Below are 121,896 nucleotides of genomic sequence, written 5' to 3'. Positions count from 1 at the left end.
AAAAATGTTTTCAAAGTGGGTGTACCATCAATGGCCACTTTTTTTTTTATTTTATTAATTTTAATCTTGGGGCATTGGTAATTAATCGGATGCCACTATTGCATATTCATCGCTGGACTTTGGATTATACACGATGCACATGACAGCATTGACAAGCCCCCACCTAGCCAATGAAAACCTTTGCCTTGTTTTAGCCTCCCAAAGTCTTCGTTGTCGCCACGTACGTAAACCCGCCCTCCATTCGAAGAAGATCACCGTATAATTTACACAAGACTTTTGGCTCGTCTTAACCTAATCGCTAATACTGATACAGATAGATTATTGATTAATGGCGCAGCACATTTCTGATTTCTAGCGGGAGAAAGTGACAAAATAATTGTTGCTGACTCAGCGTTCCGTAGAATTCTAAGCGGATAAACCCTTCTCTCAAACTTAAAAAAACACAAAAAAAAAAAAAAGGAAATGGAAAAAAAAAAAAAAGGAAAGGGACATCATCGACGAAGGATGACAATACACGTGGCGAGATCAGCGTGGTCCCAGAATATACCCGAGCTTTTGAGATTCTACATCTGTTAGAGACTAGCGATGAAACGTCGCCGCATACGTTTTTTTTTTTTTTTTTTAATAAAAAATATTTATTATTTATTTATCTGCGATCGTCAACTTGAGCCTCCAGACTGCTATAAATACGTACGCTATTCTAACGGGGATTCTTCACAGAAAACTCGTTCCAAGTTTAAAGTTAAAACTCATTTTTCCCTCTCCGCCATTCTCACTTCATAAACTTTCTCCGCTCGTTTCACCTCCCTAAATATCTCTCCTTTTTCATCTTTCTTTCTTTCAACACTACTCTTTGTATTTTTAACACTCCTTTTTCCTGACATTATCCACCCTCAGAATCTATCCCCTGCACCCATCCATCTATCTATATTGCCAGTTCAACTTTTAATTTTCAGCTAATCCTGGTTATAGACTTGTGCTTCCACTAAAACTCTGCAAATAAACAGAAACAGGGAAAAATATATATATAAAAAAAAAAAAGAGGACTGCAATAGATCACTAAAAATCATGTGCGGAATATTAGCAGTTTTGGGTTGTTCTGATGATTCTCAGGCCAAAAGGGTTCGCGTCCTCGAGCTCTCTCGCAGGCAATTCTTTATCCTCTTTTTTTTTTTTTTTATTTCCCCCCTTTAATTTTGACGTTAAGCTTTTATGCGTCACAGTTTTCCTTTCAACGGTGTCGTGTTTTAAATTTTAATACTGAGTTGATCATAAAAATGCGTGCGACTACTGAGCGATGTTAGACTGACCTTAACTGCGGATGTAAATGGAGGAGACGTCGTGATCATGGGAATCTCCGTCCCCGTCAACTGGGGATGTGAAAACCAGACACAGGGTGCTCCTAGTTCATTATGATTGGTTAATCTTTTATGATTTTCCAACGTGGGACCTAACTTTATTTATTTGCTCGAACCATCCACTAGCCTTGTCTGTGTCGTTGTTGCATTTGGTTGTCGTGTGACTAATCAGCGAGCCTGAAGTAACTAGCATCCATCCGGCCTCCAATTCTCTTAAATAAAATCCCAAATCATGATTAGTATTTTACCTTCTGTCCTGTCAATTTAATTAAGAACTCGCTTCATGGATTAATCGAGATGAAAATTTCATTTCATTTGATTTCTTGGAGGATCCTTGAAATTTTAACTGCAATCGTGACACTAAAAACAGACTGAAGCATCGGGGTCCTGATTGGAGTGGACTATATCAGCACGGTGACTTTTATCTCGCTCACCAGCGCCTGGCAATCATTGATCCCGCCTCCGGTGATCAACCTCTGTTCAATGAAGACAAAAGGATCGTTGTAACTGTGAGTTAATTGCTTCAGGTTTCTGATTAATTATTCTCTATATTCTTTTTTCTTTTTTGTTTTGAAATTAGCATAAGAGATTCATTTAACACTGGGGGCATGTCATGTGTATAAAAATTCAGGTGAATGGAGAGATCTACAATCACGAGCAGCTGCGGAAGAGTTTGCCTAATCACAAGTTCAGAACTGGCAGCGATTGTGATGTTATTGCACATCTTGTAAGCATCAATATTTTGGTTTTGTTGTTTTCCTTCTGATGTTAAAACCGTTGATTAAAAAAAAAAAATTTTTTTTTTTGGGTCAGTATGAAGAGCATGGAGAAAATTTTGTGGACATGCTGGATGGAATGTTTTCTTTTGTTCTGCTGGATACCCGTGACAACAGCTTTATTGTTGCCCGGGATGCCATTGGAATCACTTCCCTGTACATTGGCTGGGGCCTTGACGGTAAGATTGGGTAGCTTCTTGAATGAATTATCAGCTATAGATTAGCCTACTTTTGCAATTACTTATCCAGATGAGAGATTTTTTTTTTTCTGTTTGTCTTCAGGTTCTGTTTGGATTTCATCAGAATTGAAAGGTTTGCATGATGATTGCGAACATTTTGAGGTCTTTCCACCAGGGCACTTGTATTCCAGCAAGAATGGTGGCCTCCGAAGATGGTACAATCCTCCGTGGTTTTCTGAGGCTATTCCATCAACTCCTTATGAGCCCCTTGTTCTGAGGCGTGCATTTGAAAATGTAAGATTTCACTGTAGCATATTTGTTCCTCGTTTGAGAAGTACATGCTTAATCAAAGTAATATCAGAAAAATTTCCCTCATGGCCTGTCTTGAACGCGTAAAACGATCAAGCATGATATCCCTTGCTACGGAAATGAATGCAGGCCGTGATAAAAAGATTGATGACTGATGTGCCTTTTGGGGTTCTGCTGTCTGGAGGGCTTGATTCGTCATTGGTCGCTGCTATCACTGCTCGTTACTTGGCTGGTACAAAGGCCGCCAAGCAATGGGGAGCACAGCTTCATTCCTTCTGTGTTGGTCTCGAGGTCAGCTCCCGAACTTCCACTAAGGGAAAATCTCAATACTTTTAGTCCTTGATGGTCGAAAATCATTCTTGCTTTATTAAACAGGGATCTCCAGATTTGAAGGCTGCAAAAGAAGTTTCTGATTATTTGGGTACTGTACATCATGAATTTCACTTCACTGTTCAGGTATTTATACAAATATTGCATTTTGACCCGCGCTCAACTTTGCCGTCTGTTTCTCTTCATGAAACAATTTATCCTCATTTCCTGCTTTAATTGATGACATGCTTCCTGTCACCGTAAAGGATGGTATCGATGCAATTGAAGATGTTATTCACCACATCGAGACTTATGATGTGACCACAATAAGAGCAAGCACGCCTATGTTCCTTATGTCGCGGAAGATTAAGTCTCTGGGAGTTAAGATGGTCATATCTGGTGAAGGCTCTGATGAGATATTTGGTGGTTATCTGTACTTTCATAAAGCACCAAACAAGGAAGAGTTCCACCGAGAGACATGTCGCAAGGTACGAACACATATTTGCTTGCCAGCTGCCTAAAGTTTTGAATCAAAGCAAAGTAGAAGCAATTGTTCACTTCTGCATGTGTTCAGATTAAGGCCCTTCACCAGTATGATTGCTTGAGGGCAAACAAGGCAACATCTGCTTGGGGTGTAGAAGCCCGCGTTCCATTCCTGGACAAAGAATTCATTAATGTCGCCATGAGCATCGACCCTGAGTCGAAGATGGTATGACAACAAATAATGAGCATCTTGGATACTGGTTTTAATTTAATTAAATGCCTTTCTGAATTTGTCCTTCCACTTCAGATTAAACCAGGGGAGGGGCGTATTGAGAAGTGGATTCTTAGGAGAGCTTTTGATGATGAGGAGCACCCCTATCTCCCCAAGGTCTAAAGTTTACAATTTTCCAATATTTTGTCCGTGGATTCTCACCGATGTTTACCTCCCACTCACCTAGGCTATTTTTATCTACTGCAGCATATTCTGTACAGGCAGAAAGAGCAATTCAGTGATGGCGTAGGTTATAGTTGGATTGATGGCCTTAAAGCCCATGCTGAGCTGCACGTATGTAGTGCGCTTGTCTTTTGGCTTGTCCAGTATGAAATTGGTTTATGTCCAGGTCTAGTGGTTAATTTAGTGGGCTATTGTGCATTCAGGTTACCGACAAGATGATGCTTAATGCTGAACACATCTTCCCCCACAATACCCCAACCACAAAGGAAGCATACTACTACCGAACAATTTTTGAGAGGTCCTTCCCCCAGGTAGCTTTTCAGATTATAAAAAAAAAAGCTTTGAAGAGTAACTAGTCATTTTGATACAGAAATGAACTTAACCTCTGCGTCTTTCCTCTGTTCCACCTTGTGCAGAATTCAGCAAGCCTCACTGTTCCTGGCGGGGCAAGCGTGGCATGCAGTACCGCAAAAGCTATTGAATGGGATGCTTCATGGTCAAAGAACCTTGATCCTTCGGGCAGGGCTGCTGTCGGTGTGCATAATTCAGCTTACGAGGAGCTTCTTCCACCAGTTGCTAATGGAAATTTGGCACCTACGATGATTGACGACGTTCCACGCATGGTTGGAATACCCGCAAAGGAGCTCACAATCCAGAGCTAACACTTTGAATAAGAATATAACTGCTTGTTTGTGGTCGTGTTAGAATATGCAGGATGAGTTTTTAGTGCCCTGCTGTATGAAAGAAGTTACTATTACTATTAGGATTGTAAAGTTGAATAAAGCCATTTGGCACTATGAAAATCTTGATACAGTACTGTGGCGCAACAGTTTAGGGGATAGCTTTTAAGTTGTGCACGGAGCTGTGGTGCGATGGTTCAAGCAGCAAGTTTTGTGTTGTAACCTAATGTTTTGTAATCTATTTCTTCTGTTTTGGCTACCCGCACCAAGTACTTCTACTTTTCTTTTCTTTTCTTTTTTTTTTCCCCCATTTTGTTTGTACTTTGTTCTACATTATTGTAGACATTCAAACGCAGGAAAGTAGTGTGCAACTCCCTCCTCCCCCTCCCGCACAACTCAACCTAATGAGGCTAGAGAAAGTAGTACTCCCTACGAAGGATTTCGAAATTTTAACTTTTTAAAAATAGTGAATTTATAGTGATGTTAGCGGATTTATTTTCAAAAATATCCTCAAAATTTTAAATTTTAAATTTGAATTTAGTATTAGATATAAATAAAGGTGGGAATAACATTGAAAAAAGAGATAAAAAATAACTTTGACTTAGTAAAATGACAAGCATTTTAGGACATTTCAAAATGAAAAGTACGGTCTAGTACAAAAGGGGAGGGAGCAAAATATAAGCGTGGAAAAGAAGAGCTCCTTATGCTTGTATTGTATCTCAGATAGTGGCTGGTTCAAGTCTATCGGAACTTGGACTTCACTCCATCCTTCCAGGAGTAATAAATGAATTCGGCACAACATTTTTATGTTGCTCGAGTGCTTTTTCAAGAGTATCATCGTTTTCTAACGAGTACTACTTTGGAATAATACAAGCCTCTCTTCATGTTCTTTTGATTTTGAAATTACCTTATGCAGATGAATGGACAGTGAAAATAAATTCACTGCCAGATTTAATGAGCATATAAAGCAGTTTTACAAAATCTGTTCAATGTTAAATTTTGAATACAGAAACCAGCTCATTAACGGGTTTGGAAATGTATGAAGTTGAAAAGTTGATCGCAGATTAAGGTGGTGTTTTTTCAAACTTCAAAACAGGAACTGAAGGTATAATGGCCACTGAATTGATGGAGCTTCCATAGCCAGAGTAGAAAGAATATAAAGAATGTGGAATGACTTTCATGAGGCTCTCAGCGCTGAATTTATCAACTGCATCTAATCTTACTTCTTCCTCTGTGCACATTCAAATTAACTGAAAAGTAAACAGCAGTGCAGAGAGCAATGAAGAGGTACATGTAACAAAAAGGAAAAGCAAATAGAGTATTCTTGGAGCGAATGGGAGGAGTATGTCATATTCATGTTTCTTGGTGTTTCATTCACCTTTGCAACTCTCTTTCAATCATTTCATGCATCCTGAGGGACTGCTGCCTTTTCTTTATTCCAAATGGAGGCCGAAGCCATCATGGTACGTAGTAATGTTGCAAGGATGGGTAACATCCACCATATCCTCTGTAAAAGCAGCTCAACCACGTGAAGAGTACAATCACACACGAAGCTAAAACGTTGATGGATTGGTGTTTTTGATGATGGGCTCCTCGATGATGAATGCCTCCTTTATGCAGGCAATGATCACTAAGAAGTCGGCATCCAGGATAATCCAGATTCATATTGGGCTACCATGCCAGTCATATGAAATTCAACACACTTTCTACATTCGTTCTGCTGCAGAAGTAAGACTTGTTTTTAAATATACAGAATCATTAAATATATGGTCATATCCTTTCAGTCCAACCACCTAACTAAATGCACTGTATGTTACAAGCAGGAGAGGAGATTTCTTAGCCTCAGCTTTCCTGGGGTATAATATTGCATCAACACCTACAGAGAAAGGGCAACTGAAAAAGAAAAAAAAAATGAAATCCGAACGGAAAGGGAGAACAGAAAGGCCTAAAATGAGTTTAGAAGAACATGGCAGTGTAGAATAGTTGATTCCAAGTATCAGGCAAGCCAGGCAGGCACCAATGGCTACAATCAGCAGAATGGTCAGGATTGGCTTTCTGCTCGGGGGTGAGATCACCACTGTAAATGGAAGGGTGAGCGTCTTTCCTCATTGCTGAGAGCAAAGTAATATCAAGCAAAAATGGAGGGTAGTTCATGTCCCTCATCACTGTCTTTATAACAGTCATTTGATCCGGGTAGGTTCCTGGATAGGTTGTCCCTGTCATTGGGGATGTTTCACCATAACAACTCTTGGCTGCTGTTGCTGAACCAGTGCTCCACTCACTGGGGCTGCCACCATAAATACTCAACAATCAGTACTAGCTACCAGATTTTCTTCTATGTACCGCGACCCACATGAAGAACAGCTATGAAGAAAGTGACGACACTTGTATCAACCAATCTAGTTGCATTACCTTGAATTAACTGCATGACAAGGAACTAAATTTACAGATTTTACCACTATTCACGAGAATCTGGGAAAAAAAGAAGTCATCCCAAGACGTACACACATTTTCCCAAGAGCTTCCTTCCCTACGAAAGTGGTTCAAGTACACTCCACAGCACTATTCCAAGCCAAGTTATACCCAGTTTGTTGAACTGTGGCACCAGCAATTTCAGTGAGTGAAATTTTCTGTCCACATCCAGTCAACCGATTCAGTGATTTCATTATTATCATTTTTTCGGCAAAAAAATTCACATCATTCTGTTAATTTTGGATGCAAAAGTATTCGTGGGTTTTTTCTAACAAGCGCTCTAGTTCTTGCTAGTACGCCCAAATCACACCCAACCTATTATGTCAATGCACAAACCGACAATCATTACCCTATTTCACACCATAGAATTTCCCCACTTAATTTGACTTTTCTTAAATATTAACACCTGAATTCCATCTATATTAACGTATGTCCCAATTTCTATTTATTGTATCGGCGGAAAAGGACCGAATAATTCCATGGGACACTTTCATTAGTGTTTTGTGTATGCTACATTACTTATATCTAATCAGCTGGCATTTTCAATTATATCTATTGATCTCAAAGAAAGTCAAATCAGGCATATCGTCCTAAAAGCGCATTTATACATCCACAATGCTAAATTTAGAAGGATTTTGGGTTGTGAGCTTCTGGGTTGTGAGCTTCGTTAAAAAAAAAAGAAAACAAAACAAAAAAGGGCCACTAACAAGGTGAGGTTGGTCTTACATATGAAGCACCTGAAAAGTAGTTCTACACATTACCTTTTTTCAGCTTAGTGACTCGAGTGGAAAATATATATACACATATATAAAAAATGCAGCAAGTAGCAATTGGCATGACCTCACATATAGCTGGATTTGCCTAAATATTTAATACCATTACATTACATGCTCCACTACTATTGCTCACAGGCGGAAAGGAACAGAAAAACAAGCCACCCTTCATCATCGACAACCGACAACTTCACGAATCACAACCACAAGGATTTCGACATAGACATGTGAACATTTTTTGTTAACAAGAGAATGTGCCAGCATCGATGATTCGATGTACTTACAAAGTGAAACTACAAACACTACTGATTCAGCTCCATATTCGCAAAACAAGACCAATCAAAAGCTAAAAATGACATGGTTACAGTCTTTTGATGTCAAGGACTGTATTCTACTATTAGACTAAAGCACAAGTTAATTTACCACAGACTTCATTAGGTGAACTTAAATCATTACTACAATTTAACTTTAAACTTTGGCCCAACGGTTAAGACTTTGACAGATGCATGGGAAAGGAACTTTCGACTGAAGTATTGGTCAAGGTTGGAAAAGGCCTAAAGGGACGGTAAGGTCCCAGTGCCCAATAATTCAGCTTCAATTCCTACAAGTCCAACTTGCACCGCAAAAGTAACAGTTAGTGATTACAGCTATCAGATTCACGAGGCACCCGATGGCAATGAAACAGCAGTCTGGACTCTTTTAACACTACTAACTCTTGCCTTTGAATTCAGTACCCATAATAAGAAAAAGAGTTGTTGCAATCAAGCTGGCTGTCGTCGAACAAATAATTACTAGTACAAAGAAGGGAAAAACATACTTGTAATGCGTAGGCGAGATACTCTGAAAGAAGACCCTGGTACTGCTAGCATCAATATTTGCGTCAACCCATCTGGCCCACGTTCTCAGACCTTGCTCCAATGCAGCCAAGCGATCCATGTCTCGATACAAGCTTCCACCTGACTCCATATAGTCCCACCTATACAGAATCATTTCCCAATTGCAAACAGCCATCATCATTATCGTCCTCATTTATTATTGGTCTTAAAAATGCAGAAAGAAGAAACAGACCAATTCAAATTTTGTTTATTCTTGAAAGGGAAAAGGCATTAATTCCAAACACTAGTAATTATTAAGTATCAAATGTTCTGACCCTTGAAGAGCTCCTCTGTGAGACCACCAGTGACCTGTGTTAAATGACAGCACATCCACTCCCCTCCACGCATTACCATTTCCTCTTATGTCATCCAATCTCAGCACTCTCTTGCCTTGCATCGTATCTATGTCCACCAAATATGGTGCTCTGTAAAACGACACGGACACACCATACTCCTGCAAACAGAGCGAGCCCATTTTAGTTACCAGTCTCGAAGCTCTGTTTCTTTCACAAAGACCCCACAACAGAAACTGAATCGCAATTATTGCTTGGATAAAAGAAAAAAAAAAAAAAGAAGATATTTTTTTTGAACCATTATGGGATGGGCTTACCGAGAATTTGAAGGTTGACAGAGGGTCGCCCCTCTGATATTGAGTTGGGGAACTTGGGACCCCAGCTGAAATCATGCAAATTAGAGATTGCCATTGGTTGCGTCCCAGTGAATCGCCCACAAACATCACAGTCTTCCCTTTCATTTTTATCAGAAATTCCAGCCCGTTGAACCTAGCACCGGTTAGAACAAAGGTTACTTCTATTTCAGGGAATACACCAACAACACAAGGAATGAATTCGGAAACAGTAATACAACATGACGAGAATATTATCAAGACAGTAACTTTTTTAATCACAGTGAACTAGAAGTATGATTGTTAGTACCTGGGAGGATCACAGTTGGCTGGTTTCCAACGATATTTGAGATAATCAGAGTCGGGTCGGCCATACGCTTGACAGTTGAATTCAGGATCGATGATGGGACAAGAAGATGGATAAAAAGGATAAGTATCATCACGAACCCAGGAGCCCACAAACAAGGAGCATGAGCTCTGGTTGGCTTGGAGCATTGGCCTTCTATGGTGAGGGTGACTGTGCTGATTCCTCAAACCCACTAACAAGACTGCCGAGGCACTGTCAAATTGCAGCAGGTTTAGGCATAGAATTGTAGTGAAGCAGAAGATACAAGCCAAAAATGAAGCAGATTTTGAGTACAGAAGAGCCATGGCAGAAAGCTTTAGCTAGAAAGATAGGAAGTCTTTGTAAGTACTGCTTACTAAAGAAGAAGTGAAGAAACAGTGGGAGAGAATGAGGAGGGAAGTTTTGGAGGGAGTTGGGGGTACTTTTTACTGGTGTTGTTTTCCAGAAATGTTTCAATATAAAAAGGGGGCGGGGGTTGGGTGGTATTTTTGTTCGCTAGCAGTCTGCATTCTGCATGTGATGGATAGATAAGATGGCTCACGTGCTTTAAATATGCAGATTAATCGCTGGTGATTGGTGCCCCTGGTCATAACATTAACAGTGGCATTCTGCCACTAATGCAGAAGTGACCCCGGAGGACCATTTGCAGACAACACGATTTAAAGAACAATTAACTCTGATTATGCATCTCTAATTTTAATTTAAGACGGACATTAGCCGCCTATCGTGATCTTATGAACTGGGATTATACATTTCTGGCTTTGATTGCTTCCTTTTATGGGATTAATTCATTTGGATGTACTAATAATCCCTATGGCTTTCCTTTTCCTGGGCCCGTGACCCTGTGACAGGCATCTGTTGATCGTGGGATCCGCACAGCAGTGCATGAGCAGTCATGCTTGTAGTTTTTAAGTATTTTATTTAGTGCTCCTAATTCCCTTTGGATAATAAAATTCATCTTCTGCATATATAGGTAGGCAACATTCTTGAAGAGGAATGGCAACCAACCATGAAATGAAAGTAGGGAAATTGAAAGGGAGTGCTTAATTGCTATGAGAGGCGAAGCCAGCGTGTTTATGGGGCCAAACAAGTTGAGCACCGTTCTTAGGAGTGCACTTATTTACGAGAGGGGCAGACACAAGAGGCTAGCAGCCCGAAAAAGCCAAGGGACAAGAGTGGTTGAGGACCAAAGGTCACCCCTTACTCCCAACTGGCAGTATGCTGTGTTGTGCTTTGGAGGGAGCCGCGCCTCTAAAACTGATTCCCTTCCATTTCTTGAACTCCGGTGGAAGCAAGAGATAATGGAATACTTGGATGATGAAGAAAAGTCGAGTATCAAACCTGCCTGCCCGTCGAGGGAAACGTTCAATGCTGCCTACTGTACAAATGGAAAGACCACTTTACGTTGCTTCTCCTTGTAGACCATGGTGGCAGCATAATCCTACTTGGGGCCACCAAACCATACTGATTAAAAGTGTTGGATGTTGATTCATCATGAACCACTTCCATTCTGGCGATGCCTGCAGAGTGCAGACACTCAAATGTGAAACATGGAATCCTTGGAATGTACCCAAAAATCGAACAATGATGCACATATTGATATTGGACTGCCCCCAAAAAAAAAAAAATTGAACAATGATGCACATATTGACATTGGTTTCCAATCGGCTGTGTCTAATATTCTTTTCCAAATTTTAATAAAAAGCACCAACTAAAGATTCATGAGCATATATTAAGATCAGGGATCATTGAAAGTTGTTTCACTTTTGATTTAGGGGGTTCAGGATGATGAAGTCGTAAAAATCTAAACTTGCGACAAATACTCCTTCACGAAGTTGAGGTTGGATTAGTTGATAAAATTTTAATTGGCCTAAATTCCATGGCCTCTTTTTATCACTTGCAGTCATGACTTTTCCATCTTTTCTGTTTCTGAGGCTTGCTTTAAACTGCAAAAGCAAATCAAAAGATCTACACAAATATACAATCGAAAGTTCTCTGGCCAGTTAGCAAAGACTTGAGGGACATCTACTTGCTTCGATACCAAAGAAACGTTATAGGCTTATCGCCTTAGGACGTTTCTTGTAGAGAGCTGCCATTTTATGATGTGAGATAAATAGGGCCGTATTCCATTGCTTCTTCGGCTTAGTTTGTAGTTTCTAGTTTTCTACCCATGATAACTTCCAGAAACCAAAATGAGCTTCGAGGGGATCTACAGAGTTGAACTACTGGAATATACATGAATTAACAAGAGCCTGAGACTTGAAGTTCTTGCGACTCCTTTCTACTTTACCATTTACAGAGGAGACTGCACATTCTACACAAAAATTTGAAGCCCATCAAGAGTCAAAAAACAGGCTCACAAGATTTCTCTTGGCTCTATGACAACTGAACTTATATTTGCTCTTATCGTAGAAGGCAGTTTAACTTCCACAAGTAGCTAATCTTCTCCGTTTGTAGCACTTGAAAATGTGATTTCTTTGACCACTTGCTCCCACCGAGTACCCCAGATTAATTTCATTCTGGCATGACAAGAAATTAAAGAGAGGCGATTGGTTCACCGGTTCAGCCAGCTGGTTCACAAGTTCAGGTGGCTGGTTCACTGGTTCAGGTGGTTGGTTCACCTGCTTGCATATATAAATCAGGCAATTACTAAAGCAGGAAAATCTTATTAGGGACAGATTAAGAGATAAGTTAAATGACGAGAAGTTACCACAATAACTGAAGGAGTGACAACACTGCTATTGTTGCTGCCAATTTCTCTCAGAAGACTGCAAAACAAAAGAGATTCAAATAGAATGTGCATATCTAGCTATGAATTTGACAAATTGAAAACTAAACACTTTTATGCAATATGAACTAATGAAGACACCTGATGGAGATTTACTTAGCTTGGACTGATTGTATTCCATTGAATAAACAATTTTAGAAACATGGAATCAATTCACGCATCCCAATTCCCATGCACCCTTCACTTTGGAAATAGCCCAACTAGTCTTGCCAAAATTTACATCTACGTGCTCCTGAGGCTGAACATGCACCTTGCCAGATCCTTGGTTATTAATGGATAGAGATCTTCAAATTTGCAGCAGCATATCAAAGAAAGCAAATTTTTTTTTTTTTTGGGGACTAGTATTTTGAGTAGCTGCCACTAACTAAAATGCATTTTAGCTATTAATTATACTATTACCCAAATTCATAGGAAAAGAGAAAATCTACGTACTCTGCAGCTCCTTGATCCACCACTTCAATATCCTCAACTTGCTCTGCTTGAAGTACCTCAGAAGCAGCACCCCTGGCTTCCAAGTCATTGTCTTTTTCACCAGAATGAGGGGACAGCTTTTGCTGCACTCCTACAAAAATGATATCAAATTAGTGATTAAGTCAATTTTCTGCCCGTTGAATTAACAAGATCACCAAGCTTGCCTGTTAATTGGCTAAGTTCTGTACACTGGGTGTTCTTCAATAGTTTTTGGCACATGTGACTCCCCTGGAAATCAAGGAAAGTGCAGTCCAGAAAGTTTAATCTCTCAGATTCAGTCATCCTTGAGAACCCAAATGAGGTTTCCCAAGTGCTTAGCACACTAGGCACAGCAGGCAAAACCAGCCTCTGAACTCCTAATTCGATGAGTTTCTGGCAACCATGAGGACAAACAGATATTATAAACAGAGAAGCAATCTAGAATACAAATGATGCCACCATTCAGCAAATTCCAAAAAAGCAACCAATTACGTTGATGTTAAACTCCCCAGGTGGGTTAAATACAGATACCTTTTCAAGCTCATTCATCATAATACGGCACATTCCAAGGCGGCGATATTGAAAACGTGTGGCAACAAGGGGGATCTCAGCAACTTTCTCCCCATAGACCCTTAAAATAAGAAAGAAAAACAGAATTTCAGGAAGATTATTCAAGCCAAGTAAAATATGCAAGTTAAAGCAAAAATGTAATCATACCTTACAGTAGCCACGGTAATCAAGTCATCATCTCTTTCTAATACCACAGTATAGAACCCCTGAAAATTTAAACGGTTCAACTCTGACCTGCAGTACAAGAGAAAAATCATAAGTCCTATAGCCAGCAAAACCAATTCCCAAGGAAGTAGAAGCGCACACATGCACACAGACCCACATACATACCAAAAGAAGGGTAAAACCATAAAGCAGAAATATAAAAATTATATATTGAAAGAAACAGGCTCTTACCATCTGCTAAATATAACATCTTCCACAAGATCCCTTTTGGTGCGAGGCTCTTTCATGGGTTCAAAGCACTCATGCATTACACTGAGAGCAATATTAAGCTTGCTATAGCTTTCCATCAAATGCTCATTATCCAAACCTTCTTGATCAGAATCTTCAGCATTTTTGTACTTCAACAATGTCCAAGTAAGATTATCATGCCCCACGGGAATTGGTTTTCCTAGGAGATTGTGGAGACTCAGATGTATCTGTGCATTATGACAAAAGACAAATGTAAACACATTGAACTTGCAAGACTAGACCATAGGGAGAACATGCACCCAATGTAGACACTTGTGCTAGATTTTCTTTAACACTCCAAAGACTTGACAGATAAGTTGTGGGATACTACATAAGGGATGGCAGGGATGATCTATTTCCTATACATGATGAAAGGGTAAGTACTTAAAGCACATACACATGCCAGAAAAGCATAAAAATGTGCACACTCATAATTATTTAAAACCCCTTGCTTTTAGTAACTTTCCTGATCCAACTTCATCTCTCCAGAGAACTGACACTTGCGCCTCTAAATAATGAGTGTCCCAGGGCCACCTTATTAGACAATCCCTAGGATAAATGCAGTATAGAGAAAGTCAGGGTCCAAGTACCTGTTCACATTTTTCATTGCAAAACCAATTCCTTTCCGGATGACAGTCATGCTTAACAAGACCCTTCTTTTTTAAGCACTCTATATGATCTGGCATTAAATTGATAGATTATCAGTAAAAAGTTGAGATAATTGCTAATACAGATGAGCATAAAGATGATTGAAGAGGCATTATAATTGTCAAACATAAAATTAAGACATAAGCAACTTACACTGATGTTCACACTGACCACAGTTGATAAGCCTGTCATCTACAGGTCGTCCTGTGTCTTCATTCAATCGGCTCAGGCCACAAATTCCACAACAGCAGGATGGGCAGAACCAATCGCCATCGGGAACCTCCTGCTTATGTGATGTTATTAACAATTCCAAGTACTTGCTATAAGGTGATAAAGACAGAGATAAAGTATAACAGGTCTTGAGAAGCATACCTTTAAACCCAGGCAAATTGTATGAAAGGATGATGGACACTGATCACATAAGACCAATTCGCCACCATAGTGACAGACAGAACAAATATGGTCATTGTGAAGACGATGACCCTTCATTTCACGAGGTTCTGACCTTATTTTTCTTTTATTCGTCTCACCTTTTAGTTTCAACAGGCACTGAAATATTGACCTACCATCCTCCAAAAATATATTTGCTGAAGGTCTATGATAATTGCTGCCAGCATGCGCCTCAAACTTGCTGAGAGTAAAAACTTTTTGGCAGCAAGTGCATTTGATTCCTTCACGGGTTATTTTTCCTTCTTTCATGACGCGGCCATCCTTTTTCCCTCGGTAATGCACTTTTGCTCTTGGTAAAACCACATTATTATCGATCAACCAAGATAAGGTAGTCCTAGGAGTCTGGTGAATTGAAGGAGAAACAACTGATTGCCGAGCTCTTTTACTTGATCGCAACACACAGGAAGACATTTCTGCATTCACATCATCTCTTTGTTTGGCTGAAGCCTGAGATTCTTTAACATCATCAAGCAAATATGAGTCCTCATTTTGGGGGCCTGTGTGAAGAGCAGCCAAGGATTGTTGTAGCAAGCAATGGTTTCTCTTCCTTTCTGGTCCTCTAATTCCATGACATTTGACTTGACCTTGTTGAGCAAGTTGCTTTGGCTGTGATGTTTTTGAAGATGACTCTATTAGCAGCTGTTTTGACAGATCATCATTCACATGTCCTTCTGATACCATAGCATTTGATGGAGGAGATGGATCTGTCAAAGTCAGCTGGACTCCACATTCTTGGCTTGCAAATGGTTCCTTGATTTGTTTACTGTTATAAGCATCATTACTAAGATGAATTCTCCCTTCAGTTACGCACCAGTGGCAGGCACTTCGAAGAGAGTAAAATTTTTTACCGCATGGGGATCCATACCTCATCTCCTTCTTAAACCCCTTTGGTTCGAGATAGAACTTCCAACCCAGAAAGGATAGGTGCCTTTTAGCCTTTAAAGCCATAATACCACCCTTTGCACCATTCTGTCCATGATAAGTTGTCCCTCCCCAATTTGAATAGTTCAGCACAGCTTCAGGACAATTATCGCGTTCAAAATAAACAGGTTCAGAACAAGAAAGCACTTTCAGTGCCCCAGTGTCTGCTTTTGGGATCACAGTTAATGAAGATGAGACCGAGCTTTCTACAGGATAATCACTGTTACTTTCATCATCTTGGCATATCCGGGAAGGAACATCTGATCCAGGTTGCAATCTCAGACAAACCTGATAGAGTGAATAGTGAATCTCACCTTCGGGGGAGATGTATCGCATTCGAGTTACTGCTTTATCTCTTGCAAACTGAATTTTCCAGCCCAAGTATGAAATATGCATCCTAACTTCCAACGTTGAAGCAGCCCGAGATTTATAGTTCAACTTACGCTTCTGAATATAATCAGTTACTGAACCAGGGCAACATGCAGTTCCTGGAACCATGTCGATTCCAGCAGGAAGCCACTGTAGCTTTGTTCTATCGCCTGAAGCTTTCAGCTTCCCATTCAGCTTGTCGGAGCTCGTAGGGCACCTTCCACTCTTTGCACCTGACCCAGCTTCAGGACTGTGATCTGGGTTGGGAGGTAACCCTGAAAAAGCAGGAGCCTGAACACAGGGTAGTTCATTGGGTCTTTTCATTGAATGAGTGGAGTTATCCATTTCTACCCAGCCGATACAAGCCAAAGCATTGGGAGCATTTTGCTCTTCGGAAGGGTTCAAATCAGCAGACAGCGCTGCGTGAGTTTCCAACTGGCAATTAGTTCCATAGGGAACAATAGCCATAGTGTCAGAAAAAATGCTTTCGGGGTCAAGAATTGCATCAAGTGCATTTGCAGAGAATTCAAATAATGGCTGGCCTTCCTCTGTCGAGTTTTCTGAAGAGTTTAGTTCATGAAAAATTTGCTTCACAGTTAGCTTATAACTCGTGGATAGAACTTGCAACAGCAGTTGTCTCCAAATATCCCTTGAAGAGGACGTCCATTCCTTAAGTTTGCCAAATTCCATTTTGACTCGTATTTCATACCAAATTTGCTTCACTGAAACAAGAAGAGGCCACTCTAGCTCAACTTCCTCAATCAATTCGAGAAGCAACCAATTGCCTCGAGGTCTCCATTCATCAGTAATGTCATCCCACTCCCGAGTGATGCGGAACGTCTCTATTTGAGCCTTAACTTCGTCACCCATATCCGGAAAGAAGACTTTCCGCTGATCGGAGCCATCCTCATGGTCAAAAATCACACCTTCCCACCAGGCATCCTGTACAAACACGTCGACACACTGTCCATAATGAAGAGACCACTTTTGGAAATCAACCGAAGGGGGCAATGGCCTTATATTGCCACGGCAACAATTGCTTGTCGCTTGATTCCCACGAACAAGCCCATCCAGCGCAGGACTCACCTTTACCCATTCAACCAAACGTTCAGAACCATCATCATTTAAGATTTCATCATACTTGATGCGACGACGCAATTCTCCACATCCAACCACAGTTCCAGCATGCCAAGAGCCCAGAAACCCCTCTTCCGTACTCCTTACCTGCACCACAATTACGAGGTCAAACACAGCCACTGACTCCCGATGACAGTGAAATTGCAGAAGACGCTCCCATACAACAAAGCAGGTACTTTTGACACTCATGCAACCGAAAATCAATCACTTCCCACACTAAGGGGGGACAAAAAAAGGTAAAAACAAAAACAAGCGCGCATTACTCTAACTAATATTAAAAAAAGAAAAGGGAAAAATAGATGAAAGGTGCTTAACTCTTAACCCTTTTTAATTTTGAGTCAAAGATGAGGCATTGCATGTGCAATTAAGCTCAATCAAGAAAAGAAAATTATTGATTACCTCACATAGAGCTCTCCAGTTAACAGAATATCCACTTGATCACTTCGCAAACAAACAAAAGCCAACATGCAACCGGTCCCTGTGCCTTAACATAGCCTTCCCGAATGCTTACTAAACAGGAATACCCCAAAACCACACAATGCCAGTAAAATCAAGCCCCGGAGAGACAATTCTTGTAAACGTCATCAAGAATTGAAAAACAACAAAAACATCCTAAACCCAATTGTAAAAAGACAAGAGCCCACATTCGAGAATCAAAATTTTCATTAAAAAAATTAAATAAAATTACCCAAACACATGAACAATGATGCAGGCAATCAGATAACCAACGAAAAAAAAGAAAAAGAAAAACAACATGAGCAGCATTACCTCAACTTTATCATGGATGAGAATCTTCTTTTTCCCGTTAATCCTTTTCCTCTTTTTCTTAGCAGCGGCTTCATCGCTGAGGGCCGCCATGATTAGCTTGGAGGAGCGCGCAGGTTTTAGTGTGGGGCAAGTTGGAATTGTGGGGGGGCTCGGGTTTTGGGCTCGGTTCTTCTATACTTCTACATAAATACAAAGAAATACTTGGCAGTGGTACTAGTTTATAATGCGTCCGATTCTTGTAGTTATGTAGTTACAATACAAGTGTGTGCGCGCAAAAAGCTCGGATTTTGGCAGCTATTTTTATTTATTTTCTTATTTTTCTTTTATCGATAATTGATAATTATTCTTCTTCCATACTTGGTTACCAAGTAAGTAGTACCAGTCTAGCAGATGACTGTTTCTCCTTCTTCTCTCTTTTCCCTATCTAATCAAAGTGTTTTCTTTTTCTTTTTTTCTCTGTCTTTGTTTGATTTGTATCCAATTTGGGGGCATTATAACATAAAGGAAATCTTTTAGAAAAAGTGTGATTGTGTGGGGTCCCAGCTTGAGGTGAGGAGGATTGGTGGATTTAAATACAGGAAAGAACAGAAAAAACCAAGTGTACAACTATGACTATTTTTATTATTATATAATATTATAAATAAAAAAGAATGGTTTATGGTGATCAACGTAGGGTGTGACGCGTTGCAGGAGAATGTTGGACCGTCCGATTCCACTTTGCACAAAATTGTATAGTAATTAAGTACTTTGATTCGTGGGCGCTTCTCTCTCTCTCTCTCTTTTAAAGTTTAGCAATTTTTTCTTAAGTGGGCACTCTTAACTTGCAAGTGTTTAGACGTTCGTTATGTGTAATTAAATATACAAATAAATATAATTAAGTGTATAAACAAGTGTTCACTAAGAGCTCATGAGAAAAAATGCTACTCCCCCCGTCCCACTTTGATAGTCTTGTTTTCCTTTTTCGTCTGTCCCAAATTGTAGTCCACTTTCTCATTAAGAAATGTAGCAATCTTTCAAATTGTCTAAAATACCCTTATTAAATATCTTGTTATTAATACATTGTTATTAAATACTAACCCACTACATTGAATACATTGAACTTTTCCAATACTAACTCATTAGCTGTAACTGATATTAATTGGCACTCTTCGTGATTAGCATAAGGGTATTTTAGGAAATTATTAATCTAAATTTATGTTTCCAACCAAATTAATTACACTTTCTTAATCTGTGTGAAAAAAAAATCAAGACTAACAAAACGGGACGGAGGGAGTACTATAATTTATATAAGCTCGGTTTGGATTGCCATTTACTTGGAAAACTTCTGGATAATGAGTTTTTAAAATTTATATTACAGGGTTCTGTTTGCTAGGGCATGTAGGTTTTCAAAAAAATTATATCTCTAATACGCATTTAAAATTACCAAATGAATATGGTATAGTGAAATATTTTTAAAAACTAAAAACCCTAAAAAAAAAAAAAAAACCTATTCAATCAGAGCTGTATACAACCTGCTAGCTAGGAAATGAGAAAAATAAAAAGTAATATGACTGTAATGAAAATGTTAGATACTCCTCATAATTTCCATTTGTTTCTTTTCTTTTTTGCCTCAAGAATGGTAGAGGAGCATTATTAATTATACAATACATTCGATCTACTCTAAAATGTCATTTTCTACTGTAAATATTTCTAATATTGAGAGGGGATGAACATGAGTAGGAAAGATAGACATATAAAAGGAAAGGCAAATCATGGAACGCAACATGAGATAAATTAAAAGGGGTTGTTTGGATAGAATATTATTTGAAATAATTACTGTAGCATTTTTTATGATGTGATGTACGTAAAATAAAAAAAGGTCAAATACGATTCTTTATGATTGGTTTACAGGTTGAATTGGAAGATATAACCTAAAGACATGTTTTAAGAAGTTGAGTGACATTTTTAGTTGAAAAAAAAAAAGTTCAATGACCAAACAATGCTATATTAGGTAGTTTGGTGAATATTTTTTCCATTCACTCAAAAAAAAAAAAAGGAAAGTTAATATGTAGTACTAGTATTCTTAAGGAGTTTTACATTAGAAAGGAAAGCTGAGATATGGGTCCTTAATCACATTTGCGGTATTATTATTATTATTAAAGTAATAATTGATAACGTATGGCGGTAAGAATGCATAACGGACAAGATCAAAAACCAGAGATTCCAACCCCAAAAAAAGAAAAGGAACGCCGCCTTCAAGCATGACATGCAAATGGCGTTGCTCGGCATTTCCACCAATAGAAGACTGATTCTCCTGTTTTTGAAAAATTAGAAGCGAATATAGTGGAAATGAGAAATATGTTTTGACAAATTAGAATAACATAATAGTTCCCTTTTGAGTAGATATCGAGAATACTAGCAGTGTTCCTAAAAGTTTTAATATATGTATATGTATGTATATATATCATGCAGGAAAACGGATTTCACAGTCTTTAAGGCTTGAATTAGAATCTTTGTATTTTTTCATTTAGTTTTTTTTTTTTTTTAAAAGAAGAGCAACAGTATTGAAACTCGAATTACCACCGCCTTGGTGATTCAAACTCGGGACATTTGTAAAGGCGTGTCAATGGTAGATAACGACTTTGAGTATGCGTATAATTTCCGGCCTTATCAGAAGTCTACAGTCTACCCTGTCGTCACTTTCTTTGATATAAAAAGCACAGTATGCGGATTTATTTCTGAAACTGGCCTTGGCAACCTTTCTTCTACTTCTAGGAACAAAACAGCAATAATATATACATACATATGCGTGAAAATAGTAAAGCAAATTTGGTCATTGCCATCAGACTGGAGGGAGCAAATAATTCTCCTTTTGAGTTCTGGAATCTCGAAATACCGTATCATATTATCATATCAAGATGGTAACGAAGAATCCCAAGACGCCATATCTCTATCACTATCATGAAAATATTCTAATGAAGCACCCACAGCAATAATTGTGACATGCAATCTCTTGTCCCTAATCTTACTTTTTTTTAAAAAAAAAAAAAAATTCCTTTTCCTTTTCTTCTTGTTAATATCCAAATCTACGAGTCTTTTGAGTTTGCATTGCACCAATAATTTTTTCGAAAATTTTTGGCAACTAGAAAAAAAAAAAAAAAAAAAGTAGCCATCCCGCCGCCCCGTTTATACTCCTCCGCCCGTCTCCGCTTCCTTCCCTTCCCCCCGTCCGTCCCCCCATCTAGCCCTTGCTACGGCAGCTGTTTCGCCAAGGCATCCCATAATTCAGTTGCCCGATGAGTTTACAAACGTATATGGTGTCAATGATTTTTTTTTTTTTTGAAGCTATTTATTATATTGTGTTAATGATTGAACATTGGTTTCTCCGATCCAATGATTGTCCTTTTCTTTTACATTCCAAGTATTATGCCAAATTGTCAAGTTCAGTCTGCCGGCAGAGTGCTAACATATCGCGACTTTTATGGACCTTGCAATGAGAAAGATTAGAGATGCTTACTTATTTGAAGGAAATAAAGAGGAGAAAGCAATTATTATTATTTTTTTTGTTAAAGATAGGAGAAATAATATAATAGTACTTACTAGTAATTTATAAGAGAGTGAGTGGATAAGAAATTCTCTCCTCCTCCGCTCTTGGAAGCCAGATACGACACCTAACCATGATGACCAACCAAATTGGAAAAGAGAACATTCTCTCCAAACCGCAGCTTCTCCAGACCGCATCGAGAGCTAAAAAGCACGACAGAGAATGAAACCAAAACAGAAGTAGCTAGAATCGCGAAAAATGCCAATCCAACAACCTGTCTCCAACCAAAAACAGAGAACAGAGAAGATTGATTTTGACTGGCACTTCCAGAATGTGCTCTAAGACTAAAACGTCTCGCTGAGCTTGAACTTCTGGAGGCCGATCTTGAATCCGACGGTCTTCAAATCTCGTTGCACTTCAGCTCGAAAATCAGCATAAGTGAAGGGCTTGTACTTGGAGCTTTCGATAACGGTGTCTTCGTATGGGAGCACAAAATAGCCCACCGAGATTCTTTCCTTGTGCTTGTTCACCTTCACTCTGTGCTTGGCACCAATATAATTGTCATCGCTCATGGCCTAATAATATTTATATATAAATATATTAAAAAAACAAGAACAAAAACCATCACCGGTGGGAGTTTGATGAGTGAAAGAATTGATGATGAAAATGATGACCAAACAAAATCACTACTAGTAAATTCATTCGATTCAATTTATATAGGCCAGGATAGGATTATGGATCACCTGCATCATGTCGCCGAGGTTCACAATCAGGGAATCGAATTGAGGCTTGACGTCGAACCACTGATTATTGGAGCAGACTTGAAGTCCACCGACTTCATCTTCGTGCAGAATGGAAAGCACAGAACTGTCAGTGTGGACATCTATGCCCCATGCTCGCAACTGCTCTGCCTCGAAGCAGCATGGGTAGCGATGAACTCGTAGGTGTCCCGTTGCTGTCGACAGATAAGCTCTTGTACGTTCAGAATCCAATTGGAGATTCTTTGCCAGAGCCTCGAAAATTGTCGTAGCCAGCCTAGTCTGGTGCCTCCCGTATTCTTCCAGCAAGCACCTACAAAAATTGCCACAGCCTACCTGGTCCTTTTTTAAGATTTTCACTATCAAAAAAAAAGAAAAAAATGAAAAGCGCTACTCGTTCCTTTTAAAGGCTAGCTGTAGTCGTAAAGCTACTCTTCCCAATGAAACACGTCGTGATGGGGCAGATACGAGCTTCTGTTAATGCAGTTTATTGATTGATAGCACTAAAACATGATTGGATGCTCGCGTTCCCTCTGCTTTTCAGTCAGTCCCCCACTTGAAGTTAAATCATAAATGTGAAGAGATTCGCTACAAAACCGCAGCTCTCTTGTTTTCGTAATCATCTTGCCAACCTAACTTAGTGGAGTGGACAAACTAACTACCATACAATTTTGCTACATCTTCCACTTCCTTCACCTAAAAAAAAAAAAATTTACTGCATGAAAGAGGACATTTTAAACTGGGAGCTCCATTCTCAAATTGCTGACTCTCTAGTACTGTACTGACTATTCTTGGCCACCACACGTTAACGCTCATCTAAGACTCTCCGTGAAAAAAAAAAAAAAAAAAAAACCAACTTTAGTGAGTCAAATATCTTCAGTGATTTGATTTAACTAACTGTCAAATCTCAATCGTCAACCTGAGTGACCAAACTAAAATGTTTTATTTTTTCACTACGAATTTATTTGCCTATGGCCAACATACAGAAGTAAGCAACAGGCGATGGAGTCCACATATTACGGCTGAAAATTTTTAGAATCTAGTATTGTCTGTTGATTCATTAGTCTTCGTTTATTATTATATAATCAATCTTTAAAACGAGGGTGGTTTCAAATTCAATTGTCACTGTCCTGTCCTCTTCACGCAATCAAGCTTCTTAATTCTCGTCAATCCCCTTCTAAAAGCGGTTCAGGAGAGCATTTCTGGCCAAGTTCCAAAAAAAAGAGAGAGAGAGAGAGAGAGAAAAGCAAATACTACGGGTGGAAATGTGTACTGAGTAGTAAAAGACAATAAAAATCTTGAACGTGACAAACCAGAGCAGAAAAGAAGCTGTTAATTGGAATGATGGTGGGAAAAAAGCAGCTAACCTGAAAGAGTCGAGCATAGGATCTTCATATTGAAGCTGGGATAATGGAGTTAAAAGAACATGAAAACCTTCGAGCCAGTTGAAGTTCTGGCTCTGGGCACGAGCATCTCTTTGTATGACAACACCAGATGGGGTGAGGCCAGGGGTGCCCCAAAAGTAGGATATGGGAGGGGTGAAAGAGGCTTGCTTGGATTCATAGGCGAGAGAAAAGAGCTTTTTGGCGTGGTCATGAAGTTTGTTCAAAAGGGTCAGAGGAATCCCGTGGTTGATCAACCGAAACATACCCCACTCTCTACAAGCTTCATCCAGCTGCTTCTGGTTTATGCACTCGGAATCTATCACAGGAACGGGGTCGAAATCTGGAACTTGTTGGTTGAAGAAGTCGTCAGAATCGGGGCTGGGGAGGGTCGGGCTTCTCCTTGGGCGGAACAACGGAGGGTAGGAGTCGTACTCGGTCTGAGACATGACGTTTTCGAGAATCTCTCGAGCAAAACTATGATAGATTCCTCAATCCTTAGGCACGAAATTTTTATTTGTACTCATCAGTGAGTTTTAATGACGTAGTAGTATTAGTATTTTATTCCGGGCAAAAAAAAAAAAGAGTTTTATTGACACGTTATTTTAGACAGAGAGTCGCAACTATAACTTTTGCGTCTAAATCAGAGGATTAGATTAGATTAGACAGTAAAAAAAAAAAGAAGAGATTGTCGGTAGAAAGTTTTGAATTTAAAATCTTTCATTTATAAAAAATTACAAAAGAAAAAATCACTTAATTTCTAGTTACTGTCCCATATTAGAATGCAAGACTTGTTAAAATGTGTTTAATTTCTACCTTCCCATATGTGGTTAGGGTTGGAGCTCAACCAAATAGCTCGGCTCGAGCTCGCGAGATACTTGGTCAGCAGCTCGAGTTCGGTTGACCAAGCTCGAGCTCGAGCTACTCGTTAGAGCTATCGAGTCGAGCTCGAGCTTGGAATATAATACTCGAGAGCTCGACGAGCTCTATCGAGTTTTTTATAATATATATTTTAATTTTTATTATTGTGAAATGTTAATAATATCCTTCATTTAAAATTATATATAAAATATTAATTTTTATTACTTGAGCTCGAATAAGCTCAATTGAGCTCGATTTGAATTAATTACATTTAATTAAACTTGAGCTCGAGTTCCATAAATCGATGTCGAATTAGAGCTCGAGCTCCAATTTTAAAAGCTTGATGAGCTCGAGCTCGAGCTTAGTTATTTTGTCTCGAGTCGAGCTCGAGTAGAGCTCGACTCGACTCGACAGCACCCCTATATGTGGTAAGCTATTATTGACAGCTTTGGGCAAAGATAAAACTCAAACTCAGGTTTGGTGCATGAATCCCTTCCTATCTAAAAAAAAGTTTGGTGCATGAAGCAAGTTACTTTTGGAAACTGAAATTCTGCAATAAATAGTTCACGTACGATTAATTAGTGAGTCGGGTTGGATTATGTCATCATCAAACCAATGAGTATGGAAAATGAAAGTTAAAACCACTTAAAAACAACCTCAACTCACTTTTACTCACTTGCCCTACTTTATTTTTAAAATTCATCAAGGAAAATAAAGTAGTACGATATGCTTTGATTTAGACAAGGAAATTTGGGTCCTTTTTTTTTTTTTTTCTCTCTCTAACTCCACTTCCAAGCCACAAAGTTGAAGAAGCGGAAGGGGCCGCCCCTAATTATTCGTGGATCTTTGACACAACTGTCGTGGTCCCATTGTAAGTGTGACCAAGCACATCACCAGTACACTAGTACGTACCGCGTAGAAACTCGTAAACCGGGGAAAGATAGAGACATGAATCACAAGTTTCAGGATTCGCGGGGAGTCGTTACGAGGATAGAGATCTTCGCCACAGAACAGAAGAGATGTGTGGAAGTGGAAATGGACGGTGGAGGAGGAGAGCTTCCCGTCGCGGATTGCCACTTGCCAACGCAGAGGAGCTCCTGTGCAAAGAGGACAGTTGGCGATGGAGTGGTATATTGTATTTGTAAAGTCCAATTTACCTTTGATTTTGTATATCAATAAATATATATATATCAGGGTTGCTTTTATTATTTTTTGGGGAGAAAAATTTCTGAGGATAAAGCTCCCAACAGTCAAGATTCAAGAAACCAATAGGAAAGGTTTGTGGGGCCAGTAGTGGGGAAGATACACATACAGTAGATCCGAATTGACCGACTCCAATGGCAATTGAGGAAGCGGAGCGTGCTGAAGTCATCAGATTCAGAAACGGCTGCTGCCTATTTATTTTGTTGCCTATTCTTGCGACTCGGTTGGTTTGAGAAGATTTCTAGTTAGAGTTGAATTGGATTGTTTGACGGTCAAGATTTGGTTGGAGTGCAACCAAATATACCATCCACCGTTTTTGGATGATGGATCTGATTTATTAATGTGATGAGTAATTGAGCTGTGAAATTATTGGCGCGGTCTAAAGATAGATTGACCAGTTGGGCAATTGGGGTTTTGGCTAAATCTGCCAAACACTAAACCCCCTGCACCCCCCCCCCCTCTCTCCAAAAAAAAAAAAAAAAGAACCCTTTTTCTAACGTCCATATAATGGAGGGGAATCCGTGTCCGGATGTTGGCTCCTAGGCCTATGAGCCAAGTTAGCAACTTCCTTGCATGGAACCCTTTTTTACAAATCTCGACTACTTTTTCGTACAACTACTACTTTAAAATGGGCAGACTAGCAATTCAAAATTAATTGGACTGCAATTTTGAAGTGCCAAACTTATACAACTTACACTAGGAGCAATTATACATCAATCAAACAAAAGTAATTAACTAACTACTCCTAAAATTATTGGCTATTAACAGAGTTTTAAAATTCTCTTTAGGCGTAAGTCAAATCTCTTAACCTGTATTTTATTATCCAGACTTTTTGGTGATGGTTCATCGCACACCTGTTTGAACTAGTGATGATTTATCGGATTTTTTTTATCTCTTCGGAATCGATGGTGGTTCACTGGATTCTTCTTGATCTCTTTAGGTCCTCTGTTAGTTCACCGCATACTCGTTTGGACCTGTGGTGGTTCACCAAATTCTCTTTAACCTCTTTAAATCCCTCTTCCCCTAATATAGAGTATGAGTACGTATAGAATAGAATCTATTGTATCGGGAAAAAAAAAGATACTTAAGTGAATATTATTGAACAGTAGGGAGATCGAATGTAAAATGTTAAAGTATAAGGTAATTTATATTTTCTTTTTTTCTTTTGGGGTCAGAGTCGAGAAATGGTAAGGAATTTGGAGCCCCTCTAAAATGCTACCACTAGCGAAATATATTATTGTTTCCAGCCCAGCGGTTCATGGATAAACTTTTTTTATTTTTTATTTTTATGTATACATAGAATGCAAATGTCACCGAAGTCTAAACTCTAAAGCCTAGTAAATATTTAATTATGAATCTCTTTCATAGAAAGAAAGAAATAAAGCCCAGTTTCTAATCTGTTATGGGCTCTTCTGTCGGTTGAGTTTACGGGTCAAAACATCCGACCTGATTCACCAGTTTAGGAATCAGGAGGCGGAGCCTAACCTAGACTTTTGTTTTTCGGATACGGTTCAAGTTACTATCCATTCCATTGCGTATTCTATAGTCGGGCCTCTGTGTTCACGCACCTTGACAGATTAGCAGCTGCCTTCCTCAATCTTCCAGCTGATAGATAATTCGGGACTTGCTGACGGAGGCGTGCCTTTTCCGTCGGAAACTCTCCATAGCATTCTTGCTGGGACGAGGTTAGTACTTTTCAAAATCTTATCGTTGTCCATTTCTTGTCTGTAGAATTCTCTGTGTTTAATAATTTATGAAAATATGTTAGTCTTATTGTTTTAGCTAATGTCTATCGTGATATCCAGGTTCTGATTTTGTGGTCTAATGCCTTAAAATTCGATTATGATGTAAAGGGGAACAAGTTAATGTTACCTGGTGTGTTTTACCTTTGGTAATGATATTTGGTTTCAAACTGGTTATCACAGTCACTTGCTGAAAGCATTACCAACCAAAATGATTGGGTGAATTAATTATGTCCACTATTTCTGATGGAATGGCCTAGTTTCCAGGCCACTTTTAAGCCCTAATAGTTATGGTTCTTTGTCAAAATATTAGTATCAAGGCTTGTATGTTGTAAAACAATTTCTAGGTTGGAGCGTGTGTTCGTTTCTGGGTTAAAAAAACAATAGGCAAAAGATGCATTTATTTCCTTATAATCTTTTACCAGAATATGGACGGCATTGAACAGTCCTGTAGTGCATTTTGTGGCAAACTTGCCTATGCTATGTGGAAAGTTTTGATTTAATTGCTAAAAGGTTTTTGATGAATTCGGGCATATACAATATAAAAATTAAGGTCTGTATGATCCATCTCTTGTAGTTCCCTTGGCGAAAATACAGGTGTAAAGTGGTTAAGGACAGTCGTTATAGTTTACAGATTAAAGTTTTCAGGAATAGCGTGCTCTTTTTATTGTTGATCTGTTTTACTCTGTGCATAACATATCCAGTGCTGAAAGTTTGTCTTAATATGTGATTCTGTGCATAACATAGCTACTCTGAAGGTTTGTGCACTTGTTATTATGAGCACTGGTTTTCAGCAGCTCTTGTATCGTCTTTTTACCTACACATTGTATGTGGATCAAAATTGACCAAGTGTTTGGGATCATGTGGCAAGGGCAAGGTAGAATATTGGCTGATCATGTTTATGACTGGTATCTGCATATGATGCTGACTATCTTTTTCAGCTTTCATTTGATGCTTGCTAGTTGGAGGGGCTTGTGGCACTTTATAACTTTATAAAATGATAAATGATCTCAATGAAATAGAGATTCTCTATTGCACTAAATTGATCCTGCGAAATCGTTTAATATGAAACTCTGGTGAAGTCTTTCAACTTTTCGGTCTTAAATGTTGTTTACCAATTTTAGTAACTTACCCTTGAGTCTGTCCATTTTGCAGGTTACTAATTGGATTTGGGATCTGGGATTTATCTGTTGAAAACATGGCCAAGCATCATCCTGATTTGATTATGTGCAGGAAGCAGCCGGGGATAGCCATTGGACGGCTTTGTGAAAAATGTGACGGAAAGTGTGTAGTCTGTGATTCTTATGTGCGCCCTTGCACGCTGGTCCGAGTTTGTGATGAGTGCAACTACGGATCATTTCAGGGTCGCTGTGTCATCTGTGGAGGAGTGGGAATCTCTGATGCCTACTACTGTAAAGAGTGTACCCAACAAGAGAAAGATCGGGATGGGTGTCCTAAAATCGTTAATCTTGGAAGTGCTAAGACAGATTTGTTTTATGAGCGCAAGAAATATGGCTTCAAGAAAAGATAGAAGGTATAGGTTCATCATTGCTTCACTAATTGGGGGTGTATTGGAATTGTGGTACTACTGTAAGATAGAAGTGCAAAATCATATCTTTATATCTACTTTTGTGGGAAGTAAATGATCTGAAATTTCTCTCTCTATAGTATGCAATCTCTTTCTAGGCCTTGCAAAAGCTGAACTTCCTTTCTGGCTGGTAATTCTCTGAAGTTTGTTCACTTTATAAACAGCTAGCGGTTTTTTAAGTTTGATGTTTCTTATGGTGTATCAACAACTTATTGCACTTGATATTGTTATGGATAGGTGTATTTCAAGAACCTGTTTTAGCTGTCAAAATTGTTTGCATATTAGTTTCTGTTATGTATGTTTTGGTTGGATATTCCCTGCTGTGGGTGCTTGATTCAGTGATTCCTGTGGTACCCGCTTTTTTGCGGGATTTTTCCATGGCATGCACCATTTTGCGTTGATCTTTGCTTGTTATTTGAAGGTGTAAACAGAAAATTAATATATTCCATTTTCTTGTTTATGTCCATAATCTTCTTGTTAAAAGATCCACATTCATGCCTGTGCCCCTCGCAGCAGGTCAGATTATGCAAAAGATGCCAGATGACCTTTTTTTCTGGTAATGTAATATTTGCTTGAAGAATTTGCTTGATTGTCATGACGCTGGCTAAAAGCAGTTTTCTGAGTTCTTTTTCCTCTTTTTATAACTTGCTCTGATCAGGTAAGATCCGGTCGAGTATCTGGACGGTGGGGAGTCATGTTTTCTTCACCAATTTTTTCGATTGAAAGGAGGAATACACAGCATGCTTAGATGCCATGTGACAAACAAAAGACAACAATACAAAGTTGTTACCATAACGAAGGCGTGGCACACTGGTTAAGTACCACTGTACTTTTCCGGATGTGTTGATGCTAGTCGAGTTTACTAAGCCTAGTTTGTATTACCATAGTCTTCTCCTTAAAACCCGTCGAGTATAACTCTACTTTTCCGGATGTTTTGATGCTAGTCGAGTTTACCAGGCCTAATATGTATTGCCAAAGTCTTCTCCGCAAGGTTTTCTTGCTTGGTGACATTTAGAGGTGTCCATCACAACTAATTATGTTGATTCGTCCAAATTTGTTCACCAATAATTCATTTAAACTTGCTCGTTAATTTTGAATGGATTTAAACGGATAGTCAATTAAAGTAGCGAGTTGATTCGATTCACTCATGTATATCTATTTAAAAATAATTATATATATATTTAAATTCAATTTTTAGTGAGTGTTAAGCAAATAAATTTGAATTTTTTTTATCAATCTGCTAATAACAAAATATTTTTTTTTGTCAAAAAAATGCTAAAAAAAAAGAAAAAAATAAGTAGAATTTTAAGTAGTTCATAAATGGGTAATTGGATATATCAATATGTATTTAATAAATAAATAAATAAATAAATATATTTATATGAGTACTCATTTATTTAAATTGATATAAATGAATTGATGAAATTAAATTCATTATCCAATCATGACATGTCCAAAGTCATTGGAGTCATCCATTTTAATACCTCTAATGAATGACATTGTTCTCTTGGTGTGTGTTTTTTTGGATTATTTTATCCGGTAAATTTTTAAGTGTCAGTTCGTGAAGACGCTGCACGTGCCATCGACTGGTGCGTTTATTCAGTGACAATTCAGTGCCACTTCTATATTTATGTCAAGTGTCCTGTTTATTTCATTTGTCATGTGCTAGTTATTTAAATTTCTTCTACCATCATATGATAAGTGGGATTGGCATTGAATTTGACACCGAATAGTGACATAGAGGATCCCAACTGATTTGGTGCTGGGTTAAAACTCTTGTTCATTTATTTTCTTAATTGACCGGTACGTGGAAGGGACTCAATAAGGATCGCTCTTTTGCAAGTAACTTTAGATCTCAAAAACATATTCTAACGCGTGGTTATGGTTGGAGTCGAATTCAGATAAATTTTTTATTACAAAAAAAAAGGGGTAAATAGTGGCTAGTAGAGATTCGCCCCAGCTTACGTGTATATGTACGTGGTTTTGCAGAAGGGGTTATAGCTTAAGAAGCACCAGTGAGTGTGAAGTTAACTTGGCCACCGGTTTTTGTCTCTAGAAAGCCACATAGTTCAGGCAGCAGGATGGCTTTTTGGCCGGGGAGACTTTGTGATGAACGCGAACGCTGAACTTCGTCGGATTGCTAGTTCTCTCTACTTTCATGCTGCATCCAAAGATGTTGTTGTGATATGAGACATGTATATGGCTCGTCCACCACAAATTAAGGAGTCCTCAATGTTTGAATCTCTTGAATTGAATTTCACATCATAAAATGAAAAATAAAATGCCTAGTGGAATGGTTCTGATGGTACCTGCAAACGACTCTGGCATGGGAATAATCGGAAGGTACGGAAATAGCTGAGAATCCCAGTGGAAGGAATAAGTCCTGGAATAAGACCTTTTCATCCCTATCCACACTCTCTTTCACCCACCTGTAATTGTCAGGAACACAATTTGAATCCTTAAATTGATGAAGGGGAAGATTCTGAAAGACTTTTTCCCTAACTACTGGTTTGATCCCAATAGTTTGTTTGTGACAATTAACTTGTTGATTATTAGTTTCCTCCATAATTCATTTCATCGGGAAGATGGTTCTTCCCTGTTAACCACTCATTTGGGTCGGTCCCAATACTTTGTTGTGTTCTACTCATTGGATTTGGGGCCATTAAAGTGTTGCAAAAATAAAACTAAAATCAGGGGGGAAATATTGTCCAAAAAACTACATGAAGGATGCAATATGAGATTATTTCAAATATTATTTAGAACAATTATTATAGCATTTTTTAGGATTTGATGCATGTGAAATACAAAAAAAAATTAATTCAAATTATGTCTATGATATAAATAAAATATTATTTAAAATAAGTTTACTATTCAAACACACTCTCCAGAGTAATTTCCTACCTTCTCAATCTCATGGAGTCCGTAAACTTTGTGATCGCTACCCAGCTACGTTTACCTTGATTAGACAAGCAAGCAACAGCAATCCGTTGGCCCAAAAAAAAAAAAAGCAATCCGTTGACCCAAAATGAGCGGTTCAGATGCTCCGAGAAAACTTCACATCGCAAACGGGTTGCAACCTGCAAATGTCAACTCCAATTTTCCACCAAAACCCCACTTTCTTTTTTTAAACAAAAAAAGGGGAACAGAAATGACGCTATATATATATATATATATATGACTCCAGGAACCCACAGTCGTAGACTCTTTCTATATAGAAGGAAGGGCCAGGAACCCACAGTCGTAGACTCTTTCTATATAGAAGGAAGGGCATTCACTGCACAACACCGTCTTCTTTAGGAGTAAAAACTGAAAAGAGGAATGGGCTTCGGAGGAGGAAGTCGATTCTGCTTCTGTATTCTGCTTGCCTTTCTCGTTATTTGCTCCGCTAGAAACACCATTTTCATTTCAGGTATTTTCGAGTATCATTATCCATTCACGCATTTACCTATTTCCAACGAAACACCCGTACATATTCACAGAAAATATAAATGGGCTCTCTCTCCGTTTCAGAAGAGGAGACGATTGTTGCCGGGATGGAAGGAAGGTCTCTGAAAATCAAGCTTGATGATTACAGCGCACCCTCGGCTAACACCGGCCATGATCCTAGGCGCGGTCACCGCAAATGACGGCCCAGGAAACGTTGATATATAAAACCAAGTCCGGCAATTTGCTATCAGTACCTTTTTCTGCATACGACGTGAGCGGCTAAAAAGTATGATCCAATCCTGGGGGGGTCTAAAACTGTAACTTTAGATCAACTGATGCATTGTGCAATAAAGAGCTCCGTTTGATGTTTTGTTTATTTTTGCGGTTATGGATATTCCTTCCTATGCTTAGGGAGGGCTTCGTCAAGGCAACTGTTTCCTGTTTACATTTCATTGAAGGGTTTGTTGTGTATGCTGTTTCTTTCTTTCCATGTTTTTTTTTTCTTAATGAAATTCACGTACGTTCAAGACTTTGTTATTAAGTGGCATTTTCATTGAGGAGGAGGAGGAGGAGGATTGCAATTTATCCACTACTACAACATTTGCTTCTTTGTGAATTGAAACTTTAGAGATCAACTGATGCATATTCCTTTCTAATCACAATTAGTGGCCGAGAGGAGTTAGATTGTATTGATTATATCTATATGTGTGACACATGCTGAAACATTTTATTTTACTTGTCCTTTTGGGGTCCAACGCCCATCAAGCTTGGAGATTTAAGGATAAAATTAAAGGAATTAATATTTCGTCTTATAAGATTATACTATGAATAGCTAGGCGTTATCAGTGACAATTAAATTAAAAAACAAATCATTCATGCTAGGATTTTACTAAAGGATGTTTGCTTATTTACCATGTGAATATATACAGTCACAATTATTGCACCTTATGCATTTAGATACCTTCTCAAATTAATTACACTTATTGGCAAAACAAAACCAAAAAAAAAAAACAAACACTTAAGGCTACTTGTAATGAGTGCTCTTAATGGATACTCATTAGCCAAACTCTTTATATATCCTAGTTTTTGTTTAGAACAATCAAACGTTTTTTTATTCAAGAGGACACTCAAAATCATACAAGAGGGGATAAGAAAAGAGATTAGGTTAGAGAGTCAAACCAAAAACCTTGTGATTAGCTAAGCTGAATCTTGGTTTTGAAACAACCAGCATGTGTCTTATAAGTTATTATAAATAGGGGCGAAGATTTTTGAGTAGTGGGCCGTTACTACGAGCGAACCCGCGACCGTGAGTGGCAGCCGAAATTAATAAATATTGTTGTGAGCCATTACAGGAAACAGTTTCGATTTTGCCAGCTAGTAGTGTTCTTTCATTCTCGTGGAGGGTGGACGATATTAAATTTGTTTGGATTTGGATTATGAGAAAATTTTTAGATATATATGATAAATTTTAGACCCATTTAAGAAAACCCAAGAATTCAATATCGAAACCATGTCTCATGCTTTAATTATATACGAAAAGATATGACTAAAAAGAAAAAAAAAACAAAGGCAAAAGAAGTGAAGGTCACAGAACCTACAAAACTTTTTTTTCTTTGTCTTTTTTGATTTTTGCAATCGGGCTATAGCACAAGAAACACTTTTGGATGTGAAGTTAATTTTGCCGACAGTTTGTGTCTGTAGAAAGCCACACAAAGTTTACACTATATATGTGTTCGCCTAGATGCTGTTAATGAGTTCTTACCTGTCGATTTGTATGTGATAAATATTGCACTGACAATATCAACACGCAGGATAGCTTCTTCTCCTTAAAAATGTTAACAAATGAATTATATCTTAACAAGTGGACACTCGTTAGACGGACAGACAAAAAGAAAAAAAAGACGCAACTCTCAAATGCATTGACAGGAATTTACTATAATTGATCTTAGGGTAGTCGCAAGGGAATGCATTTTGTCCTTGTAACAAATGACTTGATTATCAGTTTCCTTCAAAGCTCGTTTAATTGCATATTTATTTTCCGCTTTTTATGTTCCACTTACTTGGGCTTCAATCTATTTATTAAGGTACTAAAATGAGCTGAATGTGTGATGATTCACTTGTAGGAGCCTTCAATGTGTTAATAAGGTACCAAGATGAAGACAACGGAATTATAAAAACTAGTATATGAATTGGAATTCTTTACTGGGAATTGCTATCTCGGACTGGTTGGCGTGGAAGTCACAAGTTTAATTCCATGTGCTTCTCAATCTCCTGGAGTCCGTAAAGTTTGTGAGTGCTACCCAACTAAAGGAATTATGGTAAACGGCAGCTTACCTTAAATTAGTTAGGTGAGCAACAGCAATCCGTTGACCCAAGATGCGCCGCTCGGATACTCCCACAATACTCTCGCATCATGTCTCAAACCATTTGCTCGAATGTCAACTGCAATCTTCCCCAACCCCAAAATGAAAATGGTTTTTTTTTTCCTTGGTGGTTTTTTTTTTGGGGGGGGGGGGGGGGGGGGGGGGGTTGCCCATGATCTTTGTTATACATGCGTATACTCACTGCACAACGCCAGCGCTAAGACTTCTACATATATAAACACTGCACAACACCAGGCCATCTTCTTGAGGAGTAAAAAAACTGAGAAGGATGGAAATGGGAAGAGGAAGTCGACTCTGCTTACGTCTTCTACTTGCCTTTCTCGTTGTTGCCCAGTTGGAGGTTCACCTCCAATCCCATACAAATCGTGTTGGGTACCTTCCTCCCTCGTAACATAAAAATAGATTAAATTTTTAGTTTAGAAGGAAAAACAACATATAGATCAAGTAATTAACTTCTGAACTTCATCGAGCAACAAATGGAAAACCAAAATAAGAAATTATGCACAAAAACGAAAAAAACAAACTACTTTGCCAAAGAAAAGGCTTTGTTTATTTCAGTTTTTTCTAAGTAATATCTGTTTTTTTTTTTTTTTAATATTATCAACTGACAAAGACCATTTTGTTAAAACCAAAAAAGAAAAGGACAGAGACCACCATACCACCTTTCCATCTCTTGCGGGGCGCGAAATTTTTTGATTCACCGAATCCTCGACCAGGTAATAGCCACCACCATCATGCCATCTGTTGACCCATCAGGCCGCCACCTGTCTCGTCGTCCCAGCGCAGCAGCCAATGACAATAATAATAATGATAATAATTTCTCGTATGACCGTACTCGATCCATTTTCCGTCAAAACCACAGAAACTCTCCCCAAAAAACTGGGGATGCCAAAAATCAGAGAATCTTCCAATTCCCTTCTTAAATCCTCAATCACCAATTCGTTCATGTCGTCAATCCTCCCTTAAATCCATTATCCAGCATAAAAAGTACCAGCCTTCCACTACTACTACATAAGGAAACAAATAAAATATTAAAACCAACAGCTTCCACCCTAAACCGCCATGCCTTGGTTCAGAAATCTCATCCCCCTCTCCTCCTCTACGACCTTCGGAACACACTCGTCGCTCAAACCCATCACTACTGCTACGTCACTTTCCTATGCTTTCGCCCACCAGTTGCTACAGTTCAGCACCGCCGCCACCGAAGAGAAGGCGGCGGAGGCGGAGGTGAGTGATAAAGGCAGTGGAGCTGGTACTGTTGCCGCGACGTATGCTGGGCTTGCGCCCACAAAGGGGGATGAGAAGGCGAGGGTGGTGGTTTTGGGCTCGGGATGGGCCGGATGCAGACTCATTAAAGATATCGATACCAGCATTTACGACGTCGTTTGCGTCTCCCCCAGGAATCACATGGTCTTCACTCCATTGCTGGCCTCCACGTGCGTCGGCACTCTGGAATTCCGGTCTGTTGCCGAACCCATTGGAAGGATCCAACCTGCCATTTCTCGGGAACCCGGTTCGTACTATTTCCTTGCTAACTCCACCGGCGTTGATTTCCAAAACCATCTGGTATATATTCCCTCATTTTTGGTCTGATGATCATCGCTGATACTTATAAATTTCGTGTTAAGAAAGCAATATTTTTCTTTTTTAGCATAGTTTCCTTAGCTGTTTAGCGGTCATTACTCCTTTTTTTTTTTTTTTTTCTTTTTCTCTTTCTTTTTCTGGGGTAGGTGAATTGCCAAACAGTAACTGATGGGGCTGGTACTTTGGAGCCATGGAACTTCACCATTGCATATGACAAGCTGGTGATTGCAGCTGGAGCAGAAGCGTCAACTTTCGGCATCAGGGGTGTTAAAGAACATGCCATTTTTCTACGCGAGGTTCATCATGCTCAGGAAATCCGGAGGAAATTGCTTCTTAATCTCATGCTCTCTGATGTGCCAGGTATCCGTTATGCTGCCTTATATCCCAAATTCTGCTCACATTTGAATGAACTAGCATTATTCTGGACTCTTTTTGCTGATACGGTACCGGTGAGGCAGGAGTTAGTGATGAAGAGAAACGTAGGCTCCTACATTGTGTAGTTGTTGGTGGTGGTCCAACAGGCGTTGAGTTCAGCGGTGAACTTAGTGATTTTATCACGAGGGATGTCCGCCAGAGATACGCTCATGTCAAGGATTATATACGCGTTACTTTGATTGAGGTAAAGCTAATAAAAAAAATACTGTATCGCGCCTTCACTTTTCTTTTTTTTCTTCTTCTTCTTGTTTTTTGTTGTGCGTTGACATTTTCCTATTGCAATTATTACTTATTTGTATAATACTCGTTTTGCACAAAGTGTTAATTGATCATAACAAGTTACCGCTTCTTCATTTCCAGGCAAATGAGATTTTGTCTTCCTTTGATGATCGCCTGCGGATATACGCAACCAAGCAGTTGATTAAGGTGAGACCCTGGTAAGAGTTTGTATGTCCATTTGCACATATATATGTGCAGAGATGTTAATTTAACGATTGTTATTTCTATGTTTTTCAATCATATGAAAGTATGGCCCTAGATGTTGTGACTAGGGATTAAGGTAGTTTATTTTGTTTACCTTGGCTACCAATTGGTATTTTTAATTTACTTCTATTAAGCATGTCAGACCTCATAGTGTTGTTTGTGATTTTTGTTATTAATTTAGTAGCTTCTCAGTCAGGAGTTCGTCTAGTTCGTGGAATTGTGAAGGATGTTCAACCTGAGAAGATAGTTCTTAGTGATGGGACTGATGTACCTTATGGTCTGCTGGTGTGGTCTACTGGCGTTGGCCCTTCACCTTTTGTCAAATCCGTGGATGTTCCCAAATCACCTGGGGGAAGGTCAGCATGGATTCGATACCTTCTGCTTTTATACATGCAGATTCTTGAAAGCTTAAGCTTCTGATAAGGTTATTGGCCTCCAAATGGATAAAAATTTATTCCTTCTCCTAGATACTTATATTAGCTCCCCGCCCTCCACCCCCAAAAAAAAAAAGAGAAAGAAAAAAGATTTGGATTCTTCCATATGATAGAATTACAAGTTTATCCATCCAGGTTTCTATCAACTTGAATTGACTAAGGTTTGATTTTGGAACATCACATGGTAATTTTGCACTGCCTCCAAGAGTTTTACATGATTGTTATGTAGTCAAATTGTTGATCACTAGATGTTACAACAGGGCTGTGTTTCTTTTCCATTTCCAATTTCTCTTTATTTTCTGCGCTTGAAAGACTTATTACAACAGTTCGTGCATCTTCAGGATAGGGGTAGACGAGTGGCTTCGTGTCCCTGCTGTGCAGGATGTTTTTGCTATTGGTGACTGCTGTGGGTTTCTTGAATCAACAGGCAAGCCTGTGCTTCCAGCTCTGGCTCAGGTAAGTTAAGGAAAATACTTAATGCAGATAATTTTGTGTGAAAAGTGTTATAATTGTTACATAGTTGGAGAACGTTTGTGGTAACTCTTTCTTTTCTATCCAGTAAATTGATAAGTTATATATGGTTAAGTGGGTATAGGTTTGAAATTTCATTTTGTATTTCATTTCTTCCCTTTCATTTTGAAAAGTTATTATGGAACTCCTAAGCTAGACTTTGTCATGCTTGGGATATGATCTGTTCTGGTTTTGCATTTCCCCATAGAAAGGTGTACTGGATCTGTCAACTTTTCCAAACCCAAGATCCGTATCCCAGACTACCTTCCTCGTGCTTCAATAATTCCAATATTCTGTTTTTCAAGCTTAGTTTCTGCTCTTTTCTCGACAGATTGTTGAATGAAAAACAAAAGGCTAACAGAATGTGAGTAAAGAATTATGAAAGAGAACTTGCGAATTAGCAAAGGTTTGGTTCAATGAGGACATTGTTTTTTGTTGTTATTGATATATATATATGTGTGTGTGTGTGTGTGTGTGTGTGTGTGTCTATATATATATACATCCAGGTTACATCTTTTTCCAGTTGTTCAGTTTTTGGACAATGTAACAAATCCTTAACTGTTGATTGCATAATGTTTGTTCCAACAATGGTAATAAGTTTTATGAGGTAGGGTGCCCTCTTGCTAAGGTTGATCAATACTGCCAATTCTTGACTATCATGACATGAATTTTTAGCAAGTACAACAGATTTGCATGTAGCAAATCTCCAGTTCTTGTGTTGCACTGTGTGGTTGAAGATTTGTGGCTGCATATTGGTGGACCGGCTGGCACTACATCAATTTGACGTACTTTTACTATCTCAAGTAATTTGTTTCTGCAATGTATACATTGGCCAGGTTGCTGAGCGGCAGGGAAAATATCTAGCACAAGAACTGAACAGGATTGGTAAAGCTGGTGGTGGACGTGCCAATGCTGCAATGGATATCGATCTTGGGTCTCCATTTGTCTATAGGCATTTGGGGAGCATGGCGACCATTGGTAGATACAAGGCCCTTGTGGACCTCAGGCAGAGCAAGGTTAGTTAATGACCCAATGTATCTGTACGTGTATTTCTTTGTTGTGGCAGTTAAACTGCTTCTGGTGGGTGGCTCAGTTTCTTGAGGCCTTGTACAGGAGGCAAGAGGATTATCTGTGGCTGGATTTGGAAGCTGGTTTGTCTGGCGGTCTGCTTATCTTACCCGTGTCATAAGCTGGAGGAACAGATTCTACGTAGCAATCAACTGGTTAACGACCCTTGTATTTGGCCGTGATATAAGTCGGATATGAAGGTAACCAGAAGATTGTGCTCTCTCGCATTAGAGACATCCTCGTGTACGTAGCAGCGAAATATATCATGGAATTGATACTCCTGAATTGACTGCTAACTAGTAATGTGTGATTTTGCAAGTATTTAAGAATACAAAATTCAAGGCAAAAATCGGAACAAAAATACTACGACACTGAATCAGAAAATGAGACGTCGAGGAGCACTTTTAGATATTGTCAAGCTTTAGGTTTGTATACAATAATAAATATTTCATTCAGCTATAGCAGAATCAAGCTATGCACTTGAAAGGAGACCATGTTTTTGGTTGCAGGAACAGGTATTCGCTGGACAAATAAAAGGTTTTGCAGAAATGATTCCGCAACAGCAGAAGGAATAAAGCCCTTTGTATTTTGCCAAAGAAGGAAAAAAAACAAACAAATTTACTCGTAATTGGTTGCTTGATTAAGCAAGCGACCTTCTGTGATTGGTATGGTTGCTTCCCTTGTTGTTTGTTCAATTGGATTTGAGTAAATTCAAAAGCACCTTGTGCTCACACAGCTGCTGGACTAAACGATTCTTAACCCATTGTTCCCAAAAAAAGACGATTATTCTATAAAAGATTGAATTACGCTGTAAAACAGAACTGCATTTATTCCGAGGAAACGTTTGCACGTTGCCTGCCATCTTTTAAAAATTTTCCATGGCAGCAATCGTTTTTGTTTTAGGAACTACACTGTAAAGAAACCGCCATATATCCTTTCCCAAAAGATGGTGCCAGACCGATGAGGCTATTGGTCTAAAAATATGTTGCAAGTTTTAAATAAATATAAGAGAAGGAGGAGTGTGATAAGAGTACTTTACAAAAGGTTTTAGGAGTGGGGCAGGGAACCGTCAGCCAATGAAAGGCTGTGTTGGAGTCAGTGCAAAGACGCGGAAGGGATGTGCTCATTCACCCGAGAAATAAAAAATTGACGGTGTCAAAACAGAAAACCATCCCAATTGAAGGGAAGGTGTCAAAACACACGGTGGTACTAATTGTAAGCAGCAGAGATTGTAACGTAACCAGTGGGGAGCTGCACGGTCAACTCTCTCTTGGAACGTGAGAAGAGAGGGGTTATGAAATGAAATACCACTCCTATTCGCCATGTTGGATCAATTGGGTAGTAAACCTGATTATGGAATTTCTAATCCATATTCCAATATGGAATTACTTTGTACAAGAAATTATTTTCTTTTCTTAGGGTGCCGGGTTCCTTGAATTTTTATTTTATTTTTTTTGAAGGAAAGGGTTCCTTGAATTTCATATCAAGTTATTAATACCCTCTATTAATTAATTGATATAATTCAATTGGGGGGGGGGGGGGGGGGGGGGGGGGGGGGGGGGGGGGCCAGGGGCAGTAAGCAAAGTAGCACTGCTTAATATTTATACGCGTGTCAAAGTAGTTCCACTAGTCAAACCTTTGACTCTTTCTTCTTCTTCCCATCCCACCCAGCATTGCAATTGAACTGAGGAAAATCTTTACAATCACCGCTGCCGCTCACCCTCACTCAAAGGCCAACAATTTTTACTACTAGTACTGCTCCAAAACACACGTAGTCAGTCATGCCTGACTTCCTACTTTGACCCTCTTCGTCTGACGCACCCCCAAAATGGAAATGGCCTCATCGTCCTCCTCACACGCCGCCGTGGAGGCAATCCACCGAGCATTGTCCGATGTCTCCGTTTCCGACGACCGCCAGTACGCTTGGGAAAACGCTAGACGCTTCTCCGGGTACGTCAAGAGGATGCACTTCCTAGTCAACCAGCTTCTCCGGTCAACGGTGCCAGAGAATCTCCCGCCTTCCGTTCTGACTGCTCTCAAAGGTATCACCGTTGATTTGACTCAAGTCGCTGAGACTTTAGCTGTGTACAAACACAAGAGCAAGATCTTTGTGCTCATTAACTGTCTGGAGCTCTGCGCCTCTCTCCAGGAGCGCACGTTAGCCATTGCCGCGTGGTTAGCGCTCCTCGGCTCCGCCGTGCAAGACGACGGCATTCCCGATCTTCAAAACAAAATCGCTGATCTTTCTAGAGATATGAAACAAGCCCACTTCAGAGTAAATTTTCTTTTTAATCTCCACCTTATTATTGTATATATTATGACATCACATAGTCCAGCTCTCTCTCTCTCTCTTTTTTGCCTGCCCGTGTTTTTATAGTATGTGCTTTTGGCCACTTTCCTGTTCACTCTTCTTAAGTTTCTGAAGAAAAAAAGTCGGTTTAAGTTTCCTTTGTGCATGTGTGTGTTTTACGTGCGCTCTGGACCGGTCTTTTCCATTTTTCTGTCAATTGTTCTAAGTCGTCGTTAGTATTATTGCTATCGTTTCAGTTATTATAATGTTGTTTGGGTGTTAATCCATGTTTTTTATTGGGGTGTGCGTCTGCGTGTCTGTTCGCATATGTGTTTTCCCATTTTTCGTTTTGTTATAGTAGTATGCGCGCTTTTTTATCTGTGCTTATGGCCTCTCTCTTTCCGCTCTTGCAGTAGCATTTTAGAGTTTTGTTATTATGTGCGTCCATCTCTGTGTCAATGAGGGGTGTTTTAATGTGCGCTAGCTGTTGGCCTGTGATATGTAGGTGACAGAGAATGAAGAAAGAGTTTATTGCACTTTGAAAAAGGAAGGGCAAGGAAGGCAATGCAGCAAAGCAGTGCAGGGTGCAATGGTAATGGATTTAGCTAGAGCTTTGGGGATAGACTCTAATAACCACTTGGCATTAGCTGATCAGGTTAAGCTTCTTAGGAATGATATAGGCAACTCATCTTCTATATCAGATAGGCGTATCTTGACATCATTAGCGAAGATTGTCGAAAATTGGGCAATTCAGCCGGATATTCTAACCCAGAAGTTCGATTTCAATTCTGAAGAGGAAGGAGCTCAATTATTGCCTTTTAAGAACTTTCTTTGTCCCTTAACCAAGGAGATAATGAAGAGTCCTGTTGTGTTGGAATCGGCTCAGACATATGAGAAAACTGCTATTAATTATTGGTTTGAGAGATGTTTAGAAGATGGTCGTGAGCCGACTTGTCCTGTTACTGGGGTGGTGCTAAAGTCATTGGAGCTCAAGCCTAACATTGGATTAGCTGGTGCTATTGATGAGTGGGTCACCCGGAATATTGAGGTTCAGATTAAGAGAGCTGTTGAGTATCTCAGTGAGGATTCTTCATCGATGGACTCAATTGACAGGTCACTGGATAGCATATATAAGATTTCTGAAGAGCATCCTATGAGCAGATACAGGGTCAGAAATGAAGGCATTGTTGTTCTTATTCTCAAGCTGCTTAGGAATTCTTCGAAGGTTATTGGATCACTTTTAAAAAGTAAAGCTCTTATGGTATTGTTTAGCATGGCCAAGGATGAAGAAAGCAGGGTGAGTGTGTTCAACCTCCTATAACAACTAAAAAGTTAACATGGCAACCTTCACTTTTCTTGTGCTGTGAATATAAAACGTCCTGATAACTGCTGGCATTGGTGATGTAGTCTAATCTCTTTGGTGCTTTTTGCTCTTGTTTTTATAGATGTAGCCCAACTGAACACGCTGTCTTTAGGCTTCCTGAGAAACTAAAGTTACGTTTCTCTGGCAGCATTCAGCAGTAGTTTTAAGTTCTAAGTGTCTGAATTCATGATCTATCAGAAGGAAGTATAAGGCTGTCTGGGTAGTTGCTAGCCTATGAACTGCTGGATTCAATCTTTGTCACAACTAAAAAGTTATGGCCCTGTCAATATAATGGTAAGAAAAAGGTAGATTCCCAGCTATTGTGCACTTGATGTGAGCACTAGGTAGATTCCCAGCTATTGTACACTTGATGTGAGCACTCATTTTGTGAAGTAGTCTTCTTTGTCAACCTTTGGCAAGTCAGCTTGATCATATGAAGGAAGAAAGTGTGAGGGAGAGGCTTTCGTCTCCTTAATGAAGAGAACAGGTTCACATTGATCTTGCCATTTTTTTTTTATCTTGTCAATTTATTCCTTTTTACTCTAAGGATTGGGTATTAGGGTGTCAAAGAATATGTTGCAAAGTCTCTCAATTGGTCTTTAATAGTCGTTTAGCTGACCAATGTTCAATGAAGTTCATTGATGCATGTTATGGAACCCATGTGAAAATTCTTTATTCCTTTTGTTTAGCTGTGAAAGTATAGTAAAATATAGCTTCTAAAATTAGTAATATATGAAATCTTGTGCACTATCTTGACATTACGACCCTTTGTGTTCTTCCTCTTCACACCATTTTCCAGGTGATAATGCTTGCAGAGGGGATTACTAGGTCGGCTATACATGGTCTGATTGGGAGCTCAGAGAAAGAGAGAGAATTTGCAGTGAGGCTATTACTTGACTTCTCAAGTGATGAAGATTTCTGCATCAAAATTGCTTCAGAAAAGGGGGCGTTAGTTCTTCTTTCATGTATGGCAGATAATCTGGAAAATCGTTCTTTATCTCATTTAGCTGAGGAGGTCCTGAAGCGCATAGAGAAGGTGGAGCAGAATGTTGAGCATTTAGCAGTGGCTGGAAGATTTGAACCTTTAATGAAACGGTTATGCGAAGGTACGTATTCTATTGTAGTGCTGAAACATTAGGGATAAATTGACAAGGATACTCGGTTAAGAACTATGGCTGCTTGATTATATAATTCACATGTTTGCAGATAAGAGAAGTTTCATCTTCAAAGCTTAGTTCTCAGGCTTTTATAGTTACTAAAATTTCTTTGGGGCGTCCAGATTCCCAGAAACTCGGACATTGAAAAATTGTTTATTGTAGATGTTTCAGCACATCCAACATTACAAGCAGTCCTGCCCCTGAAACTCTTTCATTTTCCCTTCTGGTGATCTAGCACAAATAATTTAAATATAATCAAGGATCCAAAGTATATTGTCAGTGTGAATGCTTACTAGTTATATTCTCACCATTTATTACTGTTTTGCGACATGCATTATACTTTTTTCTGTAACTGTATTCTTGTACTAAATTTGAGAAAATGGGGGAAAAAAAATGCATCAGAGGTCTGATGATTCATTGGCATGTACACCCGGAGGTCAGAAGATTTATTCACATAATTACCTGTTTACTTAATAAAACAGAATTTGCTTTGAAATCATACAAATAAAACTAAGAACAGGGCTCCAACAAAATAATTGAATAGATGAAGGGCATGATTAGAGGTTTCTTTCTAATATTTCTGTTTAAGTTTCTTATGCTTTAATGTTTATGTTCAACTACTTGACACCAATGATCATATCCGAAACGTATACTCTATATTCCTATGAACACTTCCATACGAAAGGAAGGAAAAACTTTTTTTCATTGACTCTCAATGTTCCATTGAACAGGTCCTGATGATGTCAAAATAGAGATGGCATCTGTAGTGGGGAGAATGACCTTGACAAATAGCAGTAAGGAACAAATTGCTTGTCAGGGTGCTAGAAGTTTAGTTGAACTGCTATCAAACCTGGATGGAAGAGCAGCAAGTCTGCAAGCTTTGTATAACATTTCATGCTTTGCTGAAAATGCTACAATCCTTACTGATTCTGCGGTGCTTCCAGCTCTAACAGAAATTCTTTTTGAGAATCAAGTTGTATCCTTAGCATTGAAGGCATTAGCTGCATCGATTATTGCAAATATTGTGATGAGCCCTGGACATTGGGAATTAGCTTCTGCTGACAAGGCAGGGCATCCACTGCAGTCAGAATCAATTATTTCTAGTTTTCTGGGGCTTCTTTTACTTGCATCACCTCCATGCCAACTATCTGTTCTCCAAATTCTATATCGTATTGCATCCTCACCCCAAGCATCAGGTAACTTTTGTCATATCAATATAACCTTTACACTCTTTTGCAGAAAAAATAAGTTACCATTCCCTTTGGAGTTGGATTAGAGGAAAGAGAAATTAATGCTTTACATGAAATCAAAAAGAAAGAATTAAAATGTAATCCCTAGTAACTGGAATACAGCAATATTATGGGGTTTGAAAACAATCTGATCCAAACTTTCCGAGATGCTTGGAAGCAGTTGGATATTAGTACACCCTTCCTGTATTAGTGTAAGAAAAATAGCCTTAAATGATGTTTTCATTAACTAACACAACTAGTTTTCTAGAACTTGCTTAATGGTGAAACAGAACTCATCCTCAGAGCATCCTGGGCTAATGACACTCCTGCGTCACTAATGACAATTGGGTGTTACTGTCTTTTCTGCAGAATCTGTCACTACTCTCATAAGATCTGGAGATGGTATCAAAACAATTATCACATTTCTTGAGCGCCCAGAAATTGAACACCGGAATTATGCTTTGAGGCTTACAAGGGTCCTCTCTGAGAGGTTTGGTGAAGAGCTTGCCAGTGCACTTAGAACTTCCAACAAGTTTGTCATGCTCAAAGACAAGGTACTTGACAGTCAATCCAGAGATGGTGAGCGATCTGATGCTGCCTGCATTCTTGCCAATCTTAGCCTCTCAGAAAATGAAGTGAAAACTATGTTAGGAACTGGTTTCATTAAGTGGATCGTTTCCACTTTAAAGGGCCAGCATTGCAGTACAAATGGAAGAAGTTCGAGGTCCAATTCCACCATGGCAGGAGGACTCCTTGGCTTATTACTGCACTTCTGTAGGAGCTCTGATCCACAATGTCTTGGTGTAGTCAAAGAGCATCAAGTTATGACCATTTTCCGTGACCAACTGGTTTTCGCATCAACAGTGAGGATGAAACAACTAGCTGCCCTGGGTTTGAAATACTTGTCAGAATCTGGAATGTCCCTCGCTGCTGCTGGTGACTTTGACCCGAGTCCTCCCCAAGGATTCTGCTCTTCCTTCTTCATATGTACTAGGGCCCTTCCAGCACACTCTTTGTGTCCTATTCATGCCACCCCATGCGAAGAAGGTAGCCAACTTTGTCTACTCAAGAGCAATTGCATCAAGCCTTTGGTTGATGCACTCTCAGACAGAGATACGACTGTCCAAGTTGCTGCATTAGAAGCACTTTCAACCTTGTTGCAGGAGAACCCCGCCGGTTTAAAGCGTGCTATGGGGGAGCTTGAAAGCCTTGGCATGGCTAATGCAGTCGTGGTTCTCTTCACAGAATCGCGGCCAGGGGAGCTTCAGGAAAAGGCCATTGGTATGGTGGATAAGATGTTGAGAGCGGATAGCTTCGCCAACCGCCAATCTCTCAATCAGTCTCTTGTTAGGGCCCTGGTGGAGGCCTTTAAATATGGAAGCGTTATGACAAAAAGCCATGCTCAGGATGCCCTCACCAGCTTAAAACAAATATCAGGGGTTAGTGGACAGCCATCTAGTCAAAGCCGGGGACAAAGATAGCTGTTAGGAGTCAGATGCTAATTGCAAATTTCCACCATTATCTTTCGTTCCTACACACACACACCGGTTTTCAAAAAAATGGAAAAGAACAAATCATCTTACATATTCTTTAAACAGTTGTGTAGTGATAGAAGCAAATTTATAGCAAAATAGAGAGACTGAATTTTGTATGTATGATGTTGGGGATAAACTAGGGTAGTTGCACAGTTAATGGATTATGGCAGGTCTAGTAGCATTTGAAGGTATGGTGGTTGAGATTATTCGCCCTCAAGAGTCAAGGTTGTTGGTGCACAATGCCAGCAGCAAATAGTCGTTGCCTTTGTGCACGATGTAAGCAGGCCACCATGTCGATTTCGAATCCGGCCTCTGTCGCTGTCGAGATGATGTCAGAGATAAAAGCAAGAAGGGAGTGAAGGAGAAGGGTTTCTGCAGAAGACGACGAGGGTTGATGAGTTGCGAATCATGTCTTCGAATATTTTTTTTCTTCTTTTATTTTTCTCGGTCGACCTATTCGGCAGGGAAAGGAAGAAGAGCATGATTCATTACTAGTTTGGGAGTGTTAAACCATCTGAAACATGATTCTATATAATATGTAATTGTTAAATATGATATTTCATATTTAATTGTCTCTGATTTGTATAGTTCAGTGGATCTAGACCCTTTTTTATTTTTTTATAATGTGGATCTAGACTTAAAAACCGGTCAACTGCATGATTCACTATATATATATATATATATATATTTTTTTTTTGGTTGAGAAACATTGCTGCTACTTGTCTGGTGTGAGTACTCAGGAGCACTTGTTAGGTGAAGTCCAAGTATATTAATAAACAATAATAATGTGCGTGTGTTTGCACAAGGTACAAACGCATGCTAATTTTTGTAAAATTTAAACTGATTCAAAGAGTTATTAAGCTAAGCATACTCGAATACTACTGGAACAAATTTCTTTTCCATCATGAACTACAACGTTCAAGGCCATGAACTTCTTATATGCATTTACCATGTCGTTTCTCAACAATTAAATTATTCTAAGGATTTATTTTGGTGTCAAGCTTTTTTATGCAGTATTTACTCATTATCTCTTTCGAAACTATAAAGTTGAAAAAATTTATTATATACTTGTGGGTTTTAAACAAATTCAACTCAACAGAAGCTCCTGATTACTTGGTGAATAATCAAGTAAAATCTAGACTCGAGGTTCATCGAGTTTTTAATCAAATCATGTACTATTATAAGAAATCGGGTTAACTGAGCAGTAAAACACAACTTAATATTAGGGTAGCGGTTAGATCCATACAACGTACTTTCAATGCTAATTGTATAAGTAACCAATGTATTGAAGGTGCGGATTTAGAATGGAAAAAAAAAAAAAAAAAAAGTGAAATTCAAGCGGATGTACTATATAGTAACCCGCAAGATACAGTGCATCACAAGGACGGTACTTCGGTGTGACTTCACTCACAAAATGATGGTAGGACAAACAACATTAACGACACACTGTCCTGTCCTGCACTTTTTCATGGGAACCAAACATTTAAGGTTTTAAGCCGATCCCCGTACAGCTAATTAAAGGCTGATTGCGGCCGTCGATTTGCGATCCATCTCCCAGTAAATGCTCCAAAGGTTTTATTATAATACATCGTCTCCAGTACAAATCAGTTTCCTCATTACTTGTATTAATTGGACCAACCACCTAATTCATATTGGCTCCACTCAACCATTGAATTGAATTTATTGTGTCCACCCTCTTTCTCCTTCCCCTTTCTTCCCGGAGCGTATTTTAGAATTAGAACCGTATGAGCCTTGGGGCTACCGTACAAAGGGGATGCTTAAACATTTTTCATTTGGCTTTCCAATCCTCATTCTGGGCTGATTCCGCACAATTTGCTGCTTCTGCAATTACTATTCATATTTCGACCGTGGAATGTGTGTGCGCGCGCGCATAGGGGATTATTTAGAAAAAAAAAACTTTTAAAATAATACTATATAATATTTTTTGTGACGTGATATTTATGTGATATGACAAAGTGGTTGAAATAATAAAATAGTGATTAGAAATTATTGAGTAGACTTTATATACGCTTACAGTGTATATATTATCATTGTTGAATTCATGATACGTGTGCAAAAGTTAAATTTCAAATTTAAATTTTGTATGGTTATTATTCATCGAACACCAACAGCGTATATATTATCCGTATGTAAAAAATTAATTCAAAAATATTTATGATACAATCGCATGATTTTTTTTACAAAGAAGAAGATACAAAGGAGTCATGATCATCGAGGTTGTTGGACTGAAGGTTGTTTAGAATTTTTTTTTTTTTTTTGGTAAATCATCGGAACTAAGTCTAGATAGTATGGGATTTCGCACTTTCTAAGACTTGTGAAGAAATTGTCGAGTAGGATCAACTCAAATTTGTCTATTGACTGGAGTTAAGAATTACCCCAGAATTCCATTTCAACGGCGGGTTAAAACTTGGGAAACAGTCTTATAACGTCGTTAGCAATTGGAAATGGTCCTAAAACAAATGTCAAAGCGTTTGATTTTGGGATCATAGACTTTTGATATTTGCTTCTGGAGCAGCCATTACGTTGAACCAATTGAGTTTCTCTTCTGCAACGTAAATTATATTTGCTGTATGGAGTATTAAATATCTAATTTGAGCCTTGTGGGATTGAAGGTACCATTCCACACTTTATTGGCATCAGAAGAGAATTAATTGAACTTGTGCTCATGTTAGACGAGAGGTGGTGATCTTTTCTGTTTTGTTTGGCAAATTAAGAAGGGCATTAAAATTTTCAGAAATAAATATAAATCAAGTATCACTTTTTCTTCTTCTTCTCTCTCTTTTTTAAATAGCTTTCAATATTTTACTTTAATTGTCCGTTGTATGATTTTTTAGACCAGTAAACCAATTACAGTTGTGCAATTGATATCGTGCCATAAATTGCCCTTTTTTTTTTTTTTTTTTTGTCTACGCAAAGAGTAATTGCGACTAAATCACCTTGCCCGCATATTAATTACGAAATTCTTTTTTTTTTTTGGTGAGAGTTTTTGGTTGTTTTTCCTAGAGATTTTTAGTGAGAAATTTCTGTTTTTCTAGGGATTTCTACAGAGATTTTGTGTTTTTTTTCCTTATTTTATTGCTGCATGATTTCCAACAATCTATCAATGAAATTTGTTTTCATCTAAAAAAAAAAAAAAACTGTTTTTTGATCAAGATTACCCCCCCTAGTTTAATGAATGTAAAATGTTTTCCTACTTTTTTTAAATACAAACTTGCAATTACCCCGTAGAAAATGAATCATAAACGTTATGGTTAATTTTTCAAACTTTAAGGTTAATTTTTTCAGCGAATTTGGATACACATCTATCATATATGTAAAATTTAAAATTGAAATTCATCTTTAAAATAATATAATATTTATTTTAAGCTAATAATAATGTATGCATTGTGACTGAATTATGAAATCGTACTTCGAATTATGAAATCTGGCTCTTCTCGCTTCGTGAGACGTGGCTCTTAACGCTCAACTTGAAACTACTGACAAACCCACCTCACACAAGTCAGAACGCCTACGCAATTTCCTAAGCTGTAAAAGCCCGAGAGCGAAATGCGTGGCTGAACCTTTGAGGCCCGCCCTTGTCTTGTGGACCACAAAGTTGAGATCCTCTCCGCCAGACTGCCGCTTCCCAATTCTAAATTAAATTCGGCGTCGATCTCGCGTTTATTACGTATAAATGTAGAAGAAATTTAATTAATTAATATAAATTGATTCACAAACAGCGGGAGAAAAAATTAACATATACGAACACTTGAATTCAAGACTTATAATTCATGAAATGTTAATAGTGAGAGCACTATGTGTAGGATTGTGGGTTGAAATTTTATTATATGTGAGTTTTATCTGCCATATTTTTGTGGGCTAGTTCATAATATCTTTAAAAATCGTAATACTTATCGTACTTATCCCTGTCAAATTCTGAAAATTCATCCTTTGTCTCTATCAAATTTTGAAAATTTTCAAAGTTCTTAAAAGTTTGAGAATTTTCAAAATACATATTGAGCTATTTGTCTCCAAAACTTTTCAAAAAAAATTTATGTTAGACTCCAAATATATATATATATATATATATATATATATATATATATGCATATATGTGTGTGTATTTCACCCCCTCAAACTAAAATTTTCCAGTTAGCACACTGTTCTAATACTAGTAGTTAACTCTAGTACGCAATTTTGACCTAATGGCTTCAGTCCGGCCGTCGCTTCAAAGGCCCATATTTGTGTACAGTTCATTGTAGCATGTTTAAATTGAAGAAAATGAGATACGCGCATAACCAAGGAAATTTTTTTTAAAAAAAAAAAGAAAAGAAAATCCAGCTTGAGTTTAACAACTATTGATTCGGGTCCTTGTCGCGGAGCTCCACCAGCACGAGCACAACAACACATAAAATTAAAATTTTGATTCAGAACCCAAGAAATAAATAAATAAAAATACTAGTACTGTTTTAGGGGAGAATAAACATTGAAATCTTTGAATACCACTGGTATTAATTTCTAAAAGAAATCCAGCGCCGCCCGGAAACACCACTGGTATTAATTTCGAAGCTGACTTAGTAAGAATATGAATAGGGATACAAACAAAAGTAGAGATTGGATGGGAGTATTTTCATATCCCTTGCAATGTGGAATTTAGTGTTCACAATTAAGGTCGATAATCCATCCGGGGAGCAAACTTGTTACCAAAAAAAAAAAAAATGCGTTATAGAGAGAGAGGGGTAGAGAGGGGGGAAAGGCAAAAATCGTTCGGAAATTTCCCAAAAAAGGAAATGGAGAGAGAGTACCCAAATTGTAGAAGTAAACCGATGGTGGGAGTGGCTGGAGAAGCACAACCCCACGAGAGACAACACGGAGGGCCGAGTTCGACGGGCACACATCGTCCATGTCACTAGCGTATAGCTGCAAAGCAAATTTCACACATTCCTGGCGTGTATAATGCTCTTACCGTTTTTATTCCGAGGGCCATCGATACTTTTTTGGCCTTATAAATTTGAGGATCCCTGCATGGCTGACACCCCGAGAAACAGACACAAATTCGTTTGTCCTTCTCCGGCTTGGCTGATCCAGGAATAAGCGTTCAATCTCCCTCCCTCTTCCCCCTTCTCCTTGACCCTCAGCGGCTGGTGCTCTCTTCCGCCGACATGTGTCAAGGTAAAATATCAACCAACCACATTCATGTCATGCATATGCTTAGCTCTCTAACTTTCTATTTCCGCGAAAAGTTGCCTAAAATCATGAATGGTTTGTGATGAACAAAGAGCACATCGATCTCTCCGTGTTTCTTAAGAAATATTTCCAATCTGGTAAGAAGCATATTATTCTAGAATTCTCCTTAGCTTTTTCTCTCCGTCTTTCCTGTTAAATTCGGTGGAGGATTTCTATATTTCAAACATATGGTTAACCATGGTTGATTTGATTTGAACAGGTATCGTTGATCTTAGGTACAATTGATAAGCTTGTCGTACATTTTTCATAATTTGTTGTGCATTTAAATAACTTTATTGTACTCAAACCATAAAATAAAACAAAGTAAGTTACGTGAATGTACAGCAAATCATAACAAAATTAAGGTTAATTGTACCTGTCCTGTTTCCATTTTATGTACTATTACTTTCTAAAATTAAGATTCCAATATGTTTATGTGCTGAGTCTGTCCAGAAAGTGGAATTCTTCATCATTGTAACAGAAAAAAACTGCCTTTCGTAAGAGAATTTTCCTTTTTCCCCCATGTCTTTTGCATGGGGCACCACCATATTGCACCTTTCGCTTTCTGTCAACATGGGAGATTGGAGTCCGCTAAAATTATATGCGCTCACACTATAGGATAGGATGTAACAAACTTCAGTTTTCGGTGCTAAGTGCGTGAGCGTACTTTGCTGTGCTCTTTCAGTCTTCCTAGCATCATGGCCCCAAAAAAACTTACAAATTCAACCACAAGCAGTACTACAAGTTTAATTAATTTTGTATAAATCAGAATCCAACAACGGACTGAAAACGATCTGCCCCCTTGTCACATATTATTGTCTCTCCGTCCACTATTCAGATTCGGTTCCAAAACAACTTGGGCGAAATAGGGGAGGGGATGCTTTGAGATTATTATGCGGTAATCCCACCAGCAGTAGTGAATAGTAATACTACTGTAATAGTGCTAGTGCATTGGAATAGAATACATGTCGTAGGTAGCTAGCTAATGTATAAAGAATCTCTGTTCATTAAGAGATTTAGTAAAATCAAATCCCCAAAAAAAAAAAATGATATGTACAAACCTAGAAAAAGGAGAAGTAAGGTCCTGCGAAAACGAGATGCTCTACCATATACTAGTATTTTATACTTGGAGATACCCGCGTGAAAATGCCTTTAAATTTTTGGGCGACAGACAATAGTACGAGTAATGACTAACATATATTTGTTGCAGCAAGTTCCTCACACTTGAAAATGAACCCAACTGGCATTTGCTGTTGCCGATGCTCTCTGTGCATAAGATCCACAGCATGTACGGCAAAGTCAGAATGCCATCCCCACCCCAACCCACCCCCCCTTGGTAGTCGTGCTAGAGTCTAAAATATTTGAACCCCTTTTTAAAAAAAAAAAAAAAAAAATCAAGATTCATACTTGAGCAGAAAGTGGTTGATTCCCTTTCAAGAATCTCTTTTTTGCTTCTCAAGTTGGTTTTCTTGCTCACCGACCTTTTTACAGATTTGGGTCACTCCCTTTCGCCGCTTTCGGCAGACAAGAAGGGCCAAGTTGAAAATACTAAACCTGGTAGGGCATTGGTGGGAGAGTGCGAGGAGACAGAGAGACCGGTGAACAGCAGCAGCGGTATCATTAGCAAAGACATGGATGAAGTTGATTTTGATCCAAGCGCACCGCCTCCTTTTAAGATTGCTGACATTCGAGCGGCCATTCCTGAGCATTGCTGGGTAAAGAATCCATGGAGGTCTCTGAGTTATGTTGCTCGAGACCTTGTTGTAGTGGTTGGATTAATAGCACTGGCACTTCACTTCGACAATTGGATGGTTTGGCCAGTTTATTGGGCTGCTCAGGGAACAATGTTTTGGGCAATCTTTGTTCTTGGCCATGATTGGTAACTACTGCAATCTCTTCACCCACCAGTTGATCACCACCATTTTTCCTTTTCTTTTCTTTTCTTTGTTTTGGTCTGCGATAATTAAATCAAATCTCCAATTTCTTGGAACTGCAGCGGGCATGGGAGTTTTTCCAACAACCCAACGTTAAACGGTTTTGTGGGACACATCCTGCATTCATCTATTCTTGTCCCTTACCATGGATGGTTAGTTCCTCAAAAAAAGTACTCTTTTCTTGGAGCTAGGCTCCACACAAAAAAAAAAAAAAAAAAAAAAATCAACTCCACACAATGTGACCTGAATCACTATCTGCAGGAGAATCAGCCACAGAACTCATCATCAAAACCACGGAAATGTTGAAAAAGATGAGTCATGGGTGCCGGTAATTTTCCTAACCTCATATTCTACCTTAAGCCCTCTACGGACATTTTTTCTTCGAATAATATGGGCTTTCAGTTTTATCGTTTCCCCACTCCTTTTTCCCGACAACTGGAGGAGACGATTGGGAGCCACGCCTCCTCTACTATAGGAGCAAGCATCGAACCACTCCCGATGGTTTCAGTGACTTGTCCTTCTAATTCCAGTTTTTTAGTTTCCGATTTATGACATGCCATATCCGGATACGATAGAGCTCCATCAGTCTGAACCAGCTGTTGAATTGCTTTCCTTGTTTCAGTTGCCGGAGAAGACGTACAAGAATCTGGATTACTCTACTAAGTTCATGCGTTACAAGATCCCTTTTCCGATGTTTGCATATCCACTATACCTGGTACGATATATTAAGACTTCCCAGTTTAGAAACCTTACTGCTCCCAGATGTGGCGGCATTAACTCGTTGTATTGCAATGGAATTATGTAACAGTGGAGTAGGAGTCCAGGAAAAACGGGTTCTCACTTCGACCCATACAGCGATTTGTTCCAACCCAGTGACAGGAAGTACGTGGTAACATCAACCGTCTGTTGGACTCTGATGCTTGTTTCCCTCTTCTGTCTATCAGCAGTGTTTGGTGTCATGCAAATGCTTAAGATCTATGGCATTCCCTACTTGGTAACTAGCTAGTAACTCACATAATATTATTATTACTTTCTGTTTTGAGATCTCTCCTGATTCATAATAATCTCATCGCAATTTGAATTACTTTCAGGTATTCGTCATGTGGTTGGACTTTGTTACATACTTGCACCACCATGGCTATGAACAGAAACTTCCCTGGTACCGTGGCCAGGTAATCTAATTCTAAATAAACTGGGACACTTTTTTTCTGTTGTCTCTGTCCTTGTTGGGGCCTGCTGTTTGCTTTTGTTCCAGAACGGTACTAATCTCACTGAAATTGTACCAGAACGTTATTGATTTCACGGCTCAAAATTAAAATGACATGGACCAGGTTGAGGACTCGAGGGACCATGCATTCTTTTTTTTTTTTCTTTTTTTTTCTGCGCAACTTTGTCAGCAAAACTAATTTAAAGCCCACCACCAAGGTTGGCATTCAAATTAATACTAATAATGTCTTTTGCTGCCTTGGAGCAGGAATGGAGTTACCTGAGAGGCGGCCTTACCACGGTTGATCGTGATTACGGATGGTTTAACAACATTCATCACGACATTGGCACTCACGTTATACACCATCTCTTTCCTCAGATCCCACATTATCATCTGGTAGAGGCGGTAATGACTCGAAATTTACCCACCCAACCCCCGCCCCCGGCGGCCTCTCTTTATTCGGTCTCGTGATTGTCCTTGATCAATTACTTAAATGGTAGATTGTCATATTCTGGTTTGTTTTCTTATTTTTGTCCGGACGCAGACGAGGGCGGCTAAGTCAGTCCTAGGCAAGTACTACCGAGAGCCCAGAAAATCTGGGCCAATTCCATTTCACTTAATTGAAAACCTGGTCGGAAGCATCAGTCAAGATCACTACGTTAGCGACACAGGAGACATCGTGTATTACCAGACCGACCCAAATCTTAACGGATCCCATCATAAGAGCAAGGGTCAGTAACTCCCCATCCCACGGAGTCTACGAGTTGCAGGCCAGAGAAATAATATAAGGCTTTGAAGCCATTCACAATCTGTTTGGAGCCAACTTCTGGTCCTGATGGCTCGACAATTCAGCAGTAATATTACCCTTTTTATGATAATGTTATACTAGACTATAGCATAGTTGATGAGTACAACTTGCATCTGTTCATTAGAAGTTGGAACTAAGGTTTGCCAGTTTGGTGTATTAATTCCATTGACGATGTAATACTACCATTTTTGAGACATTGAAATTTGAATTAAATCGAGCTAAAGAAGCTAAATTTTGTTCCTGTTTTATCCAACACGTTTTAAGACACAACTTTGCCTTTCTTTTCAGCAGCTTTGTTTGTGTATCTCGTTTTGTGCTGCTTTGAGGGGAGGGGAAAAAAATACCAAGACCATATTCACAATTCACGCAATTTGGACTAAAATAAATCTTTCCGAAAAGAAGTGCAAAGTGCAAGTATCCCATAAATAGGGGGAAAAGGAGAGAGAGAGAAATTTTTGTAATATTTTCTAACTAGACTATTGAGGGACTGAGGGAGAAAACTCACTTTTACACCAAATAACTTTAAAGTGCGCTACAATTTTTAGTTTTTAGAATAAAAACAGTTAAACGGAGCCTACTTCTCTAATAAATACTTTTTTTTTTTTTTTGTTTCGACGGGCACTATACTTGTCTCGTAATGGCCACTGGTTTGAGCCTAGTGATTGGAGAAGAAAAAGTAGAGCACATCAAGTCTTTACTCTAGGCCTCCTTAGTACACATTTAAGTGGTTTGCTTCAAAAAATTCAGGGGTGTGTTGTGCACCCGTTTGATCCGGTGTTAGTTCAGTTCGCTCCGAATTATTTCTGGATCTTCTTAATATAGAATAGATTAGGTTATACAACTGTTGTCGTCTCAAAAAAAAAAAAAAAAAAAAAGTCTTTACTCTAGGCCCAGAGGCCACACTAGATAGAGCCGCCTTTTTTTTTGTTTTTTAAGTAGAGGGTATCGAGTACTATTAAGGTCCTTAACTCTGGGCCCATGGTAGCCCAAATATGAACTTAATTACTGCCTGCCTGGACGGGAATTCAAATTCTTAACCTACCGGCAAAAAAGTCTCATAGTGCCCGAAAAAAGTCTTTAATGCAAATCCTAGCCAATTGAACCAAGTTAACTAACCACCCAGCCGAAGCTCATGTAAGTTAACGATTCGAATCTCACTTACAGTGAAAAAAATTCGAAAAAGATGCTATCTTCCCCTAAATTAGTAAATTAGAATAAATTAAATTATAAAAATATCAACGATGCCGTATTAAAAAAAAAAATCCCAAGTTAACTTGTTGGTTACTTTGCAGCACTACCGATGCCAGCCCATCTTCAATTTATGCTGCTACTACATGCCTTGCATATTGATAACTCCTCTCATTTGTGGGCAGCCTCAGAAGTTGTAGCAATCCTCGGAGAAAAGCCAATGAGATGTATATTGGGTGTAAAACATGAAGAACAGCATTCAATTGAGAACATGCTTCAGTTTAACTTCCATCTTCAGCTACGAAGGAAAAAATGCAGAGTTGAGCATAAAGGGTCTATCTATGGTAGAATAGAAAATGAAACTCAGCGTTATTGAGTAGTAGTCATTTTCATTGAGGTGGTGGATGGCGCGCTCAATTCAAACATCCCAAAGGGTTGTGCGTGCTATCTACTAGCACTTTGAATCATATAGTAGTAACAAGTTAAGGAAAAGGAAACCCAATTCGAATCCAAAGAATCTTTTCGGACTCCGCAATCTGCAAATTCTTCTGAACCTGGAACTGGAAGCTGGAAATGGGAAGCATGAAGTAGAAAAGGGGAACAAGAAAACACAGAGAATTGAAGCCTGAAGGCAGGGTGGGTGACTGAAGGATTCACTTTTTAAGGACCCTTTGGCATTAAATTGTTTGCTAACTATAGCCACCCACGGCCACGGGGACCGAAACAAAAATTGAATATACTGTACAAAAAAGTAGTTGGCACTTGGCAGTGTGTGTATACATACTGTACAGGCATAGTTGAAAGTCCAAGCAGGCAAGGTCAGTTTCTTTCTTCGGCTGATCGATCAGCAAACCCCACCTCCCAATGCCCAAAAAGAATTTTCCCTCACTCACTACTATTGTCTTCCGTCCTCCCTCCCTGACAATTTTCACCCACTCTCACCATCTTGACTCTCTTGAGTCTTCACCTCATCCTCCCACATTCACCTGCGCGCATAGAAAGAAGAAAGCGTTTTACCAGCGAAAACGTTTCTAATTCGACCATTTGGTTTATAGGCATTAGATAGGTTGCAAGAAAAGCATCAACCTGAACAATCCTATAGATTGTCTTAATTAGTTGCACCAGTACTTGTTTCGAGATTATCCAATGATTCTTGGTCGTAAATGCCAACAAATTCTATTCATCATTAAACTACATCTCACTTGATCCTATCCCATTGAGCAATGCAAGCCAAATCTAATCATGATCTAATAGTAGTGGGCATGCTCTCTTAGAGTCCATTCGGATTTCAGACCAAAACTCCACTCTATGCAGCCTTTGTTCGACAGATGCTATGACTGATTGCCAAGGTAGGCATGCTCAGTCGTTAGCGGTACACACCATTTGATGGAGCCAATTCGGATAAGACAAATTGCACAAATTGACTGCTCGCAGCGCGTGGGAACATAACTTCCTTCCTTTCTCCATCAAACTGCTTACATTACATTACAATATAGTAACACGCTTCCCTTTAGATTCAAATGTAAAGCCCGCCACCACCGCTTCACTGTCTCCCATCCCTCCAAACATTCAAATCTATCTTAGCTTTTCTCCATTCGCTTTTCCTCGCATTCACTGTTCTCTTTGCCAGTTCCAACTCCAAATAATTCAACTCTCTAACTGACTTTTTCTTTCTTCTTTCTTCTCGTACTTCTCATTCAAACAGAAAAGAACATGAAGTTCTTGACTTCCTCTTCATCCACCGCCTCCTCGACCATCACCTCCACCACCGCCTCCACTTCTTTCGGTAGCAATGTCCACAATTCCAGGAGCACCCCAGCTGGGTGCATTGCCGGGGTCTTCCGCCGACTTCTTTGCCTTAAAAGCCTTCCCACGCACCCCTCTGATCACTTCAAAGACACCGACCACGACTCTGTCTCCGTGGAGCTTGACAGGCTGCAATGTACTAGTACTGTAAGTGCAGAGGAGAGAGTTGAGTCCTCCGCCGCACCGAGCATCGTGGCAAGGTTAATGGGTTTAGAATCATTGCCTCAGACCGATTTTTCTGCCGCTGAAAAAAGTCCGAGTTCAATTGAACGTAGCCGGTCGATGAATTCTGTGGATTTGATGAAGGAGCTTGTGTCAATTCAGGGGAGGCATAGACGCGTGAAGAGCTTCAGGGAGACTGCTCCGACATTTCTTGAGCTAGAAGATGAGGATTTTTTTGTTCTTAGCTTTGAGACTATTGTAGGTGAAGAAAGTAGGAAATCGGAGACGCGTTCAAAGCAGAAGAAGCAAAGAGGCAGAGGAGCAAACGATAAATCCCAGAGCAGTACGGGGAGAAGGGAGAATGTTTATGAAAAGAACAAAGAAAATCAAGATCCCATGAATGTTTTAAATAATCAGAAGCAAGAGCGGACGAAGGATTCCAGGAAGGCTTCTCAAAGAGCTGTTTCTGAAGTAATGAGCGACGGTATTCGTCCACTGAGTATTAGTTCTTCCCAAAATTCATTTGAGGGGAAGGAAGTCGAAAGCAGGGCAAAGCCCATAAACCGCAAACCTGAGAATGAATTCCGAAGAAGGATGAAGAAGAGAAAAGATGATTGCTTGCCAGTAAAGAAAGTAGAATCAGATTGCTCTGATTCTGAAAATTCCAGCCCAAATTCTGTTTTGGATATCGTGAAATTCCCATGTGATCCAGAAGTTACGAGCTCAGGTTTGCTTCTTGGCTTCACATTTTTTTTCTTCTAAATTCGATTTTTCTTTCAATATTAACTATAGTAGTATAACTTTAGTGAACTTCATTGCTCTCTGGCTGAGTTTTGAATATGTTGCGACAGAGGGGCTCTCACGATTGACGAATTCAAAGTCAAGGAGGACTTTAACAGAAGAACTTGAGAATTATAGGAAGCTGAATCATCAGTACGTTGATAAGAGTTTGACAAGCAATGCTTCTGGTAAATCTAGGACTCGTAGCGAAGGCAAATGCGTTGAGTTGAGGAAGAATGATCGTGGAAGGCAGAATAATTCTGCCAACATGTGGGGTGAAATTTGCGAATTGGCAGAAAAAGACACGATTCGGTCGAATTGGATACCACTGAGCAAGGAGATTCAGAGGTTTGAAGGCTACAGAGAGATCAGTGGAGAATTCGAGATACAAATTTTTGAGGAATTGTTGGGAGAGCTGGTGGATCAGCTCGGTGGGGGGACTTGCCACCAAAATCTTTGACTTGTAAAATCACACCAACTCAACGTATTCATACTTCCTTGCTTTTTTTTTTTTTTTTTTTTTAGTATATATATTATATATAAAATGTCTACTGTGTAAACCATTACAAAATCTAGATTGCATAATATATTACACGGGATAGTACTCCTAGTTTCATGTACCACGTAGAATGTAAGTAATAGCTAGAGATCTCAGATCACTTCTTGTTCTCAGATATTTGAGTTCTTTCTTTTGTAAAAAATAATAGCCTAGTTCATAATACTACTACTACTTCTAATTTCTCGTTTCCCTTCTATTTGAGAAAAGATTGTTTGAAGATGTGAGATAAAATAATGGTTAAAAAGATAAAATTAAAAAAAAAATTGATTGAAAATTGTATTTGCGATTCAAGTAAAATATTATTTGAAATAATATTTAGAATAATTTGTTTCTTTTCCTTCAAGAGCCTCAAGAAACAAATTGATGAGATTTGCTCTGTAGAATCACACCGTCAAGTAATTTTACCCCTTTTCGTGTGATTAAGGAACGAAAAATGGTTGGGCCCATATCCAGGAAAAGAGCAGCGGAGACGGCATGGACAGCTTACGCTTTTTAGCTGCTTGTATTTTGATTACAACGGCCCAATAACTACGGCCTGGACAAATATTCTCCCCTTGTACCAATGAGAGAGACGGACGTTTTGATGTTGTGACAAGCTGGGATTAAGGAACTGCTAACTTTAATTTTAGGGATTGGTAATTGGTTATTATTCCTCCCCATTTTGATGCCTCTCTATAAATCTAAAATAGCAAGAAAAAAGACAATTACTTTGCCTACTCTGCTTGTCAAACTCACGCACTTGTAATCGTTTGTACTATATTAACAACGAAGATGTACACACATACTCCATTCAAATGTACACAATTGTTAAGAAAATAAAAAAAAGTTACATATATTTTTTTAATTTTTTTACATATGAGGATGTGGTTTCACACACACACACACAGATATTTATATATATATATATATCACACAAATGATCAATATGGTCAACTTGTTTGTTTGATCAATGATGTCACTTATTCGTCAAAAACAAAACATACTCGTTGAATAAATGGTGAAGATGATCAACTTAGAGACGTGATTGCTTTTGAAATTGGCCCTTCCTAGTGCCGAAAATAATAATGCTTTGGTCAAACAACTGCATCACTCAATTAATAAGAATAAAACTTTAGGACTAAATTGCCTAAAAATAGACTCAATTTTACGTTCTTTTTTTTTTTTTGCGTATTCTTAATTATTAGAGAAAGAGATAACCATTTCCTTTTCTTTTTATGTTTTGGAACCGTTTACTTTTTATTTGTGGGAAGGAATAGTCAGATAATCTGGGTTTGTGTCAGTAATTTTTCCTTTGATTTTTGGCAATAAGCAAGATTCTTAAAGTAAAGGGTAATATACCAAAAAAATTCCCTGTGAATTGACAAATGTTCAATTTAACTCCCTCTGATTAGGAAATTTGTACTATAACTCCTTATAGTTTCGACTAAATTGAAAATTGGACAGAAAGCATTCAATCTTTTGATTATATATGAAATGTCAATATTGCCTCTACCATACATGAGATGTTTTCAATTCAATTTTCAATTTAGTCGAAACTGCAGGGAGTTATAGTGTAGTTTTTCAAACTAATGGGAGTTAAATTGAATATTGGATAACTCATAGGGAGTTCATTTATGTAGGGGCAATATTGACATTTCACGTATAACCGTTAGATTGGATGTTTTCCATCCAATTTTTAATTTAATTGAAATTACAAAGAGCTATACTGTAGATTTCCAAATCAGATGGAGTTAAATTAAACATTTAACAAACTATAAGGAGTTTTTTTTTTTATATTTTACCCTTAAATAAATAGAGGCGGTCAACAACATTTCTGGCCGCCCCATGCGCATTATCTGTTTTACAAGTTACAGTTGAGATGGGCACATGAAATCAAAGAGATCGGAAAGGCAGAAAGTTAAAGAAAAAGCTACTACTCCATAAAACTTGAGAAAGTGTTCAGATGTTATCTGGCTACCATGCATGGTTGTACTCGTGGAGTTGAACTTGTCAAGTTCTTCCCTGAAAATGCCACTGCCCTTGAGGGAAAAAAAAATATATTTATAGTCGTATTCAGTCACCCCAAAATTCTTGGGAAATGGAGGATGAACAAACTACAAAAGAATATGCCAGGCAACAACTTGAAAAAAGAGGGTTTAGTTGTTTCAAGGGATGTGGAACTCAAGGTACTTTAGCTCCAATACCATCATGCAACTTCTCTTCGTTTTGTGATTTCTGTGGACTTATCTATATAGTATTTTTTTTTTTTTTTTTAGTTTGTTTGGATAGGCTACATACATGGTGCTTCAAATTTTTTTTTTTTTTTTGTCAAACACATGGTGCTTCAATTAGTAGTATTATTTTAGGGATTGGTTACTGATTACTATTTGTTTGTGTTCAGTTCCTGTGGGAGAAAATCTAAAACTCATTAAAGCAGTTTGTTTAAAGTCCACCATTAACCAAGTGCATGCAATGCAAAGCTGTGCGTCCCACAAGCCCACGGCCTCAAATTGCCTCAATTTCTCATTCATTTCTGGCGGTCCTACCCACTCATTCATAATCTTTTGGGTAAAAAACAAAAAAGCCCCTTGTGATAAACCTAATACACATAAAAGCCTCCCATGGTTTCAAAATATACAACACGACCCCTCATGCTTTGAACTAAATTGTAAAGGTGACAAAATCCGTTAAACTTAACGGAAATGGTCAAATGACCAAAATACCCTGATATAATTAAACAAAAGACAGCTCAAAAAAATCATTTATTTTATTTTCTAAGTAGAGAGAATTGAGAGTTAAGGGGTAGAATAGGTATATTTGATAAAAATTAGGTATAAAATTTGTTTTTTTAGGTTCCAATAAGTCATTTCCGTTAAGTTTAACGGATTCTGTCATCTTTACAATTTAATTCAAAACATGAGGTGTCGTGTTGTATATTTTGAAACCATGGGAGGCTTTTCTGTGTATTAGATTTATCACAAGGGGCTTTTTTGTTTTTTACCCTAATCTTTTCAAGAACTTGTACTAGGGGTGTGAATCGAAATCGAAATCGAAATTTTGAAATCGAAATTTTTCAGAATTTTGGGATTAGAATTTTCGACCGATTTTGATTTCGAATTCACCAATTCCGAATTCAAATTCGTTCCGAATTCAATTCGAAATTCGGTAAATTCTGATTTCACCGAATTCATGAATATAAAAATTATTATTATATAAATATTATATTACATATATATAAAAAATATTATATATATATATGTGTGTGTGTGTGTGTGTGAAAACGAAATTAAAATCAAAATAGAAATTCCGATTTTACTGAATTCATGAATATAAAAATTATTATTATAATATAAATGTTATATTATTATATATATATATATGAAAAACATATTTGAAATCGAAATAGGAATTCCGATTTTCGATTTCGATTTTGATTTCAAATTGTAAATTCGAAATCGGAATTTTCGATTTGAAAAATCTCGTTACCGAATTCGACCCGAATTTGACCAATTCGAAATCGAAATCCCGATTTTCATTCCAAATTATCGAATTCTAATTTCCGAATTCAATTCGAATTCGATCAATAAATCAGGCAAATGTGTTGGGTTGAGAAAGAATGATCAGAGGAGACATATTAATGATGTGGTGGTGTAACATGGCAGAAAGTCCCACGGTTCAATTCAATTGGACTTCACACAAGAAGGGGTTCCGGTGAATTTGAAGCCAACAAAAAGAACTAATTTTTCTTTTTTTTTAATCTTTGTGTATAGAAAACATCTCTAGTAGAGTAATACATCCTCCGGTAGAAATCTAGAATCCAATTGGGAATGTTACATTGGTAATTGGCCATCGTCGTCCCTGCCCATCTATATAATGGAGTATTGACTTATCCGTCCAACATTCAACGTTCAAGATTTAAAAAATTTGTAAAGAAAATTCCAAGAAGTGCAGCCATGCTATTATTGGCTTATCCGTCCAACATTGACTAAATCGCGTGCTAAGAGGACAATAATCTGTTTCAACTTTCGAGCCCAGGCACCAAATTTTCATGAAATAGCGATGGCCCACCAAAGCGAGCAAGCTGAGGCTGTGTTTTAAAACTCCGGTCCCTTAAAAATCGGATAAGTAAAAATCCGGTCAAATGCGATCAACACCCAGGTTTGATCGAAAAAAGTCGGATTTTTCGATTCAAACAATTTTTTTTAAAAAAACTTAAACTTTGTTAATATTATGTTTTGACCCTTAGATTGTTAAAAATTATTGACATATCTCAAATGTTTCATACTTTATCAATATTTTCTTAAAGTTTGGTATTGTTTTTCAATTAAATCCATAATTTTAATTCTAAACTTGTTAATGCTTATTAAATTATATAAATTGTTACTTGATTGTTCTAATTTCTTTGTATTTTCTTGTTAAATATATTTAAAACATCAAATATATATGAATATACTTTTATTAATATTAACATGTTATTAGGTATTTTACATATAATATTTTAATTTTTAAATAATTTTTATTTATGACGTCATTCGGTTCAACCCCTATTGAATCCAGTTGACCCCATTGACCCCTGACCCCTGAATTTGATCGAGTCGATATCCGGTCCGATTCTGAAAACATAGGCAAGCTCTGTATATACAAAAGTTTCCCCTTTTTTTTTTCCCTCTGTTTGTGTGGTGCTCTCTACATATACAAAATTTCTCTGGTACTAAACAAAAGATGTCCTCAGTTTCAAATAGGCAACTATCAAATGTGTGCAAGGCCGGCAAAGTTTACTAGCTGTCGCTTTAGATTGAGTTCAGAAATGCTCTCCAATCGGCAACTGAAGTTCTTTTGTATCCTTGCAGCTCTATAATCCAACAAGTTATGTGGCCAATTGAATTGACCGAGGAAAGACAATTTACAACTGTTGCAAACCAATTGAGCAAAATTTGTTACTTCTTATTTCTCCTACAATTCTGAAAGCAACCTCCTTCTATCCGGCAAAGGAAATTTCCAGTGGCCGATTGAATGACGATCAGCATCAGGAAGATAGAATACTTGAGAAATTGTCCATTAGTAGCAGTATTCTCTATATCTAGATGATAGGTTCGTGTCATGCCTTTTTGCTTTTTCTTCGTAGAAGGTGCGAGAGAATAGGACTGGCAATATTCATACGGCAGAGGAGAGTTGATCCCTAACAAAGAATAAGGTAATGAAAGGAACCCCCTTAGTGCTCATCTCATTTCCAACTAAAAGACAAGAAACTTCAGCTCTCGCCGTTTTTGAATTGCAGGACCAATTACCACCATTTTCAAAAGGTAAAGAGAGAGGAAGTGGAATGAAACAGCCACGCATGAGATACCTTGAATCGTCACAAGGATCCATGAATGTGTAATCATATGTCCAAAATTCATGATGGCAGCTGTAGTCATTTTATCTTCATTGGATCAGCCAAGGAAATTTCGGACAAATTGAATGGGAATATGTATTTCACAGAAGGGCTGGATCATCATCGCCTTTATCTATTAGACAGGTAAAACAATTATGACTTCATCACGGGGACATTAGAAACAACTAAAAAGGACAGGCAGAGAATCTTCCTGGGCTGAAGTAACTGAAGGAACAGGTCCTACAGCAACCAAATGGAACATACTAGTGACGTTCGATAACATTCTGACAAGTTTCTTGCAACAACTTCTGGTGAATTGGGATAGTTGCGAAAGAACATAAACGCATAAAAAGTGGGGGGACTTGTCCCCTTCAATTTGCTTTAAGGTGGTACAAGATTGAGAACGATATGACATAAATTTTAAGTATTCGAAGGAAATCTAAACGATAACTAACGAATGGACAAAAATCTATGGAAAAGGCAGAATGCTTCTCTCTGCCCTTTTATCTTTCCTCAATTTCTTTCCTCTGAATCCATTCACCTACATATGGTGAACAAAAATGTCAATCAAAAAATGACAATAGAATTTGTTTATGGTCGAACTGACAAAGAATATGGTTGTCAAGACTAGTTTCAAGCCAAAATCTGCTCCTGCTCCATGTATAATTGATCTACCCAAGATGGATGCATCTCAGACCCTCCACTGTTTAAAAGGTATTGCTGATGATCCTTGCCGTGGAATTCAGCTTGCCCAGGCGTTACAGAAGGGCCATCCTTCACCGAAGGCTCAACCCAAGACGCGTCCGGCTTATTAGCAGCTGTTGACCTAGAGGCTGCAGTTGACACAAAATTGCCGCCACTATTCCTGAACCCAAAAGAAGCAGATTTCCTTAACTTGTTAATCTCTTCTCTCTGGATACCCCAGTCCAATTTTCCATCAGGGGAGCTCCAGTCTGAAAAGGGTGACAGCATCATGGATGCAGAAGAAATGGGTGAAGAAATCCCAGAGTGACGGTTTACTGCACTACGATCAATGAAACTCTGGCTCCGCTTTGCAAACGCAGCAGACCGCGGATTCAGAACTGTAGCCGTAGACCCAGATGGATCCATTCCAAATGCAGATGATGTCCTAATTGAGGATGACGCGAGGTTAGATGGGTAGCTTGATCGAAGCTGCTGATTCATATTTTGCCGCATCTGATGAGCCGTTGGAGAAAGCAGCTGATTTAAACCAGCATCTGTGGATAGCCCCTGCAACTGAGACAAAATTGTGGAATCAAGACTTCCAAAAACATCATCAAGATTAGTGGGTTTCAAGCCACCATGCCTAATCCCATCACTATTTTGCTCGACAGAGGAAGCAGCAAACGCTCCAGGTGTGCCTAATCCATGGTTCCGGCTAGATGGCGAAGAAAGGCTAGACAAGTCATCCAACAACTGCTGGCGCCACTGACGATTACCATCTAGACCAAGTAGTTCAGCATCGAAATCAATATCTCTAGCATTTATGGCAGCTTTCAACCTGCTGCCGGGCAACTGCAGGGTTGGAGGTGCAAGGGTGGGCTGGTTTGGCCACATAGATCCACCAATAGGGGAAGAGGCTCCAGAAGGAGTCATCGGCGGTGTTGAGGTTGGAGGCATCATGATAGAAGGAGAACCAAGGGCGAGTGGGCTGATTGATGCAATATCAAACGTCGAAGCGCTGGAAGAGAATGATCTAGGGGAAGGCACTGCTGAACCAGTGGAAGCATACAGGGGTCGTAACTCTTCAGGTTTGTGGGCAAAGAAACATACCCTTCTTGTACAATTAGTCTCGTCCTTGCACAGACGAGTACGATATTGGGCAGGGTGAAGCCAGCACTCAAAAATTCCATGTGCATATTCACATGCGTCTCCCCTCTGGCATGTAGCCTTGCGAAAATCAGGGCAAGGAACACAGCTGTAATGATACTTTCTTGGATCACGCCGCCTAGCATTTTCACCAGGGTGAACAAAGGGACATTCAGTCCAGTCGTGCGAGTAGGCCCTCGAGCAAGGCTTGATCTTAAATGTATACATCCTAAACTCATCCGTCCCGTATATACCATTCTTTATGTCAGGAAGAGAGGGATCAACAGGATACTCTTTCTTCTCCATTCCATCTTTAGAGGGCAAAGGTGGGGACACCCGCCCATCTTCTCGTTCAGTGGGTCGATCATCTGATTCTGAGGCTCCTTCGGTATAATTTCCGCCATTCAATATCACCTCCAGAGCCTTACTCCTCAAATTAAAGGAAGAATTCTGAAATGGAGCAATCAAGTCGACAGGCCGCTTTCCATTAGCATCAACAGAATTTACATCAGCAGAAGCATCAATCAAAAGCCTGACAATCTCAAGTGAAGCAGCAGAACCACCCGCAGCAGCGCAATGGAGGGCAGTAGCACCATCAGAACCACAAGTTTTGTTGACATCAATCCCACCTTTTTCCAGGATGTAATTGACAACCCTTTTGCTGCCAAACATAGAAGCGATCATGAGAGGTGTCCTCTCCTCGAGCCCCATCTCCTTTGAACCAATTCTTCGACCATACCACACAGCCAACTCATCAATACCATGTCCCTCCCTTTCCACAGCAACCATAAAGGCAGAAAGATCATCAGATGCTGAGAACTCGAGCAACTCTGAAGAACTAGAGGCAAAATCCCCCATGGCCAAATCAAGAGCACAATCTTTCCTCTTGGAACCGTTGCACATGTTTATATTCAACTCTGTCCTCTCTCTGCAAAATAGTCAGAGAGCAAAATTAGCCACACAAACTTCAAATTTTTCAGCACAAAGGCAATCAAAACACAGAAAAAAAAAAAGGTATAAAGCTGTTCCTTCAATATGGTAAATTATCCCCTATTAGATCATTAAAAGATCAAATTAAACCGAGAAAAAAAATTATGCATCCAAATCACTTCAAAGGGGCGATTATAGCATTTCTAAGTAACAAAGCTGCAATCTTTATACCCCAGAAGCCTAGCTTTATAGAACATAAGCAAAAATTAATGTGCAAAATTGGCCTACACAACATCAACGAAATGCAAAAAATGATATAACTATCACTTTACAACCAAAATCCCAGAAAGAGGAAACCAAAACAAATCAAGTGAAAATTTTCATGCGTGTAAACTGTAAGCCATGATACAAACTAGAAAGTACACATAGAAAAGAGCAGAGCAAGAGAAGATACCTCAAACTTTGCAGAGAGAAAAGAAAATTTCTGAAAACCCAGTTTTCCCTTAGAAGAGAAAATGAGAAGAAAAACCACTACAACTTGATCTTTGCTATTAACGCAGGCAGCCCAGCAGCCCCTCTTTAACTACACAGCATTGAGAGGGAAAGCTAGAGAGAGAAGGAATGGCCTAAAATAATTAATAAAATAAATAAGGAATAGAAAATATTTGAGAGAGAGAGAGAAGGAGAGAGAAAAGACTTTTCTTTCCATTGTTTTTCGTATGTCTCCCCTTTCGTCTTTTTGTTTTGGAGTCAAAAAGACGAGCCTACCAAATGTAGTACCGGTACTATTAACCTTCCATTTCGTTTCCAATCAACCTAATCCAGTTAACACCACCTCCGATTTTCCGGAAATGAAATGCACATTCAAATGCGATGAAATGCAAATTTGAACGCATATTTTCACTTTGGGGCCCTTACGTTTTAAATCCTCTCTTAATTAGTCTCTTAAGTTTTCCTTATAACATTCTTACTTCTGCACGTTGCTATTTGTATTTGCGACTTTATAGACAAAAGTGATATTTTTTTTTTTTAATGACTCCAACGAATCTACTATTCAAGGAATTTTTTTAAAAATTTTCTTCTTTGTTTTAAATTATTTTTAGTTGGATTAGTCCTAAATATCATATATTAAGATGACCTTAAACTTTCAATATTGATTATTAGTCTCTTATCTTTTTAAAGTTTATTAGTTGAGAACATTGAAATAATAAATATTTGACTCACATTATAAAGAATGAAATGTTTATAAGTGAATAAAAATTAGTTAAAAAATTAATTGAAACAAGTACAATGGATATAACCATTGAGATTGGTTCAGTGGTTACAAAAAGACTCTTAGAGATTCATTTTCACAGGTTTAATATTCAAATCTTATATTTGATAGATAAGGGTGAAAAATGTACAGGAAGGGATGGGAGGTGGAAAAAATTGTTATCGATAAACCATTGTGAGTTATAGTATTTATAAAAACAGTGTGATTGTAAATGGTACAATTTTTTTTTTTTTTTAAGTACAATGGATATGGAACTAAATATGTGATAATTTAAAGGGATGATCTCAAACTAGTCCAAAACTTAAGGACCACAGTTGCAATTTTCTCCCTCACATTTATAGTTCCGCGGGACATTATGGGGACTACCCGTCTTTGTGGTGCTTGAGTGCCATGTGTAATTATCACTCTTAATAAAATAAAATAAAAAAACCGGCCGGATTGGGACCCCTTTTGGAGTCATGCGTTGTGTGTTCGTACTCGACTTGCATTCAATGACGTGGACGTACCTGTTAGAATTTTAGCTCAATCCCTCTAGGCTTACATGTGATCTCGCTGGACTTACGGTACACTTCCCTGACGTGGAGAGCATTTATTTGTCTGTCTTCGATGATTTCACCGCGCTCAGTTACTTTAAGAACAAGTCATCCGCTTTTCAAAAATAGTAATGCTCAATTCGACAGCGTTGAAGCCATCGACAAGTTGTATCGTATGACTTGTCTCCAGTTTAGTACGTGACATCCGGCGGTCACACCCGTCTAGAAAGTCTCGTTCTCTCTGATTTTTTTTTTGGTATTTCTTTTTTTCTAGTAAATTATTTTCCGGGTACCTTCGTGTTCCTTTTTCTTTAAAAAAAAATTAAGAGGATATTTTGTATAACTTTAAATATATAAGTTACGTCAAAATAATTGTATCAGTCACAAGAAATACTTTAGTTGACAATCTGACCTATCTAGAACCAATTAAATCATGGGATTTTATGAATATTTAATCCCTTCTAATCCTTCCCTTTTTTAGAATGCCAAATTTTCAAAATTATGGAGGCAACTGTATGGTCCATATGGGTGCGATGGCGGTTCAATTCTCATATGATTCGACGGTGGTTTAGTCTCTTTGATTTATTTGGGTCACTCCCTTAAATATATGTTAGAGTAGGAGTAGGAGTAGATGGTTTGATAATTGATAAAATAAAATTTAAAAAAAAAAAAAAAGCAACAATGGAAGAAACTCCAAGAAACAAAGAAGCCTGGTCAATGGCAACATTCTAAGAATACTGGGCTGGCCCAATTAGACTTAGATCACTTGCTTGTCAATTATCAACAATAAGCTGACTGGGCCGTCCAGAAATATTGGCCCCGTTTGACAATTGAGTTTTTTTAGTATTTATCTGAAATTTTACTATAATTTGCTGTAAAAATTTTTAAAACTTATAAATTTTTAAACATTTTGAAGTGTATAATTAAAAATTTTTGAGAAATCTTTTGAATTTACTATAACTAAAATTTTTAAAAAATTTATGACAAATAAACTTCGTAAAAAACTCGTCCGTCAAACATGCCCAGTCATGCCGCTACTCTCGAAATGGAAAGTCTCGACGATATCTGACAACCGATTGTGGGGCAGGGCAAAACAAGATGCTGGTTCCATAGAGTTGACTCTGCAGAAAAAGCAAGAAGCCCACGCATTGTTGCCTTGTAATTATTATACTCTACACAAAAGCATTGGGAACGCCACATATAAATGATATGGATAGATTCTGTTGCTAGAAAGGTCTGCGAAAAACATGGGAGTTCCGTGGCTGGCAAGGACAAGAAGGTCAGAAAAAGCTATCTCAAGAAAAATCACATTCATAAATGGAGTAAAATTTTCTATTGATTAGCTATCCAATTATACACTAATCAACAAAAGTGGACTCAGAAAATTACATCGCACCTCCGAAAACAAGGCCAGGATACTAATTACATAACCATTCATATACATTCATCAATTACATGCAAACCTACCCAATCAAGGGAAAAGATCAACTTATAGTTAGTCTCGAGGGAAGCCGGATTAAAGCACTATGGTCTTCCACAAGGAGATCTTCACAAGCAATTAACTTCATCACATTTACAGCAACAGGGGTACGGGTGCACCTTTGTAAGGCTTCCGTAAAGCTCGTACAGAGAACTCCTTCAATCCAATCCTCCACAGCTTTCTTTCTCTCTGATAACCAAGCAGCTGCAAGTATCTGCACCACTATTTCTGACTCAATCTCCAGGCGAAAGTTAGATCCAACTATCTTCTGGAATCCTAGGCTGATTTCCTTCAAAACTTTCTGAGCAAGAGCATCAAAATCGAAAGGCTTGAAGGCCACATTTTCATCCATTTGGTCCAAGAAATCTTCCAACCACCCCTTTGTATTCTCAGAGCCAGAGTCATAGTCACTGCTATTACAATCATTGTCTTGTTCCATCTCCTCCACAGGCATATTTAAATCAAAAGACGACCTTGTAGCTTCGGGCTTGCGTTTTGGTACTGGCAGCATCCTGTTTTCAGCAGATTCAAGATCATCAATCAACTTTCTTTTACCTGCAGATAGAGAGGCTGATTGTTTTTTTGAAGTGATCATTAAATTTGTACTTTTAACTCTGACCACATCTGCAGAATCACATCCAACTGAAATTTGCATTTGCACGTCTTTGGCTGCCAGAATTCTTTCTTCTGAGAACTCAGTGGATGTCTGCCCAGAGAGGAAGCCATCACAGCCTTTTGAAACCCTTGAAGTAAACACAAAAATCATATTGTTCAAACTGATTTCTCTCCCATGGGAGTTTGGAAACTTGTTAGTTCTGATAGCTTGAGACAAACTGTTCTGAAGAAGGAAATCAGCCTTATCTATGTTCTCCAAGAGCACGACTGAATGAGACTTCTTGCTCAGCTCCTCGGCAATGTAGTCAACCATGGTCTTTCCCCTAAAGTTTAGCTCACAACCTTTCAGATCTTCACGGTCAAAAATAGTGTTTGAGCGTCTAACTTTATCTATGAAGCAAAGGTCAACTTGAAACAAGCTTTCTCTGCGGCCAAAAATTGCCTCAGCAAGTGCAGCAGCAATTCTTCTCTTTCCCACCTTGTCTGGTCCAAGAAAGCTGAGCCAAATATTTCCTTTGTTCGAACCAAGTCTTTTTCCATGCCCATTTCTGCAAGAAGCCACAGTTTGGTGAATGGCATAAACAGCCTTATCTTGCCAACCAACTTTTTCAGAAAGAACCCTCCAAATGTTCTTGAAATCATTTCCATCTGATGGAGGCACAGAGCAGGGAGAAGATTGGGCAACATGATTCGAGGTGTTCTCACTAGATGTATTAGCAGAAACTGAACCTGAATTGTCAAGGCAATCTTTATACTCTTGAAATATTGGTTTAGTAGGCTCTTCCAAAGCAGATGTGTAAAGGGTTCCAAGCCCCAAATCTGTTGTAACAGAGGTTATAGACGATGATGTTGTTTGATCCAGGGCAATGCCTAAATTGTGGAAAGTACTATATGGGTTTAAAAAATTTCCCGTCTTCAATCCCTGCGCTGGTGATTCTGCTGGGGAATCAGCAAAAGCATCATGAGGAATTTGCTTTACAATGTTCAATTTTGGCAGGGAGGTGGGTTGCAAGTCCAAGGGCATGCAAGAATTTGGTTTTGCAGGTTTTCTCTCATCAAGCAGTGAATCTGTAATACTGCTCTCACTCCTAGCAGAAACAAACTGAAGGGTATCAGCTTTTGGAACTTGCGACCTGGCCTCTGAAATATTTTGCTGGAATGACATTGTCTGATGAAGATGCTTGCATATATCATTCCACTTTTTTTCGAGGGCCAATAGCTTGGCATTCAAATCTGTTCTATCATCTTTGGCCTGCACTGAAATAACAGGAACATGTTTATGAAAATATTCAACTGACGAACTATTTGAATTGCAAACTTTTGTAGCTTTTCCCAAGCTGAATTAAGAGGAGGATTTGAAGGAGCATCACACCTCTTCTACACCCAATCTCTTGTTTTTGTCACGCTCCATAATCTGCAGCCAAGGAGATAGATTTGCTGAGCATTGATCAGCAACTGAAATAGCGGATCCTCCTTTCTGTATGACAGATGCTTCTACTTCACACTTTTGATTGCATACGTTGCACCGACCCATGGGTTGATTCTTGATACTCCATGGATTTTCATAATCAGATGGTGTAGAGAAAAAGCCACCAAATGGGACAAATGACCCCATCAAGCTGCAAGTATGTGAGCACCCAACTGTCAGATCGAATGAAGATAAGTCAGAAGCCAAGATGAATATATTACCGCAAGCATTTTTTCTTTTCTTTTTCTTTCTCCTCACGTTTCTTTCTTAATTGAAGTTAGTTGCAAAATTTAAGTGGTCTGCCATCCATAAACTAAACTCATTTAATAAGAATGAATAAAAGATTGGCAAGGAAACCAACAAGGTCTGAGAATCTCAGCAGAGGCTGCATAAGAAATTGCAATAAGGGATCACTTTTGAGCTTGACCAATGACCCATAGAAGAAAGAAAATCACCATTACTAAACCCCGCCACCTAGCTTCACAGCTAAATAAGTTCTGACAACAATAGAAAGATCAAAAAAAACTTGTAAAATTCTTTCTTAGTTCAAAGCACTTTTAGGAACAACACCTACTTATGATAGCAATCTGTCAGGACAATCTAAACCTTGGTTAGCCCTTTTACCATCTAGATGATTATTGAAAATATCAAGCACATCGAGGGTGGGTTTCACATGAACTCTTGCATTTTACAGTGTGGAAATTTTACACATTCAACAGAGGGTATAGATAACAAAAACCAGAAGGAGAGGATTCATTGGAGTTCAATACTATCAGCTGCTTCAAAAGTTGGACATGCACCTCTGCATGAATGTAAGTTCTGTGATACATGTACTTTTTACTTGAGAAATCTCAAACTCCTCTTCTTACTCCAACTAGAACTGCAACTTTATCTTTATTGAGATACCTCACTTTCTTACCTACATTGCTGACTTTTATTGGATTTTTAGATATTTGACCTATCAAATACTAGAAATACATTTAAGAATCATCTCAAATTACTTTTCTCTCCATGTTTGAATTCTAAAGATAGGCAATAAATTCAAAATTCCCAAAAATGGAAAGAAAAAACCACAACAAAAGCATTAACACTTTACAGCAATGATAGATCAAGACATGTACTTCTATATTTAGATCCTCCCACCCTATTTTGTTCAATTCAAAAGTAAGGATATTAATACCATACGCTAGAAATCGTAAATCACAACATAAGATCCAGTTTTCAATCAAAGGATTCATTATCAAGGATCCAAGTAGCTACCTTCAACCTGCAATTAAACAGACTACTCCGCTTGTTAATTTGAAAAAGTTGCAACATAAAAGAATGATATGGCATGGTAGCAAACAAATGTTCTACATGGAAAAGAAAAGGGGCAAAACTTGAAGAAATTTTGTTGATTAAAATATGTAGTCCTTTGTACAGATTAATAATCCCTATAATCGACAAACAACCGTACATGCTATCTGTGATGACAAATCCATTCGACAAAGTAACAAACAAATGCCACCCTGAAAGGTAATATTGTTCCAGCTATATAGTACTGCAGATTGCTTACAGCGCACCGATTTCTTTAATCAACCCTCTTCTACCATCCAATTGTGTATACTCATATTAAAATACTATGCAGCTAATAAACTAATCAAACAATTTGCAGCCTTATCCCATTCAAATATAACACGATAACACATCCTGCATAACAAGACATGGGAAACAGAAAAGTTTAGAACAAAACCAAAACACGAGGACTGAACACTAACCCGGGTCTGGAGTAGACTCCTCCCACCAGAGGTTTGGATGAAGTAATAGGCACCAAATGCAAATCCCAATCTTTCTCAATTGATGGAAACCGACCTAAAAGCTTCATATAAGTATCATAACTAGCCGCACATCCGATTAACCATAACTTCCCACAGTGAACCTCCACCAATCTACTTAATTGAGAAACGACGTAGTTCACTGCCTCCCCAGATTCCTCATCGCCCACAAAAGCCTTCAACTCACCATAGCTAACAAGTAAACCATTTCCTTTATTAGCCTTAACTAAATCATCGACTTCCTTAAACTTAAACCTCATCATTTCCTCATTCCCACCCGCCTGCAAAAACTCGGATATCTCCTTTTCCAAACAAACGACACCTAACCCATCAATTTCTCTCCCCAAGATTCCAACTTTACCTTTGTTGACAACATCTGTGAAATCATGAAGCGCACCATCAGCACAAACCCCAACCAATAACGGATTTTTCCCAGTCTTTTTCACAAGAACCTCACCAATCCTCCGAGAATTCTCATCCAAACTATCACTTGCCAGAGCCCCAGAAAAAGGGAAGCTAAACCCACGTTTACTTAGCTCTAAATCACTCAAATTACACAAGAAAAGAGGTGGGCACCGAGCTTTCGAGTACCTCGAAACATTGGGGGGATTTAAAATTGCCATCTTTATATCGAAGCTCCGAAAGCCGGCCTCCCCAAAAACCTTGCTGACAATGGGGTCATCAAGAATTGACAGTATAAAATGCTTTAGTTCCACTTTGACGGTCGAAATCGAGGGTGGAGATGACGAGCTAGTGTTACTACAATTAATAATATTATTCTGGTGCTGCAACTGCTGATAAAGGTGAAAAGTTTCGGGGTGTCTTCTTTGATTGGCTTGGGATCTTTTGATGGCGGTCATTAGCGAGTTGGATATCGGCGGCTCGTCTTGAGGTTTAGTCGTGGGCACCCGGTCGAGGGAAACGCCGACGGAGAGCTCCAGAGCTCGGAACTGCAATCGTGGGGAGTAGGCGCTGCTCCTGGCGCGTGCACAGGCCTCGCGGAGGGTGGAGGACGGGAGAGCTAAAAGTGCTGAGACGGCGTGTAGTGAAGTCGTCTGCGCGTGGCTCCGCCGCCTCGCCACGGTGACAGCATCGTCCAGTGCACGCGCTGCCTCCTCCGTCAAGCATTGCCTCGCTGTGCCGACCGGCGTTGGCATCACCCGCCAAAGCTGCTATTACTAGTTAACAAAATCCCAACAGAAAAAGGAAGGAAAAAACAAAACAAAAATATGGGTCGTGAGATTTGTTTTTTTTTTTAAAAAAAATCCCCGATTTTTTAATGAGGGAAACTGGGGAGGAAAATAAACAAATTGGCAAGAGTGTAAAATTCAGAGGAATTCCAATTATTTATTGGTGCCCCAGGAGAGGTGATTGGGGGGGGGGGGGGGGGGGGGGGGGGGGGGGGGGGGGGGGAGCTTTTAGCTGATTTGAGAGACTTTGTTGTGGTGGCGTTGTTGGATGGAGGGGCCCAAGATTGCGAGGAGTGGACAAACACATGGAGAGAGTATAGATTCTGTTAAAACTTTTTTTTTTTTTTTTTTTGCCCTTTCTGAAAAGATCAGAAAGATCTTCTTTTCAGACATACTACTAAAATTCCAGTAGTACTATTATGGTCATGTAACCTTTTTCTGCTAGATGGAAATTGGGGCCGATCAAAAATTTAATAATTGCAGCAGACACCTCACCGCGGCCTGATCATCATCAACATCCCAATTTGTGAATGGCGAAGCTGTTTTCACCAATACATACATATATACACATATATGCGTGTGTATGTGGGTTGGGGAGCATTAATTGGTGAGGAGAGGAGGAGGAGGAGGTACAGTCTGTCTGCATAGATATGGGCGGGCATTATATTACTCCCTCCGTCCCATTTTAATAATCTGTTTCTTTTTTTTCATACAGTTTAAGAAAAAATAGTTAATTTTGTTGGAAAAGTAAATTTAGATTGTTACTTTTCTAAAATATCCTCACATTAAATATGATATAACTTTATGAAAACTTGATTTGATGGTAAAAAGAGAATCAACTCTCATTAAATGGGGTAGATTATAGTAACAACTACTTATATTGAATAATGGTATTTTAGAAAAATTAAAATACAACCATTCTTCAATTGGAAAGTGGACTATAATTTGAGACAGATGAAAAAAGAATACAGGACTATTAAAGTGGAAGAATACAGGACTATCAAAGTGGAACGGACGGAGTATATTATAATATTAAATATGGTCACGAAAGGTTTTTTTTTTTTTTTTTTTTTGAGAGAATGGTGATGAAAGGTTGAGTAGATGATTTAACGTGATGCGAAATTTGTAATGTTGACTGTTGTAAAGGTAAAACTAATGTTTCAAATTGACCTGTTTATACGACTCATATTAATGTCAATCATTTCACACACAGATGTATGTACTGATTATTATTAAATAAATTGTGGTGGAAGTGAATTTGAAGGTTGTATGTAATGTAACTACTACTACTAGTACTACCCTGTCTCTATTTGTTGGAATGTTGAGCAAATTCTACCTGGAGTTCCGTTGTACAATTATTCATGGCAGTTATTAGTGATTGTTTAATTCATTGTATTAAAGACAGCTTGTGACGATTTAAGGTTAGAAGTGATAAACTAACTAGGATACTGCTCTCCAGCCAACTAAGCCCCCCTTCCCCCCCCCCCCCCCCCACACAAAAAAAAAAAAAAGAAAGTAAAAACCAGAAAGAAAGAAACGAAAGGAAGTGTGTGACAGAGAAAGGACGAGATGCCGTGTCCACTGAATAATCACCCAAATGAGGGCCAAATCCACAATAAGCGTTGCGGTCAGTGTCAAGCTTTTTAAGTCGTAAAAGAGAGCTTTCTAAGGTGATAGGAGAGAGAGAGAGAGGAGAGGGTCAATTCAAAGCACAATTTGCTAAAAGATTGCATCTGATAAGGTGGCAAGGATGGGAGGGAGAATTATTAAGCAGTTTTCCACATTCTCCACCACACGCATGTGGCATATATCTTCCCTCTTCCCCATCAGCCCATCAGCTTTTGTATTGCTGATTCAATTAGTATAAACGTACTAGTAGTATTTATTCTTCTCTTCACCTTGAAATTTTGGTAAGATTCCCACTTGTAGGGTCTAGGGCTGCAAACGAGCCGAGCCGAGTCGACCTTTGATCTAATCGAGCCGAGTCTCGACTAAATTTTACCGAACTCGAGCTCGACCAGCCGGCAAATTTCGAGCTCAAGCTCGAAAAAAAATAAAAAATAAATATTTTATTAAAAAATAAATAAATAAAATAATATTTTTTTCTTAATAAATAATAAAATATTAAGGACATATACGTAATTTTACTATGAAAATAAAAAATAAAAAATATATATAATATACGTAATTTTATTATTAAATAAAAATAAAAATAAAAAAATATATATATATATACCCAAGCTCGCGAGCCGGCTCGCGAGCTAACGAGCTTAATATTCTGAGCTCGAGCTCGAGCTCGACTCGAGTTCGATTAACATCGAGCTCGACTCGAGCTCGAGCTCGACTCGAGTTCGATTAACATCGAGCTCGACTCGAGCTTGACTCGAGCGGCTCGCGAGCGGTTCGATTCGTTTGCAGCCCTAGTAGGGTCTCATGATCGATCTCCTTTAGGCCAGCCAGGGTTTTTTTTTTTTTGTTTTTTGTTTTAACGAGTGCTCAATGTATAATCTCTTTAATGCCCTTAAATTCTACTAAATCTATTACATATAACAATTAGTACTATCTTTTTTTTTGTATTTATACACTTTTTTCTAATTAATAACCTTACCTTTTAAAAAAAATCTGACACTCGAAATATATTTTAACGACTATCCAATGGACGCAGGCCTATATTTTATTATTATTTTCTCGCTTCTCCTAATTCATGCATACACATACGCAGGTCTAGTCATTTTCCTATTGATATTAACATGGGAAATTATTAAGATAGATGAATGAGATGTTCAATTTTTTTTATTTTTATTTTTTTTAGTGGTTGCATGCGCTAACACCAAACCTGTCCGAAGATACCGACCGGGGAGTTTGTAGTTTGTACTCGTTAATCGTTATAGTGTCAATCCTTGTCTAATAAATGTATGACACTAGAAAGTCATCTTTTTCGCATGCTACCCCGCATTGTTTTTAACCCATTAAAAGCCGCGGGGGGAAATCATAGTCAGGGTTGTTTAACGGGTTAACTCATGCAAACACTTGTGTTAATATACGGATTAAATTGCATCAAATTATTATCCTTGTCTTGTTTCATTTATTGGCTTACCTTTGGACATGGAATAACTATTTTTACTTACAACGATTATTCCACTCGTTTTAGCTCTATTGGGATTGCTTTTTTTTTTTTTTTTTTTTGCGGGAGATAGTAGTAGGAAAATATTATTACCATAGCACTTTGTTGAGAAATTCATCTATATGTATTATTTGGACGGTACTTGGAAAAATATTTTAAAATATGTTTTAATTATTTTTACCTCAAATTTATCGTATCATTAGCAAAAATGTTTGTAAAAAATATAATCCAAATTGCCAATTTGGAAACTTAATTTATTTAAAGAATCTTTTGAAACAATGTCTAAAAATAAGAGGGTATTTCAAAAGAGACCGACGTGTCAGCATCAAACAATGAGGATAAAGTTAATTATTATATTTCCTGATTCGTTGCTAAGATACAAATTCATGATATTATTAGATAAACCTTGACAATTACCTTATTTTCAAAAGAATCCACGGAGTATTTTAGTAGTTTACAAGGGAAGAATACTACTACTAGTTTGTCGTGCGTTGGTGATCATGGCCCCTTTTGTTATTGGTTAGGACGATCCATCCGCCTCCTCTCTCTCCATGCGCCCCCCTGCCTCTCCCTGTCAGCGTTCAATTATTCTCTTGAAAGACCACGTCAAATTTGCAATTGCGACGACAAATGGAGGGAAGTCACAGGAGCTGCAAGTAGCACGGATGACTGCCCTTTCTTTCCTTCTCGAAGCGGCATAAAGGCGTGATTGTGACCTCTCCATTTGTCTGGTCCCCTTCGCCTTTTCTTTGATATCTTCTCCTTTTTCTTCCACTTAAATATTTGTAAAACGTTGAGGCTGAGAAAAGTAACTATCAAAAATTTTTTAATACAAAAAACGTATATTATATCTGTGAAATTTTCAAAAAACGTATTTATGATATAATAATAATTATTTTTTTTTTTTTTACATACAAACATATCCAAACAAGTCCTGCAATTTAACATCTTTCTTTTCCTTTTCGAAAGTGATAGAAAGAGTCACTTTCAAGTGGGCAGAGGGTGCTTAATTATGCAAAGTTCTTTTTATTGGATATGATATGGCTAAAACTCCGCAATTGACCCAATTTATGTGGTATATATTCTTTCGAGATTTGGAGATCGCGTCCTTGAGCGGCCCATTTTATCGTCATCCACGCGACCACGGTACAGGTTTATCATAACTTCTCTCACAGACGAAGAAAATGACCAATGCAAGTTAAGCTGAGGTTGTACCGTAATTTCTGTTCCCCGACTATCTGTCTCCACACACACCAAAAATTTCACGTTTTCATGTTTATATATGTATCCTTTATTAGAAAAAATATAAAGTTAAGCATGGTAACGAAAAGGCGCACCTTTTTTTTTTTTTCGTATTTCATTGGTTTTAGAGAGACCATTATTTATTTACTGTTAAGATTCACAAGGTAGCAAATGTTAAGTGACGTTGAAAACATAAAAACTTTTTTGAATTGTAACGATTTGATACATGTAAAGTAAAAAATGAATTCATAAAAAATATAGAAATTTTTTGGTCACAAATGACTTTCCAAACAAGGTTAGGAGCTAGCCCTCGAGCGCAGATTGGCTGGCTATGGAATAACCCAAGTCGTGTGGTTGATTCTGACTCTCTTACTGTCTCGTATATCCTTGAGGGACGGGGTGTACGGGGCAGAAAAATTAGTCTGACAAAAGAGTTGGGACACTCTCTGTGTTGATAAAAAAAAAAAAAAGAGGTTTGAAGCTCCTGCTCTTTATTAACTCAATAAAACATCTATATCTATATAAATTTGAGAAGGGATTTTTAGCAACAAGCCTCCACGAATTTTTCCACTATCAATTCCATTTTTCTAGCATTTCACATTTAATTTAATTTATAAAATATATTCCTCTCAACTTCCATATCTACTCTTCACATTTGAAATTGTTGGTTACTTTTTAAAATCTTTTCATTTCAAATTGTTGGTTAATATGCATATTATCCTATTTGAACTTCAACCCATCACGTTTCCGATTGTCTTGCGTTATTTATGATTCTACAACAATTAAAACTTCTATAAGACCATAAGAAGAGATAACAAATATAACATCTTTTCATGCTTTCTTATTAATTTAAATAAGTAAGATTATTTACACTCCATTTTTGTTATTCACACTTCAATAATCATTTTGGTTATATAATTTTCATTAATTAGACTAAATGATAAAACAAATAGTGGAATTGCAAATAATAAAAAATGAAGTGCAAATAATATTTTCTTAAGTAGGAAGTGGCTTCCATGCCTTTCTAATTTAAAAAAATAGTGACTCCATTATATAGGAATTTGGTTTGAAATTTATTAGTGGGAGGGTAAACAAAAAGAAAGTATTGCCAAACTTAGTCAAAGTAAAAAAGTAAATGACAATATTTTATCTTTTAACTTAGTAATCCTAAGTAAAAGGGCAAAATTAAATTAAAAAATATTCATGAAATAATGTTGTGGATTTAAAAAATCAAGAATGATACTATTCATGAAATCCAAATTATGAAATCATTAAATAAAAAATAAAGTACTACTAGCCTTTTAACGTGATTTTTTTTAAATATTCATTTTTGATAAAAAAAATTAATGATAATAACAACATCACTTCGACCAAAATTTTTTTAAAAAGTAGCATTATAGTTTAAAAGAAATATATAGAACATTCAACCCTAAAATACTACTTAATTTGTATATATCTGGCCCAAATTTGACATTAGATTTGAATAAGAGTGCAAAACCAAAACACTAAGGATAACTTTTGGTACCATTAATTATTTATGTATTCTTATTGCTGTCTTCATATGTAAATATGTATTTGCTATGTTAAATATATATATATTGATTGTAGTACTTGAGGATATTATAGAATTATCAAATTTTCATTCCCATTTTTAGATACTAATAATTGCAACCATTGTAATCAATTTTCAATTTTAGATTTTCATTATGATAGGTAAAGTTAAATATATTGGGTTGCAGGGATATGAATTTAGAGGTTAGGTATAGGGGGAGGATGGAGGGAAGAAAATGTTAAGAAGTTGAAAAGTGGCAAGAAATGTTGAAGAAAAAATATGGGTTACAAGAATTAGCAAAGAAGGGAGAAAAGAATAAAGGGAATTGCAGAGATATGACAGAGATGAAAAAAAAGAAATAGAGAAAGTGGTACCATGATAGAAGATATGAAAGTCGTAGGAGGCATCTGATGACTAGGTGACGGGTAAGAGAAGAGGGAAATGATGGTGATTTTTAATAATTTTGAGAATTCTAAAAACACATATTATGGAGATTTTTTTTTTAAATATACGTTAAAGTTTATGAAAAATGCTAATCTAAATGCAGTCAACAATTATAGGGGCACAAAATAGGAGAAAGAATTTTTTTTCTAAAATTGGAAGAAAATAAATTGGTTATAATTTAAATTTTTATATTATAAGTATTGATATATGGGTATAACATAATATGTTTTGTTGGATATTGATAAATTGACTTTTTTAAAAAAAAACTCTTCTCACCTTACCACCCAACCTAACCATCTCTTTAAATGCGCTAACAATTCTTTTATCATGTAAAACATTAGAGATTAAATTTTTTTCAAAATATTAAGCATCACTTTTTTAAATTTTTTAGTATATATATATTTATTATTCTATACCATAATATATATATATATATATATAATATTATTTGAATTTGAAATATAATCCCGTGCATAGCACGGGTGAAAACACTAGTGAAAGAGAATTGAAGATAGAAACAAATTAAGTAAACAGTGTTAATCCACAAGTAAACTTACGTTCAATGAAAGGAATGTAACAAGACATGATGCTAAATATCCCCCAAGTGACGACGGATCATTATCACGATAGCTCAGTATACCGAATTATCAACCACAACCAACATCTGATCTGCACAATCTTGTGCCATATTGTTCAATGGTCTCCTCTTCTTTTCAGCATATGGTTTGAAGTTTGATGGTGCCATATGAACCAGTTGGTGAAGGGCACGCCCTAACCTTTACCAAAAATTCCTCCTTGTCCTAATTCGTTTGCTGAAAATGGTAGAGGAGAAATACGTGTTTTATTGTACCGTCGCAACGTCACTTTTACTTACTGCGAATCGAGTTGCTTTTTAAATCTGCCAGGTCAAAATCCATGATCCATCGCCATCAATTGATTAAGGAAAACAGACATCTAAGTAAATCTATGATAGCATAACAAACCACGATTACCTGAAACTTCAGAAGATCCAGGGAACAAAATTATACGTTTCAACTAAGAGAGAAATGCAGTTTTCGTATCCAAAATTTGACATATAAGAGATTTGGGTACTGGATTTGTTAACAATTTGGGAAAAAATCGTTAACGGTACTAAATGTGCTTAAAAGTTAAAGATTTGGGTACTGGATTTGTTTTTGTTCAAAATTTGAGGACTAAAACTATTCACGAGTCAATTTGTTTGGATACTAAAACTGCATTTTTCTCTTCTAAGTAAATAATTTTACTTTGGTTTTGGACACTCAATATGAGGGGGTCAGGTTTTACAATTCGAGGGGTACAATAAATATGATAAATATGAGTGTATAGGTAAAATAATAATTTAGGTGCTTTAACGTATTAGATATCTAATGGACACTATTAAAAAAATCTATTTTACTTCGAGACAAAATAAATGCATGATCACATTTTCACTTTGTTCCCCACCACATTTCATAGATGACTTGAGACTCTGGATTTTTTGTTTGCTTTATTTCGTTTTCTTAATTTCTCCTTTTTTTTTTTTTTTCTGATTGGCCTAAATGATTCCAATGGTTGAAATTCTGAAAAGATCCATGTTGTTATCATTTCATGTTTACCCTATGAAGAAGCAAAGAGCCAAAGCTCCCTCACAAAAAGCTCAGCAATGTGACAGCTTCCTTTGGTTCTACGCGCAATCAATCTCTGGAGCTAGCAGGAGGCTCTATAGCGCCTGTCTTAAGCTATTAAGCCCTGCTGGTCAATTATTGGTTGTACAAATTGATAAAGTGGAGTAAATACTACTGTCAGTAATATTTCTTAAGCAAGTAAAATTTAGAGCTAAAACGCGTACAAGAGCTTCAGAAAACCCCAATCCTTATTTTTTTCCTCCCCATCTTTTTTTTTTTTTTTCTTCCACGCCAAGTTGAATATCTTGTATTATACAAGTGTAGTTAATTCGTAAAACATATTTGGCTTGGCATTTTGTAAAAAATTATATGTGGATATAGGTTGTTGAATTACATCTTGGCAACAAGGCATGTATGTGATGTTTAAAATTCCCCTTATTTATGCATACGTATGTAGGATGGGTATTCATTTCGATGGAATTGGTTTCTTCTGAAAGCAGTCAACGGTGGAATAAAGATTTTGAAGAATGTAATGATGGGTTGTGTATCTAAGTAGAAACGGAACGGGCTCATGGATTTCGCTTTCTGCTAAAAAGATGCTCTTGCTTTAATTGTCATAAACGGTGTGGAATTCCTATCCAAGTGTGGTTAGGCATCTTCTGTCCTTCCCCACTAGAAGGTCAAATCAGAAGGACGTTGGAGTGCAATTGGGCATTCTTCCCCCCCTTTTTTTTTAAGAGCCAAACAGAACCTCCAACAGTTTAGGACACCGCCTTCCACTTTGCCATTTGCCACCCCAACTGGCCAGACTCAGCATATGATAAGTGCACTAACAGGCATGAATGCAAGCATAGACCTACCACGTCCGTCACGATCTTTGGGAATATTTTCGACAAATTTGCGATGGAAAACATATATATAATCTAATGTGACGCCCCATTTTTTGTCAAAAACACAGGAAAAGGCACAAACAAAAAGAAATGTGTTAATGCTCGAGACCCATAGACTTAAACGGCAGTTTCTTTTTCAATCTAATTTGAGCACGTAAATCATTTGCTCCACTGGACCTAGATTCATTCGTTGGTAAACTTAATTATACAACTGATAACTCCGCCATAAAAGAGAATTTATTTAAGTTAAATGTGACGTGTGTTACTCTGCATTTTTTTTTTTTTTATGAATCTAGATTCCCAGTCAAATTAAAATGTCCTCTAGAATTAACAGGGGTATTTTTAACTGGTGTGCATTGAGCACTCGTTAAAAGGTATTTTAGGTGTCATATTTTTTGAAATATAAGATTAATTGAAGAAAGTAAATAAATATACGTAATATTAAATAAAAAAAGTATATAAATATAAGAATGGATAATAATTATTAGCATATATGTATACATGATATGTTAAATAAATTTTAGACGTACTGACTGACTAACAGGTGCTTTGACATTCAGAGCACTGGGCAGAAATCACATTGCGTTAGCATCCGCAGGGACCATCGCAATGCTTTGTTTTAATTAAACAGTCGGATAAACCCAATTAATAAAAAAAAAAAAAAAAAAGGTGCTTGTTAAGCATCCGTCACAGAGAAACCCAATTAATAAATGTGTTTCTGCGAACATTCTAAAATGGAAATATCCTTTGGGTGATAATAATGAGTCGGGAGGTTCATCATCTAGTCTTCCACTAAAAAAAGACCTTGACAACTGTGTGATACATTTGGTTGGTGTCAGGCGACAGGCCCACCCACCAATAAGCCTACAGAGGTTCATGCCAAATTGCCAATGGCTGGCTGGGTTTCTTTCTGCTATTATCTGGCCAGGTCGTATCTCTCTACATAATATCGACTTCACTTCAGTGCACCAGTGATCCAGGTCCAACAAGCAATCTTGTCCACTCGAATCTAATCAATCACATTTGCTGCGTGCATATACTACGAGATTAATTCTCCCTAAAGCTAAAAGTAAAAAAATAAATCATCGACATCAATACATCGCGTCCCAGCTGCAGACGACGATGCAGATTAAACCATTAAAAGTATTCAAGGTTTGTTTATTACACAGAATTGTCGAATTGCTTCTTCTTCTTCTTCTTCTCTTTTTTTTTTTCCCCTGTTCGTGTTTCCCTGTAAAAAAAAAAAAATAATAATAATGAAAATAAAGTCCTGAGGAGTACTCGTGTATGTCAACAGATTTTCTGACGAGTCGGGTCAGAACTCTACCCGTCAATCTGATTTGGACCCGAATTGCCACCCCTATCATTTTGTTGTGAGCTTTATTTCCTATTTTGTTGTGAGCTTTAGTTCTTGTAGTTTTCGCTTTAATTTGATAAGCCACAAAACCAACAGCGTGCGCATGGTTTCACTCTTTATTCCCGAATCTCGCACTTACACGAGCATAAATTTGGTGAAAAATAACAATAATATAACAGTACGGTAGGTAGGAGTATTTTATACGATAAAAATAAAGTAAAGGATGATCTATCTTTTGTTTTTTTCAGCTATTTTCATATCTGCATCACCCAATTATCTTTTGCACTTTTTCAATCACTTTTTTTCGCAGCTCATAAAATTGGGCAACCCGATCCGATAGGGGGGCGTAGGTGTGGAGTTTTCAAGGGGAAAATATGCAAGAATGGTAACGTCAACGTGTATCAAGGACTTAGAACGCACACCACACATAGTTGGGTGTTGATAAGAATCATAAGATCACTCCAATTAATGGAATTCATGATGTGACCGACGGCTTTGCTTTGCCAAAAGCAGATTTTAATAGTGAGAAAGAGATTTTGCAATTCTGCATATGGTAAAGAGGAGAGAAAAGACGTGACCATCGCTTGTGAAAAGAGAATAATGGCTGGTCGGTTCCGTTTGTGGAGGGCCCTATCATGCAAGTTCATTCACTTCATCACCAAAATACATAGATGATAGATGATTGATCTACTACTCCCCCAGCGGCCTAGACTGATAAAATTGCCCGCTTTAACGCAAGATTCTTCCCCACTAGCTACTAGCTACAACCTCTTGTTTTGTTCTTTTGTATAATGTAGAAATTAAAAAGGCTGAAGAAGAGTAAAGACTTTAGCTTGATGTTTGATCCAGCACTAGAAAGTCAATATTAACGAGTGTGTTTGGATAGTGGGTTATTTCCTCAAATATATTTGCTTACATCACTGTTACAATTTTCAATACAGTTTTTTATCTTTCCAATTACCTTTTTATTTTACATACATCACGTCACAAAAAATATTACAGTAAAAATATCTTAAATAACCCACCGTCCAAACACTCAATAATTGTTTCCAAACCTAAGCGTAGAAGGCTGGTGTAAAAACTAACTAACAGGTGCTGCACCAAATCAGAACTCATCAATGCCTAATAAATACACTACTGCTTTCTGCTTTCCTGTTATATTTATCACATTTTTTGGTCTAATGATATTCTGTGTTACTGTAGTTGATTGAAATGTTTGTCATCAGGATAAGATGGATGCTGGTTAAATGGGGTACAAAGACGGATGCCGTTTTCAATCTTCCATCAAATTAGACAAGTTGTCTCATTACTCAGCGCTGTTTTTGTGGTCGTAGAGCCTTTCCTTCCCCCAAGCCCAAACAAATCAAATCCCTGAAGAAGAAAATCAAATGAAAGCGCCCCCGCCCCCCGGTGATCGATCAACAATCAAATAAAAATGTGCGTGGAGTTTTGTTATTAGATTATCATGTTTCCCTGTGGTAATTAATTGGGATATAAGAGCATCTCATTCAAACTAAATTATAATGATACTTTCGTATGGGTGTCGGAATTGTATGAAATGTTTTGCTCATTGGTCCATGATTTAGGCCTCTAAACTTTTTCAAGTTTAGGCTTCGTACCCAAAAAGATGTCAATTTTTCAACTTTCACAGAATTAAAAAGCCTTATTAGTTTTTAGTTTTCTTGGATTTTTTCAAAAAATTATTATTTTTTGTTTCCCTAACTGATTTTATTGCGCCTATATATCATAGTATGGTATGAAAAGTGTTATAGTCAATGGATAAATTTCAATAAACTTATAGTTATAAGAATTGGGAAACGTTTTTTGTTTTTTCACGATGCAAGTGACTGCCATTTCCTAACTATACTACCCAACACACTACCTGACGCACTGTTGTGTTGTAAGATTGATATGAATGGGAGTTAATGAAAGGAAATAATATAATATTTTATACACTGATAATATATATGTTATGATGTATTTGGATTAACATTATATATAAAAAAAATTATTTGCATGCATCACAAGCAGACACGTTCTCTAATCAATTTTTTTTTTACCTTCTTAATTATCTTTTTATTCCGTATGCATCATATTAAAAAAAAGCGCAATAATAATTATTTTGAATAATATATCAAATATTCTCATATACAAACATACTCAGTAAGTTAAATATTGGTTTTAAAGAAAATAAAAAACAAAGAATAATAAATTACTTAAGTATATTGGGTATTGACTCCATCCTCAACACTAATATAAGCGCTGCACTACTCCTAATATTCGGTTAGTCATTGACAAATAGTTGCATGATGATTTAGTGTTAAAAAGAATTCGGTTAGTTGCACTATCCCGTCATTCAGTTTTCAGATTTTAGAAATTAATTCCAAACTAGTTTTTTTTTTTTTTCTAAAAAAATTGTACCTAATATTTGATAATGAACTTGAAACATATGTTCCCGACTGTTCAACCTTTCAAGTCCTACTAATAGGTAAGTGACAACCATAGTTGACAAAAAAGCGATAATTGAAGCCTAACCGATTAGTGGAAGTTTTGCGATTAGCCAAACTGCGAAGACCCATCTGGGTGACTCGACACCAAGGCATTGCTGATTGGCTCATGAATCACAAGGCGCCTTGTATGGTTTTGGAGCAAAGGCAAAAGACCATTGGCTCTATTTGCCTACTTGGGATATATCTATTAGTAATTGCTAGTAATGTGTTTGTTGTTTAGATCTCAAGAACTTAACTCCTGTGTTTTTCAATCAACAGTCAAAAGTTAGAGCGTTAGATGAACGAATGGTGTAATCTCAATTTGATTTTAAAATCTAAATTTTGTGTAGATGTAATGCATTTAATCATGATAGTGTATACAAATATTAACTTTAAAATGAAATCATCAATAATAAAGTTCTTGTTTTATAAAAAAAAACTTTAAAATGAATTAACTTATATTTTTACTCGTGGATGTGATGGAATTATTCAATTTATACTTTTCTTTTTAATCTTTTCTTTTTTTTTTTTCAAAGACGACGATAGTTGTATAACCTAATCTATACTACACTAAGGGGGAGGGGGCGGACCTAAAAAGGCCCAAAAATAACCCGGAGGGGATTGAACTACCACCAGACCAAACAGGTATACAACACACTCGTCTGAATTTTTTTGAAACAAATCACTTAAATGTGATATTTTTGTGGGAAGCAACCCTTTCGAAGATCACATGCAATTCATTCGGTATAAGGTGCTGTTCCTCGAGGAGGGGTCAAGATTGCAGTTTCCTCTAATTTGTGTCTAATATCAATCCCTAGAAAACAAACAGCAAATCATCCTAGCTTACGAAACGAGAGGATAAGAGTAAAACTTCATGCTCTATAATATTTCACTTGTATTTTTTATTTCTATTTATTTTTATTTTTTATAAGCATGAATAATTTAAATAAGAAATTAACAACAATCCTATGCGTTTATTCATATTAATTTTAGAAAATTGATTTATCTAAATGTTTAACTATCATAGTAATTTTTAAAAACCTCTTTACATAATCTCACCATAATATAGCATTATTCATCAAATATTGTAATGCATGTCAAAAAAATTGATAGATATCCTTTTAAAAAATTAAAAATTTTAAAATGAGCATAAACCTAGAATGACATATTTGATTAAGTGCCAAAGATCCAACAATTTATTTCATTTATTAACAAATATTCAGTTTCTAACAGTATTGATAAATCTATTAGTGTAAAAATTCAAGTTTTTTTTTTACACTAAGTTAATCCATATGGATAGATAATTTATACAAATTTATCAAAAGAGATGATATTGTTAGAATAGAGGGGAACATAATAACAACTTACTCAAATTTATTTAAAAAGATAAAATTGTTAGCAGAGAGAAATTGTAAGAAAAACTAATTATAAAGGAGTTGAATACAAATATAAATAAAATCCAAGCATCCAAATAATCAGTTAATTCTCTTCAATTAGAATATGGATGATTAATATAACTTTTATCATATATAGACTCACAGACACACACACACACACATGCACTACTCCTCTCAGCAATCAGCATAAACATTTAGTCAGGCGCAATGAATTTTAAGAGTTACACATTAAAGGTCAATACAGGCCCAACATGGTACACAAATCCAGCCCGAATACAAATACATCATACCGTCAACGTTGGGCTTCACCAAAATAGCCCACTAATGAGTAATACACCTACTCATGCATTAAAATCACACTCTCGAGTCTTGAGCGTTCCTGGTGCTTCCATCTGCAGTTCTGCTGAACTTAACCATCGAAGGCGAAAGGTCCTCCTCGTTATTTTTCTCTTTGTCTCTCAATTTATTCGAATAGAAAACTATCCGGGTTTCTTTTAGTTTTTATTCTTTGAAATATTTTTCTATTTGACATGGGTTGTTTTGAAAATTTTTTTTCCCTAAATCTTTAGTGTTATCAAATTCAGGTGAGAGATGAGACTGATAACGAGGGTTTTGCAGTCTGCAAACATTCAACTGTCTCAAGTATTCAGAAGTTTCTCTACTTTTAGTCGGTTTCCTGGTATGTATTTCTTTGTATGTTCGTTTGTTAGCATTTCTGAGAATATTTCGTTTTAGTCTAGAAAGGTTTATTGGTTGGTTTAATAGTTTTTGAGTGTTTGGTTGATGCTTTGACCATATTTATCTGTGTTTAACAGAAAAATGCTAACTTGTTGCGGAACATTTTCCTTTTTTCACGATGAACTAAAGTTGTTTTATTTGAATGCGCTCTGGTTTATGAGGGAAGTACGTAGTTCTAGATGGTGTGTTGTTCTGCATCCTTCTAGTCTGGGCTTGAACAGGACGAATATTGGTGTAAGTAATGGTAAAAACTAAAAAGCTTTATTCTGATTTTGGTGGTCATTGCGTGGATAAATATTCGCCTTAAATTTGATTTATACAGTTGTATCGTAGAGTATCATGTCTTGTAATGTGTACACTAATTTGAGAGTACAAAGTCTGAGTTTGTTTGCGTGTTTTTATAATATGCGCAATTTTGAATAATCTGAGTTTTTTTTTCCTTTTAATTAATGATACGGGTATATTTTAAAGAAAACGTCAATAGCATTGTTGAAAAATGAGAGAATTCTTAGAGAATATCGGGAACTTGAGATGGGATACGTTTAATTAATCATAAGGTTTCTTCAGGGTATTTTATGGAAAGAAGAATTGGTCTTTAGACAATTGGCAACCCTAGAGTTTAGCAGAGATAGTGAAAACCATAAATTGCTGAATAGGCTTTTACATATCTGTAATTATCAGTTCCTGGCTCTGGTTCCATAAACATTAATTTGTTTTTCTTGGTTTCTTTTGACACAGCCTCTGTTTGAGTTTCTCCATTGTTCTATTACTGTGTTTCTCCATATTTTTTTTTGGGTGTCAATACAGGTACTCGTAATGAGAACAACTTTAACTCTTTTGAATCTCTTGATGATTTTGAGCGTCGGATTTTTAGCGATGTCACTGGAGATGAGGGAGATTCTAGATCATTTTTTCAAAAATTAGAAAGGATTGAGCAGGCTTATGGCAGATCGGGACTGAGCCCTGGAAACAGATCTGGAAATTTTGACCGTCTGGATGAAAGTTTTAACACACTGTCAGATGGGATGGATGAGAAGTTGGGGGAAGCTGCTAAATATTTCGACGTTGATTCTGATGAACTGGAGAGCGAAGATTATGCCTTCAGACCAGATGTGGACCATCAGTTGGGAATGACATACGATATTAAAGTACTTTCCCTGATCTAAAGCTTCTCTCATCTTAGTACTGCTGTTCTGGCACCATATGCAATAGATATGCCTTTGAACTAATGCTTCTCTATTCTTACTATTGCCTTCTGGTATCTGTAAGAGTTGTGCCTTGCACAGGGTTTTGATATTATGCTCTTTTACTATATTGTGCTTTAGTGTTGTCTTGTGGTGTTTCTGCATCTAGAATACAAGGCCCAGTGCTTGACTTGGGAATGACTTATGACACGAAGTACTTACCCTAATCTAATACTTATCTCAGCTTAGTAATGCTGTTCTGGTACCATCTGCAAAAGATATGTATTTGAACTAATGCTTCTCTAATCGTACTAGTGCTTGCTGATATTGTAAGAACTGTAACTTGCTATAGAGTTTTGATATTATGCTCTTTCACAATGTCACGCTTTACGGTTGCATTGTGGTGTTTCTGAATTGCAAATAGAATTCAAGGCCCAGTTCTTTTTTTGCCTTTTTTTAACTTATTTGCGTCAAGATCTGCATTTTGTTAGTGCCTGTTTGATAACATTAATAAGTGCTGAAACTGAATTCATTCAGACATTCAGAGGTTTTGGGTGTTTGATAAATAAAAATTCACCTGCTGAACTTATTAAGTGGTGCTGAATTTGTATGTATTTTTTTCAGCACAAGAATCGTAACTGAATGCTTAATTTAATAAGAATCAAGAGATTTACTTCAACTACTTTATCTTATCTACCAAGTTTATCCCTGTTTATTAATTACATTCAAAATCCTTATCTAATTAAACAAAACAATCTGGTATTCTCCATTCAAAATTCTTATCTAATTAAACAATCCGATATTTTCTGTCTAATGGCTTTCTACTTCTACTTTCTCCTAATTTAATAACTTTTACAATTTTTCCATGCTCCTCACATCTGTCTACTCCTTATCGAAGATGACGAGACAAACGAAGAAGTAGGAGAAGGATCCAGACAAGTTGATCAATTATTCATGCATAACCTACGTGAAGAAATTACAAACAATCATTTCTAAATTTTTTAGGTCGAATTTATATGTTATATGAATTATTGGATTGTAATGTTTCTTTTAATGTTTTGCATAATATATTTCTTCTTTTATATTAATTTGATTTAAAAATAAATATTGTCTTTTTCATACCTAACAATTTTAAGCTAATTAAATCATAGGTTCTATTTCCTTTTTGGATTAAAAGATAGAAGGGCAAAATTGTACAATTTAGCTTATTAAGCATTAAGTTATGAATATTTATCAAACAGTATAAATAGATTCAGTATTAAGATTCGGACATTCATATATCTCTTTTCAGTACTTAAAATTCAGCAAATTAATTATTTCAGTATTCAGAATTCAGATTCAGTGTTATCAAACGGAGCCTTAGTCTAGCTAGTTGGGCTGGATTTGCATGTTGTGCAATTTATTGATTTGCATGTGACCTGAACTTTCAATTTCCATTTTGATATTGTTTTAGTTGTGTCCACCCAATAAAAGCATCATTTTCTGTTAAAATGGATCTTTAGGTACCTCACAGACTTCGACTTGCATGTTGGAGCCTAATTTAGTTGCTAAGATTTACAAGTGGAATAGCTGACTTCTAAACAGAAAGGTAATATTGAAAGTTTAAGCGCTTGTAGATGGCATTGCATTTTCATCCATAACAATCTAAATGGACTACTCTTCTAAAGCAAATAATAGGGCATAAATCTGTTTCAGTCATTAAATGAGTGTAGAATAAAAATTTTTTTAAACATGTAGGACCTGCAAGTTGACGATTCAAGATGAGATTTTTTAGCATTTAGCAATGTGCATTTGATAATTGTTTTGATTTTAAGCAGGTGTACTTGGAAACTAATCAGAAAACTCAAAATGAAATTGCAAGAAGATTAACTGCCTATTTTCTGATGTTGCTGTTTTCTTAGCTTGGTATATTATGTTCTCGTGTTTAGTATCTTAATAAACCATGTAAATCTGTCTAATTCTCTTTGGGACTATATTCCAGTTGCTAATATATTTGAACCCACTGTTTCAGCGAATCTAATGAAACACTTAAGAGTAGAGATTGAATTCTATTTCTTATGCCAACTTTGTAGTTTGCAGCCTAATTTTATCTCCTGTCATAGTATTTCCTTGAGCTAACTCTACATCTGCAGACAATCTTTACAATCTTGTATAATTCTTAGATGGTGTCTGTTGATGCTATTGTCATTCTTATTATTTCGAGCTCTTTCTTTCTTCAAGTGACACGCTTATATTATTCATACATGACCTCTGCAGGATCTTGATCTCAGAAAACCAGGCGTGCAAAAGCCTTTCAAGTGGGATGAGTTTGAAACTACAACCGCAGAAGTTCTGCAAAAAGCTGATTTCAGGGTGCGTATTCTTTGATCTGCATCAATATGTTTGTTGAAATGCATGCTTGTATAAACTCAGGCTCATATCTTGAGCACCTAAGATATACCCAATACCAGTTTATTAATTCTTTTACTTTTACAGTTTTGCACAATTTAGTCATGGCTGTTTTGGATTCAAGATCATCAATGATAATTCGTTTGGTGGAATGCTGATAGCTTTTCTTTTGTTGTCTTGCCTCCAAAGAGAGTTCGTCATATTTTTAAGAGAGTTCCTAGCTTTGGAAGTGTTGTCTTCCTGCAGTTTTTTTTTCTCTATGTTTAGCTACCTATATAATTGAAGATTGGATGCTTTGGTCTCATTGTGTTGGACCTACTATAAAACCCGTATACATAATCAAATCGCAAAAGGGATGTGTAATTAAATTAAATCAATGGCATTGATGACTATGATTGTTTGGCCAATTTTATGCAAGTGTTCAAGCGAGGCATCAATTCTTCTCCACACCTTACGACAAATTCCTTCCATTTATAGCTAATAGGAGTTTTGGCACACTAAATGCATGGGCAAGGGTTTTACAATGTTTTTCGATGAAATGGAAAATAATCTTGGACAGTTTGCAAATTTGTAAGAACTATGGGCATTACAGTATTTCTTTTGATTGTATGAAAATGATTTTCTCTTGCTTATTTTGACTACTTCTAGGCAGTGGAAAATGTTAGTACATATTTTTAACAAATTCTAGTCCATTCTGTAAGTAGAAATACGAGTCAAAAAGCAGAGATTTAATGAGTGTGCTGTCCATGATACACTAGCAAACATGTCACTTCATGAAAAAGTGGATTATATGCACCAAGAAGCATTGAGCTTTTATCGCATAAAGAGGCAAGTATGGGTATTAGCATACAGTTCGTGTAGGAAACTTCTTTTCTGGACTCTTTCTGTGCATGCTGGTCATCAGTCTAAGCTAATTGCAAAGGCTTTAAGATGAGATGCCTGCTTGAACGAGTATTTCTGCTTTAACGCTTTAATGCTTTAATCTGCAGCAGTTTGCTGTGTACTGATTATGTTTTAATTCTCACACCAGAATGTGAGATTTCTTGCCAACTTTATTACTGAGGGTGGACTCATCATCAAGAGGAGCCAGGTAAACTTAACAGTGTTTAAATGCAGTTGAAGCTAAAATAGAGGGACTGGATTTGACAGCATTTTTCTTCTTGTTTTAGACTCGAATTAGTGCCAAGGCCCAGAGAAAGGTTGCTAGAGCAATCAAGACTGCTCGAGCTTTTGGTTTAATGCCTTTCACCACGATGGGGACCAAACAATTTGTATTTGGAAAAACGATGGAGAACCGTGATGAAGACTATGAATTCCAGACTTACAATCCTCACAGTTTTGTTGACATGGAAGGCTCTGGAGATCCTGTAGAAGCCTGAGTTGTTTGTTGTATTTTTGCCTTGTTTGAATTAATGCTGCTGGTAGTGTCCACAATTGGTGCTTTTAGACATCAGGGTGCCCATATTGAGCACCACCCCCCTCCCCCAACACCCCCCGTCCCAAAAAAAAAAAAAAAAAAAAAAAAAGGTTCTACTCTGTTAGAAGTCTGATAATTTTTTTTATCCTTAACAAGTGTACGTGCTTGCAGTCCTAATTTAAGTATGGTTTTCCATTTTGTTCATCCTTGAGCAAGCAAGCAAGCTTCTATTTGGAATTTGCTCTTCTTTTAGGGGACCGGGCATCGTTGATGAATGTGATATTGCACAAGGAAATGATTACTGTTTGGAATTTTATAACAAAATATTTCAGCTTCTTTCGTCTTTGGTCACTCTTCTCCCATTTCAATGTTCTCATGGGATTCGAAGAGTAACTCCGGTGATGATGGACCATGTTCATTCACGTACAGCGATTTTCTTTTTCAGTCCCTCCAACCTGGATGCTTTAAGTCCAAGAGAGGTTCTGGTCTGTTAGTTGACCCAATTGGATCCAGACTTAAAAAAGTACGGAATTCTGATTTGTGAGAGGTACAAGCATCAGTTACTAACTTGTTTACCGTTTATGTTGAGCTATATGGCCTCACCACCAACAGGGGCTCCGGGTACCAGAAAAGTCAGGGTTGCAAGTTGCAGCCACCCACCCAGGGGAAACTGAAGCAACAAAGAAGATCCAAAACTTATGTCCTTAAAACTATGATTAGCATAGGCCCTGAATTTGCTCATACTAAAACTATAATGTGCATCACCCATAGGCCTTAGGATGAGGCAGTGATCAAGTGGGATTTGCTGGCTGGGATACAAAAGACATTCTTCAGCTTTGGCAAGCCACCATCCACATCCCTTGTGTGTATGCTATCTTCACTTGTCCCATTTAGGGTAACTCCAATTGAAAATTTCAACAACTGAAAGAATGAAACTTAATTAGGTGCAGAATTCTCGTCTGCAGATAAAATCATCCCCACTTTCAGGGGACCACCATCCCTCCAACCTGACCTGTGTCTTTCATCTTATTCTCTTTCAATACTTCCACATAGTATTACCCATCTAGCTTTCACTTCTATCATCCCAACCAATCTTTCTATCTCTTCTCTTTCACAATGAAGAACGACAGGAGAGACATTTATCTCGAAGTGCACATTCATCTGCTGACATGAATTCCCCAGCTTTTCCCTCCACCACCATCACCCTCCTCATCATAATCATTCTTACCACCTGTTGTCAACATGGAGTTACCAGCCTTGGTTCAGGCTCCACCATCGCAGTCAGCTACACGTCGTCTGACTCCACAAACACAGTCTGCGGCATCATTGCCAGTAAGCTTACACAGAGAATCCAATGCTACAAGAATTGCCAAACCATTTCAATCCAACCAGAAATTTCCTACGAATCCATATCTGGAGGTCTGGGCTATTTCTGTGGCCTACAGTCCGGCGGGTTGAGCATCATATGCTGGGACACAATGAGCTTTAGAGCCAAAAGAATTTACTATAGCAAGTATAACCGTTTAAAGGGCTTATCTGTCGGAAACTATCAGGTCTGTGCACTTCAGTTCACCACAGGTGCGGCCTTGTGCTGGCGGATTCCATCACCCGAGGAGGGAACGAAATTCCGGGCAATAACTTCAGGTGAAGGATTCTCTTGTGGAATATTAAAGAACGCTGGTAGAGTCCACTGTTGGGGTCGTAGTGAAATTGGAGCAGAGATTGAAATACAGTTTAAAAGCTTGCCAATGCTCAACTTAATTGCAGGTGAGTCTCATGCATGTGGAGTGACTAAAGCTGGAACTTTGATTTGCAAAGGTAGTAACATTGGTGGACAACTCAATGTCCCTTCTCATTATGCTTTCGAATTTTCGAGTCTGGCTTTGGGAGCGAATCATAGCTGTGGAATTCGTAAGAAGAATGGTTTGGTTGGTTGTTGGGGAGGAGGTTCAAGAAAATTGGAGTTTTCCAGTAATGTAGTAGATGAAGTGTCTTTCGAAAACATAGTTGCCGGATTGGATTTTACATGTGGATTGACAACCAAGGATTTATCCATTATCTGTTGGGGCCCAGGATGGTCTAGAAACCTTACTGCAGGAGATGTGGTTTTACTGGAACCAGTACTTCCTGGACCTTGTATGCAAATGTCATGTAGTGTTTGTGGGGTGTACCCAAATTCAGGCAGTCTTTGCGCTGGTTCGGGGAGCATATGCAAAGTGTGTGAAGTTGAGCTCCCAATTCCAGTGAATCTACCTCCACTAATGCCATCAACCCCCGGATCACAAGTTCCAGAGATAGCATCTTCCCCTTCAAGGACCAAGAACAGGCTCTTCTTGGCATTTGGGGTTGTGGGCTGTATCGGGGCTTTTGCCGGCATTTGTACTATTGCCTACTGTTTCTGTGCTGGATTATGTGGGAATGAACATAAGAATGTCTATAAACCCGTGGTTCTGCAACCCACTAGTGATAGATCAAATCTGGAAGACTATTTAGCTGCTTCCAATGCTTCCATTCTTCCTCCATCAGGATCATCATCCATCAAGCGCAACAATTCTTGGGTTTTAAGGAGTCAGAGGAGTGGTACTTCATCAAGGCAGACTGAGAGAACGGAGAACTTTATCCTGTCAGAGCTTGCAGCTATTACCAGTAATTTTGCACAAGAAAACAAGATTGGTGGTGGTAGCTTTGGCAGAGTTTACAAAGGCAAGCTTGCTGATGGTCGTGAAGTGGCTATTAAGAGAGCAGAGTGCAGTTCCAAAACAAAGAAGTTTCAGGAGAAAGAGAGCTCATTTCTCTCCGAAATAGCTTTGTTATCATGCCTCAACCACAAGCATTTAGTTGGACTTGTGGGTTTTTGCCAAGAAAATGATGAGAGACTTTTAGTTTATGAGTACATGAGACATGGATCACTGCATGATCACCTGCATGGCCAAAGAAACACGGATAGCAGCATGCTAAATTCTTGGAGAATGAGGATCAGGATTGCACTAGATGCTGCAAGGGGAATTGAGTATCTGCACAACTATTCCATTCCACCGATAATTCACAGGGACATCAAGTCCTCAAACATACTTCTTGATGGAAATTGGACAGCAAGAGTGTCTGATTTCGGGTTATCGTTAATGTGGCCAGAGTCTGAAGACGAGCCCATGTATATGAAAGCGGTTGGTACCGTTGGCTACATTGACCCCGAGTGCTACGTGCTCAATATTCTTACCGTAAAGAGTGATGTATATGGATTTGGGGTGGTGTTATTAGAACTTTTGACAGGGAAAAAAGCAGTATTCACGAATGAAGGCGCCGGCCCTATGGGAGTTGTTGAATATGCAAGGCCATGGATAGTAGCAGGAGAACTGGAAAAGATCCTGGACAAGCGAGTGGGACTGCCAGAAATGAACGAGATTGAGGCGGTTGAGGTTGTGGCTTACACAGCTTTGCATTGCACAAGCTTACAGGGTAAAGATAGACCAACAGTGAGCGATGTTGTGGCTAAATTGGAGAGGGCACTTGCTCTTTGCGATGACAGTTCAGCTATTGTGATTGCATCTCCAGCTTGAAATTGCAGTGATCCCCAAGAAATGTTCTACTTCAAATCCTCATGAAGTGATTTTTCTGTTCTTCGTATAGAGTAATATTTTCTTAAACCATCGTTAAGTCCAGATCCCGCTTCTTTGCAATTTGATGAGGCAATTCTTTTCCCTCACTATGTTGGCTTTCGTGGATTATTTTACGCGTTTAGTAAAGCAAAGATGCAAGAGAGTTTATCATGATCATTATCTCTGACCCAAAAGCGGAAAAAAAAAAAGAAGTGACTAATCCACATTTTTGGGCTTTCGGGTATTTGGCCAGACATGGATACTGGCTCAGCGTGAGATGAAGCATACGATGTCTACGGGGCCTGGTCAAAATTTGACCAAAGATTCCAGCAGATAGCATCTTAATGATTCTACAAGAAATCGGCTGCTAGAAGAAGCTGTGTTTACTTGACCTCGTACAACAGTACAAGCCCTTAGACACAGATTGAAATAAAAATAATCACTTTGCAGAAACATCTGACAAAAATCGTACTCAAAGATTATAATCAATACATTATTAAGTTATCGTTATCAAATATATAAGTAATGTGTTCCAAAAGTGTTCTTTCTCTTTTGTTGAATCAGGATTTGTAGGAAGTATCAAGTTGAGCATGCATGCTCTAAACATCCTCGTAGATGAGGAATGGGTGAATCCCAACTTGTTGTGCTAGGCACTATTGTTTTGGTAGGACTATTGTCCTGATGACTGGACCGTTGTCCAAATACTGTAATTATTTGAGTAATCTATAAAGCTAACGTTTCGACAAAAAAAAAAAGTTATCAATGCAGAACAGAACCATTTTTCTACGAGCCTATGTACAAGCCGCCAAAAACACAGATACAGCACTTAACACTTGATACCTAAAATAACTACATACAAACACAGAAACAAAAGAACTCTAATCCAGAAACAGCTCACAAAGATGAAAACAAAAAAGGCTACAGATAACGTCAGACACCAAGGGGGAAAAAAGAAAAGTCAACATTCTACAAACTCAAAGCGCATCAAAAGCCTCACAGAGTTGTACTTCTCTCCTTTGTGATCACATAGAGGAATTGCATGTATCCCAGGCTTTAATTCAGAGACAGGTAGACATGTTTGGCCGGCAAAATCATCCTTCTCAGACATGTCATACTCGTGCACTTCAATTCGCAACAGAGCTAGCTCGGGAACAGTCAATGGGAAGGTAAATTCTTCTTCCCAAATTGGTGTCCAGTTATCCTCCTTTTTCTTGGTTTTCTTCATGACAACATCAGCTGGCACTCCAGCTATGCCAACCTGATTTTATTAAACAACCAAAAAAGGACATAAATATACTCTGACATATTGCTTTTTCTGCAGAGGAAAAATTTACAACTTGTTCCATGTGCTTTTTCTGCAGAGGAAAATTTTACATGGGCAGTTTTTTTCCAAGTGGTTGATGATCAACTTGTTAGTCTCCCAGAAATATACCTAAAAAAATCGAGCATATGGAAAGACCACATGGAAAAAGAAGACTCTTCACTGATAACTCTTGTTAGCACCAGCATTTTATGAGAATGTTAACTTTCTGTAAGTATTCTTCAATAATTGTCATAACTAGCAAATTTTGCCATTCTCTTGAGAGAGTAAAGACTTGTCCAAATCATACAAGACTTTGGACTTATATGAATTGTGTGTCTTAAAAGTAAGTGCATATAAAAAGGAGACAAACAACTTACCCTAGTATAGAAATCAGGTGGAGAATACATATCAAAGTGAGTTTGCTTAAAATCCAGATGCCATCCATCTCCCATGTAGACCTTAACCTGTGAAAACAAACATTAGTTATTAACAGACAATCTTTTTCTAACAATTGAACAACTTCTTCAGCTTTTGCATCTTCCCCACCTTCAAAGTTGTCTTCACAGGCTGCTTTTCTTTAGGATAAAACACCTGACCATTTGGACCAATTTTCATCAAGAAATCGGGCTTTCTAACGTAGCCACACCCTCCATTCGCTTTGAACATCCCTTGCATCAACCAAAGTGATCGACCATAGCCCTGGATCAGCATATATTAGTCATTCCAACTTCAATGCATATATTAGTCATTCTAACTTCAATGCATCTCTGCATGCTTAATCATGCCTATCAAAATGTGTGCCTGTTCCTGTCGTACATGTTCTAGAATATCTGTTTGTGTAGGAATTAAACAAGCAACCTCAAGTCATTGCTTTTAAGGGCAAGTCAATGCAAAACTAAATCATTATCCAGAATGAGAAGGAAACTTCAACCTGTAATAGATATGAACTAAAGATTGCTTTTCTATATATTACTTTCATGATTTGCAACGTTTACGTAATTCCTGTGTAAATAAAATTGTGCCAGCATCACTTTTTGCATGAAAACTTTAAATAATTCAAGTCACTATAATTATCCTTTTGTCATACACAAGATTCAAGAATAGCTTGGGTTGATTTCAAAAGATGAGTAACATGCAGTGAGGGCAAACAAACAAATAACTTAAGCTACAATGAATATGAATATGACTATGAATATAAGGCGTTTCAAAGACCTGCATGTTAAATGCAACCATCTGAGCTCCGTGCATCCAGCTAAGAAGTGGTTTGTAATTGGAGGAGGTAACTCGCATACCTTTAGGGTAAACCCTAAGAATATTTTTCTGGGTGAACCTATTAAAGTATAAAGCAACTATCAGAATGCAAATATGTAACAGATGGTCATGTCAACAAATTACAAACATTAAGCCCAGCACTTATGCACTAAGGATGTCGACCTATACCTCACAACATCCATTCCATGAGATTCGGCAGCCTTTTCAAGAGCCTGTTCACTCAAACTCAACCGTCTCACTTTATCTGGTTCTACCCTCAGTGCCTCCACTAATCCACCTTTGGGTTTGCCAGCATGAATAGCAATTAGACTCTTGTAAACTGGTGCTTGGTGTGGTTTGTCATCAGAGTCGTCATCATCTTCATCGTCCTGGTTACGATCACTCCCACCATTGTCAATCTGCAATGGGATATGAGAAATCTCAAAACGCTTGAGCTGCTAGCCTTTAGATGAAACCAAATTCAAGACCAAAGACTTCCATGTTCCAACCAACCTTGTCATCATCTTCTTCGTCAGCTGCAGCTTCAGTGCTTGAAGGCTCTTTTCCCCATCCATCGTCATCAGAATCCCTTTCTTTTTGTGAATTTTGTTTGTCAGCAAGCCTTTTAGCTTCAAGGTACTCTTTTGGAGGTTTAGTTGAAATAATAACACGATATTTCAAATCTTCTGGTGAAGGAAATTCTTTTAAGGATTCTGATTCAGGACAGAAGAGTATTTCTCCAAATGTTTCAGTAAGCATCTATATGAAAAATGAAAAGATTAAAATGACTTCACAAATCAAAAAACGCATGATATGAATTGACCAAACAGGATATTCACCTGAGCAACTTTGGCTTGAAGGTCAGCTGGAAGGTGATCTTCAAGTGTTATTACAACAGGGTATGGAGAAGCTGAGAATGCATGCTCTTTTATTGACCTTAAACATCTTATGAGTTCCACAGGCGTCGTAACCGTCCTACATTTAATTTGAAAAAAAAAATATTCAAAGAAGTGATGAAACACAATGAAACAAATGAGAAAAAGAATGAAAAATAATTAAAGCCAAAGAATGATTATTCCCTGCCTAATTAGGAAACAAGTTCCCAAAAACTGAAGTTTACTCTCACCAAGTTAAAGAGATATGAATAGTTTAGTAAAGGGAGTGAACTCAAACGATTACCACGCACACATTCAGTCTCCAGGCAGGCTCATATCGTGTATTCTATGTTACATGAGGTAGGGCCGACAAAGTGCTGTATGATAAATAATAGAGCTTCAAGTCAACAACATCTCATAGGAGCTCGTACCTTCCATGGAGAACGTGCACATCATCCTTTGAAGAATTCGGCCATATATCAAGTTCTATTACCCGCACGCCTTTTTTCAGTGCCTTAATAATTGGGACGTCGCTGCAATCGCTGGTCAGTTGGTTTCCAGTCAAGTAAGAATTATGCCCAGTGAATATAAAATAATGGGACAGAGGAGCAGTCATATCATGGTGAACCTGCAATGAAAAAATGAGAATTTTTCAACAATAGCAGCAGAAATCCTGAATTCAAATAAGAATATAGTCAACACCATATCATAATACTAAAAATAAGGCAATGCCATTCTATAATTTCAGATGTATCAAGACAATTTATTGGATAAAATTCCATAGTAACCAATATGGATGATCCACAAAGTAAAATCATTGAAACCCGACAAAAGAAAATGACAAGTGATTATGCAGTGGTTGTAAGGGCTAGCTGTAGTCGTAAAGCTACTCTTCCCAATGAAACACGTCAGGTTTTGAATCTCAGTTTCAAAGAACCAATGCAGCACCCAATGCTCCCTTCCGCTATAATTTTTAATTGATGTTCTTCGAAAAATAAAATAAAACTGAGCCCCTAACTATGGCATAGGAGGTGTTACAGGCTCAAAAGAGGAGGTCCAGCGACACACAGGTAAGAACACTCTACTTTTTGCTTGTGGCATTCCACTTACTTTTTTTTACCTATAAATAAGGAGATGGAACAGTCGCTAGCAGAACATAGATTGCCAATAACCTTTCCCCAGTCGGAAACCTGCACTAAATCCGACGAAAAAAAGTTTGCTCCCAAGGTTGAAACTTTAACTACTTTACTGATAATTCCATATCAGGAACTTGAATACAACAGAAGATCGTATCGGGAAATAGATGCACCAAAACCTCATCAAATTGATGGAATTGCCTATTCCAATTTTTCTGAAAAATTCTGGGCCAAGATCCTAACTTTATACTGCAAAATTTCCAAAACAGGCCTAAATTCTTGCGTTAAGGTCAAAACTAAACGCGAACCCGGATTCCTAAAGTAGGAAAAGGTAGAAGGACGATATGATGAGATATAGTAGTATCAGAGAATCATGAAGAGATCAGACCTTGTAGCGAATTGGCGGGTTAAGGTCAACGCTGAAGAGGAAGTGAAAGAAATCATCAACAGTGAGAGCGTGGCGAGTGAGCTTAGTAATGTGGTGCCTCTTCTGGAGGATCTGCTGCAAGACTGCCTCGGCCTGGGCCAAAGTGGCCTCAGTCTCGCCCTGGACCTCCACCAAGAAGCGCCGGAGTTGCTCGGCGTTCATGTGGGTCCCTCCTCCTGCATACTCCTTGAAAGCTTCTTTAACGTCGGACGGTGGCTGCACCTCTGCCACCTTGAACTTGCGCGTAAAGCACACGCAAACTCTGTAACTAGAGCTCCCCATTGCACGGACAACAAGAGACTCCCTCGATGATCTGCGGAATTATTGTGGAAGGAAGGAATGGACAAGTAATATGGGATTCCGGGAGTGAATTGAAAAAGAAGACTAGGACAGTCTGATTGATGGGTGATAAAGAGTGGACTTTACGCTCAACGCTCTTTTGAGTAGTATTTATAATACAACACACAATTTATGAGATGAAAAAGGTGACCCTAACGTAAAAAAAGTGAATGAAACTTATGAAATAAATTGTACAGTATTTCACTTGATACCACCTCAATCCAAACCACAAATTGTAGTACTTCATATTCCGCAACAAAATAAATATTCACAAGTCTAAGGATATCTTTACGATAATAGATTCTGTGTAAGTTAAAATCTAAGGGGTTCGTTTATACCTAAAGCAATGCTATTACATTGTAACGATAAAATTGCATTCTTTTAGAACTTTATAAAGACAAATAATAGAATATTGGACATTGATTATTGTATTTCTTCTGCCGTAATGTTCACTTGGTTCCCTGTAATTTTATGCTAGCTTTTTTCCGTTTTCTCGAATCGGGCCGGCCCCCCCATATGATGAGCAACAAATAAAATGGAGGTAGGTTAGATCCCATTTGAATTGCTTTTTTTTTTTTTTTAAAATTTTTACAGAAAAATGCACTGTGTAACAATTTAATGTATATGAGGTAAAAAAGATAATTAAGAAATGTGTTTATCAAAGATACAAAAATTTTTTCCTTTTGTTTGGATCGTAGTTTTCAGCTGAAAAATTTTTGTAAATATCTTTTTTTTATCCTACACGTGCTAAATGCTCCGCACATGTGTTCACGTGTGGAAATGAATTGTTGTACAGTATTAATTAGAACAGGTGGCGGTTTCCACTGGGGTAGATAGGTAGGTAGATGGAGATAGACTGTGAGTTAGTAACTACTGTATAAACTTTATTGGGGATTTATTTATTTTTCGTACGTCGTTGTTGTTGTTGTTGTTGTTGTTGTTGGGGAAGATGTTAGCATTTGGGGCTGGGGGATTGGGAATTGGGGATTGGATGGTCTTCCCGCGCTGACCTTCTGATGAGCTGTTAGCAACATTTGACGTTGGCTTATTTTGTTCAAAGCCCAAATGCTTCCGTTGCCTTAATTGGACATGGCAATGGAGGCCCAGCTTTCCTGCCATTCCTTTGTCTGTTGGAAGCTGCCCGCCACAAGCAACAGGTAAAAGCTAAAACAAAAGGTACGTAAAAAAGCCGGTCCATTATTGCACTTGTTCAGTTCCGATAAGATAAGATTCCCGTTCAAGCAAAATACTATTTCACTAAAAATAAATGTTAGGCAGCTAGCAGATTACTCAACTTCAATCATCATTAAATCTTAGCTGAGGCTTGTGAGAAACAAACAGCTTTTTTTTGCTTCCTCACTCAGAAGTAGGATACGAGTCCGTTTAATGTTTGCCACTGAATGGGTTGCGAGTGAGTGGGTTGATTAGCAGTGAAAGTAGCTACTGGCTGTCATATCTAGACTTAAACCATGATGCTGCAGCAACTTATAATTAGAAAACGTCTAGGATACCTTGTCAAAACTAATATGTGATCGACCACTAACACAGATATCGATCGCATCAAACACGCCTCAAGCAACTTTTCATAGTCTGAAAAGATACATATGTTTTGCTCATTACAGATTGAACAGACTCTTGCAAATTTGTTCATAGTCATTCAGTCTCGGGCTCACTACACACCGATGCTACTTTCACAGAGGGCAGGTTTTCAAGTACACATCTTTCAGGAACCCGTGTATCAAGTGCATCACTCACCAAAATGATTATGTAGACTAACCCATGATTGACCCACAAACTGTTCGTAGCAGTGCAAAACATCCATTCAACAACAAGCGTTGAATCCCAAAACACATGCAAAACATCCAAATAACATGAAACGGATGATGTGTAATCCGGGAACAGATGGTACAAAGCATGAAACGTGCAACACTCAAAAGCTACCCCACTGATCCACCCAAACCCACAAATCAAACATCTATTCGGCAAGAATCCCAGAAGACAAGTGCAAAAACATCTCAAAACCTAAAAAAGCGAAATAAACAGGGAGTCAACAGAACAAGGCGCTCACTCTGCAAATAAGCTTCCAATCCTTGAAGAGCTAGTCAAGCCCAATGACCATTTGAAGAAACCGTATCACCTTCGTTGTATGATTACCATAAAGGCTGAGCATCAGATATCCGTTTTACAACTAAAGAAGGAAATCAAATAATACTGGGAAACATGGATAATATGTCAACTACGAGCTGAAACAGATAGAAATTTAAAAAAAAAAAAAAATCAATTAAAACGTATTTCCAAATTCCAATCATACGAAACATCGAAACCTAACAACACAAATGGTAGTAAAGGAAGCTAAACTACAGATAGTAAACTGTTGGTCTACGCATGAAAGAGGTTCCTTTAGCCCTCATCTCACAGGCTAAAATGACTAATACTATCAGAAATCTAATTCAATCAGGTCTTTTCTTCCCGGTCATCACCTCACCACATATTTTACTCTGAGCGGTTCGCATACCTCTCAACCTTATCATCATTAAGATTAATGCCTACCATAGCCTCACCAAGCCCGCAGCTCACGTCCGCCAGCACCTCCGGGTCGCTATAATGCGTGACCGCCTGCACAATCGCCCTCGCCCGCCTCGCCGGATCTCCGCTCTTGAACACCCCTGAGCCCACGAACACCCCGTCACATCCCAGCTGCATCATCAGGGCCGCATCCGCCGGCGTCGCAACTCCTCCGGCTGCAAAGTGGACGACCGGAAGCCTCCCCAATTGCTTGGTCTGCATCACCAAGTCATACGGGGACTGAATTTTTTTGGCAAACGAGAAGACCTCATCGTCATCCATGTTTCGGAGGACTCTGATATCACCCATCACGGAGCGGACGTGGCGGACGGCCTCGATGATGTTACCGGTGCCGGCCTCCCCTTTGGTACGAATCATGGCGGCGCCTTCCCTAATGCGGCGGAGGGCTTCCCCAAGGTTGCGGCAGCCGCAGACAAAAGGGATGCGGAAATTATGCTTATTTATGTGGTTTTCGTCGTCGGCAGGGGTGAGGACCTCCGACTCGTCGACGTAATCGATTCCGATGGCCTCGAGGATTTGGGCCTCGACGAAATGGCCAATCCGGGCCTTGGCCATGACGGGGATGGTAACGGCTTGCTTGATTTCCTTGATGAGCTGAGGGTCGGACATGCGGGCGACGCCGCCCTGGGCACGGATGTCGGCGGGGACCCGCTCGAGGGCCATGACGGCGCATGCGCCGGCCTCTTCGGCGATGCGGGCCTGCTCGGGGGTGACAACGTCCATGATAACGCCGCCACGGAGCATTTGGGCAAGGCCCACTTTGACGGAGAAAGGGGATTTCTTTGCGGTCTCGGTGATTGCACCGTTGCCATAGACCGTTACGACACCGCTTCCGGCCATTATTGTTTCTTCGTTACGAGTGGGTGTCTGCCTCTGCGTAGATCGGGCGCGTGAAAATGTGGGGGAGGGAGTGAATGAGGAATGGAGCTAAAAAGAAGAGGGCACGAAATTCTTGTGCGTCTGTGGATGGCGGCTTGGCTTTAAATATTAGCAAAAATAAAAGAATTTTCATCAGGAGTTTTCTTTTTTTTTTTGAGGTTTTATTTTTGGATTCTTTCATAATGTAGTATTTATTATTGCCTTTTAAGTTTATAAATAGTTTTTTAATTTAATTTTTTATTTTGGGCCAGTACTATTTGTTTGTATGGTTCGTACCGTTGGTGCTTACTGTTTTGTTTCTTAATGCGGCTGCTGGCTCCCCCAATGTCTTTTTTTTTTCCGTTTATCTTCCGAATTGAAATACTCCTAATTATTAAAAAATGCTAGCATGAATTAAAAAATGAAAGCTAAGAAGAAGAAAAAGAAGGGGTGGGAGTGGGAGTGGGAGGAGAAGATGTGGATGCTGATGGCACACGGAGACGCAAAAATGCTTGTTTCTAATTCCGTCTTGGTACTGCTAGCATATGGCAGAAGCTGCTTCCTGCTTTTTTACATAATAATAATAATAATTTATGTGATAAAGAATGGACAACAAAAAAATAAATAAATTGAGCACATTTGAATAGCTTTAATTTTGATGCCAACCTTTCTATTTAGTTTTCCTGATGAAGCCTTAAACACGGTAAGGCTGCAAGGTTCACTCCATATTACATAGCTACTTGTTTCCATTTTTCAGTTCTTTTCCAATTTAAAATTGGAGTTCTTAGTCCCGATCATGTGGAAATGTCATGCGTCAGAAATGGAAATTGGATATCTGCACAAATTTCTTTCCAACTTACGATTTGTTTGAATAAATCTTATATACACTGATTAACAAAATAATATATGTGTACACATCGAATGACTAACAAAACAATATATGTGTACACATCGAAGGAAGGATGCTTGTTCAAAGGTGAAAGTGTATACACAGTCGGTCGGTGTATAGAATATTAATTCGTAATTCAAATTGTTTTGGTGCACTAATTTTTTTCCCACCGATGATCATAGACAGTAATCAATTGGTTAAATTCCGTGAGAACAAAAATAAAAATAAAAGTGGCCTCAAACCGGGAGCTTTTTCTCCTTAAAGGCTTAAACTATTTAGAAAAATTCTCCTTCTCAAGCACTGTGAAACGACATGAAAAGCAAAAGGCAATTAAAGGATCACTTTCGATTGTACATGCACTTTCGTCTCAAAAACAACAAAAATAATGGAGTAATAAGAATCTCTTAAAAATTTTGGGTACTTCATTAACTAGTGGATGGCAGGGTGCGCATGATTACGAACTCCATTCAGGGTCGGTCAAAGGCAAGTCTAACTACGCAAGTGATAAAGGCGGCGAATTGCAGGAGAGTTGTATCAAACACTGGATGTAGATTGTTTTGTATCAAACACTCGATTTAAGGTTCTCAGCTCCACTTCTAGTTATTAATTAGTTGGATGGTGTTGATTTGTGGGTTTCACTTTAACTGCGTTTTGCATCAGAATTTTGATTGCCTCTGAGTGTTTCTAATCAAACTGTTTAGGGTTAATTTTCGACTTGTTGAAAAAAAACAGGATATAGAAAATATTAAGACTATTAATCACACTTTGCAACCGCCAAATCTTTGACCGCTTTGTTGTCCTAATTCTAATCTTTTTCTTAACTTCTTTCATTCTCAAAAGGAATCTCTCCCATACGCACATGCCGTTTCCTTTCCAAGAAGTTGCTTCTCCTTTTCATGCTTTCCCTTTTCACCTTTTGTTCCTTTTTTTTTTAAAAATAATTTTATCATTTGTATTTAAAAAAAAAAAAAGACGACCATTATTTCCTTTTTGCCTTTAGGGTTTTTTTTTTTTTGGCATTCTTCATTTACCTATTTTACTCATATTCTAATCTAATCTAGAGGAAAGCCCAACTGGACCTATAAAAGAGCTGATGAAAACTGAACTACCATCAGATCAAACGACGCACCAATATGAATTTGAGGAAACCACGTATTGTGGCAAACGAGGACCAGACGGGTGCCTTTGGGGGCTGAGCAACCACCATTTCCTTTCACTTGCTATAAGTAGCACAATTACTGAGTCGACTCCTTCTGGGAACAAAAGCTGTTAAATTCCAGTTCTATTACATGCCACTCCAGCTTACCAAAGTGGTTTAAAGGCATAACTATGATTTGTGCAACTAATGCTACAAAATACTTCACCACTCTTCGATCGAATTTCAATTTGGCATTTCTAGAAAACTTTTACGGGCATATCGTTTTCTTGACGCTAGCAAGTCGCATCATTTTCTTGGCCTTGTTACTTTAAATTTCTAAAATACCAATTGCCAAATCTCCTCAGCCTCATTTTGAACCTTTCAGGTTCTGGGATTGATATGGGTACCGTATCAAATCCAGTTTCTGCCTATTTGTAAACTTTTCGTGGTGATTGTCCAAACACAGATCTTTTTCAAGTTCATATAAATGCCAAGCTGAAAAATACCTACATATCTTATTCAACTTTGATAGTAGAAGCTAGAACAACTGTTTCACGTAGGAAACAATAATAATAATAAATAAAGAATAACTGAACTAATTAATAAACAGTCAAAAGAAAAGAAGCACTACTTGTCTATCTGAACGCATTTTCGGTGAACTTATCCCTCTACTCTTTCCGTTTGTTTCTGATTTTTCTTTCACGATTCTAAAGATCTTTGTCCAATCCAATGAAAAGGGGCCAAGGCTGGAGTTAGCTTGGACTGCTAACAACTTATACTCTCTATCATTCCTTCTGCTCAACTTATAAACTTACAGAAGCTGTATGACCAAAAAAGCAAAGGTGAAACTGCGCATGTCTGTGACTCCACCCTCAGTATGATGTAAACATGTTTGTTATCCCTATCAATGGTGATCAACGTTGCTACTTGAAAGCTAAATCGAGCAAGGGAGTGATGAAGAGGGGAAAGCAAGCGACTTTCTAAGGAATCCTCTTTGATTCTCATCAGCAAAGCAGAGCACTGAATCCACGCACACCTCCATGGCAGAAGGAGGTTGACGAGGTCTGAAATCCAGCAGCTTCGAGTATTCCACTAGGAGATGATACATGTAATCGTAGACCCTATCCATCGTCAAATTTCCAATGAAATCTTGGGCAGCTCTTCCCACTGCTTCAGCCTATTTAATTAAGATGTTGCGGAGAACTATTCAGTTTATAAATGCCAATTTTTGTTAAAGGAACGCAAGGATGCCTATTTGTATATAACTTTTCTCTTGGCAACATTTCCTCTTTGTTTTTCCCTTGTTATAAATGTTTAGAAGGGGAGAGGGGCGATTAGGATGTAGGAAATGGAGAGAATTGAAAACTCATTCTAAGATAAGGAATAAAAATTTGGCCCCAAGCTAAATATCTATAGAAATTCTATTCCGATCTATCCGTGAATGCAGAACAACAATATTTTAGCATGACTTCCACTATGGACATGCTGAAAAATCACACACACTTGGAAATTGAAGGGTAACATTTCCTTATTATTTTATCCCTCCCAGATGTGTGGTCGAAAGTGTGACTTATATCAGATTTTGCCACTTAAAATTCTAAGTTTGAAACCAACTAACATCTCACGATAATCCTGGTCAAGGAACTAAACAGAGAAAACTTTAATGCAAGATAAGAAAGAAGTGGTACCATATCAGGATGTCCATAGCCCCACTCAACAGCAAGCTTTATAGACAAGCACAAATCAGATGGCTGAACAGGCAAATAATTTTTCTGCGGAGTCAGCCCACGACTGAAAAAATCTAGATATTCTGGTGATACTATAAGTGGAACTGAACCACATGCCAGTATGTATTTCAAGCTCACTGACCAAGCGTATCCTTCAGTATAGATCTTGTACCTGCATATTAAAGAAAACAGACACTAAAGGATCAACTAAATAGAGAAAAAGCTCTCTAATGATACACTTTCACAAAACCAATTAGGACTCATAAATTTGGTACCTTGCCATGTCCATACTTATTTCATTACATACTTTGTACAAACATCAGTGCAATGCGATGATGAGACATGTAATCTGTGGCGGGTGACTCCAAAATCTAAGTGATTTGAATCATCTTCCAAGTTTGTGCATTTGGCAGGGTGATCAGGAGTGAATAGCAAAGACAAACCTAGATTACTACCAGACTATAGTTGAGCTTTACTCAGCTATCAGTTCATCCTCAATAGATGGAGAAAAAAGAAATCTATAAATGAGGTTCCACTCAATGTTTTTAAACCGGTTGCAACCATGGCAGTATGTCCCAACTGCCTACTCGCTGTGGTTCTTGAAGTCGAGATATTGCAAGACTTGTAAAGCAACTTACTGATGGTTACACTGATCTGATAGTTTTGACTGCTTAAAACCTCCTCTTGCCGCTTCTCCCCAGTCCTGTGATCAGAAAAGTAAGGGGAAAAGGGGAAAAGGGGAAAATTTAGAAATTCCTTTGCTTCATGGCTCAGGATAAAAATCAACGTATGCAAAACACTGAAGGGGTGATGAAAATCGAAACCCATCAACCTGTCGCATTATTTGTGCTCTCCACATCTCAGTGTCATTGCATTGCAGCAATGCCATCCTAATAGAAGAAGCAACATCAGGGTTTCCCTTCCAGTATGCTATAGGCGACTTCTTTCGCCAACTGTGAGCTTGTGAACCTTCTTTAATGCTTCTAAATTCTTCTTCCCATGGCTGTATATTGATTTCTGACCTGTCAAACATGGTTATTGTTAACCATGAATATCAGACAGACAATGTTCAAGCATTGAGTATGAGCTTATCACAGAAAGACCATGCAACAATCACTGCTCAGAGTTCATAACAACCTTGAATTGAAACAAAGAAAACTATAACCAGAATATGACTATTGACAATTACAAATAGGCAGTCTTATAACCAGGAAAGGATGCATTTGGTGCTTCAAAAAACTGCATGAATCTTCCACATCAAATAGTATGATCATTGTCACAAATACATGTGAACTCCTTTACAACATGCAGTCTGTGAGCTTTACAACTCGACTAAATGCTTATTCAGTTCAAACTCATATTAGCCTAGTCACATAAAAAGAGGAAAAAGAACCGTATCATTGTGCCTGTAGATTGTACTTAACTACAATCACTATACTTCCAAACATAACCAAGATTGGAGTACATAAAATTCCAGAATCTTACCAACCCCAGAAAGACCAATCAGGGAATGGAATATCAAAGTGTGCTGGTGTCGTGCAATAGCGAAACAATGGTAGAGGCATCGAAGCATGCTCAGTGCGATTAATGGTTGGCTTATCCATACAATCAAACATCAAATCCACATCTGGAATCTTGCCAGGGTACCTCCTAAGAAGCTGCAAGAAACTCCAAATAGTGAACATTGCCCGGCTCTGTACACAGGCATAATATAAGTCCACATACAATTTACCACCAATTATCAGAATCCTAAAAGCTGCAAAATTTTGAGCCCCCATAATGTGCCTCGCAGAGATCTTAGACTTAGTCCAGGGCTCCAGATCCCTGTGTATGTATTTAAAAAAATCAGGACAGCTTTCGCTTTTGGAAAGATCATGTTTTGGCGGGTTATGCTGTGAAATGTTATCTGTGGTGCTGCGACCACAAGAAAGGTAAGAACACTGCAGAATTTTGGAAGCGACCGAGTACTTGGATTCTTGGTCTAAGGAGGATGGTTTTGGCGGGAAAGGATGCCATGGTGTGGGTTCCAAGTTGTGTCCGGCAATTGTTTTAGTGCTTGAAACGAAGCTCTGCACAAATGAATCCACCTGTTCAATCAACAAAAAAAAAAAAACACCGTCATCAATTTGGAAATGCAAAATTGAATCACTTGCAACCTTCCAGTCAAAGCTTTTTTATTTTTATTTTTATCTTTTTGGTGGGGGCGAGGGTTGGGCGTGCAGAGAGATCATGGATTTATAGAATTACGGGCCAGTGTGATGCAACTAAGAAATCAATTTATTAGATAACAGACTAGATTTATTGTGATGCAACTAAGAAATCAATTTATCAGATAGCAGACTAGATATCAACTAAGAAATGTTCGGGAAGAATAACTTTTTGAGCAAAACATGAAGGATAGCGCAAACGTTATATGTTGTTCCACTCTAAGCATGCCCAAATAGGTAAAGAACAGAACCAAACACGTCGAAATAAAATATTAAGCAGTAACGACGTAAAGAATCAAAGGAAAAGAGACCAAAAAAGGGCACCTCGAAGAAGAGGAGGATGGTGAACGAGAGGGCGGCAACGACGACAAAGAAGCGGGGAATGAAGAAGGATGAGGAAGGGGAGCGATTGGCAGGCCTAGAAATGTTTGATAGAAGGCCCATTTTGTTAGTTGGTGGCGCTGGCGCTGGCGGTGGTGGAGATAGGGGATGAGGAGGGGCAGCAGCATTTTTTTCATCGTCGGCGAACGATTGCGTGTTTATTTAAAAATCTCTGTCACCAATACCATGCGAGCTCCGTCTCTTGAGCTCTTTGCTCTCTCTCCCATCTCTTTCTCTTTCACTCTTTCTTTCCTATTTTACAGTTGGCGGTTTTTGTTTTATCGGCCGGTAAAAACGCACCCATATTCCACGTGGAATGTCCGCCTACTCCGTCTCCTCCCAATTATTTATTTATTTATTCATCCTTTGGTTTGCAAGTGGAATTGTTTTGGCGTCATCTGAAGCCTTTACCATATTCTTTGTGTGGTCAATAAAATAAATCATAACCTTTTTAAAAGCCAACAACTTTCATGCTGTTTTTTTTTATCCAAAAAAAAAATTTTGTGTTTGGATAAAGTATTATTTAAAATAATTATTATAGTATATTTTGTAATGTAATGTATTTAAGTTAAAAAAATTAAAAAAATAAATAATATATTTATAATACAAATGTAGTATTATTTGAGATAATTTAATCATCCAAACATACTCGGCCCTATATTTGTTTTTCTAATTAAAAGTTTGGCACCAACCCAAACCAAAGAACCGTAACCGGCTGACGCACTTAATTTATGACATGGTGTTCTGTTTCGTCTGAATTCATTCCATTTAACGAATCCCATTTATTCTGTTAGTATTAATATCTTCACCGCCGTCGAATATATCCTTACCAAAATATTAAATTACCAACCAGCCGTTCATTTGAAATTGTCCCCACACTCCGAATTTGATTGGTGCACTAGCGGAGAGGAATGTTTCCTTTTTTTTTTTTTTTGGCTTAATTACATTTATAGCGTGATTTCCTTTTGGACCCTATGGTAGTGGTGATTAGGTGAGATCCAATTTGGATGGATATCCAATTTCGGTAAAATGGAATTCAAAAAAATTGATTAATATCTAAAATAGTTTGAGAATGGATATTTAATTTATTAGTAAATAGTGTTATAATTTCAGCTCCTAACAAATATGTGACATTAATATCGTATTAAGTAACATATTAGTAACTTCTCTATTGTCAGTTACATATTAAATATACTTAACTATCCACCTAATACCCCAATTCAAAACTTTGGATATTACCAAAATATCAATTATCCAGTTACAATGTAGTTATCAATATCCAAATTACCAAATAAAAGTTTGGACGATAATTGGATGTCATTTTTTTTTTTTAAAAAAAAAAAGCAAACTTTTTTGTACTAAATTATTGATTATCGGCCGATGAACACCTCTAGTGGTTATCTATACAATATATAAAAAGAGGGAGTTGACATAAACATTTCGTGTCATTTCCTTAAAAAAAAAAACCATTTTTTGCCCTAATCACCGAACCACATTTGCTCGTATAAGTACTTATAATTATCCCAAATACTGAGATTACCAAATTATGTATTATTTTATTGAAGAAACACAATTATAAGTTTTTTAATGACACAAATTGAATATCCCTTTAACACTAGTTTTTATTATGTAGGTAAACCATTTTATGGTGATGGAATATGTGGATAGTTCACAATTTAATCTTAAACGGGAAATATTGTTAGCCAATTAGGCAACTATGCTAGGGCAACTGGCAGGTCAAGATTTGAGCTATTGATCCTTTTTTTTTTTCCAATAAAATGTGTCGGAAAAAAGTCTTAGGCAACTGGTAAGAGAAATTCCTCCGAACATAGGGATCATTATTACAATACTTAATCCACCGAGTTTAAGTGGGGGGTTTAAGTAGCCGCCGAGGAGATACTCCGCGCAGGGGCAAACTCCACCAGTCCCTTACTCCCCATTAGATAAGAGAAATTCCTCCACCTTTAGGGACATTTCTTGCCCCATCAACAAAATTTGGCTGCGAAACAGAGCCCCAACGTTTCAAGCAGAAGACAATAATAACTAATAAGAGGGCACCAGTACACTACCGTACACCACCCAAAAAAAAAAAAAAAAAAGCAGTCCTATTCTCTTAGAATAAGCAAGGATTCCTCCAGAAAATCATGTACTTCTATGTTGAATACCATTCACTTACAATAATTGTCTGTTTATACTGATCTAGGCACGTAAAGAAAGCCATTATGCTTCAAATTTGTTTGAAGCTTTACATGGAAGACTGAGGATTCCTATCAAGAAAGAATTTAGCTATGATTTACATGGACCTGTAACTGTAGTCAAGCTCATGCAACCCAATCTAAAAATGGTATGCATCTTTCCTTGTGCTCCATTTCTGATGCATCTTCCAGCAAGGTTTCCGCATCATTTTTTCAGTGAGCAGTTTCACTTCACTCGGTGCTAGACTCGTTTCCCAAACAGGAAACTCAATATCTACACGCTAAAAATCTTCCTCACCTTCTTCATTGTCTTACGGCAGATTGGACATTTACCTGCCTCCTCCATGGCCCTGCATAAAGACGCACGGAATTATGGATATGAGGTTTTGAAACCACAATTTTCATCTTAACGAACTTTCCAACAACTAAAATGCCATTCGTGTTTTGTCAACTCCCCTTCTCCCCTCCCACTGCTCCTTCATGAAGACAGTAAAAAAAAAAATGAAGGGCTTAAATTTTTTAAATTTCTTTTCCAAATATGGCACCGGCATTGATAAAGAATGACCTTCACCATTCCAAGAATCCAAGATTTTCTCGGTATGAGAGCAACAGTGAAGTCAACTAACCTTTTCCCACAAGTAAAGCAGGCAGCACAATGCCCACAAGGAAGAAAGAAACAGTCGCGAAATGCATCCGAGCAAAGGATGCAAAGCTGTCTATGATCTTTAAGGCCATCTCCCTCCTTTAGTTGCTTTCCATCAGGGGTGGCTATCGAGTCATTCAACTCCTCTTCATCGTGTGACATTGAATCAACAGAGCCCCAACTAGAAAGATCATCATCCTTCTGAGAAAGCAGTGGGGCTCTTTCAGATGCTGTCATCCCAGCTTGGAATCCTGTCTCATATTCTCCAGTAATCCTAAATGAGAAGCAAATTTTTGTTGCTACTATAAGGAGGACGGTCATTGAGGCTGCAAATATAGCAAATCCAACATTCAGTGTCACACTTTTCTGTGTGCCGCAGAAAAAATATCAAATTCAGAAAACACAAACCTGATCCAACTAAGTATGAAATCCATCGTTGACCATAAGATATTTGTGCATGCCATATATAACTGGTCATACCCTGGAAACATTGAATCATAGATTAATATGTGGAGACACTACAAATTAGATGGCTGAGAGAGGTTCACTTTGACTCCACAACACATTAATGTTGATCAATGCAGCAACTTCCTCATACTGAGCATGTAATATACTTTCTTATCTACATCTAAGTGATAATATCATTAGCCCAGTTGTGGAGGCATAAAAAGTAACAAATCTGCGCCATGAAAATGTAGTGATTAGCCAAAACATTGAAAAAAAAAAACCAGCAAGATCTTAATCTGGCGTCCACCTTGGACATGAAGTCAATGAAACAGAACCACTGAACTTGGATAACTCTTTGTTTGATTTTTTTTTTTTTTTAAAAAAACCCACGATACATTCTAATTAGTTTGAAAGCATTTGTTTTCATGACTGCAGTCATAATTGTCAGGGATAAAAAGCAATCTAACTTGCATAATCAAACTAGAGAGAGAGGGAGGGAGAGAAGAATACAAAAAATTAATGTTGACTGTCATGAACTAAATTTCTGCTAAGAATAATAGTAAGACATACACTGAAAGTAGCTGCCTTACCAGCTCTGGGCCAGGAGTAGTGATGATAGCAGCATTTCCCATGAAAAATAGCTTCCAAATGCAAGGCCGATGACTCACTGAGCAATTATAATTGGCTTGAGTTGTATTGTACGTCAGAGCCTCTATTGTGAAGTTCAACTGAACCTATACAATTTGATTGAATTCATCAAATGGCATGATGTAAACTTTCAGATACTGTTTTAGCTCTTTGTAAGGTACAACTAACAATAACCTTGCTTCCCCATAATGTCCCTACATATGGGATCAACTGACCTTTGATTGATACCAGGCATCTGTTAACTTTCAAGAGCTAGTTATTCAGATGCAATAATGTTAAAATTACCCTTTCCTGGCCCAACCAAAAATGCAACATGAACTTGATCCCTTTAGTAAGACAAACTAGTTTCATTTGCCCTTGAGTCCTGGTGGAACCAAATATTCTATTACTGTTATTCTTAAACTTAAAAGGCAGTGGACGTGCATTAGATCTTTTTAAAATGCTACCCTTTTTCATCTGTTCATGGATCTTACCAGACTGTAAAATTCCAGGGAAGCATTTAAAGTTTCTTTATTTTCAATAAAAAGAAAAATCTGCTAATTGTCAAATTGTCACCGTAATTGTTGATTTTAAAGGATAGAAAAACTTAAGCTGTAAGACATGCTATAGGGAACCTGGTAGTAATTTCATAAATTAATATCAATCTGCATGAGGCAAGAGGGATTTTGATGATATTACCTCTACTGACAGAAACTATTTTCAGAATTATTAATAGTAATGAAGCACAATAATTCTTTCATCATTTCTCTAAAACATCCATGAGCAGCCTAAAGAAGTATCCTACATGCTTTTACCTTAGTTGAGTTCAGTTACATTGAGGTAGCCGAAGTAATGCACAAATGAGTTATACAGAACGAAATAACCTTATGAAAGTCATAAGAACAGACAAGAAATTCATTTGTCTAAACATCTGCATTTAGAGCTCAATGGAATGGTTTTTGAGCCAACAAGTAACAAACCAAATGTCTATCTAAAGCAGCCTAAAGTCATAAAAGAGGGAGGTTGCCAGAAGGGGGGAAAAACAAAAAGAGTATGCTTGACTTTAAACTACCTTCAGAAGTCAGGTCAAAATCATTCCCACAAGAAATTTACAGTGCTGTTCGCTCTTTTCTGCCTTGGAGGAATGTCAAGTAAACATCTAGCACATTATGGGACGTCAATACTTCTACCATCATTTCATTGAAAGATATTTAGTCTACAGCACTGCAGTCGTTCTAATTAATTTCCAATTTTAAAATATGCATGCTTGAAACTTTTAATCTATAAAAGTGATGTAATCACAAAGTATCTATAAGAGTCAAGATGTTGAGATTACCTGCACTTCCTCAAAGTTCAAGTTCCCCAATGCAATATAATACATTTTGGATCTCAAAATTTCCTGCTCTACTGTTCCAGTTCCTGCAAGGAGTATCAAGTGAAAAAAGAAAGGAAACAAAAGCCATAGATGCTCAAAGCAACTCAAAAAAAGGGTAATGATGAAACTACTACATCTGTTCTCTCTCTCTCTCACTCACAGAGAGAGTGAGAGAGAGAGAGAGAGAGAGAGAGAGAGAGAGAGATTTAGCTGTTTACCATGGATAATGTTCCAGGATAAAGTCGTAGTGGGATGTGATGGGTCCTCAATCCAATCAACAAGGTTTCCTTTTCCTTCAAAATAAATTACAGGAAAGTTACACCAGAAATGGGAATGTAGAAAGAAAAGGGAGCAGTATAAAGCCAAAATTTCAACCAGTTAGAATTAAAAAATATCTCTAGATGGTTTCAGATGAGGACTCTTTAATCAGGATCTCAAGGACATCAACTTGGGATTAACCTAACAGTAGGTCTAGAAACTCACCACCTGCCTTCCTGTCCCAAAAAGCAAAACACGCACACACACAAAGCAACCTTCAAAGTTCTTCAAGGTTCTCAAAAATTTTAGATGCATGAAGATGGCAAAGATTCTGAAATAGGATAAGTCCTAAAATTCCTATTTGAATCCTTTCAGGCCTAGAAATTATATTCGTGCCTATTGTCACAATCAGAAACTCTAGTCAACACGATCTAATTTTTTTTAAAGACTCTGACCCATTGGATTTTGACCATCAAGCCTTACTAGA

General features: G+C 37.9%; 17 protein-coding genes and 1 long non-coding RNA gene across 37 annotated transcripts in view; 9 read left to right on the top strand and 9 right to left on the bottom strand.

Annotated features, from left to right (window-relative positions):
• Positions 1 to 716: 716 nt before the first annotated feature.
• On the top strand, positions 717 to 4,807 carry LOC113730673 (asparagine synthetase [glutamine-hydrolyzing]). Its single transcript, XM_072079461.1, has 13 exons — positions 717 to 1,148; positions 1,729 to 1,867; positions 1,990 to 2,085; positions 2,172 to 2,313; positions 2,417 to 2,607; positions 2,752 to 2,913; positions 2,998 to 3,078; positions 3,198 to 3,419; positions 3,506 to 3,640; positions 3,722 to 3,802; positions 3,893 to 3,979; positions 4,072 to 4,179; positions 4,285 to 4,807. The coding sequence occupies exons 1-13, from the start codon at positions 1,069 to 1,071 to the stop codon at positions 4,528 to 4,530; spliced, it is 1,770 nt and encodes a 589-aa protein (XP_071935562.1). The 5' UTR covers positions 717 to 1,068; the 3' UTR covers positions 4,531 to 4,807.
• Positions 4,808 to 6,326: 1,519 nt separating this feature from the next.
• On the bottom strand, positions 6,327 to 10,087 carry LOC113730666 (protein PMR5-like). 3 transcript variants are annotated; one of them, XR_011840314.1, is made up of 6 exons: positions 9,604 to 10,087; positions 9,279 to 9,450; positions 8,944 to 9,122; positions 8,611 to 8,769; positions 7,005 to 7,178; positions 6,799 to 6,912 (listed from the first exon to the last, which is right to left on the bottom strand). XR_011840314.1 is itself a non-coding variant. In XM_027255513.2 (5 exons), the coding sequence occupies exons 1-5, from the start codon at positions 9,942 to 9,944 to the stop codon at positions 6,505 to 6,507; spliced, it is 1,182 nt and encodes a 393-aa protein (XP_027111314.2). In that variant the 5' UTR covers positions 9,945 to 10,084; the 3' UTR covers positions 6,327 to 6,504. The 3 variants fall into 3 exon arrangements, 2 of the variants coding, with proteins under 2 accessions (XP_027111314.2, XP_071935568.1); XM_027255513.2 differs by lacking the exon at positions 7,005 to 7,178 and having other exon boundaries at positions 6,327 to 6,835; positions 9,604 to 10,084; XM_072079467.1 differs by lacking the exon at positions 6,799 to 6,912 and having other exon boundaries at positions 6,989 to 7,178.
• Positions 10,088 to 11,744: 1,657 nt separating this feature from the next.
• Positions 11,745 to 18,359, bottom strand: LOC113742892 (uncharacterized). Its single transcript, XM_072079460.1, has 11 exons — positions 18,194 to 18,359; positions 14,921 to 17,512; positions 14,702 to 14,831; positions 14,491 to 14,579; positions 13,844 to 14,088; positions 13,595 to 13,681; positions 13,409 to 13,508; positions 13,063 to 13,270; positions 12,860 to 12,989; positions 12,350 to 12,407; positions 11,745 to 12,260 (listed from the first exon to the last, which is right to left on the bottom strand). The coding sequence occupies exons 1-11, from the start codon at positions 18,281 to 18,283 to the stop codon at positions 12,060 to 12,062; spliced, it is 3,930 nt and encodes a 1,309-aa protein (XP_071935561.1). The 5' UTR covers positions 18,284 to 18,359; the 3' UTR covers positions 11,745 to 12,059.
• Positions 18,360 to 21,228: 2,869 nt separating this feature from the next.
• LOC113730658 (gibberellin 2-beta-dioxygenase 8-like) lies at positions 21,229 to 24,364 on the bottom strand. Of its 3 annotated transcripts, XR_011840311.1 has the most exons (4): positions 23,842 to 24,363; positions 22,460 to 22,787; positions 21,773 to 22,291; positions 21,229 to 21,659 (listed from the first exon to the last, which is right to left on the bottom strand). XR_011840311.1 is itself a non-coding variant. In XM_072079454.1 (3 exons), the coding sequence occupies exons 1-3, from the start codon at positions 24,303 to 24,305 to the stop codon at positions 22,146 to 22,148; spliced, it is 900 nt and encodes a 299-aa protein (XP_071935555.1). In that variant the 5' UTR covers positions 24,306 to 24,364; the 3' UTR covers positions 21,708 to 22,145. The 3 variants fall into 3 exon arrangements, 2 of the variants coding, with proteins under 2 accessions (XP_071935555.1, XP_071935551.1); XM_072079454.1 differs by lacking the exon at positions 21,229 to 21,659 and having other exon boundaries at positions 21,708 to 22,253; positions 23,842 to 24,364; XM_072079450.1 differs by lacking the exon at positions 21,229 to 21,659 and having other exon boundaries at positions 21,708 to 22,291.
• A 2,907-nt stretch (positions 24,365 to 27,271) lies between these two features.
• On the top strand, positions 27,272 to 30,260 carry LOC113730645 (PHD finger-like domain-containing protein 5A). Of its 5 annotated transcripts, none has more exons than XR_003458379.2 (4): positions 27,272 to 27,605; positions 28,818 to 29,196; positions 29,735 to 29,806; positions 29,909 to 30,260. XR_003458379.2 is itself a non-coding variant. In XM_027255489.2 (4 exons), the coding sequence occupies exon 2, from the start codon at positions 28,861 to 28,863 to the stop codon at positions 29,191 to 29,193; it is 333 nt and encodes a 110-aa protein (XP_027111290.1). In that variant the 5' UTR covers positions 27,468 to 27,605; positions 28,818 to 28,860; the 3' UTR covers positions 29,194 to 29,196; positions 29,764 to 29,806; positions 29,909 to 29,975. The 5 variants fall into 5 exon arrangements, 4 of the variants coding, with proteins under 4 accessions (XP_027111290.1, XP_071935543.1, XP_071935537.1 ...); XM_027255489.2 differs by having other exon boundaries at positions 27,468 to 27,605; positions 29,764 to 29,806; positions 29,909 to 29,975; XM_072079442.1 differs by lacking the exon at positions 29,735 to 29,806 and having other exon boundaries at positions 27,468 to 27,605; positions 29,909 to 29,975.
• A 2,197-nt stretch (positions 30,261 to 32,457) lies between these two features.
• LOC140006698 (uncharacterized) lies at positions 32,458 to 33,213 on the top strand. Its single transcript, XR_011814399.1, has 2 exons — positions 32,458 to 32,659; positions 32,761 to 33,213. It is a non-coding gene; the product is annotated as an uncharacterized lncRNA (long non-coding RNA).
• Positions 33,214 to 35,880: 2,667 nt separating this feature from the next.
• On the top strand, positions 35,881 to 40,305 carry LOC113730638 (internal alternative NAD(P)H-ubiquinone oxidoreductase A1, mitochondrial-like). Of its 9 annotated transcripts, none has more exons than XR_011840308.1 (10): positions 35,881 to 36,626; positions 36,791 to 37,004; positions 37,103 to 37,263; positions 37,440 to 37,505; positions 37,755 to 37,918; positions 38,338 to 38,452; positions 39,343 to 39,522; positions 39,620 to 39,774; positions 39,894 to 39,999; positions 40,084 to 40,305. XR_011840308.1 is itself a non-coding variant. In XM_072079408.1 (9 exons), exons 1-8 carry the CDS (start codon positions 36,123 to 36,125, stop codon positions 39,770 to 39,772), a joined length of 1,557 nt encoding a protein of 518 aa, XP_071935509.1. In that variant the 5' UTR covers positions 35,881 to 36,122; the 3' UTR covers positions 39,773 to 39,774; positions 40,084 to 40,305. The 9 variants fall into 9 exon arrangements, 6 of the variants coding, with proteins under 6 accessions (XP_071935509.1, XP_071935503.1, XP_071935518.1 ...); XR_011840307.1 differs by having other exon boundaries at positions 39,620 to 39,817; XR_011840304.1 differs by having other exon boundaries at positions 39,620 to 39,999.
• An 884-nt stretch (positions 40,306 to 41,189) lies between these two features.
• Positions 41,190 to 47,735, top strand: LOC113730632 (U-box domain-containing protein 44). Its single transcript, XM_027255460.2, has 5 exons — positions 41,190 to 41,849; positions 42,370 to 43,161; positions 44,027 to 44,333; positions 45,116 to 45,580; positions 45,983 to 47,735. Exons 1-5 carry the CDS (start codon positions 41,403 to 41,405, stop codon positions 47,092 to 47,094), a joined length of 3,123 nt encoding a protein of 1,040 aa, XP_027111261.1. The 5' UTR covers positions 41,190 to 41,402; the 3' UTR covers positions 47,095 to 47,735.
• A 4,446-nt stretch (positions 47,736 to 52,181) lies between these two features.
• LOC113730631 (omega-3 fatty acid desaturase, endoplasmic reticulum-like) lies at positions 52,182 to 56,576 on the top strand. 3 transcript variants are annotated; one of them, XM_027255444.2, is made up of 9 exons: positions 52,182 to 52,320; positions 53,866 to 54,253; positions 54,371 to 54,460; positions 54,570 to 54,636; positions 54,931 to 55,023; positions 55,117 to 55,302; positions 55,400 to 55,480; positions 55,783 to 55,920; positions 56,060 to 56,576. In XM_027255444.2, exons 1-9 carry the CDS (start codon positions 52,311 to 52,313, stop codon positions 56,252 to 56,254), a joined length of 1,248 nt encoding a protein of 415 aa, XP_027111245.1. In that variant the 5' UTR covers positions 52,182 to 52,310; the 3' UTR covers positions 56,255 to 56,576. The 3 variants fall into 3 exon arrangements, with proteins under 3 accessions (XP_027111245.1, XP_071935468.1, XP_071935462.1); XM_072079367.1 differs by lacking the exon at positions 52,182 to 52,320 and adding an exon at positions 53,195 to 53,272; XM_072079361.1 differs by lacking the exon at positions 52,182 to 52,320 and adding an exon at positions 53,535 to 53,662.
• A 2,569-nt stretch (positions 56,577 to 59,145) lies between these two features.
• On the top strand, positions 59,146 to 60,776 carry LOC140036760 (uncharacterized). Its single transcript, XM_072079355.1, has 2 exons — positions 59,146 to 60,206; positions 60,331 to 60,776. The coding sequence occupies exons 1-2, from the start codon at positions 59,225 to 59,227 to the stop codon at positions 60,717 to 60,719; spliced, it is 1,371 nt and encodes a 456-aa protein (XP_071935456.1). The 5' UTR covers positions 59,146 to 59,224; the 3' UTR covers positions 60,720 to 60,776.
• Positions 60,777 to 66,509: 5,733 nt separating this feature from the next.
• Positions 66,510 to 69,654, bottom strand: LOC113730624 (zinc finger CCCH domain-containing protein 66-like). The gene is made up of 2 exons (XM_072079350.1): positions 69,386 to 69,654; positions 66,510 to 68,929 (listed from the first exon to the last, which is right to left on the bottom strand). Exon 2 carries the CDS (start codon positions 68,902 to 68,904, stop codon positions 66,805 to 66,807), a length of 2,100 nt encoding a protein of 699 aa, XP_071935451.1. The 5' UTR covers positions 68,905 to 68,929; positions 69,386 to 69,654; the 3' UTR covers positions 66,510 to 66,804.
• Positions 69,655 to 72,047: 2,393 nt separating this feature from the next.
• LOC113742881 (protein SMAX1-LIKE 6-like) lies at positions 72,048 to 77,489 on the bottom strand. Its single transcript, XM_072079344.1, has 3 exons — positions 76,058 to 77,489; positions 74,205 to 74,451; positions 72,048 to 74,084 (listed from the first exon to the last, which is right to left on the bottom strand). Exons 1-3 carry the CDS (start codon positions 77,269 to 77,271, stop codon positions 72,222 to 72,224), a joined length of 3,324 nt encoding a protein of 1,107 aa, XP_071935445.1. The 5' UTR covers positions 77,272 to 77,489; the 3' UTR covers positions 72,048 to 72,221.
• A 14,254-nt stretch (positions 77,490 to 91,743) lies between these two features.
• Positions 91,744 to 97,487, top strand: LOC113742873 (uncharacterized). Its single transcript, XM_072079339.1, has 6 exons — positions 91,744 to 91,853; positions 92,009 to 92,103; positions 92,970 to 93,310; positions 95,603 to 95,698; positions 96,765 to 96,824; positions 96,904 to 97,487. The coding sequence occupies exons 2-6, from the start codon at positions 92,016 to 92,018 to the stop codon at positions 97,111 to 97,113; spliced, it is 795 nt and encodes a 264-aa protein (XP_071935440.1). The 5' UTR covers positions 91,744 to 91,853; positions 92,009 to 92,015; the 3' UTR covers positions 97,114 to 97,487.
• Positions 97,488 to 98,201: 714 nt separating this feature from the next.
• Positions 98,202 to 100,854, top strand: LOC113742865 (putative serine/threonine-protein kinase-like protein CCR3). The gene has a single exon (XM_072079328.1). It carries the CDS (start codon positions 98,321 to 98,323, stop codon positions 100,706 to 100,708), a length of 2,388 nt encoding a protein of 795 aa, XP_071935429.1. The 5' UTR covers positions 98,202 to 98,320; the 3' UTR covers positions 100,709 to 100,854.
• A 630-nt stretch (positions 100,855 to 101,484) lies between these two features.
• Positions 101,485 to 106,165, bottom strand: LOC113742855 (phosphoinositide phospholipase C 4-like). The gene is made up of 9 exons (XM_027270868.2): positions 105,701 to 106,165; positions 104,608 to 104,804; positions 104,141 to 104,276; positions 103,815 to 104,060; positions 103,491 to 103,720; positions 103,263 to 103,380; positions 102,597 to 102,749; positions 102,428 to 102,514; positions 101,485 to 102,005 (listed from the first exon to the last, which is right to left on the bottom strand). Exons 1-9 carry the CDS (start codon positions 106,019 to 106,021, stop codon positions 101,706 to 101,708), a joined length of 1,788 nt encoding a protein of 595 aa, XP_027126669.2. The 5' UTR covers positions 106,022 to 106,165; the 3' UTR covers positions 101,485 to 101,705.
• Positions 106,166 to 108,355: 2,190 nt separating this feature from the next.
• LOC113730616 (probable pyridoxal 5'-phosphate synthase subunit PDX1) lies at positions 108,356 to 109,628 on the bottom strand. Its single transcript, XM_072079321.1, has one exon. The coding sequence runs from the start codon at positions 109,502 to 109,504 to the stop codon at positions 108,572 to 108,574; it is 933 nt and encodes a 310-aa protein (XP_071935422.1). The 5' UTR covers positions 109,505 to 109,628; the 3' UTR covers positions 108,356 to 108,571.
• A 2,417-nt stretch (positions 109,629 to 112,045) lies between these two features.
• On the bottom strand, positions 112,046 to 116,126 carry LOC113730606 (uncharacterized). 2 transcript variants are annotated; one of them, XM_072079314.1, is made up of 6 exons: positions 115,795 to 116,126; positions 114,762 to 115,363; positions 114,109 to 114,298; positions 113,915 to 113,979; positions 113,238 to 113,448; positions 112,046 to 112,726 (listed from the first exon to the last, which is right to left on the bottom strand). In XM_072079314.1, exons 1-6 carry the CDS (start codon positions 115,999 to 116,001, stop codon positions 112,484 to 112,486), a joined length of 1,518 nt encoding a protein of 505 aa, XP_071935415.1. In that variant the 5' UTR covers positions 116,002 to 116,126; the 3' UTR covers positions 112,046 to 112,483. The 2 variants fall into 2 exon arrangements, with proteins under 2 accessions (XP_071935415.1, XP_071935420.1); XM_072079319.1 differs by having other exon boundaries at positions 115,808 to 116,125.
• A 1,867-nt stretch (positions 116,127 to 117,993) lies between these two features.
• Positions 117,994 to 121,896, bottom strand: part of LOC113742848 (E3 ubiquitin-protein ligase APD2-like) — a 5,739-nt gene continuing 1,836 nt past the window's right edge. Inside the window, exons 5-10 of the mRNA XM_072079311.1 lie at positions 121,370 to 121,444; positions 121,113 to 121,195; positions 119,740 to 119,883; positions 119,111 to 119,183; positions 118,686 to 119,028; positions 117,994 to 118,409 (exon numbers count right to left, since the gene is read on the bottom strand). Of these exons, the coding sequence (XP_071935412.1) occupies positions 118,334 to 118,409; positions 118,686 to 119,028; positions 119,111 to 119,183; positions 119,740 to 119,883; positions 121,113 to 121,195; positions 121,370 to 121,444 (794 nt within the window). The 3' untranslated portion in view covers positions 117,994 to 118,333. The remainder of the gene's footprint in view (positions 118,410 to 118,685; positions 119,029 to 119,110; positions 119,184 to 119,739; positions 119,884 to 121,112; positions 121,196 to 121,369; positions 121,445 to 121,896) is intronic.

This window comes from Coffea arabica, chromosome 1c (assembly GCF_036785885.1).
Source record: "Coffea arabica cultivar ET-39 chromosome 1c, Coffea Arabica ET-39 HiFi, whole genome shotgun sequence".
NCBI classification, from domain to species: domain Eukaryota; kingdom Viridiplantae; phylum Streptophyta; class Magnoliopsida; order Gentianales; family Rubiaceae; genus Coffea; species Coffea arabica.
This window is presented reverse-complemented; position numbering and strand designations above follow the sequence as displayed.

Coding starts and splice junctions, on each gene's coding strand:
- LOC113742865 (XM_072079328.1), top strand. CDS start 98,321: ATGAATTCCCCAGCTTTTCCCTCCACCACCATCACCCTCCTCATCATA.
- LOC113730666 (XM_027255513.2), bottom strand. CDS start 9,944: ATGGCTCTTCTGTACTCAAAATCTGCTTCATTTTTGGCTTGTATCTTC. Junction 9,451..9,603: donor GCCAACTGTGATCCTCCCAG/GTACTAACAATC, acceptor AACCGGTGCTAG/GTTCAACGGGCTGGAATTTC. Junction 9,123..9,278: donor TGTCAACCTTCAAATTCTCG/GTAAGCCCATCC, acceptor CTCTGTTTGCAG/GAGTATGGTGTGTCCGTGTC.
- LOC113730658 (XM_072079450.1), bottom strand. CDS start 24,305: ATGTCTCAGACCGAGTACGACTCCTACCCTCCGTTGTTCCGCCCAAGG. Junction 22,788..23,841: donor CCTATGCTCGACTCTTTCAG/GTTAGCTGCTTT, acceptor CAATTTTTGTAG/GTGCTTGCTGGAAGAATACG. Junction 22,292..22,459: donor ACCTCGGCGACATGATGCAG/GTGATCCATAAT, acceptor AAATATTATTAG/GCCATGAGCGATGACAATTA.
- LOC113742855 (XM_027270868.2), bottom strand. CDS start 106,021: ATGGGGAGCTCTAGTTACAGAGTTTGCGTGTGCTTTACGCGCAAGTTC. Junction 104,805..105,700: donor ACCCGCCAATTCGCTACAAG/GTCTGATCTCTT, acceptor TTTTCATTGCAG/GTTCACCATGATATGACTGC. Junction 102,750..103,262: donor TGGTTGCATTTAACATGCAG/GTCTTTGAAACG, acceptor ATGCTGATCCAG/GGCTATGGTCGATCACTTTG.
- LOC113730638 (XM_072079408.1), top strand. CDS start 36,123: ATGCCTTGGTTCAGAAATCTCATCCCCCTCTCCTCCTCTACGACCTTC. Junction 36,627..36,790: donor TTGATTTCCAAAACCATCTG/GTATATATTCCC, acceptor TTTCTGGGGTAG/GTGAATTGCCAAACAGTAAC. Junction 37,264..37,439: donor TACGCGTTACTTTGATTGAG/GTAAAGCTAATA, acceptor CTTCATTTCCAG/GCAAATGAGATTTTGTCTTC.
- LOC113742873 (XM_072079339.1), top strand. CDS start 92,016: ATGAGACTGATAACGAGGGTTTTGCAGTCTGCAAACATTCAACTGTCT. Junction 92,104..92,969: donor TACTTTTAGTCGGTTTCCTG/GTATGTATTTCT, acceptor GTGTCAATACAG/GTACTCGTAATGAGAACAAC. Junction 96,825..96,903: donor TCATCATCAAGAGGAGCCAG/GTAAACTTAACA, acceptor TTCTTGTTTTAG/ACTCGAATTAGTGCCAAGGC.
- LOC113742881 (XM_072079344.1), bottom strand. CDS start 77,271: ATGCCAACGCCGGTCGGCACAGCGAGGCAATGCTTGACGGAGGAGGCA. Junction 74,452..76,057: donor GGAGTCTACTCCAGACCCGG/GTTAGTGTTCAG, acceptor ACATACTTGCAG/CTTGATGGGGTCATTTGTCC. Junction 74,085..74,204: donor AGAGATTGGGTGTAGAAGAG/GTGTGATGCTCC, acceptor ATTTCAGTGCAG/GCCAAAGATGATAGAACAGA.
- LOC113730645 (XM_072079442.1), top strand. CDS start 28,861: ATGGCCAAGCATCATCCTGATTTGATTATGTGCAGGAAGCAGCCGGGG.
- LOC113730624 (XM_072079350.1), bottom strand. CDS start 68,904: ATGTGCAACGGTTCCAAGAGGAAAGATTGTGCTCTTGATTTGGCCATG.
- LOC113742892 (XM_072079460.1), bottom strand. CDS start 18,283: ATGGCGGCCCTCAGCGATGAAGCCGCTGCTAAGAAAAAGAGGAAAAGG. Junction 13,271..13,408: donor TGATGAATGAGCTTGAAAAG/GTATCTGTATTT, acceptor CATGGTTGCCAG/AAACTCATCGAATTAGGAGT. Junction 12,261..12,349: donor TCACTCCTTCAGTTATTGTG/GTAACTTCTCGT, acceptor ATATGCAAGCAG/GTGAACCAACCACCTGAACC.
- LOC113730606 (XM_072079314.1), bottom strand. CDS start 116,001: ATGAAAAAAATGCTGCTGCCCCTCCTCATCCCCTATCTCCACCACCGC. Junction 114,299..114,761: donor GATTGGTCTTTCTGGGGTTG/GTAAGATTCTGG, acceptor CATGTTTGACAG/GTCAGAAATCAATATACAGC. Junction 113,449..113,914: donor TCAGATCAGTGTAACCATCA/GTAAGTTGCTTT, acceptor TTTAATATGCAG/GTACAAGATCTATACTGAAG.
- LOC113730632 (XM_027255460.2), top strand. CDS start 41,403: ATGGAAATGGCCTCATCGTCCTCCTCACACGCCGCCGTGGAGGCAATC. Junction 43,162..44,026: donor CCAAGGATGAAGAAAGCAGG/GTGAGTGTGTTC, acceptor ACCATTTTCCAG/GTGATAATGCTTGCAGAGGG. Junction 45,581..45,982: donor ATCCTCACCCCAAGCATCAG/GTAACTTTTGTC, acceptor TCTTTTCTGCAG/AATCTGTCACTACTCTCATA.
- LOC113730631 (XM_072079361.1), top strand. CDS start 53,605: ATGAACCCAACTGGCATTTGCTGTTGCCGATGCTCTCTGTGCATAAGA. Junction 54,461..54,569: donor CTTGTCCCTTACCATGGATG/GTTAGTTCCTCA, acceptor CACTATCTGCAG/GAGAATCAGCCACAGAACTC. Junction 54,637..54,930: donor AAGATGAGTCATGGGTGCCG/GTAATTTTCCTA, acceptor TCCTTGTTTCAG/TTGCCGGAGAAGACGTACAA.
- LOC113730616 (XM_072079321.1), bottom strand. CDS start 109,504: ATGGCCGGAAGCGGTGTCGTAACGGTCTATGGCAACGGTGCAATCACC.
- LOC113730673 (XM_072079461.1), top strand. CDS start 1,069: ATGTGCGGAATATTAGCAGTTTTGGGTTGTTCTGATGATTCTCAGGCC. Junction 2,086..2,171: donor GTGATGTTATTGCACATCTT/GTAAGCATCAAT, acceptor TTTTTGGGTCAG/TATGAAGAGCATGGAGAAAA. Junction 4,180..4,284: donor TTGAGAGGTCCTTCCCCCAG/GTAGCTTTTCAG, acceptor CACCTTGTGCAG/AATTCAGCAAGCCTCACTGT.
- LOC140036760 (XM_072079355.1), top strand. CDS start 59,225: ATGAAGTTCTTGACTTCCTCTTCATCCACCGCCTCCTCGACCATCACC. Junction 60,207..60,330: donor TCCAGAAGTTACGAGCTCAG/GTTTGCTTCTTG, acceptor ATGTTGCGACAG/AGGGGCTCTCACGATTGACG.